The sequence below is a fragment of the Glycine soja genome, chromosome 18, assembly GCF_004193775.1.
Source record: "Glycine soja cultivar W05 chromosome 18, ASM419377v2, whole genome shotgun sequence".
Lineage (NCBI taxonomy): Eukaryota > Viridiplantae > Streptophyta > Magnoliopsida > Fabales > Fabaceae > Glycine > Glycine soja.
In genome coordinates, this window is record NC_041019.1 from 53,095,553 (window position 1) to 53,239,731 (window position 144,179).

Below are 144,179 nucleotides of genomic sequence, written 5' to 3' on the forward strand. Positions count from 1 at the left end.
CTTTAGATCTGACATATCCTCTATGATCAGATTACTGAGATTTTTCAAACCTTCCCATTCATCATTTGGTAGATCAATATCAGTACAGTTAGTAATATGCAAAATCTCAAGTGAGTTGAGATGTTTCCAACCTTTGATAAACTTCAAAGCTTTGCAGTTCTTGATGTCAAGTGATGATAGAGAAGTCAAGTTTTTTAGCATCTTCTCTTCTCGTTGATATTGTCTCATCCGCATTTATCATTGTCAAATGATTCAATTTGGAGAGGGAAGGATCTGGTCCCGTAGAATTGTGTCTTAGGGTGTTCAACAACAGTTTCATGTTGAAGCTTTCTAAAACCAATCTATAATCAAGCATAGGAAATAGAGGCAAACTAACCAGCTTGGGACAGTATTCGACTACCAATTCTGATATGGCAGTAAATACAGTAGTATTGTGTGTTTCCGGATTCTTCCACCAACTGGTGAGCTTTGGGCAATCCGATATTTGTACTTGTTTTAGCCTCAGATCCTCACTGCCATTGTCTTTTATGAACTCTAGAGAGTCCAAACTCATGAGTGTGAGTTTTTCAAGATTGACAAGGACATGATTCAGTGTGGAGAGAGACTGGCATTTGGAGCATTTGTACAAACTAATCTCAACAAGATTATTGAGGGATGACAACCAACCTGGAAATTGATTACCTTGATAGCCTATAATGGATAATCGTTTCAAATTTTGATGAGGCTCCAGTTGTTTTAACATGATTTCATCTTGGTCGTCATCGTCATCATGATTCCATCTCAATGTGAGGCCTTCAAGATGTTGCTTCTCTTTCAAAAAGGCACTCTCAGGCCGTGATCCTTTCAATTTGAAACGCTCTTAGTGTGAAATCTCCAACTCTCCCCGGACCTCATTGAGATCAATGAGTTCTCCAAGACTGTTGCGCTTGCTGGTCACGAAATGCGGCAATGACCGAAGCCAAGTCAATTTCCTTAACGCAGATGGCATGTGCATCAGATTTGTGCATTCATCCACCTCCAGATGCCTCAAACTCGCAAAATAGTTCACATCATCCGGCAATTCTTTAAGCTTGAGACAGTGGGACAGTTGCAAGGTCTGCAAATGCAGCAACTCACCTATGCAAATAGGAAGTTTGTTGAAGTTGTTGCGAGACAAATCGAGGTATCTCAAACTCTTCAAGTCCCCAATTGAACCCGGCAACACCTTCATGCCTAAATTTTTCAGAATCAACACGTGCAACCTGGTGAACACTGACAAGATTTCATCACAAGCAGACCAGCTTAGCATCACTCAGTTTGGAGGTCGAGAATGCTTTTCCAAAACAAAGGTACGCATGTTTTTATAGGATTTAAAGAGGGATCTAGAGATGCCTTTTGAAACATCCAATTCCGAACTCAGCGACACTCGGCCGACATAGTTGTCGATGATTTCCTCGTCCTTCAAATACACGTTATTGATGGTAACCATAACTCTGCCAATTCTCCCCCTTTGAAAATGCTGTATATTTCTCCATCTTCATTAACTATGAATATTGACCTGTGAAGGAATTCCTCTATACATTCATGGCCCAAATCTTCTAGTACTGGAGAAGAAGAAGAGGAAGAGTGTGCCAGATATCCCTCCACCATCCAAAGTCTAACAAGCTTCTCACCCTTCACAGAATCTTGTGAAGAGAATATAAAGAAAGAGTAAGCAAAGCATCGCCTTAGACACCAGGAAGAGAGGTTGAACTCGTTGTAATATTTCAACAGCATCTCCTGCACAAATTCACCCTTCAACTAATTGATATCTGATTCAGTATTTGAATTCCGAGACCTCACCAGCCTCTCCATTGTTTCTATTGCTCCAAGGATTCCTCCACACATCTCTAACAAGGAGTCTTTGGTCTCTGATTTAATTGCACTCACACTTGTGCCCGCAATTTGCTCAAACAGAAATCGTGACTCAGAATGGGACGACCTATCAAACCGATACTTGTGAACGAAATCAAATGACTGATCCACAAATTCAATTACGGCTTTACTCCTTGTAATCACAAGAAATACACCCCCTCCAGATGATGCACGTGTTTCTGCTACCTCCTTCAGTTTCTTCACCGATTCAAGCCACTCCTTGTGGTTCTCATTGTGAAAATCATCCAGAACCACAAAGAATCCTTTTCCCTCACCAGAGTCATTTTCTTTCTTCTTCTCCTGTAATTCATGCTTCACATGATTCACCACAGACTCAGCATAATGCCGTTGAAGTTGGAGACCGTTAATCCACACCACCACATCAAAGCCACTCTTCACTTTCTCATCTTCACATACATATTTAGCAGATCTTCCCTTCTCCATCCCCGTATTCCCTCGAATCACAATCGCTTGAACGTTAACGCCTTCTCCGGTTTCCAAAATGCACTTTATAATTCCTTTCTTGACATAACCTCGCACCACAGTTGCTTCTTCTTCCTCCTGTGCATCCAAGTTTGGCAGCATTTTCACATTCTTCATCGGTGCCACAATCACCATGATGAGGGAGCTCAGATTGCTAATCAAGAAGAGGAGGACCAATTGTTTGTGGCCACATGCTTCTTGAGTAGCGAATCAAGTGAAAGTTGGTTGATTGATAGTGGTTGTACGAACCACATGACATATGATAAGACTCTATTCAAGGATTTGAAGCCAACTAATATCTCAAAGGTCAGAATTGGGAATGGTGGCTATATTCCAGTAAAAGGAAAAGGAACTGTTACAATTTCAATGTGTTCAGGTATCAAATTAATATCAGATGTTCTTTATGTACCTAACATTGACCAAAACATGCTAAGTGTAGGTCAGTTGATTAAAAAGAGATTTAAAGTGTCCTTTGAACATCAACATTGTTTTATCTATGATATTGTTGGCCAGGAAGTTCTAAGGGTTAAAATGAAAGATAAAACCTTCTCATTTGATCCAGCAGAGGAGGAGCATACAACCTATTTCACTCAAGTCACACTCACAAAACTCTGGTACAAGAGACTTGATCATTGCCATCTTGAAAGAATGCTGAACATGAAAAAAGGAAATATGCAAAAGAAAATTTGAAGAAGTTTCAAATGGAGGAATGCAAATTTGTTAGCACACCAATGAATCAAAAGGAGAAGTTCAGCAAGGAAGATGTTGATAACATTGATGAAGGATATTATAGGAGCTTGATTGGATGTCTAATGTATCTCACTATAACAAGGTCAAACATTCTATTTGCTCAAAAGAATAAAACTGGAATTTTTGTTGACAATCAAGTAGTAATTGCTATTGCAAATAATCCCGTGTGTCATGGGAAGACTAAGCATTTCAACATCAAGGTCTATTATTTGATAAAGATGCAACAAAGTGGAGAAGTGAACTTAAGTTACGGCAAGTCTAAAGATCAACTGGCCGACATGTTTACAAAGTCACTACCTATCAACAAACCTGGACTCAAAGAATTGGAGTTTGCAGTTCCAAAAGCAAGGAGGAGTGTTGAAGATATACTTTTGTAATTGCATAATATTTTATTTTTAAGTTTTTAAGATAGGATTTAATAAATAAGTTGATTTCCTATATTTTAGGAGTAAGACAGTTTTAATGGATTAGTCTAGTCAATAAGTGGTTCCTATCTTTAAGGAGCAAGTTAGTTTTAATATTCTGTTTTGCTAATATTTTGTTATCTAATTAGTTTATTTTTTGCTATTTATTGTATCGCTGTTCAGAACAATTTGAATTAGAATAGAATAATTTTATTTTCTCCGAATACGTATTGTCTCTCCTCTTTCCTCTGTTTTTTTATAATTTTCTCCACAAAACCAACACGAACCATCAAATGAACAACAGTATATCCCATGACTCAATCAATTCAAAAATACGAACTTCGATTCATTGCACTGGCGGTACTACTCCAAATTATGAGTCCCAATACAGGCTCCATATCTTTGAACACCACTTACATATAGCGAGAACGGGTCATTTCGCTGGGTAAGTGATCAATTCCCTATTTCTCACTTGAACTATTTGAGTACTAGTAGTTTTTTCCCCTTGCATTTGTGTTAATATTGCTTTTAATGATGGCTGCAGACTTTTATTGAAAAGAGGAACAAGACGGGAGATTCAAAACAAGAGAAATCAGCAGCTTTTTTAATGAGTTCCCTCATTGCTTTTAAATATTTGGGTATTGGTTGTTTGTACAATGTATTAGTTACTTTGTAGTATGTCATTTATATGTTTGGAGAGACCACACAAAAACACTTGTATTTCTGTGTAATGTATGAGTTTGAATTTTGTTTAAGGAAAATTTCATTTAATTTTCCTGAACTTATATTTATGAGAAATTTAGTAGTCTTAAAATTTTAAAAAATGCAATTCAATCTCTTTTTTTTTTTTGAAAGGACAATTTAATTTTGTTATGTTTTTACATGCCAATAATTCTAATTAGACTTAAATTATTTTTATTTCTAATACATATTTGATTTTTTGTGTTTATTTCTTAATAAATTTTTGTTTTACGTTGAGTTTCTAATAAAATAATATTTTTATTTTTAATCTTTGATATTTTGTTTTAGTCTATGATAATTTAGAAAATTTTGTGTTTGTTCCCTAATAAATTAACAAATTTTATTTTAGTATGTATTAATAACAAATGGAAAATATTTATCATGAAGCAAACACGAAATTTTTTAATTTATTAGGAATTAAAAATAAGTGTCAATGACCAAAAATAAAATTATTATTCTATTGGAGACTCATTGAAAAACAAGAGTTTATTAGGAAGCAAAAGCAAAATCAAATATTTACTAGCAATAAAAAAATATCTAAGTCTTTTAACTATTGTGTAGAGAATATGATTATAATTTCATAACACAATTACCTTTAACGGTTTGTTTAGTATAATAGAAATGGTAACACTTGAGAGTATATGTCCTTACTAACTCTTTTAGAATATAAGTGTGAGATAAAATCTCACATCATGTAAAATAAAAAAGTTAAACATTAGATAAGTGAAGGAAATACTTATAAGTCTGATTGTCCATGGCCCACTAGTGATCAGAAAGGGAAGAGTATTGAAGAAGCTTGAAGAAGTGTTTCCAAACATTTTGAATTAAAGTGTGATGTTACATTCAATTTTGTGATAGTTGTCTAGAGAATGATTGGTACGTTTTCTTTGGTTGCAGCGAAGCTTTAGTGGGTTGGCAAATTTTTGGACTTTAGCCTCTCATCAACAACATAGTCGATCATGCTGAGGGACAAAGGGTATGAAGGAGTGCTTGTTTGACCTGTTAACAAGCTTTACGACAAAAGATCATGATGAGCACATTGCCTCTACTTTGTGGTGTCTTTGGCGCAGACGTAATGAAGTTGTTTGGGAGAATTCAGTGACGCCAATCCCCATCTCCCTTCAATTATCTATCAATACAGCTCGTGATTGGCAAAAAGCTAGGGCACAGAACAAGCATGCACAACCTTGCAGATTACCAGCGTCAACAACAATATTGAAGCAAACCTAATGATGGCTGTCAAAAGTGTAATGTTAATGCTGTCTTTTCCATGTAGAAGGTGTATTTGGAGTATCAGCATGCATTCGTAATCATACGGGTGCTTTATGTCTTAGCCATAACAGCTCACTTCAATAGAGTCCCACCTGCACTAGAGGCTGAAGCAGCGGCGTTGTTATTTGCTGTCAAATAGCTTAAAAACAGTAATTTTCTGCATAATGTTTGTATTGAGCTTGACTGCTGTAAGAGTGTAGTGGACAGATTCAACTCTCCCAGCTTCCATCAATCTGAGACTGAAGCCATTAATTATCTGTCAAGCAAGAGGGTTGTTCTCTAGTTTTCAGAACTCATCTGTTCTTGTGGTCCATAGGCAAGCTAATCAAGTCGCTCATTGCCTTGCAAGAGAGTCTAGATTTTTTTATTACCCACAAGTTCATGATTTGATCCCAAATTGTATTCAAATCTTTATTTTAAGTGAATTGATGAGTTTTGTTGAGTTTAAAAACAAAGAAATGGTAGGGAAATAAAGGAGAGAGAAAAAAAAATAGGCAAGAGTTGAAAAATGAAACAGCGGTTACAAAACTAAATGATGCAGAAAAATGAAGTAATTATGTTAGAGCTAAATGTTTGCCGATCAAGATAGTCAATTGTTGTTGGCTAACAGCTAATTTATCCGGTGGTTGTCTCTAAGGACGTTTATTTGTAGGGAAATTCAATTAGTGGAGTGCTTAACGGGAGCACGTAGGAAACCAACTTCCGCTAAAAACATGGGGTGTGGAAAGTTATTCCCTGGGAAATGATTGTCAGCTGACAACCTCTTTAAATATTTGAATTTTCAATGCAAAAGAGTTCTCAGACCAATCAATCAAACTTCTTTTTCTAACCATTTAATTCCTACGTTTACAACTCTTGTTTTAAAGTCTTATTTATCGCTTTCCAGTTAATTTTCACTCTTTTACAACTTTTGTTTATCGCAATTTTCCTTAGAAGCGGTTTACCGTAGAAGACTCATGAGTTCCACAACTGCTAAGTCTTATTTGGCTTCGAATTAGTATAAGAGCATGGGTATCTATGTGCTTGATTATATATATATATATCTATGTGTTTTATCTCTCTTGCCATTTATTATGCATTGCCACTATCTCACTCTTTCTTTTATCTTGTTTTCCTGCCTATTTTTGTGATAAATAATGGATGGAGGAAACAAATGTCAAGAAGACAAGTCAAGAGGACTTATAAGATGCTATATAAGCTCCTGATGAAAGTTTTCTGCCTATACGGATTTTTTGTGTTTTGGATGTTTTGAAATATGTGTATATATGCTTAATTTTAGTGGGAGCTATGTTAGGCTAGGCTTACCCATTTTCTTCATCTATTATGATTGAAATAGCCATCCTATCTTTTGAACAACTGGAACATCTTTTATAATGCTTATATTTCTAAACTTGTTATGCTTATGAAGAGACTATAAGTCTATTATTTCAATAATTTTCTTTTCTCTGATTTTTATACGATACAAAAGTGCTTACAATTAATTGTCAATCAGGTACCCAAAAATAGTAAAATGTCTTTTGTTAGAATATAAATATGAGGTAAAATCTCATATCGGATATAAATGAAAAGATTAAACCCCATATAAGTGAAGAAAAGACTCATAATCATGAGTTTTAAAGTTGAGTTAAAGTGTAGTGTCAAGTTCGCTTATGTGGTTGCTCATCGTTCATTCATATAAATCTCTTTGATATTCCATCAATTTCTCAATAATTGGTATCAAAGCCAAGTTTGACTTGGTGACCGGCTCGGACGAGTAAGATGACAACGGTAGATCTTTGGACATGGAATATAAGTGAAGGTAAGACCTATAACTCTGAGTCTTAAGGTTTTAGGTTAAGATGTGATGTCAAATTCAAGATGACGACGGTGGATCCTAGACCTGGAGATCCCTTGTATCGAAAGTCTTTCTACAGTGGGTTCAAGCGACATATCCCGTAGGTGTAGCGGCGGTACAAGTATCAAGAGCGCATGTGGGCTCTAATGGCCACAACAAAAATAATCGTGGATAAAGATGGCCCCTGACTCAAGGGGAGACTACCATGTTGAATAGACTTACACTTGAAGAGAAGATTATTGTAATACAAGTGTGAGGTGAAGTTTCATATCAGGATGTTAGATTATTGTTGCGGCAACATCTATACACAGACAAAACGCATATAAATAATTCATTGTTAGTAAAAACAAACACTAATAGATTAATTATTTAAAATTCAGTAAAAAATAATTAATACATTATTCCTTCTTTTTTCAATAATGAACAATCGTTCACCAACATGCTACAGTACTATATTTGCACATATATAAACACACCCCAAAACGCAAGATCTTGTACAAGTGTAATTAAAAGAAAAGAAATTGATTAAATAGTTCAATTAGTAAAACTGTAAGTCATAAATTATGGTCACTGTTGCAATCACTTTAAGAGCTTTGATATTACAATAAGCAAATAATTAAAAAGTTCTTAGCATTAATTTTTTATTATTTAATACTTTTCACACTATTTTTTATTTTAAATTATAATAAGCAAACAATTAAAATGTTAAAAAATCTCACCATCCTTTAAATGTTTTATGTAAATTTTGAAATACACAATTTTTTGCACTTAACTCCTTTTTCAATTTTTTCTTAAAATATGAAAAATATCCTTAATTTTCTATAATATTTTATACACAACCAACATGTCGTTGGTTTAAGTGAAACTCAGTTAGGATTCCTTAAACAATATTTTTAATCTTAGGGATAAATAAACATAATTAAGAAGAGAGATCTCACTAAAATGAATAATCAAGTTTTCTGACAAAAATTAATTAATAAAGTTAGTGGATATTTTATATTTATGTTATGATGACCCAAAATATATTAGTTATATATACACCAATACAACCAATTAAAATCAAGATTAAAAATAATAATAAAAGATTGAGATTAAAATATTTAAAATTTAATATAATTATCAAATCTCTAAAAGTGTCATCAAGAAAAAAATTAAATATACAAAAATTTTAATTATTATTTTCTAAAATATCTCAATTAATTTATCATCATCACTATCATGACTGTCATTAATATCATCATAATCATTGTTATAATCACTATCATGATTATTGTCATGTGTCACTGATAACTGCTAAATAATTGTATTTTTGATAATAGAAAATAAGGCAAAATTGTCTTTAAAAATAATTATTTAGCAGTTATTTGCACTTAAATATTAAAGAATTGATGTTTTGTTGAATTTTGGCTACAGATATAAAAACTGGAGGTGTAACAAGCAAAAAGGCCAGAAAAATTGAAGAAAAGAAGAAAATCTGAAGCAGGCCCAGTCCAATACGCGCTAAGCCCATGATCCAACAGAAGCACGTGCTAAGCCTGCAACACGCGTGCTAAGCCCGCGATCTAACAGAAGCGCGCGCTAAGCCTGCAACACGCGCGCTAAGCCCGCGATCTAACATAAGCACGCGCTAAGCCTGCAACATGCGCGCTGAGCGAGGGGGTGTCGCGCTGAGCGCGCCTACAAAGGCCCAAAGCCCACTTCAGCAACTATAAATAGAGAGCCAGTCCAAGGGACATAACACACCACGACAGAACCCCTCTCCTAGGGGTTTCACTTACTCCCTTTCTTTCTTTCACCTTCCTTCTCATTGTAAAGCCCTCAATGGCCATGAGTGGCTAAACCCTTAGTTAGGGTCTGGCAGGTCTAGAAGCCAATGTGATGTATGATGTACTCTTAACTATTTATCAATGCAATACCAGGATTTTCTTTCCTATTTTCTTTTCTGTTTTTATCTTGCATACTCATCTTTATATTCTGTTAGGGGTTAGATGCTCGGGAGAGGGTAACTTCTAAATAAGATTTAAAGAAGATATGCATGCATTAGTTTTAGGGGTTAGACGCTCGGGAGAGGATAACTTCTAATAGAACAAGAAGAAAAGATATCATAATAAAATCATTGCTAGGCATAGAGTGATTGCGTTATGCCCATGCGTCAAAGCAAACATCTAGAATTAGAACTTCATGCATTTTATCTATTGAGTCTTTGCAAAGGCATTTGGGGGATAGATAGGTAAAATAGGCTTGTCATCGTGAGGCATCAGGGGCAGGTAAATGAATAGATGTGGGTGTGATAAAATCACCTGAATTGGTAAAGAAAAAATCATAAACTCATACATCCTAGGCTAGGCAGGCAAGTCAGTTCCCAACATTATCTTATCTTGACTTTATCTTTATCTTTTATCTAAATCTTTTATCTTTCTTATCTTTCATCTTTTTCTTTATCTTTTAATTTTATCTTTAATCCTTTTATCTTCTAATTTTATCTTTAAATTTTTTATCTTTTCTTTACCTTATCTTCTATCTTTCTTTATCTTTTATTTTAAATTTCTTATCTCTTGCTTTTAAATTGGATTTGCATTAATCTAAGTACAAACAAAGTCCCTGTGGATTCGACACTCGGACTTCCGAGTACTTTACTACTTGTCACGATTTGGTGCACTTGCCAACGAGTCAACAAGTTTCTGGCGCCGTTGCCGGGGACTTTGTTTTTCGTACTTGATTAATTGCATATTCCAATTTGTAAGCAATTAGTTTTCAGTTTCTATTTTTATTTTTATTTTATTTTTTGTTTTTTTATCTATTATTTATTTTAGCTGCTTTATTTTTCAATTTTTTTTCTTGTTACTCATTCTTACTTTCTTTTTTTTTCTTTTTTTTTTAAATAAAAAATAAAATAAAAATTATTTATTCTGTGATAACGTGCACGGTAGTTATCTCTTTTGTTAACAGTGCACACTCCTTCTTCGAAAAACGCATCATGACAGAAAATCGTCCACAGAGAATGACGCTAGAGGATTACTCTAGCCCTATTATACCTCAGTACTTCACCAGCATAGCTAGACCAGAGGTGCAGACGGCCAACTTCTCATATCCATATTCCTTGATCCAGCTGATTCAAGGGAATCTATTTTACGGCCTACCAACTGAAGATCCATACGCACACCTGGCCACATACATCGACATTTGCAACACGGTGAAGATAGTAGGAGTGCCTGAAGATGCCATCCACCTTGACTTATTTTGTTTTTCCTTGGCCGGTGAAGCAAGAACATGGCTTCGCTCGTTTAAGGGGAATAGCCTGCGGACATGGGACGAGGTGGTGGAGAAGTTCTTGAAGAAATATTTCCCAGAGTCCAAGACCATTGAGGGAAAGGTGGAAATCTCATCCTTCCACCAACATCCTCATGAATCGTTGAGTGAAGCCCTTGATCGCTTTCATGGGTTACTTTGGAAGACTCCTACACATGGGTTTAGTGAGCCAGTCCAGCTCAACATCTTTATTGATGGCTTGCAACCCCATTCCAAGCAGCTCCTCGATGCCTCAGCCGGTGGGAAGATCAAGTTAAAGACTCTAGAAGAAGCTATAGAGCTAATAGAGAATATAGCGGCCAATGATTATGTCATTCTATGTGACCAAGAGCCCAGCCCACAGGAAGAAAGCACTAGGCTAGAAGAATTGTTGGTACAGTTCATGCAGGAAACAAGGTCACATCAGAAGAGCACTGATGCAGCAATCAGAAATCTGGAAGTACAACTAGCTAAGCTAGTTGCTGAAAGGCCCACCGAAACCTTTGCGGTCACTACTGAGATGAAGCCCAAAGAGGAGTGCAAGGTAATTTTAACTGAGGAAGATGTGGAAGAAGAAAAGAAGGAAGAGATAGAAAGAAATGAGGAGAAAGCACAACAATGGGAGAAGTACTCACAAGAAGAAATTCAACAAGAAAGTATTCTCCAATTCAACAACCCTCCTCATCAACTGATCGTCAAGGAAGAAAGACATGAAAAACATAAGAAAGCCTTAAGTATCATTCCTTCCTTGATCACCAGCACTTCCCTTGCAACAATATGGAAGGTGTTTCCAGCATACATGAGTTTCATGGCGTCTCTAGCTAAGAGGCGAAAATGCAAGGAAGATGTGTTCTTTGTGACCTTCATGCCACCTTGAATGCATTTGACCCATCAAGCTAATGACGTTAAAGAAGCGCTTACTGGGAGGCAACCCAGGATTTCTTACCTTATCTCTTTTAGTTAATTGCAATTTTTTTTTTAGGATAGTTGTGTTATTTCTTTTCTTTGTTTTGATTTTGCGCATTTTAATTTCAGCAATTTAACTTTTAGTAGTTTAAATTCAGTTATTGAATAAAAATTGCATGATATTTGTGAAGTCACTATTTAGGCTTTTTCTGAAGGATTCAACACTTGAAATGATGCATGACAATTGTGAAAATACTAGGTTCCTGGAAGCAAGAGTCAGTCAAACAGTGGGACATGAATCACAAAGAGAGAAAAGGTTAGCTTGATGGAAAAAGATCATGGTCCGGTAAGCCAATAGCTTTATCTTGTCCCGGTGAGCTGTGTGAACTTAATTATGAGAGAACGTCTGTTTTTAAATTCCTAATTTTGCATCATTCTTAGACTGTTAGATTATTTACATAAGGTGGATATGATCAAGGCCATGTTTCTTTATTTTAGCCACATAGCCAAAAAGCCAACCTGTGATGAAATTTATCCCTTGCACCCTTGTTGAGCCAAAATTAGTAATTATTTTTTTTATAAAACCCCTGAGCCTAATTGTGATATCTCTAACCTTATTTTAGGATTCTAAGAGAGCATAAAGGTTTTAGTCATAATAAACCCCTAATTTGGGGGATGGGTAGAATGAAGATGGTCTAGGGAATGTAAAAGTAGCACATAATAAGGCACCAAAAAAAAAAAACTTGTAAGCCCAAAGTCTCTTTCCAAAAAAAAAAGAAAAAGAAAATAAGGGCAAAAAAAAAAAAAAGAGGTGCCATAAGTGCTAAGGTTGGAAATAAGAAAAATAGATTGCATATGTGTTAAGGCTGAAAAACAAATAAAGCCTAGGCTAAGTATAAGTTTTTCTAGGATGAATGCTCTCTTATAACCTTAAGTTTGAAATCCCAGAAAAACCATGATTTCTTGTCTAGCCAGGCCCCATTACAAGCCAATAAAAGTCCTTAGTGATCCACCAAATGTAAGTAAGAATAACTTTAATTGAGATGAAGTGCAAAATTTGGGAATCTTAATTGCAGGTCGTATAAATTTTAAACACTCACCCCAGACACTTGTGCGTAGAGATAAACACTAACCTTGTGAGGAAAGTGAGGCAAACCAACTTGATTGATTTCCGATACTAACCAATTTCATCTTGATGTAATTCATGCTTCCATTGTGGGATTATGACAAATGCGGAAAGGACCAGTTGGAGGAATCTGAGAAATTGTAGCCATTGAAAGTGTTAAGCATTCAGAGCCTGCTTTTAATTTGATTTGCTTGGGGACAAGCAAAGTTTTAATTTGGGGGATTTTGATAACTGCTAAATAATTTTATTTTGATAATAGAAAATAAGGCAAAATTGTCTTTAAAAATAATTATTTAGCAGTTATTTGCACTTAAATATTAAAGAATTGATGTTTTGTTAAATTTTGGCTACAGATATAAAAACTGGAGGTGTAACAAGCAAAAAGGCCAGAAAAATTGAAGAAAAGAAGAAAATCTGAAGCAGGCCCAGTCCAATACGCGCTAAGCCCATGATCCAACAGAAGCACGTGCTAAGCCTGCAACACGCGTGCTAAGCCCGCGATCTAACAGAAGCGCACGCTAAGCCTGCAACACGCGCGCTAAGCCCGCGATCTAACATAAGCACGTGCTAAGCCTGCAACATGCACGCTGAGCGAGGGGGTGTCGCGCTGAGCGCGCCTACAAAGGCCCAAAGCCCACTTCAGCAACTATAAATAGAGAGCCAGTCCAAGGGACATAACACACCACGACAGAACCCCTCTCCTAGGGGTTTCACTTACTCCCTTTCTTTCTTTCACCTTCCTTCTCATTGTAAAGCCCTCAATGACCATGAGTGGCTAAACCCTTAGTTAGGGTCTGGCAGGTCTAGAAGCCAATGTGATGTATGATGTACTCTTCACTATTTATCAATGCAATACCAGGATTTTCTTTCCTATTTTCTTTTCTGTTTTTATCTTGCATACTCATCTTTATATTCTGTTAGGGGTTAGATGCTCGGGAGAGGGTAACTTCTAAATAAGATTTAAAGAAGATATGCATGCATTAGTTTTAGGGGTTAGACGCTCGGGAGAGGATAACTTCTAATAGAACAAGAAGAAAAGATATCATAATAAAATCATTGCTAGGCATAATAAAATCATTGCTAGGCATAGAGTGATTGCGTTATGCCCATGCGTCAAAGAAAACATCTAGAATTAGAACTTCATGCATTTTATCTATTGAGTCTTTGCAAAGGCATTTGGGGGATAGATAGGTAAAATAGGCTTGTCATCGTGAGGCATCAGGGGCAGGTAGATGAATAGATGTGGGTGTGATAAAATCACCTGAATTGGTAAAGAAAAAATCATAAACTCATACATCCTAGGCTAGGCAGGCAAGTCAGTTCCCAACATTATCTTATCTTGACTTTATCTTTATCTTTTATCTAAATCTTTTATCTTTCTTATCTTTCATCTTTTTCTTTATCTTTTAATTTTATCTTTAATCCTTTTATCTTCTAATTTTATCTTTAAATCTTTTATCTTTTCTTTACCTTATCTTCTATCTTTCTTTATCTTTTATTTTAAATTTCTTATCTCTTGCTTTTAAATTGGATTTGCATTAATCTAAGTACAAACAAAGTCCCTGTGGATTTGACACTCGGACTTCCGAGTACTTTACTACTTGTCACGATTTGGTGCACTTGCCAATGAGTCAACAGTCACTCACCTCTGTTGTCTTGATTGCTGTCATTATCATCCTTTCTGTCACCACGATCATGATTGATGGAGGTGACAATGACAACAGTCATAACAATAAAGATAGTAATGATTATGATGATGGATTAATGATAATTTAGATATTTTAGTTTGGAATAATTGTAATATTTCAAATATTTGATTTTAGTGTGATGAATCTGTAAAAATATACATATACTGATCTAAACATGCAAATCAATTTAAATGACATATTTAGATCAAATAGTGGAAATTAAATATATTACGAGCGTACCTCCAGCCATTGCAAATTGAATGGGAAGCGACGCACACACAAACCTGAAAGACAGTTTTGTTCTTCCAGACCCTTACTCACTCTGAATAGATGGTGTATTTTTTTTCTGAATAGAGAAGTGGGTTTGGTGATACAAAACTGAAAGCACCCCATCGTATTTATAGTGTCTGTCCATCACAAAGCTCTCAACTTGTTATCAGAACGTGAGATAGGAAGTTATCAGTACGTGAGATAAGAAGTTATCAATACGTGAGATAAAGGATGGGTACGTGATTTGTTACTGAAGGTGGTTGCAAATATATTGCAAAGATATGGGTTGAATATGGATGGAAAATGGACCAGATTCAAAATAACTAAATGTTCCAAAATAATAAAATAAAATATAATAAAAGATTTAGAACGTGAACGTGGGCGCTTCCAACATTCTCCCACTTGGTCCATTTAACCCAACATCAACCATAACAAGAAACATAATATATGAGTCATGGCGATAGGTCCTCTGATGATGAGTAGTATCTTCCATGTACCACAATATATCAAGTCTCTCAACACTAGCTCTCAACTTAATGAATAAACCATATGTTTATTCTATATCTAAACCGAATGATTTTTCTCGAAATAAATAAATATGTGCACAAAACCATATGAGAAAATATCTAACTGAATAAGAGTTTCATTGAAAATAACAAATGTACGTACAATGAAATTACATCATGGAACCAAGTCCCATTCGTACTACATGATCCTTAAAATTCTTTGGTGGCATGCCTTTAGTTAAAGGATCAGCAATCATTAACTCAGTGTTGACGTGTTCAATGATCACTTTCTTTTCTTTAACACGTTCTCTTATGGCTAAGTACTTGATGTCGATGTGCTTACTTCGACTTCCACTTTTGTTGTTTTTAGCCATAAACACTACAACAAAGTTGTCACAATACAACTTTAATGGCCTAGAAATAGAGTCCACAACTCTAAGGCCAAACATGAAACTCTTCAACCATACACCATGCGAGGTAGCCTCAAAACAAGAAACGAACTCAGCCTCCATAGTGGAAGTAGCAGTCAAGGTTTGTTTGGCACTTCTCCAAGATACAGCTCCACTGGCTAACATAAAAATATAACCAGATGTTGATCTTCGTGAATCAACGCAACCAGCAAAGTCTGAGTCAGAGTAGCCAATCACTTCCAGACAATCAGTTTGTCTGTACATGAGCATGTAATCCTTTGTTCCTTGAAGATATCTCATCACTTTCTTTGCATCTTTCCAGTGGTCAATACCTGGATTACTTTGATATCTTCCCAAGACTCCAACAGCGAATGCAATATCAGGTCTAGTGCAAACCTGAGCATACATAAGGCTTCCAACTGCTGAAGCATATGGAATATTTTTCATGTTTTCCCGCTCAAAATCATTTTTGGGGCATTGACTCAAAGCAAGTTTATCACCGCTCACAATGGGAGCTACACTTGGTGAACAATCTTTCATATTAAATATCTCTAAAATTTTGTTGATATAGGTTTCTTGAGACAAGCCTAAAATGCCTCGAGATCTTTCTCTATGGATCTTTATGCCTATGACATAAGATGTCTCTCCCATATCCTTCATATCAAAGTTCTTTGAGAGAAATTGTTTCACCTCATATAGCATACCCTTATCATTAGTCGCAAGCAGAATATCATCTACGTATAATACAAGGAAACAAATCTTACTCCCACTGACCTTCTGGTATATACAGTGATCCATGACATTCTCTTCAAAGCTGAATGAAGAAATGAAATTTTAAATACCACTGGCAGGAGGCTTGTTTCAATCCATAGATGGACTTGTTAAGCTTGCAGACTAAGTGCTCACCAACACTAGATAAGAATCCCTCAGGTTATTTCATGTAAACCTCTTCTTCTAGATCACCATTCAGGAACGCCGTTTTCACATCCATTTGATGCAGCTCAAGATCAAAATGAGCTACTAATGCCAAAATTACTCGAAGAGAGTCTTTCTTAGATACAGGGGAAAAGGCCTCTCTGTAATCGATTCCTTCTCTTTGAGTGAATCCTTTAGCAACAAGTCTTGCCTTATGTCTCTCAATGTTGCCTTCTGAGTCTTTCTTTGTTTTGAAGACCCATCTACATCCGATGGCTTTTACACCAACAGGCAACTCAACGAGATCCCAAACTTGGTTAGATGCCATAGAATCCATCTCATCCCTCATAGCATTATACCACAAATTTGATTCCTTAGAACTCATGGCTTGTGAAAACGTCTCAGGATCATTTTCGACTCTAATGTTGTAGTCTGATTCTTGTAGGTACACTACATAATCACTAGGAATTACTGTCTTTTTTATTCTAGTAGATCTTCTTAATGTTGTTTGGTCATCTTGTTGAGGAACTTGTTCAACTGGTTCTTCACCAGTTTGTTCAATATCATCATGTTGTTCCTCACAAACAACTTGATCTACGTGATCACTTTCAACAGCTTGTGGAACTTCAATCATTGGTTGTCTAACGCCCATTTTAACTTGAGGGGTGGGAATGACTACCAACCTATTACTTGTCCCAGAAGGTTCAACTTCATAGCGATCCCTTTCAGAAGAAATGTTCCGAAATTGATCACTCTTACTGATCAAGTCATTTTCAAGAAACTTTGCATTCCTTGATTCCACAATCCTAGTGTTGTGGGATGGACAATAGAACCTATACCCTTTATACCTTTCAGCATATCCAATGAAATACCTAGTAATAGTCTTAGGGTCTAGTTTCTTCTCTTGTGGATTATAAATTCTTACTTCAGACGGGCATCCCCAAATGCGTATATGTCACAAACTTGGTTTCCAACCCTTGAATAACTCAAAAGGTGTCTTTGAGATAGCCTTGGTTGGAACTCGGTTTAATATATACGCAACCGTCTTAAGAGCATCAATCCATAAAAATTGAGGAAGCTTTACATTACTCCTCATGCTTCTCACCATGTCTAATAAGGTTCGATTTCTTCGTTCTGCCACACCATTCTAATCCGGAGAACCAGGCATAGTGTATTGGGCAATAATCCCATGTTCTTGAAGAAATTTCGCAAATGAACCCGGTGCTTGTCCATCCTCTGTGTATCTACCATAGTACTCCCCACCTCTATCTGATCTCACGATCTTAATTTGTTTTCCACATTGTTTCTCAACTTCAGCCTTAAAAACTTTAAAGGCATCTAAAGCTTCATTCTTAGAATGAAGTAAGTAGAGATACATATATTGTGAATAATCATCTATAAAGGTTATGAAGTATTTCGAACTATTTGCATCCATGTCTGGACAACATATGTCTGTATGTATGATTTCTAATAAATTAGAACTCCTCTTTGCACCCTTTTTAGACTTGTTAGTTTGCTTACCCTTAATGCAATCTACACAAGTCTCAAAATCAGCAAAATCCAAAGTACTAAGTACTCCTTCATTTACTAATCGCTTGATTCTCTCAATAGATATATGTCCTAATCTCCGGTGCCACAACATGGAGGATTCTTCATTCATAATACGTCGTTTTAACCCAACAGAAACGTGCATAGAAGTAGCGTCGTTTTTCAATTCAATCGAATAAAGACCATCAACCAATTGACCACAACCAATATTTTCAGATTTATTTAGTAAATTAAAACCAAAGTCTGTAAAATTAAAATAAAATCCCAAAGGTGCAAGTTTAGAAACAAAAATTAAGTTTTTACAGAAACTAGGAACATAAAAAACTTTCTCCAAATGTAATTTAAAGCCACTACTTAAAACTAAGACGCACGTTCCAATGGCCTCTACATGCGAGCTCATCATAATCCCTGAGTAGATGCACTGCTCACTTCCCACTGGCTTCCTTAGGCTTTCCATACCCTGCAAGGTATTAGAAACATGGATTGTAGAACCAGAGTCAATCCACCATGTATTATGATTCACATTAATCATATTAGATTCATAACAAACGAAGGTAAATGGTGTACCTTTCTTCCCAAACCAACTTTTAAATTTGGGGCAATCCTTCTTCATGTGTCCTTTCTTTTTACAGAAGAAACACATTGACTCCTTTTTAATTGTTGGTTGAGTCGGAATCCTTCCTTTATTGGTGCCTACAGACTTCTTCCTATCCTTTCCAGAAGTAGAAGTAGTCAAATTTACCTTCTCACCCTCTTCCATTATCCATCTCTCCTCTTCTTGAACACACATGGTCATCAATTCATTAATAGATCATTTATCCTTATGTGTGTTGTAAGAGATTTGAAGGGTGTATACTGTTGAGGTAGGGTGCACAAAATGAAATGTACCAAGAAGGATTCAAACATGGTAACTTCCAGGGTTTTCAACTGAGCCACTATGTCCCTTAAGCGCATGATATGTTCACGCACACCCCTCGTTCCAGTAAGCTTAATGGAAGAGAATTGCATAATGAGTGTGCTAGCAAGCGACTTCTCAGAGGTCGTAAACTGTTCATCAATGGATTTCAATAGATCTCTGACCTTATCATGCTGGTCAACTGAACCCCGGATACTAGCGGATATGTTGGTTTTTATGAACATAACAAAGAGACGATTAGATCTCTCCCACTTTTCATAAAGATCAACAGCATCAGGTTCGCTAGTTTCAGTAATAGCCGGTGGCTCATCCTTCCTTATAGCATAGTCAATATCCATCCAGCCCAAATGAAGGAGAACTCTTTCCTTCCAAACCTTATAATTATCACCTTTCAAAATGGGAAGGTCACAAGAAATATTCATAGATTGTGAAACTGCAAACAAACACACATGCTCATTAAAAAAATTTGAGACTAAACAAATGTCATGTTTTGCCAATGCAAATCTTGTCTCAATATATGAATCTAGTGACACAAAACTTGCCTGTGGGCTAAAGTCCTACTCAATTAGATTCATCATTCAACTTTATCATAAAACTATTAAATCATGTTCTTTTCCTTAATTCCTGTGGGTAAATTAAGAAATATAATTTAATATTTTATCCTAATTAATCATACAAATATAACAAAATTCCTGTGGGTAGATTTCATCACATTACATATGATTAATCACAATTAATATTTCTAATGTGATTATAAATTTAGCATATAATTTTACTCAATTAAAGATGTTGTGGCTATTCTCCAATTTAATAAAATTATATTAATCACTTAACATTCAAAAATAATCCTTGCATAAACATACTTAATAATGCAAATGTGCTCAATATTGAATCATAAAAATTACATGTATACCAATTCAAAATAACATTGTACGTATATCCATTCAACATGTAATAAACTTTAAAGGATGAAATCTAATGCATATCAGTATTTAACATAATATTGCATGTTCATAATAACTTAGAGACACACAATTTTAAATTGATTGTGCATAAATGATTTATCCTTCAGAAGTTATAAATACAAATGAACTGCACCTAATAAACAATTAAATTGCAGTAGCTTAGTGGCAAAGGGAGTCCTTTCATGGTGCAGGTCAAGTGTTCAAAGCAAGCCCCTGCATCAACCACTGAATCAAGTCATGCTTTGTTTAGAATTTTTAGAAAACAATATATATTAACAATTTCACATCAGTAAACATGAGCATGTACATCTTCATCCTCTCAGCGTATCAGATTATTTAATATATATAAAAATTAGCTTTGCTTCCCTTTTACGCTTTCTCAAAGAGGTTCAAACTTTTAATATTTAAATATTAAATTCAGCCACAAGCTTTAATATTTAAAAAAAACAAAATTGCTTAACGCTGAATGTTCATGTTTCTTCTTTAATTGAACAAAGCATAATAAAGGCAAGGCAGAGGTATTATGTGGCTCTGATACCAAATGTAAAATTATACATATATTGATCTAAACATGCAAATCAATTTAAATGACATATTTATATCAAACAGCGGAAATTAAATATATTACGAGCGTACCTCCAGCCATTGCAAATTGAACGGGAAGCGGCGAACACACGAACCTGAAAGACAGTTTTGTTCTTCCAGACCCTTACTCATTCTAAATAGATGATGTATTTTTTTTTCTGAATAGAGGAGTGAGTTTGGTGATACAAAACTGAGAGCACCACATCCTATCCTATTTATAGTGTCTGTCCATCACATTCAACTTCTTGTTATGAGAACGTGAGATAGAAAATTATCACGTGAGATAAAGAGTTATCAGTACGTGAGATAAAAGTTGAGTACGTGATTTGTTACCGAAGATGGTTACAAATATATTACAAAGATATGGGTTAAATGTGGATGGAAAATAGACCAAATTCAAAATAACTAAATGTTCCAAAATAATAAAATAAAATATAATAAAAAATTTGGAACGTGAACGTGGCCGCTTTCAACATAATCTTCTAAAGATTTGATGATTATATGATAGTTGTTATCAATTAAACGTGTTGATCCTATAAATTTTATTAATAAATCAAAAGTTTGATATTTGTTTTTCAGCATTGCCCTCATTATTGAGTGTGTTGATTGAGGTGGAAAGATTGAATTTTGTTTTAAATTATTTGTGGGATCCACTAATTTGTCTTTCCACTCTCAACCCCGAAGAAAAGGAAAAATAATAATGGCACACTGCATGAGAAAATTGTGCATATTCCTGTACAATGTTGATTATATATATATGGGTTTGCAAAGCTAGACTAACTAAAAAATTTCAAGGTCTATGTTAGCATTTAATATTTTTTTCTTTTTGACAAAAATAATAAATTTTCCTTTGTTAATTAAACCAATATAAATAAAAGGATAACTGTGCAATTTGTTTTTTAAATAAAATTTATCCAAAATCTTTTCTTTCTCACTCACATGAACTGTTATTCTTGACAATCCAAATTTTCTTTTCTCTTTCTGAACAGGAGAAATATATTTGAACACCCATTATGTATGTTAGTTGACACCTAGAGAAAAAAATATAAAAAAAATTATTCCTAAAATAATGGAATCAAAATTATTCCCCAATCTTAATTAATTCCCAAAAGTATTTTATTAAGATATGCAAAAGTGCACTCTCTTATGACTTTAAAATGCAAAAGTTTGTTTTTGTAGTTTAGGACCTAAATAAAATTTTCAAAAAGTTAAAGTACCTAAAATGTATTAAAACTTTATTATATTATAATTGAAATAATATATAAAACTCAAGGTTTAAACATGTTTTATTTTTTTCTTATAAATATAGTGATCGAGTTTTGGTTTCGATAGTTGTGTTTTTTTATAAGCCAATTTTTTTCCTACTAAAAGCAAAATGCGAGTACAAGAAATGATTATTTCGCTTAGAACAGAGGTATATGGTACATGCAAATTGAGAAAAACGTGACACCTAACTCACTAGCTTTACATTTCACCTACCAAAACGGTGGTTCAAAATGCACAGCAGGAGCAAAAAGAAAGATATAAAATAAGAAAAATGGTCCAAATTAATACCGATAAGAAAATAAACGTCTCTATTTAATAGTTACCGAACAAGACAAGGTGCACTTGAAATCAACTACTCTGACCCCCTCGACCCATCACGTATATACTAATAAAAAAATAAAAAAAATAAAAATAATTAAAAGTTTTTAAAACACATTTAAATATAAATCTTTCAAAGGATAAAAGACTCACATTTATTTTTCTAACATAATAAAATTTATCCAAATAAATAATAAATTATCTCGGCTTAAAACAAGGTCGATCAAAACTTAATGCAATTAATATAGAAATCTATACCCTAATGTCACATTCTATCAAATCATTGTATTGTCGTGCCCTCTAACATGAGGTTCTTCATAGTTATTCACTTTTTCATCTGTTTCCATGAACACAAGGGTCGAGATCATTATAGGATCCAAACACAAATAGTCCACAGGGATTGAGTTATCACATTCTTAACTACGGAAGAGAACAAGACAACATATAGGTATGAATATCATATTAATAAAATACAACTTATTCAAGCATAGTAGTTCACATTATTTTACCACTTTACCGCACAACATCACATCACAACACCACACGTCTCATTTGTTTTCAAAGCATTCACGTACTCAATGATCAAAACACAATATCACTAAATCAATCCATATCGATCAATACACAAACGTTATGCAACATATATACTAAGACTCAATCTTATATGCAATGTGGTACGATATCAGTGAAAAACCTCATCGGGCGCCTAGGAGTAGATGACAAGACAAATCACACACTAGCAAGTCAAGTCACCCTCACTAAGTAAGATCATAGGGAAACCAGTCAGGGTCACGGTGTTTTGCGAGAATGTTTCAACCATATAAAATCAACATAGGCTTAAAGGAACACTCAAATAGAGTGACCCCCAAGGCCTACACTCCGGAGAGTCCATCAGGGTCACTCCCTCCTGATTCAGGTCCAACCCAGAAAACATTTAGCACACAGACTCTATCTATGAACAGTACAAAATACACGACTCTTCAATTGTTCTCAAAATAGTTTATCTCGTCGCCCTTAAAGGGTCTTAGCACTAACTTGTCGCCCTTAAAAGAACTTAACATTAACTCGTCGCCCTTAAAGAGACTTAACATTAACTCGTCGCCCTTAAAGAGACTTAGCATCAACTTGTCGCCCTTAAAGAGTCTTATAGTCGTGCGATTGTACAATTCATAGTTCACAACTCAATGCATACAATATCTCAATGCACATATGTATCTCAATCACATACATACTCAATTTATCACATACATTAAATCTCAATCACAATAGTATAATCTCAATTTAACACGTTATCACACCCCATGAATCATATACAATTTACCTATGAACTATGCAATACATACGATTACTCAATTGTTTTCAAAATCATTTTAACTCATCGGGTTCCCATAGTAGATCTCATCACAATACTCGTCGTCCTTAAAGGGTCTTACAATTGTGTGATTGCACAGTTCATAACTCTCATCTCAATACACACATCTCATCTCAATACACATGTATTTCATCAATCATCACATGTTCAATTTATCACATACTCACAATTTGAATCATCATTTCATAATCTCAACATAACAATTCATACAAAAGATTTATCACAACATGGGGAGTAAAACCCCTCAAATAGTATCTCACAATTATATCAAAATCAATTAATCAAAATCATGGGTCAAAACACAAAAATATCAAGAGCACTTAAGTTTACCAATCAATTATCATCAGAACATCAATTGGTACGTAGAATACAACAATATTGTATTTATAATCATAAAGGAAAAATTGTAATTCAATAAACATCCCAAAATAAACCCCAATTTAATCCTCAAAGATCCTTACACATGTTCATTCTAATCCCAATTGCGATAAACTCATCCCTTACCTCTAAGCGGGCTCACGTGTGTAGTGATAGCGGCATCTCTAGTAATTTCTTGTCATTCCTCAAGTTTTTTCTCTAATTGTTTTGATAGAGTTCCCAAACGTTAGAGAGAAAGAGAAGGGATTGAAGCCTCCATTTGTACTGTCTTTAAGAGATTATATTTTCTCTCTCCTTGAATATTATCTTGCAAATCCCAACGGTAAAGGTGTGCGGAATTGAATCACGAACTACATATCAAAATTTCACAATAATCCAACGGTTAACGAGTCCAGTATCATAGTTTTACTGAGATGATTTATGGGTTTCTGCGAGAAAAGAAAAGTCTACGATGTGAAGTGTATTTCTCTCAGCTCCGATATGATTTCAAAATTCCCATATGTGAGAATGCTCAGAATTGGATTGCAAACCTGATGCTTAAATTTCACGACGATCCAACAATGAATAAGTCTGAGATCGTTATTTTTCTGAGACAGATTTGGTGATGTGCGGGAAAAAAGAGAAAATTTTGGAAGGAAAAGAAAAAAAATGAAAATGAGGGGAAAATGAGACATTGTCAATGTAAAAACTGACCTAACACATCTCTACTTATACATATTTATAACTTATTATTTACTCTATTTATTTATTTTTATTATTTTATAAAAATAAATTATATTTTATTTTTTATCAAATGAATAAATAAAATATCTTCTTTATTTTTTTATTTATTTAATTATAAAAATCTTATTATTTTATGAAACTCTTTCTATTTATAAATAATAATCTTTTTAATTTAGCTTACCAAGAATAGAATGTTACGGCTACTTGCTACCACTTGCAAAAAAGACAACACGAGACTATTGAAATTGAAAGCTCTTACATTACAGGCCCACGTACACGAGACTATTTTTACTCACCGCTTTGGAAACCAAAGAAATGCCCACGTACAACAGCTTTTTCATGCATATGACATTTGACAGTGCATGTGGCTTATATGGTGAACAACTTCATAACCACTAAATTTATTATTATAATATCTTGAACAGGTAGCACGAGTTTCTTGCAACCTTCTCTACCAATAATTACTGATCAGAACTCCTATTCCTTGCAACTTTTATTACCCAATGCATGTGTGTGCTTACATAAGTTCTATATTTCATGGGAGCATATAACTAGATGTTCTTACCGTATTAGTAAACTAAAATGATTTTAAGTCTTGTTAACTAATATTCTAAGAATTAAAAGAGGGATTCTTTTTATTATTAGAAATAGTATATATGAAAATGTATTTAATAATTAAAGGAAACATATTTTAATGTATTTTAATAAAATATTTATTTTTTACTTCTTTAACAAGTATTCTAGGTCATTTGCCAATATTTTTTATATCAGGCATATACATTTATTTTACTCATTTACCCCTCACTGCATGTGAATAGTAACATTTCCAATATGTATCTTTCGATTATGAACTCCCTTGGTATGAAGTCCAAGATCCAAATTCTCTCACTTGGCCTAAAATCAATTTCTAACAAAGAAGCTAAAACCACATCAACACACTGGGCTGAAGTCAATTTCTAACAAAGAAGCCTAACCCCATTAACGCAGCACAAATCGCAACCGTGACTACAAAAATCAGATCGAGAGCAAGAGGGAAGATAATAAGAAGCAAAGAGAGAGATAGAAGACTAAAAATAAAAGAAAAAAAAATAAGCGCTGCAGTTGAAAATTACTTCCGGCGACAGAGTGTAGGGTGCATTATTTTCTTTTTCTATCGTTTGTATCCTTTTCCAGCTACCAAACACGTTGTTATTATTATTATTTTAGTTTAATCGTAAATTTTATAACCAAATTATTTAATTTTTTTAATTATATCATTTAAGTTTTTTAATGCATTTTATTATCATATTTTTCAATTTTTTGTGTATTCTAACAATCCATAGAATATGTAAGGCCATGCTAACATATTGTGTCTAATAAAGTTTTTAAAAAATGACATCAATTTTGTTATCTTTTTTTGTGAAATTTCGTCATTTTATTACCACACAACGTTGTTTTTATATTTTTTTAGGGACATGTCATTAAAATGTCTGAAAATTAAAAAATATAATAATAAAATGCTCAGTGATAAATAAAAAATACTAGTGATAAAATTTACAACATAATTAATGATAATAATTGAATGTAACAATATGTACAGTTAGATTATTTTTTTTTCAACTGTAGGGTGACCAGATGGTAGGGATACATATTTTAGTCCCTACTTTATTTATTTTTTACACATGCTTTTTCTTTTAATAATAATTGAATATAACAAGATGTACAGTTAGATAATTTTTTTTTTCAACTATAGGGTGACCAGATGGTAGGGATACATATTTTAGTCCATACTTTATTTATTTTTTACACATGCTTTTTTCTTTTAATAATAATTGAATATAACAAGATGTACAGTTAGATCATTTTTTTTCAACTATAGGGTACGTGTGACCAGATGGTAGGGATACATATTTTAGTCCCTACTTTATTTATTTTTTACACATGCTTTTTCTTTTAGAGAAATTACATATGCTTATTTATAACCAATAATGTTGGGAAAGGAACATACACAATTTGGAGAAAGAAGAAGATAAGCTAGCTAAGGCAGCAATGGGTAATCCTTCTAAGCTTTTCCCATTTTTCTTTGCATTCATTGTGTTTCTGATGCCCTTAGTTTCCTTATCCCACAATGACTTCTCTACCTTTGCCATAAAAACCGTTTCATACCTAGTTTCCTTTAGTGAAAATCCAAACCATAATGGCCACATCACCACAAGCTCCAATGAAAGAGACAAATCACGTCTTTGGAGGAAAGCCTTCATTGGCTTAAAAAATACTCACGAGCCATCTTCGAATATTTCTCGAGCAATATCCCTTAATGCAAGAGAGTGTTTTCCTGTGGAGTTACCTTCTGATGCAATAACTTCTACCCGTTGTTGTCCACCTAGGCCATCTCCTTCTAATATCATAGATTTCAAAGATTTTGCTTCTCCAAACGCCACGCTTCGAGTAAGAAAACCTGCTCACATGGTAGATGAGGAGTACATAACAAAACTTGAAAAGGGCATTGCACTCATGAAAGCACTCCCTGATGATGACCCACGTAATTTCATTCAACAAGCAAAGGTCCATTGCGCTTATTGTAACGGTGCCTATCACCTACGCCATCCCTTTCAGGACACAAAACTCAACATTCACAGGTCTTGGTTTTTCTTTCCCTTTCATCGTTGGTACCTTTACTTCTTTGAGAGAACTTTGGGAAAATTAATTGGTGACCCAAACTTTGCCCTACCCTTTTGGAATTGGGATTCTGTAGAAGGGATGCAAATTCCATCATATTTCAATAACCCCAATTCGTCGCTTTATCACCAACTCCGAAACCAAAACCACTTGCCCCCACACGTGGTTGATCTGAACTACAATAAACTTGATCCTAATGATGATACGCCTTCTCATCAACAAGTTTCGTATAATCTAGCCTTCATGTACAAGCAAATGGTGCTAGCAAGTACCAAAGAATTGTTCATGGGAAGCCCTTTTCGCCTTGGCGATAACCCTACTCCGGGTATGGGCTCTATAGAGGCTGCTCCTCATAACACTGTTCATACATGGGTGGGTGCTGCTGATAAGCCACACCATGAAGACATGGGAGCATTCTACACAGCAGCTAGAGACCCCATTTTCTACGCTCATCACCCGAACTCGGATCGATTGTGGGGGCTATGGAAGACATTGGAAGGAGGAAGAAAGGACTATAGTGATGATCCAGATTGGCTAGATTCTGAGTTTTACTTCTATGATGAGAATGCCAATTTTGTTCGTGTTAAGGTAAGAGATTGCCTTGATACTAAAAAATTAGGGTATGTTTACGAAGATGTTGATCTTCCATGGCTGCGAACGCCACCCACATCGCCGAAAAGCAAGCTACTGAGAGAAGCGAACAAGAGTCCACTTTTGAGTTCAAAGCCAAGCAAATTTCCTTTGGTTTTGGATTCCATAACGAGTACCGTTGTTAAGAGGCCGAAGAAATTGAGAAGCAAGGAAGAGAAAGAACAAGAGGAGGAGGTTTTGGTGATAGAAGGGATTGAGTTTGGAAGTGATAAATATGTTAAGTTTGATGTTCATATTGATGATGATGAAGATAATTTGAGTGAACCGGATCAGACAGAGTTTGTGGGAACTTTTGTTAATTTGTTCCATGGACAAGGCCATAATATCAACACTAGTTTTAAGGTAGGGATATCGAAAGTGCTGGAGTGTTTAGAAGCTGAAGAAGATGATGTTGTGCTGGTTACTTTGGTGCCTAAGGTTGGGAAAGGAGATGTCATCATAGGAGGCATCAAAATTGAGTTTATTCCAAAGTAGAAAGATTAGTTTTGTTGTTGTGTGTGCAAATTTAATACACTTATTACAGGTTTATTGTTTTATGCTTTTAAAAAGTACACTTTCTTTTTTGGTTTAGCATCTCGAGCTCGTATTCTCAGTGGCTGGATTTTGTCCAACCAACTGAAATATGAGATGTCGAATTTGCTTTGGTATAGCGATAGTAGAAGAAGGGAAAGAGTGTGAAGGACAGCTGAAATTTTGGATGCGGAGAAGTACTCTTCTACAAGTATAGATGAGTGTTTTTGAAGAAAATCAAATAAATCAATTTGATTTTCTAGAATTAATTTTCATAATAAAAAATGAGTCTGGTGTAAAAATTTGTATTTGATTTTTTTTTTATGTGAAAGGTGATTTTAGTAAAATTGTTATTATTTAGATAGTGTTAGTCTAAATTAGTATTAAGTGAATAGTTATCAAAATAGATTTAAAATTCAAGCTATATTTATGTGTATATATTAGAAAAATATTGAGGAGGAGTCTCTATTTTAACCGTGCTTATTATATGTATAAAAGAATATTATGAGGACTTAAGAAAAAGCAAAATTAAGAAAGAAAGAAGGCAAACAATGCGCGTATATTATGCTTTGGATAAAAGAAACAAATAGTTTCACACGAATAAATGTAAAATCATATTAGTTGAATATAAAAATAAGAAATACTTTGAAGCAAATGAAAAACTGCCAAATATGAAAATCCCGTTTTGAAATGACGAACACTCACCCTGCGTGACCTATTCTAGATATCAATGACAGTGACGATTAGCCATCAAATCAATTATGTACGGTTATGGCTAACAACAACAACAACAACAACGCCTTATCCCACTAGGTGGGGTCGGCTACATGGATCAACTTCTGCCATAATGTTCTATCAAGTACCATACTTCTATCCAAACCATTAATTTCAAGATCCTTTTTGATAACCTCTCTTATAGTCTTTTTGGGTCTTCCTCTGCCTCGAATTGTTTGTCTTCTCTCCATCTGGTCTACTCTCCTCACTACAGAGTCTACCGGTCTTCTCTCTACATGCCCAAACCACCTAAGTCTATTTTCCACCATCTTCTCTACAATAGACGCCACTCCAACCCTCTCTCTAATAGCTTCGTTTCTAATTTTATCCTATCGAGTCTTACCACACATCCACCGCAACATCCTCATCTCCGCTACACCTACTTTATTCTCATGTTGGCTCTTGACCGCCCAACATTCTGTTCCGTACAAAATCGCCGGTCTTACCGCAGTCCGATAAAACTTTCCCTTTAGCTTGATCGGTACCTTTGCATCACATAACACCCCCGATGCTTTTCTCCATTTCATCCGTCCTGCTTGAATGCGATGATTCACATCCCCTTCAATTTCCCCATCATCCTGTATTACAGACCCAAGATATTTAAACCGTGTGACTTGAGGGATAATATGGTCTCCTATTTTCACCTCTGAGTTAGAAACCCTCCTTCTTTTGTTGAACTTATATTCCATATACTCCGATTTGCTTCTGCTTAGGCGAAAGCCATGTGTTTCTAGAGCTCGTCTCCAAGTTTCCAACCTCTCATTCAACTCCTCCCTCGACTCTCCAAGGAGGACTATGTCATCTGCAAAAAGCATGCATCTCGGCGCTATCTCTTGGATTTGTTCCGTGAGGACATCCAGAATTAAGGTAAAAAGGTAGGGGCTAAGGGTTGACCCTTGATGTAAACCAATTGTGATGGGAAAATCGTCTGACTCTCCATCCTGTGTCCTAACACTAGTCGATACCCTATCATACATATCTTGGATAGCTCGAATATATGCAACCCTAACCCCTTTCTTCTCTAGAGCTTTCCACAAAATCTCTCTAGGCACTCTATCATACGCTTTCTCCAAGTCAATAAAAATCAAGTGCAAGTCTTGTTGGGCCATGCGATATTGCTCCATCACCCGCCGTAATAAATAAATCGCTTCCATGGTCGACCTTCCCGGCATGAAACCAAATTGATTCTCAGTAACTTGAGTCTCCTTTCTTAATCTCCGTTCGATCACTCTTTCCCATAATTTCATGGTATGAATCATGAGCTTGATTCCCCTATAATTTGCACAATTTTGTATATCCCCCTTGTTCTTATAGATTGGCACTAACGTGCTTCTCCTCCATTCCTCCGGCATGCGTTTTGACCTCATAATTTCGTTAAAGAGTTCGGTGAGCCACTCAAGACTTCTATCTCCAAGAGTTTTCCACACTTCAATAGGTATGTTGTCTGGCCCCACCGCCTTACCATTACTCATTCTTTTCAACGCTTCTTTTACTTCCTGTTTCTGAATCCGACGATAGTACTTATAGTTCCGGTCCTCTTCTCTTGTGTCTAGACTGCTAGAGTCATATCCATATCCATCATTAAATAAGTTGTGGAAATACGCCTTCCACCTTTCCTTGATATCTTTTTCATGCACTAAGACTTTGCCTTCTTCATCCTTAACACACTTTACTTGATCCAAATCTCTAGTCTTCCTTTCTCTACCCTTAGCAAGCCTATATATAGATCTTTCTCCGTCCCTGGTTCCTAGAGCTTGGTATAGTCCGTCAAAAGCTTGGGCTCTTGCCTCACTCACCGCCTTTTTGGTTTCATTTCTAGCTATCTTATACTTATCCCAAGTTTCAGAATTTCTACACCTAGACCACTCCTTGAAACACTCCTTTTTTACTCTAACTTTGCTCTGAACATTTTCATTCCACCACCACGATTCTTTACCCCTAGGTCCAAAACCTCTAGATTCACCCAACGTCTCTTTAGCCACTTTAATAATCTCTTGGGACATCTTGTTCCACATATCATTTGCACTTCCTTGTGATTGTCCACACCAACCCTCCCATATCTTTTATTGGAAGATTCCTTGTTTCTCACCCTTCAAGTGCCACCATTTGATCCTTGGTGCTACCAGAGGACTTCTTCTCTTTGCCCTATCTCTAATTCTTACATCCATAACCAAAACTCTATGTTGGGTAGTCAAGCTCTCTCCCGGGATAACTTTACAGTTCAAGCAATACTTCCTATCAGACTTCCTGATAAGGAAGAAATCTATCTGAGAACATGTCCCTCCACTTTTGTAAGTGATAAGATGTTCCTCTCTTTTCTTAAACCATGTATTGGCTATAGAAAGATCCAAAGCCTCCGAAAACTCCAAGATGGATTTACCCTCCCCATTCATCTCCCCTAGGCCAAAACCCCCATGCACCCCCTCAAAACCTCTAGCCACGCTACCTACATGTCCATTGAGATCCCCTCCTAGGAAAACTTTATCTCCTTGGGGTATATCCTGAAGTACCCCTTCTAGATCCTCCCAAAATTTTACCTTAAAGTGTTCTGCTAACCCAACCTGAGGTGCGTACCCACTAATAACATTAAAGGTGTCCTATCCCACTACCAATTTTAAGACTATGATACGATCTCGTACTCTTCTTACATCCACGACATCCTTCTTCCACTCCTTGTCCACAATAATCCCTACCCCATTTCTTGATCTGATTTTTCCCGTATACCACAGCTTAAATCCCGAGCTGTCTAATTCTTTCGCTTTTTCACCTGTCCACTTAGTTTCTTGTAGGCACATAAAATTGATCTTCCTCCTCACCATAACATCCACTATTTCCATAGATTTTCCAGTAAGTGTGCCTATATTCCATGTACCAAAGCGAATTCTCCTGTCATGAATTAGCTTCTTTACCCACACCCGTTCACGAAAATGTGGGAACCCTTGCTTACTTTTCACTACATCCGGGCGGCGATGCAGCGACCCTTGCTCTTTTGACACTGTACTCGAGCCATACAGCGCGTTGCTTCCGGGCAACGACCTAGCATTCACATTATTACGTAATTGATCCATGTCATAGAGATTCGACAAAGTTTAACGTTGGCTGTCGAAAGCCTAACACAACCCTCTCCTTTTATCCGGGCTTGGGACCGGCTAAGAATAGCAAAGCTACCCTAGGCAGGATTACGGTTATGGCTAACAAAAACTGATAAATAACTTAAAAAAAAAACACTCCGGCCCACAGCATTAATTAATATGTTCATAAAGAACCAAAACATCATTATTGGAAGCTATGTTGGGTCATCTTTGAAAGATCCCGTGAAGACAGCCAACTAAGATTAAGATTGATAGCTGTTAGTGGCGGAGCTTGAATGAAAATAATGGGGGAGCCAAATTTGAATAAAAACAATTATGACATTTTTTCTATTTTATAATTTCATTTAAATCTTCTAACTTTTTTCTAGTTTTTGTGAGGAGGAAGGGAAACAAATAATTAAGATAATTTAATTATTGTTCACATAGACAGGTTTGATTTATTCTGCGAGGAATAGGACAAATAAAAAGTCAACTAATATATTTATTAGAATTGTACGTTAGACGTAAATAATGAGTAAAGGACAGGTTTACACATATGAAATATTTTCGAAACTCCGCCCCTAACTGTGTGTAGGCCTTATTGTGGGTAGTAAGGATTAATATCTAACATTATGAATAAATAAATATTTTTGTCGTTGACAAATTAATTTTTAAAAAATAAAAATTTAAATTTTAATACTTGAAAGTGAGAAAAATACGATAAATTTATTTATATGTTAATTTCTGTTTGTTATTATTAATGAAAGAACATATATGATATAAATGAACGAAAATATCACAAAAATAATTATTAATATGGTATATTTGATTGACTCTACAAAAGTGAGTTATAAGGATAAATTTGCCACATAAAATTTGTTCTTCACGTACTCTCATAACACGCTTTTTCCAAATAAGGAAAACACCTATTTTGCGACAACTACCACCATAGTCATGGCGTAGGAGGTTCGCATATTGGCCATTGAAGACGAAGGTTCTCAGAGTCCTTTCTCAGAAAGAGTGTGGGAAGAAGAAAAGATAAAGAAGAGAAAACACATTTCGAGAGTGTGGGAAGTAGAAAAGGCAATAAAAAAATTAGTCCAATGGATAAAAAAAAATCTAAACTTTACATGACAAATTCGTTCATGACTCACTTTTGGAAAGTCAATCAAATATGACCATGTTAGCAATTATTTTTGTGACATGTTCGTCCTTATGTGTCATATAGGTTCTTTTATTAACTGTAATAGATGGATGAATTTTTGTACTTTTTTTATTTTCGATGATTAAAATTTGAATTTTAATCTTTCAGGAACAAATTTATCAACATTTTACACATTCAAAAATGAAAATAATTATTTATCCTAACATTATTGTATATTTGTGTATTGATAGGTATCTTTATAGTAATATTGTAAATTCTATTATGACTAATATTATTTTAGAATATTTTTTTAATCTCTCTATCAATTATTATTTACTGTATTTTATATATTTTTTCTCCTTATTATAAAAATTATTGATCCAAAATAACATAAAATTGCATTTGTCACTTGAAACAGAGCCTTCTAAATTGCTACTTTTACATCGACTCGTCACTAACCGATGTAATCTAAGACATGGTAACATTTTTGAAATTAAGAGAAAGTATACTCCATCGATTATTACTTAACTGATGTAATATCCTTTATTATATTGGTTATAGTTTGAACCAATGTAATAATAGTGCTCGTATGTTGGCTCTAACAAAAACTGATGTAGTATATACTTTTATAAATCGAATTTTCTGTTTCACTTTCAAAACTTCTTCGTTTGTGAATCTCAAACCCCTACACCTTGGTGTTTACTCCCAAAGCTCTTGCCTCAAGATATTGCGATTGTCATTACAACATTACTTAAACCTACATATTTTCTTGTGGATATTTTTATGCAAATTCCTTTTATGAATTTGTTGTAATTTTTTTCTGCAAAAATTATTATAATTCTGGAAAAATTAGGGTTGTCTTTGAAGTTATTAAAAACATAACAGAAAATTTTAATATTTTTTTATTCTTGTACAAATTTTGTCTTGTATAAAAAACGTTAACTTATTGTGTTTTATAGATTTTTCACAAAAATAAATTATACATTGATAAATTAAATTCTCTAAATTTTATTTATTCAGTGGGAAACAAGAGAACGTATAAAAGTGGTAAATTAAAACTTTGAAGAGCGTAAATAATAAAGTAGAAAAAATATTTTAACGTCATAAAAGACAATTGAAAATAATTTTATATTTAAATAATACAATTAAATACTTAAAATTATTAATTATAAAAAATAATATCATCAAAATTAAATAGTTTGAATTAATTTGGCTCCTCACACGTTAATATTTTTTTTTTCTAATTTACATCCGCAAACTATATAACAGTGGGAAAAAATGCAATTTTTATGTCATTTTGTATGAATAATTTACAATATATATAAAACATTACTTATAATGATATTTACAATATATATAAAACATGATAAATTATAAATGATAGAAAGTTAAAGAAATACAAAAAATATCAAAAACATTACTTATAATGATATTTACAATATTAAGGATCCCTATCATCAAATAAATAAGCAATAATATTAAAACTAAGGTTGCTCAAGCATAACACGGAACTTACACTTTGCAAGCTCACGGCTGTCTTATTCTAAGTTGGTTGCCTTCAAGTGGCCTTCAAGATTACACAACATATATATATATACCTTCCCAAAATGTCATTGGTGAGCATTGGTTAGTTCACGATAATTGTGAGTTTTCTATTTTTAAATTTTAAATATAATTTAGAAAATAAAATGCGTTTGGCAAAAATTGAATTCAATTGGCTTTTAATTTAATTTAAAAAAAATCACATTTATTATCAAAACTAAGAGAAAAAAATTGTAAATTTGGTTTTTAATTTTAAAGCATTCTAACCATCATCATGATAACACTACCACCACCACCACCACCATCGTCCCCGTCGTTACCACCAACATCGTTCCCGTCGTTATCACCACCACCACCATCATCGTCCCCATAGTTGTTGGATGTCTCCAATGACTCATTAGGATTCTCAGGTTTATGATATTACTGTAAACAACAATCACAATGCTAATAATATGAATGAATTTGATGTCATTGACTCTCATTCTCTCACAATTACATCTTTGCATATTTAGTTAACCATCACTGGAATATAAATGTATGTTGCTAGCTTGTTTGCTCAAGTGACCTGCACTTCAAAGTTAATTTTCAAGTATGCCCAATCAGAAATGACACGTTCTATCAACTCTCCAAGTTTTCCATTTTTTTCGAAAACAATTTATCTATTTATCTAATTTTGTTTTGTAGTCTCATCGTGACCCACGTTGCGACAACAAGTATGGCTTGATTTGACATTAAGATAGAGACTCTTCTACAATCAGGGGTGCATGAATTAGTTGAGATGAGACTATTTTAATTTAAACTACGGCACTATTTTCCCAATATGAATAAATATAGCTTGTATTTTAAACAAAATTTAACAATTATTCACCTTAAGCTTGTTTTGATTTAAACCATCCAAATAACAGTAATTTTACTAAAATCACTTTTCATATAAACAAAACTCATACAAATTTTTACATCAAACTCAATTTTTTATTATGAAAATTAGTTCTAGAAAATCAAATTGATTTATTTGATTTTCTTTACATGCACTAGTGTTGAAAGACATGCACCACAACAAATTTATATCTACTTCTAGGAGTACTTCCCCACATCCAAAATTTCAACTTCCTTCACATTCTTTCCCTTCCCCAATTGCTGTAAAATATATAGCAAATTCGACTTCTCATATTTCAGTTAGTTGGACAAAATCCAGCCACAGAGAATACGAGCTCGACTTGCTACACTAAAAAAAGGAAAAAAAAAAAACTACCTTTTAAAAGCATAAACAACAAAACTTGTAAAAAGTGTAAAATTTTCACACCCACAAAATAATCCTAGTATTTTGGAATAAACTCAATTTTGATGCCTCCTATTATGGCATCCCCTTTTCCCACCTTAGGTACCAAAGAAACCAGCACCTCATCGTCTTCTTCAGCTTCTACACTCTCCAGCACTTTCGATATCCCTACCTTAAAGCTAGTTTTGACATTATGGCCATGCCCATGCTGCACATTCACAAAACTTCCCACAAACTCTGTCTCATCCGGACCACTCAAATTGTCTTCATCATCATCAATATGAACATCAAACTTGACATATTTATCACTTCCAAACTCAATCCCTTCTATCACCAAAACCTCCTCCTCTTGTTCTTTCTCCTCCTTGCTCCTCCATTTCTTCGGCCTCTTAACAACAATACTCGTTATGGAATCCAAAACCAAAGGAAATTTCCATGGCTTTGAACTCAAAAGTGAACCCTTTTTGGCTTCTCTTAGTAGCTTGCTTTTTCGCGATGTGGGTGGCGTTCGCAACCATGGAAGATCAACATCTTCGTAAACATACCCCAATCTTTTAGTATCAAAGCAATCTCTTACCTTCACGCGAACAAAATTGGCATTCTCATCATAGAAGTAAAAATCAGAATCTAACCAATCTGGATCATCACTATAGTCCTTTCTTCCTTCTCCCAATTTTTTCCATATCCCCCACAGTCGATCCGAGTTCGTGTGATGCGGATAGAAAACGGGATCTCTAGCAGCTGTGTAGAACGTTCCCATGTCCTCCTGGTGTGGCTTATCAGCAGCACCAACCCATTTATGAACCGTGTTATGAGGAGCAGCCTCTATAGAGCCAATACCCGGAGTAGGGTTATCGCCGAGTCGAAAAGGGCTTCCCATGAACAATTCTTTGGTACTTGCTAGCACCATTTGCTTGTACATGAAGGCTAGATTATACGAAACTTGTTGATGAGAAGGTGTATCATCATTAAAGTCAAATGGATCATAGTTCAGGTCAACCACTTGCGGTGGCAAGTGCTTGGGGTTTCGGAGTTTGTGATAGAGCGACGAGTTAGGGTTTGCGAAATATGGTGGCATTTGCATCCCTTCTACAGCATCCCAATTCCAAAACGGTAAGGCAAAGTTCGGGTCACCGAGCAAGCTTCCCAAGATTCGCTCGAAGAAGTAAATGTACCAACGGTGGAAAGGAAAGAAAAACCAAGACCTGTGAATGTTGAGTTTTGTGTTCTGAAAGGGATGGGGTAGGTGATAGGCACCGTTACAATAAGCACAATGGACCTTTGCTTGTTGTATGAAATTACGTGGGTCATCATCAGGGAGTGCTTTCATGAGTGCAATGCCCTTTTCAAGTTTTGCTATGTACTCCTCATCTACCATGTGAGCCGGTTTTCTTACTCGAAGCGTGGCGTTTGGAGAAGCAAAATCTTTGAAATCTATGATCTTAGAAGGAGGTGGTCTAGGTGGACAACAATGGGAATTGGTTATTGCAAAAGAAGGTAACTCAACGGGAAAACACTTGCTTACATTAAGGGATATTGCTCGAGAAATATTCGAAGATGGCTCGTGAGTATTTTTGAAGCCAATGAAGGCTTTCCTCCAAAGACGTGGTTTGTCTCTTCCATTGGAGTTTGTGGTGATGTGGCCATTTTGTTTACTATTTTGGGCTTTGTATGGAATAATGCTGAAATTAGAGTAATGGTTTGGCTTTTCACTAAAGGAAACTAGGTATGAAATGGTTTTAATGGTGAAGATAGAGAAATCATTGTTGAGTAAGGAAACTAAGGGCATCAGCAAGACAATGAGTACAAAGAATAAAGATAAAAGCTTAGAAGGAGTACTCATTGCTGCTTTAGCTTATAGTGCGTCTTCCTTTCTAAAAATTGTGCTTATACCTTTCCCAAAAATGGTGTTATATAAATAAGCATGTGCAAACGAAGTAAATAGTGACAAAGAGTCAGGTTTGCATGGTAGCCATAAAATGGATGATATACGCGTCTTCATGGTGGCCTTATACTTGGCAAAAGTTGTGGGTTGAGCCTGGGGAATTTTTTTGGCTATCCATTATTATTTTCTTATGAAATGCATGTTTAACTACCTTTAACTTTTTTTTACCTTATTACTACATAGGGGTCAGGCTAGGGTGGACAAGTTAGGTTAATGATTTGTGGGAACAAATAATTATTTACCTTTAACTTTATGAGTTGTGGTATTTGGACATCTAAATATTTTAGATACCTTATTGAGATTCTTAATATGTGTTTATTTTTATTTTTTTCACATCAAATATTTATTATATTTATTATTTTTTTCTCTTTGTAGGTGTATATTATATATGGGATGCCCATGCATTTAACATTTTCTAAAATTATTTATTTAAGATTGAATGATGGAGATACATTACTTGTAACATTATATCATTTTTCTCACTTATTAAATTAAATTAAGATTATTTTGGGACCGTTCTTGCAGTCTATGGTGGATAATAATCTTTTTTGAATGCATGGTGGATAAATAATTATATTACTGTTAGATTTATTTATTTAAATATGTTTTACTAACTTATGAGTTACTGATCGATTGAGTTTAATCCATAAATATCACAATATTTTTTTTGTTCCTTTAATTTGAGCTATGCAAACTCCGAATATTCTTTTAGCATAAAACTACAACAGGTTTTTTTTTTTTTTTTATCAGTTAACTACAACATGTTTAAATGACCACAAAATGGTATTCAGGAAAGAAAAAAAAAAGACCACAATACATACTTTTGACAGCATAATGAGACTTTGACTGGGCACTGGTATAAAGAATTAAAAGAAGAAAGAGTTTTAATGAAAATTATATGAGAGTATAATTTTATGCATTTCAATAAATAAATTAAAAAAAAACTTTTGCTTCTTTAACGAGTAATCTAAGGACTTTAAGACACTGATTAATTAACATTTATCATATTATATAGACAGCGGTTGAGACTATAAATAGGTAGTAGTTTAGTTTAGCACTAGCTAATACTAATTAATTCTAGACAAATGGGATACGGCAAATTCGTTGCTATATGTCAAATGGGGGTATCCAGAGCAGTGAGTGGCCTGTAATTACACACACTTGAAAACACTTTGACTGTGTATGCTTTCATGTTGATACACATGTTTTTCTGCTAGAACAATTATGGTTGATACTTCATTTTCTCATGGTGTAGTGGGTAGCTGATTTCAATTCCGCGTTGTCTTGTTCAGAGAATATTCAATAAGCTGTTTAATTTCTTATCAGTATTTGCCAATATTTGGACATAATGGGGATAGCAGCAAACACTTGTCTTAACTTAGACCACTCACTGCATTCGGTTTTTTCTTTAGTTTCTGCTGTGGATTTTGCTGAATATCGATGTAAGGTGGATGAGGCAACACGCGTTAATATTGTTTTTCATTTCCTCAATTCGTATGATACGATTTAGCTAGAACTTCTGGCTACATTAACATCCCTTGTACACTATATGACGCTCACTACTGGGTCACCACACCCGATTAATGAACTACAAGTTGCACCCAATAATTACGATGCGACATTACGGCCCGACAGTGTCTTCAGATTTGAATTGATGTATTAATTATTGGCTTCGAAGTAGTTGAATTTCCTTCATAATGACAAATTTACCATAGAGGGATTGTTTTAAAAACAATTTATTAAATAGGGTCTATTTTAAAATAAATTGCAAGGGGGACTGTTATTTACGTGGGTACCACCATTGGCGTGAAGCTTGTAACGCCACTGGCAATGACGGGAACGACGATGCCGCCATTGACAACAGCAGGACAGGGTCTGACTAGGAGAGATAAAGAAGCCCATACCGTCATTCGTACTAGCGGGACAAGGCTGACTTGAAGGTATGTCGTCATTGATACTGGTGGGACAAGGAGAGAGGAGAGAGACTCGCCATTGACACTGGCCGGACATACCAACGTAGGCAGTCCTGCGACACACTAACATGAGAGTTATATATTTTATTAAAATAATTGAGATATTCGAGTTTTTTTTAAAATAAAATCACAGATGTTTATTAAACTAATTGGTTATTCATTTCCATAATCCAATAAAGGTTTAAAAAAATATTTTTATAATTATTGTTTAATTTTAAAAAAATTATATCTGTAATTTATTTACATCTAGTAAAATAAAACCAGTGTGTTTGCAAAAAAAATAAGACCACACTAGGTGTTTTTGTAAATTCAAATTAATCCTTGGCACTCTTATAGTGTGTTTGTTTGGCAAAAGAGAAATGATGGGGAGTAGGAAGGCAATTTGATCAATGTACACTTTCTCTCTTCATGAAATTCTCAAAGTATATTATTTTGAGAATTTTTTCTCCAACTGTACCTCTTTTGTTTTCAATAGGGGAATCGGGTTTGGATACTCCGATTTTCTTGGTGTGTTTTTTTTTTAAATTAAATATTATATTATATAAAAATATTTTTAATTACTTTTAAAATTATTTAATTACTAAATTATTTTTTTAATATTGATTAAATTAATTTTTTTATTAACAAAAATATACATATAAAGAAAATATAAAATTGGATAAAATTAGAATATAATTTTTTATTTATGTTATATGTAATTGTGTAGTCAAATTTATGTTTTGTTAATTTTTGTATGCCCTTATAATTAAAAAATAATAAAATTAGTTAGTAGTATTAAAATACAATAAAAAAACACCGCGAAAAAATATATGACACATCTGTCTTATAAAGTAGACAAAATACTCAAATTATAGTAACTGAAATGATACTCGATAATAATGAAACATATTAAAAATTACAATTACAATGCAAATATGACAAAATTAATGAAGATCTGAAATATGTTGTGCAGAATACATGTCTTCTTCTATTTGAATTACTGGTTTGCTAAAAATAGCAAAAAATTCTATTGTGTAGAATTGTTTCCAATAGTTGGATTGTGCTAACACCTTTAGCACGTCTTCATCATTTTTCAATTCTGTTATCTCATATTCAATCAAATTTTCGAAATACTCAGAATGACCTGGTTGTCAAAAGAATAATCGTCTAACCAATTGTGATCCGTGAATTCCATTAGGGGGAACCCCTATAGATGCAACTTGCTTGATTAAATCCTTGAGTTTCTCCATGCCACATCCCGAAGGAATGCCAAATCTTATTGGATTAGTTCCAGTAAAGGAGTAACCCAAAAACTCACCTTGAAGTGGTATGTTCCATTTCCCGTTGTAATACATAATTGCGTCATGAGTAGGAGTGATGATTGATTGAAGAAGGTTGAGTATAGCATCCAGTGTTCTAATAATGGTACATAATAATTCTATAGGGCCAACACACAAGTATTGTTCATTGCACATTAACATTGTGTAAACATCATCATCATCATTTTTCAATTGTAGAGATTGAAAAAAATATTGTTGACCTGCATTTATGAATGATTGTCGGTAGTAGATTTCATCCAGTAATTGATCGTTGATTAGTTGAAGGGTGTTGTGCATTCTACACTTGAGTGTATCAAAAGAACAGTTGTTAGGAACTCACATTGGTGTTGGAGTGAGACTTTGAAAATAAACACCAGTTTGGTTGTGAGTGATTGATCCATTTGGAAAAATGAAAGCTAATCTGGAGTTAGCAATGGTCTGACTACTTGTTTCTCCCAAAAATGACATAGTAATAAGATTGAATTTGGTTTGTGAAATTATGTTGTGTGAGATTGTGTGTTTGTATTGTGTATGTGTTGTGTTATTTATAGTTGTTTGAGTATTCTGCCACGTTGATGTGTATTGGAATCCAATGTTTCTTTTCAACTAGTAAGTGATGTAGCAGATGTCCATTATAATTTCAGAGTGAACAAAGAGATTATGAGTTGTTCATCTCATGTCAGTTTTGCACACGTTTCTAAAAATTAAATGTCTCACCTGCAAAACTGACATGAAATGGGCAGCTCATAATGCAGTGTGTTGTCAATTTGGACTGTGATTTTTCCCATGTAATTAAAGCAGCAGACGTTCATGATGATTTTCAGAGTGAACAAAGAGATTATGAGTTGTCCATTTCATGTCAGTTTTGCAGGTGAGACATTTAATTTTTAGAGACATGTGAAAATTGCAGAATATTGTCAATTTGGACTGTGATTTTTCCCTTGTAATTAAAGCAGCAAACGTCCATAATTATTTCCAGAGTGAACAAAAAGATTATGAGTTGTCCATTTCATGTCAGTTTTGTCGATGAGACATTTAATTTTTAGAAACAGTGTAGTGTAAATGGCAAAGTATTGTGAATTTTAACAGTTACGTTACCATGTCAACTACTGCAGTAAAATTGGGTAAACTGAAAATTGCTAATTTAAATTTAAAGGAAAAATTATTTCAATACGTAAAGTGATAACTGAAGACGGACATAAGACATTACATGAAAATCTCAAAGAAGAAATAACTTAGACATGAATGATTCATAGATTACCAATCCCGTTTGAATATAGGTTCGTGGGATGGAGACAGGTTACTTCCATATTCATCTGATATGTCCTCAAGATTAGAGATTGAGCCATGTTGGTTGCGTGGTGGATTATTATTGTGACAGATTATGGAAAATAACTCCATAAATGGTAGTGATGGGTTGTTGTAAAAAATGTTGAACATTTGTCAAACATCAGCATCATCTCGCAGAATAAAAGATGTGTACATATAACATTGTCCTGACTCAAGTATAGGGCACCGAAAGTGAAGATGTTGGATATGTTGGTCTGGGTCAATGTTTAGTTTTTGGTGAATAAGTTCAAGCAATTGTGTAAAGGTTATGACCTTGTCGACCATGAAAGTTTTTGTGTTGTTACTAACAAAGGTGGTGCCCTCATTAGTATTGCAAATTTGGCCGTCGTAGTAAACACAAACATATGCAGTTAGGTGACACATTGTGGTAAGGATTGAGATGAAATTTTGAAATTGTTACGAATGTCTTTAGTTGTAGTGGTATTTATAGAATTTGGTTATAGTTGAGTGAGACACTAGTTAATTATGCATTTAGATGAACAGGTAAATGAACATTTAAGCATATTTACAAGGGTCCATAATGTGCAAATTGTCGAGTGAAAAAAATAACTGACTGAAAAAAAAACTGAGTTTTCCACGTCATATCAGTTTTATTGGTACGACATTAATTTTTTTAGAGATGTGTACAAATTATCGAGTGTTATCAATTTTAACTGTGATTTATCCCTGGTAATTGATGGAGCAAAAGTCCATTATAATTATTAGAGTGAAAAAAAATTGAGTTGTCCATGTCATGTCAGTTTTACTGGTGCGACATTTATTTTTTTAGAGACGTGTGCAAATTGCTGAGTGTTGTCAATTTTGATTGTGATTTATCTCTGGTAATTGATGGAGTAGAAGTCCATTATAATTATCAGAGTGAAAAAAATTGAGTAGTCCATGTCATGTCAGTTTTACTGGTGAGACATTTATTTTTTTAGAGACCTATGCAAATTGTCGAGTGTTGTCAATTTCGACTGTGATTTATCCCTGATAATTGATGCAGCAAAAGTTCATTATAATTTCAGAGTAAAAAAAATTATTTGTGAAAATTGCAGAATGTTTCACGAATATTTTTTTTTTTATTTTTTGACGTTATTACCATGGAAAAAGTGTCCAAATCATAGTTTTTATTTATTTATTTTGTGCTTGTATTTTGAGGTGACATCCCATGGAAATGGTTCATGAAATAATTTTTTTTGGATTATTTGATGTTCAAAACATAGAAAAAGTATGTGACGAATATCATTAATGTGTTCAGCATAATTTGAAAAAAATGCAGAACATGAGCACTTAAGCATAGTTGCAAGGGTCCAAATCATAATTTTTTTGATTTTGTACTTGTATTTTGAGGTGTTATTCCATGGAACTGGTGCACGAAATATTTTTTTTTTATTCTTTGACATTCAAACCATAGAAAAAGTGTGTGACAAATATCATTAATGTGTTCGACATAATTTGAAAAAAATGCAGAACATGGACACTTAAGCATAGTTGCAAGGCTCCAAATCATAGTTTTTTTAATTTTGTACTTGTATTTTGAGGTGTTATTCCATGGAACTGGTGCACGAAATAATTGTTTTTGGATTCTTTGACGTTCAAACCATAGAAAAAACGAGTCAAAAATATCAATAATGTGTTCGACACGATTTTAAAAAAATGCAGAACATAGGTACTTAACCATAGTTACAAGGGTTCAAATCATAGTTTTTTTTTTATTTTGTGCTTCTATTTTGAGGTGTTATTCCATGGAACTGGTGCACGAAATAATTTTTTTTGGATTCTTAGACGTTCAAACCATAGAAAAAGTGTGTGACGAATATCATTAATGTGTTCGACATAATTTGAAAAAAATGCAGAACATGGGCACTTAAGCATAGTTGCAAGGGTCCAAATCATAATTTTTTTTTATTTTGTACTTGTATTTTGAGTTGTTATTCCATGGAACTGGTGAACGAAATAATTTTTTTTGGATTGTTTGACGTTCAAATCATAGAAAAAACGAGTCACAAATATCATTAATGTGTTCGACATAATTTGAAAAAAGTGCAGAACATGGGCACTGAAGCATAGTTGCAAGGGTCCAAATCATAGTTTTTTTTTTATTTTGTACTTGTACTTTGAGGTGTTATTCCATGGAACTGGTGCATGAAATAATTTTTTTTGGATTCTTTGACATTCAAACCATAGAAAAAACGAGTCACAAATATCATTAATGTGTTCAACATAATTTGAAAAAAATGCAGAACATGGGCACTTAAGCATAGTTGCAAGGGTCCAAATCATAGTTTTTTTTTATTTTGTACTTGTATTTTGAGGTGTTATTCCATGGAACTAGTGCACGAAATAATTTTTTGGGATTCTTTGACGTTCAAACCATAGAAAAAATGAGTCACAAATATCATTAATGTGTTCGACATAATTTTAAAAAAAATGCAGAACATAGGCACTTAACCATAGTTGCAAGGGTCCAAATCATATTTGATGATGTCGTTACAGGGGTACTTAAACATATTTGATCTCATTATCACAACATTTTATACTTCAATGACCAAGACAATGACTAGTCCCACAAGGTGGTGGACGCCGATTACGTCGCGGATTTCTTCTTTCCAATATGACTGGTTCTCCCACGTCATGATGATGTTGTTATTCTATGCTAGTATTTTCAATGTTGGTTGTTGCAGCTGAAGAACTTTGACCTTGTTCTCCAAACGAATGCAGTGCATCGAACTGTTGTAAAGTAGCTAAATATGATGCTGCTGAATTTGGTGTATTGAAATCAACGTCAAATAAATCGGTCATCCATTCATGGGTGGTTGCGGTGACTGACTCGCCAGTGTGGCCAAAAGTTTGATGAGCAGGTGAAGGAGTAGAATACATTGACTAAGGATGTGGAATTTCAAAATGTGTTTGTTCAACACTTGACCCTGCAACATTTTGAGTAATTGTTGTGCGTGGATCATGTAGTTTTAGTGCAACAAACAAGAACAAAGTAGTGTTTTTCCTATACCATTCCATGTACGTTGGTGTATGTGTCACTATTTCTTCAACCCATTGCCCAGCTAAAACATCGTTGTGTTTGTTTTTCCAAATATTAATCCACTCCGCATGGTATTCCATCCAATCAGTGTAATGATTGCCTCGCATGTCAATTTGGTGAAGTAGATCAAGATTCATGGGATAAACAGTGATATCTTGTTGTAGTCCAAACTGTAACTTCACCCGATTTATTTGATGTCATTCGACAACCGAGAAACAAATAATTGCAGTACATGCAGACCAAATCTCCATGTCTCTATATGCACGTCTAGGTAGGTGTTCTTCAAATCCTCTATACGGGACCCAAGAAAACTGAAATATATGCCAACAAGGCAACATGTTAGTATGTATGTACATATTTAAGGTGCAGATCATGATAGTATTATACCTCATGGCTCTCCATATGATCTATACGAGACCTATATCAGACTAAGTCACCATGCGGTGTGGCCCTATATTCTAATCTACCACCACTCCATCTGAAATGTAAAACATACAAAATCAGTATTCATTGTAATGTTGTAATACACGTCATTGAAATAAAAAAATTAACATTTTGCTATATGCAAATAACCTTTTAGCCAGTGGAAAAGTTGTTTCAGGTCATAGGACTCTTGGTGCAATAAAAGGCATGCGGTATCAAGCCCATGACTGCAATAGTATGACACAACCACCCATAGATTTACCAACCTCCGATGATGCTCGACATAGTTCTCTATACAGGTTTGCTAAACAAGCCGAACCCAACTATATTTTTTTGTTATTCAAATCACGTAATAGGTTCAAATACATTAAATGAACTCTATTTCCAAATTTATCAAGAATTAAAGCACCGCCAATCATGTACATTATGTAAGCTCTACACCTGCATTGTAGTTGGTGCGTTGTTGGTTCTTCGGGCAATGGTGCGCGCAACATGCTTAGCAACCATGTCAGCTTTAGTGCGGCTCCTTTACGTGCATTTTCGGGAGGGACTTCCCCTAGTAACTCGTGGCATAACTCATCCCAATGTAAGAAGCTAGGTCCAGTCACAACACGATCATCGACTCTAATGCCTAGATGAAGTGCAACATCTTCGAGTGTGATGGTGCACTCTCCCCATGGCAGGTGAAAGGTATGTGTTTCAGGCCTCCATCGTTCAACCAATGCAGTGATCAATGCAGGATCAATTTTACACTGTTTGATTAGGGCAATATGTTAGAACCCAGTACACGATAATAATAGTATAATTTGTGGTTCTGGTTCAGGTATTGTATGGTAATAGAAAGTGATTAACTCATTAATCGTAGTACGTGAACGATGAACGTGTTGATGACGCAATAGAGATTTATCATCCATGAAAATGATGTCAAATGGTAAACCGAATACAAATGATATAAAATTTGAATTAAACCCAATAAATTACATATTATAATTATATTAATTTTTATTGTGATAATTAATAATAATTATTAAATAATTTTTTATTTGTTTTATAATATATATATATATATATATATATATTATTTTCATATGTTAAAAATGACATGATAATATTGTTAAAAGATAATATTAAATATTAAGTTGTGTATAAATTATTATTATGTTATAAAAAATTAATATTATTATTTTGTATTAATTTTAAATAAAATTGAATTTATTAATTTTTAATTAAAATATTTTACTGATTAAATATTAAGTTGTGTATAATTTTTTCTCTTTCTTTAAAATCAGTAAAATATTTTCATTAAAAATTAATGTGACTTTCTCTTTCTTTTTTCTCTTTCTTTAAAATCAGTAAAATATTTTAAATAATCAGAAAAAATCTCAAATTATTTTACTGATTATTTCTCTTTCTTTTTTCTTTCTTTCCCCTGAAATGGACTCTTAAAGGACATATACTGGCCAAGGGAAAGTCACATTAAATTCCGTGTGCACCAAGACCACAAATATTATTGTATGACGCTCAGTGCTTCTTAACCAGGTACACCTTGGTCAATGAATTGAACTGTTTTTGACTGTTGATGAATTTAATTACACTTTGATTTAACGTTTTTAGGTTCTGACAAATGTTTTGAAGATTCGATACTTTGTTTGCTAAATGGATTATGAAAGACAAAAATTGAACAAAAATAGAAAATATATTTACCAAAATCGACTTGGCCAATAAAGTGGAAGGAATAACATAAATGTGGGATTCATGTTTAAAATTTATCAGTTTAACGGTTTGTTCAGTGGAGAAGAAATAGGGAGAGTGAGGAAGATGACAATACTAAGAGATGGGAGAAAGAGTATCGTGAAAGAAATGTTTTTTATTACTGTAGAAAGAAATGGTGTGAAACAACATTCCAAATACATAGGGGTGGCTGGGTATATAGATTCATGTTGTGGATAACGGATCTCTATTTTTAAAATCTACATAGAGTCCTATTGAATTTTTGAATCCGATGCATTAAGTCTTTGAACCTATTAAGTTTTATCCGTGGACTATTCGTTTAATCTATGTCTACTCTGTAAGTATTATTGTTGATTTGTTTTTTTAAGATTTTAATCTGTATCTAGGTTATTATTGTTAGTTTGTTATGTTTAACATATTAATATATTTTAAAGTGATAGATTTTAACTTAAAAATGAAATCAGTTTTTCTTTTTTTAATTTTATACATTTTTTACTTTTTTAAAAATATTTTTATAAAATAATATTTTTCAAATCACTTTTTGGATTCATGGATCGATGCATTTACTCATGAACTTTTGCGACCAATACAGATCTTGAAAAAAAAAATCCATTTATTTCTTAAATTAGACTATTTGATCCACTTAAAACATAATTTCACATGTCCGAACTTTAAATGGATGAGACCAATTTGTATATTCAGTCTTATACTAGTAATTATAAACTTGTTTTTATTTTTTTTGTGAAATTAGTCGTTATAAACTAATCATTTGTATGTTGTGTCATACATATACTCTTACATAGTGAATCATAATTATCTGCCAATTCTCTCATTCAACCGTATCATCAAATCTTGCTTCAAAACGTTTACTCCAAAATCATCCATTTAACATAATAAACATAACATAAGGAAAATAAAAAACTTGGGATAACGGGTTCGAATAAATAAAAAATGAGTAGGAAAAATACCAAAATTCAAAAGTTTTACTTGTAGGTTCTTTTGTTTTTTTTTATTTATTAAAATCAGGAGTTGCATTTGGACACTCTTAACACGTCAGACCACCACTATTCATAACCCACTATTTTGCTTATCTAACAATTGAATTTTTATTAGTTATGTTTTTTTTCCTAGCAACGAAATGCTACTCATATATACACTTAAAATTATTAGCATCAGGAATGTCAAAGTAAGTTAAACCCAACAGGTTAACCATTTAACTGTCCCAAATAATGTCAGGTCATATAATTCAATTCATTAACCCGCATAAGCCTCCAACCCAATGAGTTCAAAAAGAGTTGGGTTGAGTTAATTAGCCATGTTGAGTTAATCAGCCATGTTGAGTTTTTTTTTTTTTTTTCAGTTAAATATTTGTATACATTATTTGCTTAAATACCATTTTATTAGAAATAATATTTTGTGAATTATTTTTTATTTCACGCTATTTTACAGTATATTTATTTCACTTATTAGAAGAATTTAAAGAACATAAGTGCCAAAGTAATTTAGTAAGAATTTACCAAAAAAATAAATAAATTAGTGAGATAACATTATTGTAATTGTGAAACTATGTTTATATTTAGATTATTTGTATTTTTTTATTTGGAAAGTCAAGTTATGAGTTATTTGTTTTCTTATAACTCTTCTTTAAAGAATTTAGAAGATCAATTCAACCTTACTCGTAACCTACTAGGATTGAGTTGGGTTGAGAATCAAAACTTAATTTCAGAACAGGTTGGATTTCATTAGTCCATTTTGACATATCTAAATTCAATATAAAGGATAAGGCAACAATCATAACATTATTAACAGAGTACAACACTTGTAGAAATTATGAATCCGAATGAACAATAAAATAACCAGAAAGCAATGTATGTTCATAACTTGGCAACCGGGATGTTATAGAAGGTGGTATGAGCAATATACATCAAATTCCCAGTCTTCTTCAGCTTAAACTCTAATGCAACCATGGTCACATTTCTTCCACTCTTCACCACAGAGGCTTCAGCTAGAACTTCTGACTGCACAAACAATGGAGCAACAGCCCATTTATTGAAGAATTTAACCATGATGAGGAACAAGAACATGTTCTTCAATATATGGGATGTAAGAATCATCTATCATCGCAATGCAACTTACCTACTAGTACACTACATATAGAATGAGTAGAAAACTATATCTAAAAAAAACTCCAGCCTTATCTTTGCAACATTATAAGTGAGGCTCTAATTGTCATGTCGAACCATATATCTCCAAAACTTGAGTTCCATGAACGGTTTTAATATTATATCTCTAACACGCTCTCTTACGCAAGTGCCCTTTGGGATATAAGCATAGATAATGAGCAGGCCCATGAACCTTGAATTGAAATTTAACTATTATTTGAAGAATGGAAGGGTGCATATATCGAACTTTAGAACACTTAGTCATAGAGGCTGTGATACCATGCCACAAACCAAATATCCTAGATATTTAAGCTATTTATGGAGACACATGAATGGTTTTACATCATCTCACACTAACCACATTAAAAGCAATTCTCTAAGTACAAGCTTTTGATGCTTAGTAACTAACAATGCAAATGCAGTTGAATAATGCAAACTGCTAGGCAACACTTAATGCTAAGAATCCCAAATCCTGAATTAAAAGATCTCCTTGCTGAGGAGTAATACTTTTTTGAAGTCGCAAGCTTATGTATCAAATGCGAGGTTAGGCTAAAAACATCAAACTTCCTCAGGCAGCATGAATTAATAAGTCTTTCTAAAGGCTTGAAATCCACACAGTTCATTTATCATTCACTGATTTGCAGAACCGGGAAAGCAGTAATGCCCATATGACAATAGAGAGAATCAAAATTCAGAACTCACATGATTTAGAGCTGCAGAGAGGTAAGACGCTCTAATTTCCCCAAGAAAAAGTTCCTTGTCCTCAGCAATAACAGTTCTAGCACAAGCAATAGACAGCAACTCAATCAAAGACAAAAGAGATCCCCCATGCAGTGTTCCAAAAGCATTCTGCAAGTCCAATAATGAAGATGAAAATATCCATCTACATTCGTAATATATAACTTATTTTTAATCCCTCCCCCCACCCTCCCATCCCCCCAACATAAATTTAAAATTTAGACCTTAGAAAGAAAATAAATTTGGCTGCTCAGAAAGAAAATGGCAGAATTTTTTATTATAATCAAAGTTGCAGCCTCTCACAAACTGAGGTGGCTGTGGTCCTGCAATTACCAAAATTGCAGAAAAAATACAACAGGTGTGACTGCAACTTTGACCGTGATGCAGTTGCAGGATCTTCAAAACAATAATATTGCAGCCACAATTTTGAAAAATTGGTCTGACCCAGCCAAAAACTGTTATACACTCCCAAACTGACTATGCTCAATGTAACCGACAAGAATTATCTAGAAAATTATTAGTAGTTTCGGTTGATCCAATTAACAAAACCTACAAAGCCCAGATACTTTGCACGAGATATGAAATGGACATGGGGATATGGAAAAGTCTTAAAATCACAAGATACAGTATGACCAGGATACTTTAAATAAATCAATAATATTTGTAAAGAGACAATGATCATATCTCATTAATACATAACTATATCAGTGTATGATGATCATAATTTACTAAAAAGTACGTGTGATCATAAGAAAAAACACATTTACAAATCTTCCCCATACTCAAGTATAAATAGAGAAATTATTTCTCCAATGAACATGTCACAACAGTTAAATATCTTCACCCAACACGTGTTAGAATGTCACAAAAGGCATCACTAGTCCTGTCCAAAACAGGCTTGACTCTATAAGAACATAAACAAAATTAAAAGATTCTCCCAGGATACATATCCAAGTGAATCATGTGAATACAGGTACCCCACCAATACTTGGCCATTTTCCTGGCACAAGGACACTCTTTTCCATAATTTTCTAAGACACTACATAGAATCCAAAGTAGCACAATAGTGAATTTGGAAAGGGAGTTTTGAGAGAGGAATTAAATTTTTAAGTGAATTCAAAATATCATATATCAAAATGACTTGTTTGGTATAGACCAATCTTGTTCAATCGAGTAAGAGCACTATAAGCAACAAAGCTTGAAATTTTGAAATCCTTTATCCAAACACTATCTTGATAAACACTGAAAATCATAAGCTTGAGACCTTCATTCCCAACAGTTATCTTGCAAATTACCAGTAATTTCGACAGACCCATTTCACAAAACATTGAAAAACATAAGCTTTAGACCTTCCATCCCAATTTTCTCGACTGCCAAACACAAAACCAACGCTACAATTTAATAAACAAAAACCAATTCATGCAGAATTTCGATTAACAACTGTTAACAGTTTACAAGTACACTTTTTTCTTACCAAATTTGTCAGGCACCACCAAACAGAGCAGAACGACAAAAAAGGAATCAAGGAGAGAGAAAAGGGGTTACAATGATTTGGGGTTTGACAGCAATAGTGCAAGAGATTCGTCCCCTCTTGATATCGTTGAGTTTGATGAAGCTTCCAAAGAAGTGGGAGTAGAAGCCGCGGGTTTCGCAACTCTGAGGAATGGGTTTGTCGATGCCCAATTTGTTAAGCCAAGTGCGGGTCATAGAAACATGTTGAGGAAACTCCTTTTGGTCGGAAATTGAAGAGAGTGTTTGGGTTTGAGAAGCAGAGGAAGAAGCCTTCGACGCCATTTTTGTAGTCTCTACCTAAACACCATCTTTACCTTTCTCAGTTTCGTTCCCAATATCTTTGGAACTAGTTCAGTTTTCATTTTTAATCCCATTTCGCCTTTATGTTCAAGGTTAAGTCTTATCTCTTAATCACCGACAAGTATAATATTTTTCGGGAAATTCTTATGAAATTATTTAGAATTAATGGCATGATAGGGTAAATATTTTTATATTGTGGTCCATTAATAAATAAATTTATATATAATGCATTTGTTGAATTTTTATAACTTGTTATTTAAGATAATTTTTATACCAGCTAATGATATAAAACTTTTTACAATGATAATGCAATTCTTAAATGTAATTCAATTCTTATTTGTGTCGACAAGTTACTAGTATTTTTTTTTTTTTTGTTATATGCTATTTTAAGGTCAAACTAAACTAATTCTTGAATTTGATTAAAATATATTGATCTTGAAAAGGTTTTTTATACTATGGTTCAATTTAATATTGTTGTGTATAGTAATTTTAAAATAAAAATTTTAAGAATCATATACAAGATAATTTTTAATTGATTAATTAATAGTGAAAAATATTACACTGGAGGGATTTTTATTTGTTTAAAAACTTACCTTCTTTTCATTTAGTTATTAATTTTAATTTTAATAACATAATTATAAAGTTGAAAAATTATAATATTTAAAAGAATTAAAAAGAAGAAGAAAATAAAATTAAAAATTTACAATTTTTTAAGACTAAGAGTTTAATTAGATATTTTTTTAGAACAATATAGTTGTTTTTAAAACTAAAAAATAAATTAGATAAATAAATGATCAATTATATTTTATTTAAATTGTGAAGTTAATTAAATAATTAATAAAAACGGAATTAAAAAAAAGTAAATCAGTTACTAATTTAGTTTGAGAAGGATCTAGGGGGTCTGGATCCTATAAAGTGAGCAACTCGATTACTCACGATGAGAAATTCTGTTAAAAAATGATGATCGTTGATTACATATGAAATTTAATCTACGTCTGAAATAAAAGCCGTTGAAATCCACCGTATCATTAATCCCTTCCCCTTCTCATGAGGTGGTGGTGCCGTCAACGTAGAAGTTCGCCGCCGTAGTGTTGGTCCCTTCTTGCTCACTGCAATGCGGTGGTGCTTTCTCCTATAATTACTCAAGTGTTAAAGATCATTAAGTTTGTAATATTAGAAGATCATTAACTTTGTACTATAATTCTAAAAACAAGTATACAAATAAATAAAAATAATATTTATTTAAAGAAATGCGCATAACTAAATATTTAGAGAAATGGTATTGAAACTTTTTTTATTATCTTAAATATTCTTTTGAAGTTATATAAAAAGAAGAGGTTATCATTTTTATAAGAGATCCAAATGAACCAAAAGAAGTCAAAACAAAAGAATTTTTGAAGACATAAAAACTAATTTTCTTTTAAATATTCTCTTTCTTGCTCCTCCTATTCTTTCAAATACTTTTTATAACCCTCTCATTTCCAAACAGCTCCTATAAAAAAATTGTCTTTTTTATTTGAGAGAATAAAAATGGTTGAATCAAGGATGCAAATGCAAATTCTGAAACACAGTCATGAACCTACATAGTGACGAAAAGGAAGATGTTCTAAAAAAAATAAAAAGGGAAACACAACCTACCTACACGATGACAAAACATGATTTTTTTTATTCTATTTTTTTAATTTCATTTTTAAATATTTTATATTTGTTTTTCTTCCGGTAACAAACCTGTTGTTGCAGATAATTTTGCTTCCTCACCGGTGAGGAAGTGAATTTTGGATTTCACCTTAGAATCCACCTATATCACAGAGACTGGCTCCCTACCTTTAATCTCCATAAGCATTCTCCTAATCAGGTTATATTTAAAGCCCTAAGGTTTTTTTTTTATCCCCAAACCTCCCACCTCCTTCTCCAAGCACACCCTATTCCATTCAACCTAGTGGATTTTATTTCTCCCCCCACCCTGCCCACAAAAAACATCTAAACATAGATTCAAAAGTAGAGATTATATCTACCGGAGCCTTGAAAATAGAAGGAAAAAAAATAGATCGAGAGATACCAAGATCACCAAAAGATATGTATTTACTATTCCATAGATCATTACTGAACCTTAAGGTTGGTTGTGAGTTTAACTGAAGGTATGGTTTTGCAAAGGAATTACATAGGGGAGATAAAATAAAAGTTCCCTCTTAAACATTGTGGTGCAGATCATCCAAAGACCCTAAGGGCCAGTGAGGAAGCTTCATTTGAAAATTTGCCATGCTCCAAAGGAAAAATCTTTGACTAAGTGAGCAATGTTTGGTTTAATTAGTGAATTTGGTGTAAAACTTTAATTTATTGAGATAAATGCTTCTATTGGTCTAATTAGCGACTTAGCGTGCTAACAACATAAGTACTCATTTGTCATTAAACATGTACGAGGGTTGCTCCTGAGTATTTTTTTTTCTGCTCTAGAAAGGCTCATTGTGAAGCGCAAATTCAATACTGAATAAAATAATGTTATTTTAATCCATAATCCAAAATCTTACATAAGCTTAATTAACATTAATAATATTGATTTCTATGAACTATTTGACTGTCTACTAATAGAAAACTGAAGAAACTTTTACTAACTCTTTCACACCACAATCTAAGTTTTATAGTTAAATTAGCTGCTGAAACTTATACGAAAAAATTCATTTAATTCAATTTTTATTTTAAATAATATTTTTGCTTGTATTTAGCATCAATCAACTTAAGTAGATATTAATGAAAATCAAGGTGTTATAGCTCTGCCTCCGATTAAAAGATATAGAAAAATCATTTAATTGAAAATCCATCCACCTAACTCGATCAGACACAAATGCATTCTTCTTATTTGATAATTAAAACAAAACCTGGTAAATCTCTAGCTCAAAACACCACCAGTAATCCATGGATTCTTCTATAAAAAGGTTTTATGTCCAGACCCTACATCTATCCTAAAATTTTCAAAATTTTAGTAACGAAAATTTTCAAAATTACAAGTAAGGTGCTTCATCACTAATGTATTTTTTTCTAGTACATAAGCTTAATTATGATTAACAGACTAATACTATAATTTCTATGAAATATTTGACTGTCTGAGGAGATATTAATACATTATTCTTCCCTGGTTACAAACTAATCTTTGACTGTCTCGCTCATTTTCAAAACCTGGAATAAAGCTTGTCATGAATCATTTCATCGGGCTTGCCTCAACTTCTCTGGAAGAACAAACAGAGATTTGCTATTTTAATTTTGTCATCCTTTGGCAGATATGTGTAAACGCAAAGGAATGGTACGATGTTAGCTTGTACCATTTGTTAGTGTGATTATCATATGGCTACATTGTTGATAAATTTCTTTACCTGTTTGGATTTTATGCCAGGAGTTTTATCCAGATCCATTACTGCCTATAACAAGTCAAATAGAGAGTGCTCTTGTGAATGTGCATAAGCAGTGGGTGACAAACCTAGCAAACATGGATGTGCAAGGAAGACTCCAATTATTGATCAGAATTTTGCCTGATGTCAAGGGGTCTTATGGTGAGTGTCTTGCATGTTCAAACTAAAACAATAATTTGATTTTATCATCTTAAATATTTCTAGTTCTGACAGGAAATTAATAAACGCATATGTGAAACTGACCTAGGAATAGTTTCTCAGTATTGTCTGCCAAGACAAGTTGGAAAGACGATTATGCAATATCTTGAAATTTAAGATGATAAAATAGCACATATGCACTTTATTTTCCATATTGCATGTTCATCTTTTGCAACTTGTCTCGCTGATAACAATGAGACTATTTCTAGTTCAGTTTCACATATGCACTTTATTTTCCCTGTCAGAACAAGACAGATTTAAGATAATAAAATCAAATTAGTTTTAGTGTGAACATGAAATTGAAGACATACACACACCATAAGACCCCTTGACATCAGGCAAAATTATGATCAACAATTGGAGTCTTCCTTGCACTTTCATGTTTGCTAGTTTTGTCACACATTGCTTATGGACATTCACAAGAGCACTTTCTATTTGACTAGCTTGAACAGTTGTTATAGGCAATAAGGATAAAAATCCTGGCATAATATCCAAAAAGACAGAAATTTATCAACAATGTAATCACGCTAACAAATGGTACAAGCTAACGTCGTACCATTCCTTTGCTTTTACACATCTGGATGACAAAATTGAAATGGAAAATGTGTTTGTTTTTCCAAAGAAGTTGAGGCAAGTCCAAAGAAATGGGCCACGACAAGCTTTATTCTAGGTTTTGCAAATGAGCAAGGCAGCTGCAAGGTCTGCGACATTGCAGGACATAAATATGATCACCAGAATCTGATTCATCAGATAATCATTCCAGTATATTCTGGCAGCTGAATTGTTATTACCCATTTCGTTATGCTTCCTGCATATATATTAAATGTTTCACATGATTATTTTAATTTTCTCATGACCAGAAAATGCAAGAAACAAAACCCTTAACAGGGAATTTCCCATGTATTTAACTGCATATGCTATATGCTAGGAATCAATGAAGTCAGAAATTGAAAGATTCTAACGAAATATATTTCTTTTTATAAATGCTTCGCTGAAGAGGTAATCACTATTTGATGACAGATAATATTTCATATATTCTTTTAGCCCAATCCTTGCTGTTAGAATTCATATCAAAGAAACAAAAGAGGTTTACAAATCTAGCAAAAGATACTTCTCGAATATATTAAAAAGAAGTAAGTAATCAAAATAGTATAAGAGAACTGAAATTCTTTCTTTAATAGTATCATCATTTGTAAGGAACAACTCGGGCTTCAAAATCTTGTAAAATATATAATTAATTTCTTGATGCATTGAAAAACAAAAAGATAGTCAGATTTGCTTGGACTAGAAATATATCCTGAGCAGGCTGCCATAAATTTTTAACATCCTATAAAATCTTCATTCACTCAGATTTATTCTGCATTAGGGTTTAATTTGGGTTGAAAAACCATTAATTACCAAAAACAATCATTCATTCATATATATACATATATATATTCGAAAGAACTACAAATATGATAAACTCATGATAGTAACTATAGTGTGGCCCATAGGTCAACTTTGTGATGGCCTTATCAACAATTTTTTACCAAACACAAAACGCAGATTAGCTAGGCAAAACTAATATTTAGACTGGACAAACAAGTTATAAAAATGTAATTTATATTATAATATATATTTTAAAATATATTACATCGGCACAAAAAAATTATATTATATATGTGGAGTTTAGTCTTATATGTTAATATGATAAATCTTATAAATTATTATATATAGATAGGGTATTTTGCTTTAAAAGGTTGTATAATAACCCACCACTTGCATGTACACACATGGCAATTAAGAATAAGAGAAATGTTACCTTGAAGCAGCAGTGATAAGTTGTTCATCCGTTAAGTAAACATAGTAGTTAAATACTATGTAGGCTGTATTTCCATTACTCAGACATAGAACATATTTCAAGAACCGAATCAATCATTTTTGCTCAATTAGGGACATGCAAACTCTACTTTGTTCTATGCGGGTCAAACCCTGTCGGTTTTTGTGTTACCTAACAAAAAGTGAAAAGAATTGGAAAATAGGATAAAATAGATCTAGAAAACCTCAAGGGGAAATAGGGAAAAATGAACAAATGAATTGCAAAAATAGACCAAACAAAAATTAAATAATGAAAAACAAATTGAATAAGAAAAAAATACAAAAAAAAAAAGAGAGAAAGATTTCAAACCTTCAACAAGTTTCGAATGGCTTGCGAGGATGTGAGTGGTGGAAAAGAGAAGGATGAGATTTGGTGGAAGAAAGGGAGAAATTTGAAACTTGAAAGTGAAATGAAGTATTGATTTAGAACTTGCCTTAGAGAATGGAAGACAGAAAAGACAAGAGATACAAGAGAAAAGAAAAAGAGAGGAACTTAATATATATGATTCTAACAACACCATCAACCAACGGTGTAGAAGATGATAGTGAAGGTGCGGCACAAAAGATTTGTATGGTCAAACTCGTAACGTAACTAATCAAGGTCATGCTATCAAGTGTTTTAATAAGTGTTAAGAAATATTTAATATATTTTTATTAATTTCTTAAAATAATTTAATAAATAATTAATGATATTTATATTTTTAATATAATAATTAATAATTAATGTTTTTTATTCTAAATAAAAAAGTATTAGTTTATACTAGAAAAAAATATTAGTAAATGCTTTGAATATATTATTTTTTTATATTTTTAGTATAGCAGTTTCTTTTGATAACATTTATTATTTAGTGAATGTTTAATATCTTTATTGTTTAAAATAATTATAGAAATTATTAAAAAAAATAATATTTTCAATATAATAAATTACTTTATTCTTGAAATAATAACTTACTTTATAAACGTTAATCAAAATAGTTTACCATAAATTTAAGAGTTTAATATAGGAGATTTATTAATTTTATATTAAATTGATTTGTAATTTTCTGAACAATTTGATAAATTTTAATTAATTTCTTGACCAATAGTAGAGTAGTAATTAATACCTCCAAAGCATTTGTCCACTTGCCATGTCTGATATCAATAACGTATCTCTTTTATTATTTCAACTTTAGAAATATTATAAAAGTACCTATCTGACGTACTCTTTTGAATGCAGTCTATTTTTTGGTAGAAATTTATTGATGCTGAAAAATTTTTGTAGGTCTCACATTAAATATAATAATTTTCGTTCAAATTTTATAATTTTCAAAAAATAAATTTTCACTTATGAAAAACTGTTTCTAACGCATACTCCTCTTTCAATTTTCTTCTTCTCTCCATCAGTCAAATTTTTTTTAATTGGTATGAAAATTCCTCAAGTTTTTTATATTGCAAAATTTTGAAAATAATAAAAAATGGCTTTAATTATAGCTAGCTCCCTATCACATTCAACTAATTTGCAATTTCTGCTCCTTTACACAAAAGAAATCATTTTAGTCTATAATACAACTTTGATCCTCTTATCGTTCAATATGTAATTTCGGTCTCACGTCTTTAAACAAAAACATTTAAGTCTTCAATTTTTGAAAAATTTATATTTTGGTTCACTCTTTAATTTTTTCTATATTTATTTCTTATATTTAATTAGTTAAATCGTTCTCAATAACACCTTAAATAAATACGTTAGTATTAAGATTCAATTGAATTAAAATAAAAATATGTAAAACTAAATATTAGACCAAAATGACTGATTTTAAAAAATTGAAAGACTAAATTATTTTATTTAATTTAAAATAGGAGAACAAAAATGAAGAATGGACAAAATAAGGAGAAAAAGTTGTATTTTAGACATCATTTTATTTTATTCCATACATTCTTTGAATGTTGTCTTATATGAATGGATATCAATTTAGTGCTCCTCTCTCTATTATCAGGCATTGTGACTAACGATCAAAATTGTGATTGTAATTTAGTGCTCCTCTCTCCATGTTTATGACGTCAAGAAATTTATGCCTAAGAATGACTTGCCGTCATGGAATCTTTGTGATGTCAAAAAATGAATGTTCTTGTCCTACACTCACCAAAGATGGTTAGCTTTCATTAATCTCAATTTCCATAAGAGAGCAAGGGTGCAAAATCTGCCCCAAGGATTGCTAACTGCTATCCAGGATTAGACAAATCACCATATTATGCATATAGCCCAGCAAAAGAATACACAATTCACTGATATATATATACAACTGTCAGACTTCCATTTTAGAGCTGCACAACAATGAGAACAAATTCCTACCTTAAGCAGCACAGTTTTTACAAAGGCAATTATCTAAAGTTCAAGACACTAATTTAAAGTCCTTGACAAATATAAAAACCATATTACAATAAATCTCTGCAAGTTGGCAATAATCCATATATATCGTACTGCCTCCTTGAGAAGGTATGGAAAGACAAATTAAAATCCTTCACATTTTTAGCCCAACCAATCCTTGCTGTTAGAATTCATATCAAAGAAACAAAAGAGGTTTACAAATCTAGCAAAAGTATTGAAATATATGATATACTTAAATACACTTTATACCAGAAAAGTATTGAAATTAATATATTAGAAATATTTTTAAATTAACAAATCAATATGTATATTTTTTATTAAGATAAATAAATCATGCTTATCATTAACCTTTTAATTTGTGTTTTTTAAAAATAATTTTTTATTTTATATAATTAGTAAATACCTTTTGTAAAATTAAGCATTTTAAAATGTAAGGCATAAGTATAACACTAATGATTCATTAAGGTTCAATATGTTATAAGTAAAATTTATGTATTGATGAGAATCCAATTTGACTTTAGTATAACATGTATACTAAACAAAGTCCAAATAAGATGTAATGTCTAACTGATGTGTCACTAAAATCACGAGTCTTTAAGTGAGAAGTACATTCTTTCACCACTACATTCAAGTACTCATTTAAATATTTGATATAAAATATAGTATTAATATAAGTTTTATATGAAAATAGTTCAAAATTTTAATTTTATTCTTTTTTATTTATTATATTTTTATAATTTTATATATTATCTTTCAAAATATAATATATAAGATTAAATTATATTTTCACATAAATTAGAATAAGTATATTTATATAATTTTATTTTTTTATATTATATTTATCTTTAAAATAATGCTTTGATTTAGTAACAACATTTTTATCTATATTCATGCTACTTATTGTAATATAGATAAAGAAAATATCATCAATAAATCACATACATAAATATTTTAAAAAATAAAAAATATTGTCCTTTAATTATGTATCTTTACTATATAATTTAATTCTTTAAAAATACATACCTGATTAAATAAAGTTTAATATAGATAAAAATACTATTATAATAAATAACAAAAATATCTTAATATAGGTAAAAAAAATATTATTATTAAATTACATATATAAATATTTTAAAAGATAATAAAATACTATCATTTTATGATATTATAATTTATATTAAAAAATATAAATTAAAGAAAAAATTTAGGCTAAATTATACTTTTGGTCCCCCACTTAAGGTTTAATTTCACATTTGGTCCCCCAGTAATTTAATTCACAAATTGGGTCCTCCTGTTTTGTAAAATTCTACAATGTTGGTCCTCTAAGGCCTCAATTTGACGTTGACCGTTAAGTTCATATGTTGACTGTCGTCAACGTCTGAGAAGCTCTTGAAAATTTTTACCCATCTAAGATAAAAAAAAATTTACGCTAACTCAATCCCCCCTAACCCTAATCCCTACCCCTAAATCAAATGTATTTACAAATCCCTAACCCTAAAAGTTTAATTTCATTATATTCCATTCCTCACCTTATTTTATTTCAATAAATCATTCCATTTCTTCTCTTTTCATCAACCTAAGTATAACTCAAAGCATGAAATTCTAAACCATATAATATTACCTCCTGAGTTAGAAGTGGTTGGAGTTGGACGAACAGAGACTGATGGTGTAGGCGTTGGGACTTGGGAGGAAGCAATGGTGTTGGTGCGAAAGAAAGGGTACAGTTCGTACCTAACATTACAACTGGGATTTAAAATTCTCCCTCCTAGTTTCATTCACGGTTTCGAACATCAAACACGTGAAGTTTGCTTGGTTTGAGATATTGGCGGTGTTGGACAGGCCAATAGCAGGCCTTGTGTCTACGGTGGAGAAAAAGGAGCGATTGGAATAGCGAACCATGTACTTGTTGTACCAGATCACAACTTGTTTGGACAGGGAGCACTGTAAGTCTGATGATAGTTTCTGCGTTGCGTTTATAATGCATTGTCCACACAACTGAAATGGGACATCACCCTTGCACATGAAAAGTCCATAGACAATGTCAAAGGGGTTTGTTCCCGTCACTGTGGAGTTGTAGAATACATTGTTGGTGACGACGTTGGAAGATTGTGAAGAGAAGAGGGTCCTGATGTTTATTTGGAAGGGATTTGTAAATACATGATGAAGCATAAAACCATTTTAGGGTTAGGGATTTGTAAATACATTTGATTTAGGGTTAGAGATTAGGGTTAGGGGAGATTAGGTTAGCGTAATTTTTTTTTTTACCACAGATGGATAAAAATTTTCAAGAGACTCTCAGACGTTGACACATGATAGTTAACATCTGAGCTTAATAGTCAACGTCCAACATTATAGGATTTTACAAAACAGAAAGACCCAATTTATGAATTAAATTAATGAGAAATCAAATGTGAAATTGGACCTAAAGTGAGGGACCAAAAGTACAATTTAGCCTAAAAAAATTTTATATTATATATTCATTGTATAAAATAAGTTTTCAATAATGTGATAAAAATACATAACATTATAAAAATATAATATACAAAATAAAAATAAAACTTATATAAATATACATATTCTAATTTAAGCGAAAATAAAATTTAATCTTATAATTATTATATTTTAAAAGATAATATATAAGATTATAAAATACAATAAATTAAAAAAAATAAAATTTAAATTTTGTATTGTTTTCATATAAAATTTATATTAATATTATATTTTGTATTAATGAATATTTAGATGTAGTGGTGAAAAAGTGTGTTTTTCATTTTAATTATCATGATTTTAGTCCTTACTTGAGTATTTTTAAAGTCTAAGGCCCATTAATGATTTACTAAGGTTCAATGTGCGAAAACAGCTATTAGTGTTAGCAAAGTCATTGATTTCTTGGGAGATTAACATGGCACTCTGTGTTGGTCTGAGTGGAAGTTATATGCTTATGCTATAAAGTGGACGACTTTCATTGAGAAACCGTGTTATAAGTCCAAAACAAACTTTTCTTTTGTCTTTAGAAGAATATCAACTTTTTGTCACCTAAATTATACATATATCAATTTTTGAAAGACTCTTTCAATTAGGAAGGCTATGCAACATGAATTTAAAAACGTTGTTATCTCGAATTTATCTAATGACACAGTCTTCTGAATGCCCAACATCCATAAATGAGAGATTGTAAATAAGATAAGAAAAAAATGATTAGCAGGATAATAATTAATCTTGTCATGTTAAAAGATTAATTTCATAATAATATGGCCAAAAGATTTTTAAAAATATTTATATCTAAAATGTTAATAATTTTTTCCATGGCGTTTTCAGCTAAATTTAGTGGCCAAAGTGAATGAGGGAGGACAGGGACAATAGAGACGCCCCATAGATGACAGAGATGTTAGAAAACAGAAAGAGTGTTTGCTTCTATGCTTCTTACAAAAAGCCCATCGAGTAGTGTATTTAGTGAAACTGAACTACTTATGCTATAAAATGAAGGAATTGTTATATATACATGTATATTATTTTAGTATACTTTTTATTTTTTTCTACTTTAATATATATTTTATAAACTAATTATTTTAGTCAATAACGATAAAAGTAGTAAAGTTTTCAATATATATTTAAATAAAATATGTATAGATCCATGTAGGTATTAAATATTGTAATGTCATTTCAACCAATAATAACTTTTGAGATATACAGATTTATAAGAAATGTCATATGCTTAATAAATATATATAAGTTATTGTGTGCAAAAATTTATCATTTAATAATCAAATAAAATTAATTAAATTTTATATTTATTAAATAAAATAATTAATATTATATATTATCAATAAATTTATAATAAGTATAATTGAGTGCTCAATAAATAATATTAATATTTAATATATTGTTAAAATTATTTACATTTAATATTTACTAAATACAAAAATTAATATTATATGTTATATAATGGAAATATTTAATTAATTTTATATTAGTATAACTGTCTGCACAATATATAACGCTAATATTAAATAAAATATTAAATTTAATTACATTTTATTCTTATTAAATACGATTATTAATGTTTTTAAATATTTTATTATGTAAGGAAAAAATTTATTAATTGAAATATAAGTATAATGAATGCACAATAAACAACATGAGCATTTAATATATTATTAAAATTGATTGCATTTTATATGTTCAAATAAAATATTTTTTTCATTTCACTTCCTTAACGAGTGATATTGATTAACACTTCTCAATAAATTAATTAATATTATATTTTATTAGATAAGGACAAAATTAATTAATTTATATATAAGTATAATTGAATGTACAATAAATATCATTAGCATTTAATGAATTTTTAACATTTACTCCATTTTATATTTATTAAATAGCATTTAATACTGCATTAATTTTTGTACTCAAGTGATACATGCGCGCAAGTCCCCACTCACAAAATACGATATGTATTTACATAGAAATTAATTTCTGTATGCAAGCCTGTAACTAGAATTTACTTTCTTTTCGTTTTAAAATAAGTATTATATTTAAAAAAATATTTTAAAATAATTGTTACATTAATTTTTATATATAATTTTATTTCTCCCCACTAATATCCCTGATAAGTATCACGATAGCTTGTGTAAAAAAAATCACGTAAAATTTTTAATATAATACTAATATTAAAATTAATTTTATAAATTTTATTTATTTATTTATTAGTTTTTTTTGTATTTATAAAAAAATAATCGAAGATAATAATTATTTTAGGAAACAAAAAGAGTATTCAATTTGTGAGGCACTACCTGAATATTTACTTACGTTCTTTTATCTCACTAAAATTTATACATTTAAGAGTCTAACACAAATATACACGCACACCTTCTAGTTTAAAAAAAAAAGAAAGAAGAAGACTGGAAATAAAAATAAGAAAACCAATCCAAATAAATAAAAAAATTAATGATTTTTATTTTTTTTAAATTGTGATGATGAATGAGAGAAAGCAGCTACGATATATATATATATATATATATATATATATATATATATATATATATATATATATATATATATATATATATATATATATATATATATATATATATATATATATTGCTCTAGGCGTTTTTGTATCCTTCAGGCATTTGCTGTATTTTCTAACTTCCTAAGCGAGAGTGAGTTTTGAGACAAAGATGCCTCGTGGGACGCTTGAAGTTATTCTAATCAGCGCAAAAGACCTAAAGGACAGTGATTTTTTCGGTAAGTTATGCAAATTAATTAATTCAGTGGTAGATAGAATATTCTCTGTTTCATAGAAAATGTTTTTTTTTTTTTTTGCTACACAATGTCAGTAATAAGAATGCATCTACTTGAATCCTCTACCATTAGGCCAATCCTAATGGGTTTGTTTCATAGAAAATGCTGCATCAAAGTAATTTGGGTTTAAACTTCCATGCGTGCCTCCGAATAAATTATTTTTCGATTCAACGGGTCTTCGTCTTCCTCCAATTTCATTTCTAGAGTTAAACTTTTTTCAGTTTAAGAATTCAAAATGGTAAGAGATTGTAATAAATGTAAGGGGTTGATCAATTTTATTTTATTTTACGAGCAGGGAAAATGGATCCTTATGTGATTCTCACTTATCGCGCACAAAAGCACCGAAGCAGTGTGGCTAAAGGTGAAGTTTAGTTTATTTTGTCTAGCTTTTTATCCAATATTTTCTCAGTTTTGGCTTCAATTTGATTCTAACTATCTTTCATGTTTATTTTCCCTATCTCTTGGTGATGGGTATGGCTGAGGCTAATATATTGAGTCAATTAGAATTAATGTGTTAATTAGGTGCAGGATCTAAACCCCGTTGGAATGAAAGCTTCCTTTTCACTGTTTCTGATAGTGTATCTGAACTTAATCTGAGGCTCATGGACCAGGATTTGTTAACTAGTGATGATTTCCTTGGCGACGCAAAGTAAGTTTAAATTCTTACGACAGTGACAAGTTAATTATTTGGATACCTTACAGTGATATGGTATTTGATTCTGTTTTTGTTTTATTGATTTCAAAATCAATTCATAAATAAGACTAAGATTTTACATACATTTATAGTTCCTGTAATATAATTGTCTTATGGTTTTATATATGATTCTTATAAATATTTTCTTTGATTCTTAGATTTTTTTATGATTTTAATTAGTCCCTTGTTATTATTCATTGATAATGTGACAACCATCTATTGGAAAATATGTCTGATGTTTTTCTTTACGGTGTATTTATAAACCATGTATCTTAAAAAAGAGTAACAAGATATCATACTAATCTTAAAAAATGTGAAGAATTTAAAACGCATGTTTAAGAAAAAGGCTAACGATATGTATATCCTTTAACACAAGAATAAGATTTGTTGAAAACCACAAAATTGTGTGAATCTTATTTCTTATTTTTGTTAAAATTTACTCATAATATTTTGTAGTTTTTAATAAGTTTTAACAAATTTTTCCAATAATTTATAGTTTTTAATAAATTTATTTATTATAAAAGTTAGAAAAAGTGTTAGAGGAAATGCTAGTAACATTCCACATATGTTTGATATATTTAATCAAAAGGAAAATTTTGCTTTTCAAAACAGAAACTAGTGTGTTTGATTTAGGATCATGTATGTGGTTTTCATATTAAAGTTGAAGCACATAGTTCTAGCTTTTACACCAAAGACTCATTTGATGACATGATTTTTTTGTCTGGGGAACGAAGTTCCAAACATATACTACATTAAATTTGTGATTTGTTCTCTCAACTCGTGTGAAGCAGTTAAATAATTGATTGTTTTTTAAAAAAAAAACCCTTTTTAATGTATATCTTTGACTTCCAAAAAAGAAACCCCCTTTTTAGGGCTTTTGAGAAACTAAGGGCAAACGTTTCTAATTTATATGCAGAATTAATCTGGAACCAGTGTTTGCTGTGGGGAGCATTCCAGAAACTTCTTACAATGTTGTGAAGGACCAGAAGTACTGTGGGGAGATCAAGGTTGCACTCACCTTTAATCCTGAGGTAAATTTATCAGCCCTTTTAGTGCTGTTTAACCAAGCACATGCACAAGCACTAGTGCTGCAGAGCTTGTATTGACACTTTAAGAAAATTTTATATGTATAATGCAATAATAATGATACAACTTGGGGCTGTAAATTTGTCTCTCTCTCTCTCTCTTAATAGAAAAAAAAAAGTTTCAAAACAAAGTACCCTTCCAAAGCATATATACATGCACAGACCCTTCTATTTTTCTTCAATTTCCATGTTCTAGCATTTAATTGACTTGCATTGTTGATAAATATGCTTATATTGTTGGTGCTCCAAACCAATTCGTTTTGTATTTTCTGGTTGCAGAGAGGCAGTGGACTCGGCTATGGTGATGAATAAAGCTGTGATCTAAGGGGATGAAGGAGTCACATGATTACTAGCTGTGATGATGCACCTAAATTTCTTGGACCTAGCTATATTTCCGAATAATAAGTTGTTAAAACTTACATTAATGGTGATTCTGTACTTGAATTGGTTTCTAGACTTTTTATTTTCAACTCAAATTTACCTATTTTCAATTCTAGTGAAATTCCTTTGCCAACAAATCGTTTTCTGGCATAACTTTGTGGTATGTTTGGATTAGACTTGCGCAACACTAAAACAATTATTTCCATGTGCTGCGTGTGTTACGTGGACTTGTGTTATATATATATATATATATATATATATATATATAACCTTAGGTGTTGTCTCATGACATGCATGCAAAGGCTTTTTACTTGAATTGCAGCATTTGAATATTTTTTTTAAGCCAAAATAAATATTAACAAAAGAATATAAGGCGTACTATATAGTCTTTTTACATAACAGAAAAAATCTTCTTGAAAAGAGAATATTTATCAAAATTGCCTAATATATTTTAAAGAATAACAATATCAACATGAGAAAGACAAACTAAATGTTTTTAATTAGTTTTCCACAATCCATGACCAGAACAAAAGCATAATCAAATCAAATACATATAATTGCACAAATGTATGCAAATTATATATGTATAATATTTAATTTTAATTTTATTATTTTTAAAGGTGTATACTTAAATAAAATTAATATTTTTTAAAATATTTAAGGGTATGCCAGTTGTAATCGTTATATTTTCCCCACACTCGTAACTTTTGTCTCTCTTATATATATTATAAAATTTTCTTTTTCTCATTTTAGTTTAATTCCCTCAAACTCTCCATATATACTATCACTACAAGTTTTCCTTAATTTTACTACAAATTTTAACTACCAATAAAATTTAGTTAAATCCAAGTAAATTAACTATTAATTTGCTACCTTGTATTTTTCTTAGCTACACCTAAAATAGTAGTATATTCTTATCTCTCGTTGTGGTCGCGTTCTCTTTTGCTCTCTCGTTTTTCTCAAGGCAACCTGCACTGAAGGCAATGGTAGGAGACTACTCTAAAGGAGATCAATTTCTAGTGTTCACTCCATGAAAAAGCTTTGTCCACCACTTAGACTCGTTTAAGCGAGTTCTCAAACCCTAAACAAAGCTTTAATTGATTCTATAATATTTCCTTGAAAAAACCTCAAATAAAAGTTTAGAGATATTAGGATGTGTTTGGTTTGCATTTTCATTTTTTGTTTTCATATCATGTTTTTATTTTTTGCAAATTGTTTTCATTCTGAAAAGATTAGAATTCTGAAAACATGTTTGATTTGACTTCTTGTTTTTTGCTTTCAAGAAATAAATACACTGAGAAAATGCATGTTCAAAAGGAAATGTATTTTTAGATTTGCTTAAAATTACATTCCTTGCCACCGCGTTTTCATTTTACCTAAAATGAGGTTCATGGTTTCAACCGAAAATACTGAAAATGAAATTTTATTGTTTCTAGTTTTTGATTTGTTTGAGAAAATATTTTCACTAAAAATATTTTCAAAAATCCAATCAAACGCATTTTCATCACCATTTTTTATTTTCAGTGAAAATAAAAACAGAAAACAATCAAACCAAACACCCCCTTAAATTCTACGTTCCCAATCTCATTTTTAATTTTGTCAAATTTTTTATTTATGATTTGATTCTTTCAAGTTGATTCTCTCTTTCTCCTCATAAGTTCTTTACTTTTTTGTCAGGATAGTTCTGTTCTTCAGAGATAAATCATCGATTGTATTTCTCTAACATATGCATTATATATAAATAATGATAATAAGTACAAATTTATATATAACAATTTCGTATGCACCAAACTTTCATTCTGGCAAATGGTCATGTTGAGTGTCAAAGAATAGGCACCACATCTTTTGGATATTTTCTCAATCTCTAACTTTGAGAACCAGACTATGAAGTTTGTTACTATATGCTCCTTTTCAATAATCGTTTTTTAAATTCTGAAATTTTATTGTGAAACTTAGGCATTTTTCCTACTCTAGTTAAATGAACTAAACCCTTAAGACTAAATTAGCAGCTTCATAATTTTATTGCATCTTCTCTACGATGTTGTTGCGCCTTCCCATGTTTCGAGAATAAACAATGGTGAGACATTGGAGGAAGTTGAATGGGTTTCAGATTACAATAGGAAGAATAGGATAAAGGAAAGGACTTAAAAAAATTGTCTTTTTAATTTGAGAGAATAAAAATGGTTGAATCTTGGATGCAAATGCAAATTTTGAAACACAGTCATGAACCTACATAGTGACGAAAAGGAAGATGTTCTAAAAAAAATAAAAAGGGAAACACAACCTACCTACACGATGACAAAACATGATTTTTTTTATTCTATTTTTTAATTATTTTTTTATTTCATTTTTAAATATTTTTTATTTGTTTTTCTTCCGGTAACAAACCTGTTGTTGCAGATAATTTTGCTTCCTCACCGGTGAGGAAGTGAATTTTGGACTTCACATTAGAATCCACCTATATCACAGAGACTGTTTCCCTACCTTTAATCTCCATAAGCATTCTCCTAATCAGGTTATATTTAAAGCCCTAAGGTTTTTTATTTTATCCCCAAACCTCCCACCTCCTTCTCCAAGCACACCCTATTCCATTCAACCTAGTGGATTTTATTTCTCCCCCCACCCTGCCCACAAAAAACATCTAAACATAGATTCAAAAGTAGAGATTGTATCTACCGGAGCCTTCAAAATAGAAAAAAAAAAATAGATCGAGAGATACAAGGATCACCAAAAGATATGTATTTATTATTCCATAGTCATTACTGAACCTTAAGGTTGGTTGTGAGTTTAACTGAAGGTATGGTTTTGCAAAGGAATTACATAGGGGGGATAAAATAAAAGTTCCCTCTTAAACATTGTGGTGCAGATCCGAAGACCCTAAGGGCCAGTGAGGAAGCTTCATTTGAAAATTTGCCATGCTCCAAAGGAAAAATCTTTGACTAACTGAGGAATGTTTGGTTTAATTAGTGAATTTGGTGTAAAACTTTAATTTATGGAGATAAATGCTTCTATTGGTCTAATTAGCATGCTAACAACATAAGTACTCATTTGTCATTAAACATGTACGAGGGTTGCTCCTCATGAGTTTTTTTTTTTTCTGCTCTAGAAAGGCTCATTGTGAAGCGCATATTCTATACTGAATAAAATAATGTTATTTTCATCCATAATCCAAAATCTTACATAAGCTTAATTAACATTAATAATAGAAAACCAAACCACAATCTAAGCTTTATAGTTAAATTAGCTGCTGAAACTTATACGAAAAAATTCATTTAACTCAATTTTTATTTTAAATAATATTTTTGCTTGTATTTAGGATCAATCAACTTAAGTAGATATTAATGAAAATCAAGGTGTTATAGCTCTGCCTCCGATTAAAAGATATAGAAAAATCATTTAATTGAAAATCCATCCACCTAACTCGATCAGACACTAATGCATTCTTCTGATTTGATAATTAAAACAAAACCTGGTAAATCGCTAGCTCAAAACACCACCAGTAATCCATGGATTATTCTATAAAAAGGTTTTATGTCCAGACCCTACATCTATCCTAAAAGACTCCCTCAACTAGCTAGTTTACCTGCCAACTCAAGGCTCTCCGGCAGCATATATGTTCAACCATTTCCCTTTGCACCATGTAACTCCCCCTAACTCGCAGCACCAAATACCAAAAACTCTCCTTTCCCACACACATTGTCTAGTGCCACGTTCAAAGTAGAGGGCAATTGTCTAAATAATTTTACCATCAACAACTTTCTAAAATGTTTATAGAGGATGTATTATTATACAACGAATTTTGCAATTTACAATCATAATGCACAAGTGTTTCTATCTTCTCTACCAAAAACACACACTAATATAGAGAGACAAAATGGATAAATAAATAGATATTCATCATCCATATATAATGACACTATGATGTATATTCAACGCCGTTCCAAACGTACTCAATTCCCAATCCCCTTCCCTCCGCACTCACACTTTAATTCCTTTCTCTCTCTACAGTTTATCTCTCTGTCATTAATAGCATCACAAAAATTTTAGTAACGAAAATTTTCAAAATTACAAGTAAGGTGCTTCGTCACTAATGTATATTTTTCTAGTACATAAGCTTAATTGTTACGAGTAGCACAAAAGGCCCATGCGTGACCGTACGTGAAGGGAAGGAGCGCACTACTAGGATCGTATGGTAGCTTCTAGAATAGGGAATATTTTGCCTTGCTGCTAGTGATGTATTCTGCGTTTGCGTAATTCTGTTGGTGTTGTGAGGACCATGTCCCCTATCCTTATAGCTATAAATATACATCTGTAATAAGCACTTACCATGAGGAAAATATCAAAAGCAAAAGAAAGCTCTTCCCTTAGTTTATCTTCTCTCTCCCTCACTCTCTCTTTCTCTCGGAGGTGCTGGACCCTCGAAACCAGCAACCACAAACTCAGCACCTAACAATTGGTGCTTTCATTGAGAGCCATGGCCGCCTTCCATGGCTGCCATACCCATTTCCACACACCTTCGTTGCTGCACACCACTCCTCCCTTTGCGCATCCAGCTCAATCCCTTGGGATTGATTTTGAGAGTACCCGCCAACGGTTGCTGAGCTTGTTCGATCCCGAGAGAACCCCTCCTTCATTTCAGCAACCACCACACCAAGCTTCCATGGCTGCCGTCCATGGCTACTACGCGCCGTACGGAGCTCCCACGACCGCCTTCAATGGCTGCCACTCACCATACGCCACTTCCATGACTGCCTCCCACCACCCACACAACTCGTCGTCAGCCACCGAGGACCGCCTTGAGGCGGCCTTGGCCAAACTTGATGCCGTTACATGCCGCCTCGACGCCCAACTGGATGCCCTTCTCCTCCGACTGCCCCGACGACCCGAACCTCTGCCGCGGCCTCCGCTGTCACCTCCGCCATTTCCGACGCCTCCGCCGCAGATTCCGCCGCCCCCTCCGTCGTTGTCTCCGCCACTCAAGGCAACTCAGTCACCCATGCTCACTGCACCCACCACATCCTCTTCATCGATGAACAACCACCATGTCGACGACGAAGTTCCCAGCAACATCACGAAGGAACTTGTCCCTCTAGGTATGCTGGAGTTGTCGTCGGAGGTTCCCCCTCTTTCGATACCACTCGATGCGGCACAAGCAATATGGTGGTCGCCGCGACCCGTATCGGCACTGACGGTCTCGTCCTTGCTGCCCCCTCTGGTGATGAATCACGTGGCGACGCCAAGGGTTTTGCAGAAGGTGTTCCACATTGTCCACTACCGCCACAGCTACTGCAACACGGCCCCCTACGGCAGCGTCATCTTGCACCGAGACGCCACAGACCGGTTTTGCCTCCGCGCCACTACTAGACATTCACTCATTTCTACGCCCATCCTAATTTGGGATCCAGGTTCATTCCTCCTACAACCAACACCTTGAGGGCAAGGTGTTTTTGAAGGGCATGGGAATGTTACGAGTAGCACAGAAGGCCCATGCGTGACCGTACATGAAGGGAAGGAGCGCACTACTAGGATCGTATGGTAGCTTCTAGAATAGGGAATATTTTGCCTTGCTGCTAGTGATGTATTCTGCGTTTGCGTAATTCTGTTGGTGTTGTGGGGACCATGTCCCCTATCCTTATAGCTATAAATATACATCTGTAATAAGCACTTACGATGAGAAAAATATCAAAAGAAAGTTCTTCCCTTAGTTTCTCTTCTCTCTCCCTCACATCTGTATATTTATAGCTCTATGCCGTTACACGCCGCCTCGACGCCTAACTGTGGTTGCTGGTTTCGAGGGTCCAGCACCTCCAAGAGAAAGAGAGAGTGAGGGAGAGAGAAGAGAAACTAAGGGAAGAGCTTTCTTTTGATATTTTCCTCATCGTAAGTGCTTATTACAGATGTATATTTATAGCTATAAGGATAGGGGACATGATCCCCACAACACCAACAGAATTACGCAAACGCAGAATACATCACTAGCAGCAAGGCAAAATATTCCCTATTCTAGAAGCTACCATACGATCCTAGTAGTGCACTCCTTCCCTTCATGTACGGTCACACATGGGCCTTCTGTGCTACTCGTAACTTTCCCATGCCCTTCAAAAACACCTTGCCCTCAAGGTGTTGGTTGTAGGAGGAATGAACCTGGATCCCAAATTAGGATGGGCGTAGAAATGAGTGAATGTCTAGTAGTGGTGCGGAGGCAAAACCGGTCTGTGGCGTCTCGGTGCAAGATGACGCTGCCGTAGGGGGCCGTGTTGCAGTAGCTGTGGCGGTAGTGGACAGTGTGGAACACCTTCTACAAAACCCTTGGCGTCGCCACATGATTCATCATCAGAGGGGGCAGCAAGGACGAGACCGTCAGTGCCGATACGGGTCGCGGCGACCACCATATTGCTTGTGCCGCATCGAGTGGTATCGACAGAGGGGGCACCTTCGACGAAAACTCTAGCATACCTAGAGGGACAAGTTCCTTCATGATGTTACTGGGAACTTCGTCGTCGACGTGGTGGCTGTGCACTTCGTCATCGACATGGTGGTTGTTCATCGATGAAGAGGATGTGGTGGGTGCGGTGAGCATGGGTGACTGAGTTGCCTTGAGTGGCGGAGACAACGACGGAGGGGGCGGCGGAATCTGCGGCGGAGGCATCGAAAATGGCGGAGGTGACAGCGAAGGCCACGGCAGAGGTTCGGGTCGTCGGGGTAGTCAGAGGAGAAGGGCATCCAGTTGGGCGTCGAGGCGGCATGTAACGACATCAAGTTTGGCCAAGACCGCCTCAAGGCGGTCCTCGGTGGCTGACGACGAGTTGTGTGGGTGGTGGGAGGCAGTCATGGAAGTGGCGTATGGTGAGTGGCAGCCATTGAAGGCGGTCGTGGGAGCTCCGTACGGCGCGTAGTAGCCATGGACGGCAGCCATGGAAGCTTGGTGTGGTGGTTGCTGAAATGAAGGAGGGGTTCTCTCGGGATCGAACAAGCTCAGCAACTGTTGGCGGGTACTCTCAAAATCAATCCCAAGGGATTGAGCTGGATGCGCAAAGGGAGGAGTGGTGTGCAGCAACGAAGGTGTGTGGAAATGGGTATGGCAGCCATGAAAGGCGGCCATGGCTCTCAATGAAAGCACCAATTGTTAGGTGCTGAGTTTGTGGTTGCTGGTTTCGAGGGTCCAACACCTCTAAGAGAAAGAGAGAGTGAGGGAGAGAGAAGAGAAACTAAGGGAAGAACTTTCTTTTGATATTTTCCTCATGGTAAGTGCTTATTACAGATGTATATTTATAGCTATAAGGATAGGGGACATGGTCCCCACAACACCAACAGAATTACGCAAACGCAGAATACATCACTAGCAGCAAGGCAAAATATTCCCTATTCTAGAAGCTACCATACGATCCTAGTAGTGCGCTCCTTCCCTTCACGTACGGTCACGCATGGGCCTTCTGTGCTACTCGTAACATTAATTATGATAATTAACAGACTAATACTATGATTTCTATGAAATATTTGACTGTCTGAGGAGATATTAATACATTATTCTTCCCTGGTTACAAACTAATCTTTGACTGTCTCGCTCATTTGCAAAACCTGGAATAAAGCTTGTCATGAATCATTTCTTCGGGCTTGCCTCAACTTCTCTGGAAGAACAAATAGAGATTTCCTATTTTAATTTTGTCATCCTTTGGCAGATATGTGTAAACGCAAAGGAATGGTACGATGTTAGCTTGTACCATTTGTTAGTGTGATTATCATATGGTTACATTGTTGATAAATTTCTTTACCTGTTTGGATTTTATGCCAGGAGTTTTATCCAGATCCATTACTGCCTATAACAAGTCAAATAGAGAGTGCTCTTGTGAATGTGCATAAGCAGTGGGTGACAAACCTAGCAAACATGGAAGTGCAAGGAAGACTCCAATTATTGATCAGAATTTTGCCTGATGTCAAGGGGTCTTATGGTGAGTGTCTTGCATGTTCTAACTAAACAATAATTTGATTTTATCATCTTAAATATTTCTAGTTCTGACAGGAAATTAATAAACGCATATGTGAAACCGACCTAGGAATAGTTTCTCAGTATTGTCTGCCGAGGCAAGTTGGAAAGACGATTATGCAATATCTTGAAAGTTAAGATGATAAAATAGCACATATGCACCTTATTTTCCATATTGCATGTTCATCATTTGCAACTTGTCTCGCTGGCAACACTGAGACTATTTCTAGTTCAGTTTCACATATGCATTTTATTTTCCCTGCCAGAACAAGACAGACTTAAGATAATAAAATCAAATTAGAGTTTTAGTGTGAACATGAAATTGAAGACATACACACACCATAAGACCCCTTGACATCAGGCAAAATTATGATCAACAATTGGAGTCTTCCTTGCACTTTCATGCTTGCTAGTTTTGTCACACATTGCTTATGGACATTCACAAGAGCATTCTCTATTTGACTAGCTTGAACAGTTGTTATAGGCAATAAGGATAAAAATCCAGGCATAATATCCAAAAAGACAGAAATTTATCAACAATGTAATCACGCTAACAAATGGTACAAGCTAACATCGTACCATTTCTTTGCTTTTACACATCTGGATGACAAAATTGAAATGGAAAATCTGTTTGTTTTTCCAAAGAAGTTGAGGCAAGTCCAAAGAAATGGGCCACGGCAAGCTTTATTCTAGGTTTTGCAAATGAGCAAGGCAGCTGCAAGGTCTGCGACATTGCAGGACATAAATATGATTACCAGAATCTGATTCATCAGATAATCATTCCAGTATATTCTGGCAGCTGAATTGTTATTACCCATTTCTTTATGCTTCCTGCATATATATTAAATGTTTCACATGATTATTTTAATTTTCTCATGACCAGAAAATGCAAGAAACAAAACCCTTAACAGGGAATTTCCCATGTATTTAACTGCATCTGCTATATGCTAGGAATCAATGAAGTCAGAAATTGAAAGATTCTAACGAAATATATTTCTTTTATAAATGCTTCGTTGAAGAGGTAATCACTATTTGATGACAGATAATATTTCATATATTCTTTTAGCCCAATTCTTGCTGTTAGAATTCATATCAAAGAAACAAAAGAGGTTTACAAATCTAGCAAAAGATACTTCTCGAATATATTAAAAAGAAGTAAGTAATCAAAATAGTATAAGAGAACTGAAATTCTTTCTTTAATAGTATCATCATTTGTAAGGAACAACTCGGGCTTCAAAATCTTGTAAAATATATAATTAATTTCTTGATGCATTGAAAAACAAAAAGATAGTCAGATTTGCTTGGACTAGAAATATATCCTGAGCAGGCTGCCATAAATTTTTAACATCCTATAAAATTTTCATTTACTCAGATTTATTCTGCATTAGGGTTTAATTTGGGTTGAAAAACCATTAATTACCAAAAACAATTATATATATATATATATATATATATATATATATATATATATATATATATATATATATATTCGAAAGAACTAAAAATATGATAAACTCGTGATAGTAACTATAGTGTGGTCCATAGGTCAACTTTGTGATGGCCTTATCAACAATTTTTTACCAAACACAAAACGCAGATTAGCTAGGCAAAACTAATATGTAGACTGGACAAACAAGTTATAAAAATGTAATTTATATTATAATATATATTTTAAAATATATTACATCGGCACAAAAAAATTATATTATGTAGAGTTTAGTCTTTTATGTTAATATAGTAAATCTTATAAATTATTATATATAGATAGGGTATTTTGCTTTAAAAGGTTGTATAATAACCCACCACTTGCATGTACACACATGGTAATTAAGAATAAGAGAAATGTTACCTTTAAGCAGCAGTGATAAGTTGTTCATCCGTTAAGTAAACATAATAGTTAAATACTATGTAGGCTGTATTTCCATTACCCAGACATGGAACATATTTCAAGAACCGAATCAATCATTTTTGCTCAATTAGGGACATGCAAACTCTACTTTGTTCTATGCGGGTCAAACCCTGTCGGTTTTGTGTTACCTAACAAAAAGTGAAAAGAATTGGAAAATAGGATAAAATAGATCTAGAAAACCTCAAGGGGAAATAGGGAAAAATGAACAAATGAATTGCACAAATAGACCAAACAAAAATTAAATAATGAAAAATAAATTGAATAAGAAAAAAATACAAAAAAAGAGAGAAAGATTTCAGACCTTCAACAAGTTTCGAATGGCTTGCGAGGATGTGAGTGGTGGAAAAGAGAAGGATGAGATTTGGTGGTAGAAAGGGAGAAACTTGAAACTTTGAAAGTGAAATGAAGTATTGATTTAGGACTTACCGTAGAGAATAAAAGACAGAAAAGACAAGAGATACAAGAGAAAAGAAAAAGAGAGGAACTTAATATATATGATTCTGACAACACCATCAACCAATGGTGTAGAAGATGATAGTGAAGGTGCGGCTCAAAGGATTTGTATGGTCAAACTCGTAACGTAACTAACCAGGGTCATGCTATCAAGTGTTTTAATAAGTGTTAAGAAATATTTAATATATTTTTATTAATTTCTTAAAATAATTTAATAAATAATTAATGATATTTATATTTTTAATATAATAATTAATAATTAATGTTTTTTATTCTAAATAAAAAAGTATTAGTTTATATAAGAAAAAAATATTAGTAAATGATTTGAATATATTATTTTTTTATATTTTGAGTATAGCAGTTTCTTTTGATAACATTTATTATTTAATGAATGTTTGATATATTTATTGTTTAAAATAATTATAGAAATTATTAAAAGAATTAATATTTTCAATATAATAAATTACTTTATTCTTCAAATAATAACTTACTTAATCAAAATAGTGGATCTGACCTTTCTACTGTCCTTTTTGGTTTTGTCCCTTCAAATGATGTAATTTTGATTCAAAAACGACATCATTCTAAAAAGACAGCACCAAAAAAGACAACAGGAAGATTCTAAAATAGTTTACCATAAATTTAAGAGTTTATTATAAGAGATTTATTAATTTTATATTAAATTGATTTGTAAGTTTATGAACAATTTGATAAATTTTAATTAATTTCTTGACCAATAGTAGTAGTAGTAATTAATGCCTCCAAAGCATTTGTCCACTTGCCATGTCTGATATCAATAACGTATCTCTTTTTTATTATTTCAACTTTAGAAATATTATAAAAGTTCTATCTGACGTACTCTTTTGAATGCAGTCTATTTTTTGGTAGAAATTTATTGATGTTGAAAAAAATTTGTAGGTCTCACATTAAGTATAATAATTTTCTCTCAAATTTTATAATTTTTCAATAAATAAATTTTCACTTATGAAAAAATGTTTCTAACGCATACTCCTCTTTCAATTTTCTTCTTCTCTCCATCAGTCATATTTTTGTTAATTGGTATGAGTTTGATAGTCTTCCTCAAGTTTTTTATATTGCAAAATTTTGACAATAATAATAAATGGATTTAATTATAGCTAGCTCCCTATCACATTCAACTAATTTGCAATTTCTGCTCCTTTACACAAAAGAGATCATTTTAGTCTATAATACAACTTTGATCCTCTTATTGCTCAATCTGTAATTTCGGTCTCACATCTTAAAACAAAGACATTCAAGTCTTCAGTTTTTGAAAAATTTATATTTTGGTTCGCTCTTTAATTTTGTGTATATTTATTTCTTATATTTAATTAGTTAAATCATTCTCAATAACACCTTAAATAAATACGTTAGTATTAGGATTCAATTGAATTAAAATAAAAATATATAAAACTAAATATTAGACCAAAATGACTGATTTTAAAAAATTGAAAGACTAAATTATTTTATTTAATTTAAAATAGGGGAACAAAAATGGAGATGGGACAAAATAAGGAGAAAAAGTTGTATTTTAGATATCATTTTATTTTATTCCATACATTCTTTGAATGTTGTCTTATATGAATGGGTATCAATTTAGTGCTCCTCTCTCTATGATCAGGCATTGTGACTAGCGATCAAAATTGTGATTTCTAGGATGCTTGTTTGTAATGTGGCTTCCTTTAACATGATGATCACAATATATGTACAATATATATAGGAGGTTGGATGAGGTCCTGGAGTTGTTTGAGAAATGAATGTTTATGACGTCAACAAATTTATGCCTAGGAAGGACATGCCGTCATGGAATCTTTGTGATGTCAAAAACTGAATGTTCTTGTCCTACACTCACCAAAGATGGTTAGCTTTCACTAATCTCAATTTCCATAAGAGAGCAAGGGTGCAAAATCTGCCCCAAGGATTGCTAACTACTATCCAGGATTAGACAAATCACCATATTATGCATATAGCCCAGCAAAAGAACACACAATTCACTGATATATATATATATATATATATATATATATATATATATATATATATATATATATATATATATGTCAGACTTCGATTTTAGAGCTCCACAACAATGAGAACAAATTCCTACCTTAAGCAGCACAGTTTTTACAAAGGCAATTATCTAAAGTTCAAGACACTAATTTAAAGTCCTTGACAAATATAAAAACCATATTACAATAAATCTCTGCAAGTTGGCAATAATCCATATATATCGTACTGCCTCCTTGAGAAGGTATGGAAAGACAAATTAAAATCCTTCACATTTTTAGCCCAATCCTTGCTGTAAGAATTCATATCAAAGAAACAAAAGAGGTTTACAAATCTAGCAAAAGTATTGAAATATATGATATACTTAAATACACTTTATACTTGAAAAGTATTGAAATTAATATATTAGTAATCTTTTTAAATTAACAAATCAATATGTACATTTTTTATTAAGATAAATAAATCATGCTCATCATTAATCTTTTAATTTGTGTTTTTTAAAAAATAATTTTTTATTTTATATAATTACTGAAAAATTATAATTAGTAAATACCCTTTTGTAAAATTAAGTATTTTAAAATGTAAGGTATAAGTGTAACACTAATGATTCATTAAGGTTCAATATGTTATAATTAAGTAAAATTTATACATTGATGAGAATTCAATTTGACTTTAGTACAACATGTACACTAAGAAAAGTCCAATAAGATGTAATCTCTAACTTATGTGGTCACTAAAATCAAGAGCCTTGGAGTGAGAAATACATTCTTTCACCACTACACTTAAATACTCATTTGAATATTTGATATAAAATATAGTATTAATATAAGTTTTATACGAAAATAGTTCAAAATTTAAATTTTATTCTTTTTAATTTATTATATTTTTATAATTTTATATATTATCTTTCAAAATATAATATATAAGATTAAATTATATTTTTACATAAATTAGAATAAGTATATTTATATAATTTTATTTTTTTATATTATATTTATCTTTAAAATAATGCTTTGATTTAGTAACAAATTTTTTATCTATATTCATGCTATTTATTGTAATATATATAAAAAAATACCATCAATAAATCACATACATAAATATTTTAAAAAATAAAAAATACTGTCATTTAATTATGTATCTTTACTATATAATTTAATTCTTTAAAAAATACATACCTGATTAAATAAAGTTTAATATAAATAAAAAATACTATTATAATAAATAAAAACAATATCTTAATATAGGTAAAAAAATATTATTATTAAATAACATATATAAATATTTTAAAAGATAATAAAATACTATCATTTTGTGATATTATAATTTATATTAAAAAAATATAAATTAAAGATACAATTTAGGCTAAATTACACTTTTGGTCCCCACTTTAGGTCTAATTTCGCATTTGGTCCTCCAGTATTTTAATTCACAAATTGGGTCTCCCTGTTTTGTAAAATCCTGCAATGTTAGTCCTCGAACGTCTTAATTGGACGTTGACCGTTAAGCTCAGACGTTGACTGTCACGTGTCAATATCTGAGAGGCTCTTGAAAATTTTTACCCATCTATGATAAAAAAAATTTACGCTGACCCAATCCCCCCTAACCCTAATCTCTACCCCTAAACGAAAACCTAAATCAAATGTATTTACAAATCCCTAACTCTAAAAGTTTAATTTCATTATATTCTATTCCTCAACTTATTTTATTTCAATAATTCATTCCATTTCTTCTCTTTTCATCAACCTAAGTATAACTCAAAGCATGAAATTCTGAACCATATAATATTACCTCCCGACTTAGAAGTGGTTGGAGTTGGAGGAACAGAGACTGATGGTGTAGGCATTGGGGTTGGGGAGGAAGCAGTGGTGTTGGCATGAAAGAAAAGGTACAATTCGTACCTGACATTATAGGTGGGATTTAAAATTCTCCCTCCTTGTTTTCCTTCACAGCACCATGGAAGGAGCCCTACGACATCACTGAGACAACTTCTACAACCTTGGGTTGACAAGTCTGGCGTGTACTGAACTAGACAATAAAGGTTTTGAAACCCGAATATGTTTGCCTGCTTTGTGTTGTATTTCTTGGCAGCAATGGCCACTTCATCTATAGTTTTGTTCACAGTTTTGAACATCAAATGCGTGAAGTTTTCCTGGTTTGAGATATTGGCGGTGTTGGACAGGCCAATAACAGGCCTTGTGTCTACAGTGGAGAAAAAGGAGCGGTTGGAATAGCGAACCATGCACTTGTCGTACCAGATCACAACTTGTTTGGACAAGGAGCACTATGAGTCTGATGATAGTTTCTGCGTTGTGTTTATAACGCACTGTGCACACGACTGAAATGGGACGTCACCCGTGCACATGAAAAGTACATAGACAGTGTCTGAGGGGTTTGTTCCCGTCACTATGGAGTTGTAGAATACATTGTTGGTAGCAGCTGAAATTTTATTTTACCACAGATGGATAAAAATTTTCAAGAGCCTCTCAGACATTGACACGTGATAGTCAACATTTGAGCTTAATAGTCAATGTCCAATTAAGGCATTCGGGACCAACATTTTAAGATTTTACAAAATAGAAAGATCAAATTTATGAATTAAATTAATGAGGAACCAAATGCAAAATTGGACCTAAAGTGGGAAATCAAAAGTGCAATTTAGCCTAAAAAATTTATATATTATATCTTCATTGTATAAAATAAGTTTTCAATAATTGATAAAAATACATAACATTATAAAAATATAATATACAAAATAAAAATAAAACTTATATAAGTATACATATTCTAATTTATACGAAAATAAAATTTAATCTTATATATTATTATATTTTAAAAGATAATATATAAGATTATAAAATACAATAAATTAAAACAGAATAAAATTTAAATTTTATATTATTTTCACATAAAACTTATATTAATATTATATTTTGTACTAATGAGTATTTAGGTGTAGTGGTAAAAGAATGTGTTTTTCATTCCAAGGATCATGATTCTAGTCCTTAATCAGTATTTTTATAGTCTAAGGCCCATTAATGATTTACTAAGGTTCAATGTGCGGAGACAGCTATTAGTGTTAACAAAGTCATTGATTTGTTGGGAGATTAACATGGCAGTGTGTGTTGGTCTTTTTTGCAGAAGCAGAACTTCAAGACCAAATTTAGCAGAGCTTCATCTCCAAATTTCTGCTTCCTCTGTTTTGGGATATTAAGATCTAGAAACAATGTGATACTAAAGTTCCCAAAGTGAGAGAAAGATTAAGCATTCTTAACAGTGAATGAAGGAGGACTGTGACATCGATCAGAGGCACCACAGGTGAGAACAGAAAGAGGGTTAAGAGTGGTGCACTGAGTCGAAATGAACTGCTTATGTTTATTACTAGCCCACATCGAGTAGTGCACTGAGTGGAAGTTATCTGCTTATGCTATAAAGTGGACGACTTTCATTGAGAAACCGTGTGATAAGTCCAAAACAAACTTTTCTTTTGTCTTTAGAAGAATATCGACTTTTTGTCACCTAAATTATACATATATCAATTTTTGAAAGAGTCTTTCAGTTTGGAAGGCTATGCAACATGAATCTAAAAACATTGTTGTACCGAATTTATCTAATGGTACAGTCTTCTGAATGCCCAACATCCATAAATGAGAGATTGTAAATAAGATAAGAAAAAAATGATTAGCAGTATAATAATTAATCTTGTCACGTTAAAAGATTAATTTCATAATAATATGGCCAAATGATTTTTAAAAATATTTATATCTAAAATGTTAATAATTTTATAGTTTTTAATAAATTTTTCTAATAATTTTATAGTTTTTAATAAATTTTTTTATTATAAAAGTTAGAAAAAGTGTTAGAGGAAATGCTAGTAACATTCCACACATGTTTGATATATTTAATCAAAAGGAAAATTTTGCTTTTGAAAACAGAAACTAGTGTGTTTGATTAAGGATCATGTATGTGGTTTTCATATTAAAGTTGAAGCACATAGTTCTAGCTTTTACACCAAAGACTCATTTGATGACATGATTTTTTGCTTGGGGAACGAAGTTCCAAACATATACTACATTAAATTTGTGATTTGTTCTCTCAACTCGTGTGAAGCAGTTAAATAATTGATTGTTTAAAAAAAAAAAAAACCCTTTTTAATGTATATCTTTGACTTCCAAAAAAGAAACCCCCTTTTTAGGGCTTTTGAGAAACTAAGGGCAAACGTTTCTAACTTATATGCAGAATTAATCTGGAACCAGTGTTTGCTGTGGGGAGCATTCCAGAAACTTCTTATAATGTCGTGAAGGACCAGAAGTACTGTGGGGAGATCAAGGTTGCACTCACCTTTAATCCTGAGGTAAATTTATCAGCCCTTTTAGTGCTGTTTAACCAAGCACACAAGCACTAGTGCTGCAAAGTTTGTATTGACACTTTAAGAAAATTTTATATGTATGATGCAATAATAATGATACAACTTGGGGCTGTAAATTTGTCTCTCTCTCTCTCTCTCTCTTAATAGAAAAAAAAAAGTTTCAAAACAAAGTACCCTTTAAAAGCATATATACATGCACAGACCCTTTTAGTTTTCTTCAATTTCCATGTTCTAGCATTTAATTGAATTGCATTGTTGATAAATATGCTTATATTGTTGGTGCTCCAACCCAATTCGTTTTGTATTTTCTGGTTGCAGAGAGGCAGTGGACTCGGCTATGGCGATGAATAAAGCTGTGATCTAAGCGGATGAAGGAGTCACATGATTACTAGCTGTGATGATGCACCTAAATTTCTTGGGCCTAGCTATATTTCCGAATAATAAGTTGTTAAAACTTACATTAATGGTGATTCTGTACTTGAATTGGTTTCTAGACTTTTTATTTTCAACTCAAATTTACCTATTTTCAATTCTAGTGAAATTCCTTTGCCAACAAATCATTTTATGGTAAAACTTTGTGGTATGTTAGGATTAGACTTGCGCAACACTAAAACAATTTCCATGTGCTGCGTGTGTTACGTGGACTTGTGTTATGTATATATAAACGGTTTTGGGGCAGGACATGTATTCTCACAAGTTGTGTATGATACATATATTTAATTTATTATTGTGGTTCTCATCTATATTAGGGTCAGTCTAATTTAGAAGCAAGGAATCAAGTTATACATTTGGATCAAAAACCATTGTTAGGTGAAACGTTGAATGGGAAGACAGTGACAATTATATAATAAACTTATTATCATGATCCAATGAGCCTCATATAAGTGTTATTATATGTTTATTATATCTATAAGATTATATAAGTCCATTATTTCCTCCTAACGTCTCTTTAATTTCAACTATTATCAGTTTTTCTTCGTCACCTGACCTGACCCGTGAAGCAGCCTACGTGAACAAAAATATCTTGACTTTCTCAAAACTATTTGAAGTTTTCATCTGTGAGCTAGATATATATAATAATTTGCACAAGTTTATTTAAAAAGCTAGTATCTGATATAACTATGTGTTGAATTTGTAGTTTAAAATGGAAGTTAAGCATTGCAAGCTTCTTTCTTTCTATTTTGAATCTTTGATCTAATTTGCAAGAACGTGTTTAAAGTCATGCTTCACAAGTCACAATGGCAAATATGCAATGTTTTGTAGCTTATTTTTCTTCTCCATATTTTAGGTGGTTCACTATAAATGTCTGTTAACAAGCATCGCGCTCACCATATTTTATGTGGATTCACATGAAAGTCTGAAATTTTTAGCAAATTTAATTGACCATTAGATTTCTTGAATTTCTTTATTGGTAAGTGACAACACTCAACACCAGAGGCCCAGACACACTAGCCGAAAGCCCATGGATTGGGAGGAATACATTCACTAGGCTGTTACTCTAGTAGTGCTAAATAAAATAGTTCTGTTACAGTGGAATTGCATTCTCCTTGCTTTCTGTATTAGGGGATCACATAGTGGTACATGTGTCAAGCAATGATAGGATGTGTAGAGCTTTTCTGTTTTATGTCTAAGGGGGTAGAGCTATACATGTATGAATGAAATTGACAGAAGGGATATCGAAAATTTACCAAACATGTATGATTGAAATGCTTCTCTATCATCTGGTCCTCCAAAGAACATCACTGTTACATTTGTATTTAAAATCTCATTGTAACACTTTAAATATGATGCATAACTGAAATACAACAAATCAGTTTTTGCTCCATCTTTGTATGTTTGTGGTTGGTTAGTTTTAGCTGTCTAACAAAATGATAGGGTAGGTCTTGAGAGATCAAAACAGATTCTAAAAATTAAGTGGCTTGAAAGTTATTTTGGTGGAATTTAGAATATTATTTATAATGTCATTTAGCCTCTTATTTTTGAATTTTCTAAACACTAAATTATGCTGCCATACTATTTTCAAATTCCATTAGGAGTGATTTTAGCCATTGTTGATCCTGTGGTCATTGTTGTTTCGAAATTAAAAGTGGTCTTGCGGTCATTACTAGATAGTCAATTGTGCTGAAGCCTCGAACTCAAGTATTTATATCTTTGATTCGAAAACTATTTTGAAATTGTTTTTCTATGCATTACTAGTATAGTTGTAGAACTGTTTGATTCATACGCACCACTTGTTGCTGAGTACAGGATAACTTGCAATGCCATGAAAGTAGTTTTTATTGAATAATTTGGAAAGTAAATAACAAATAATCAATTTGCAAGCCCAATACCATTCTTTGTTACGTAAATTGCTGTATTTGTTTGACTAACTTTTAAATTCTAATATCACTGAATATGCTTTCTTTTGTAACAAAGGAAATTGTTCAAATAAAAATAGTGTCTTATCACTCTTGTAGTTATGTTCTTTGCAATTGCTCTGCGGCACTTAATTTGCATGGTATCCATGTTAAATTTTCTGTATAAAACATGAAAAATAACACATCCATAGATATTAATTTAATGGTTATTATATCGAGTTTGAGACTACGAAATAGCATAATTACTGAAGTTTTCGTCTTTGATTTCTCTCGTGTTCTCATCTTTTAATGTGATTGCTAATGTTAAAACTGAAATTGTTTTCATGCATACAACTTATCATTTTTCATTAACTTTCAAGAACTAACGGTCATACTTAATTGCTTATTAATTTCAACTTTCTTAAATGTGAGATTGTGCGCATTTGGTGATGTTTGCATTAAGATTTTTTTTAATTAATACTAACTATAATTCATTATGTCATTATCATTTTGGAGTACTTCTAGAAAGAAAGGCAAAAAAAACTAGCAAACAATGATTGATCCCACTTTGACATCCTTTAAATCCCATGGAAATCTAGCTTTGAGTGCACACTATGTAATCTTCACCTCTCTACGATTATTGTTATTTGTGCTACACAGTAATTTTCTTTCATGTCTTGAAACAAATTTAAAGCACAAGTATCACAAGACATCATCAACCTTAATTTATCAGACTTTTGATTTATCAGACTTTTTCACTACTATTACATCTTATCTTGTTTTGAATCACAATTAAAAAGCACAAGTAAATCACTTATGACTTATCCTCTTTTGATTAATCCTTTTTTGAAAGCATACACACACACATACACACATACACACATAGAGAGAAAGAGACACACACATACAGAGACACACACACACACACCAACAATAATAAAGCATGACCACCCCCGAACCCCACTATTCCATATTACTTACATAAAGAACTCTTGATGTTGATATTTGTCTGTAATCAAAATTTACATTTTATATGTTGTTGTATGTTATTGTATAAAAGGATCATGGCTTCTCCACCTGCCTCTCATCCTCCTCCTTCTCCTCCTCCTCCTTCCAACACATCAGCTTTGTCGTCTGCCGTGAAGCGGACACGCAAAGCCTCACGTCTACGATCGTTGTCTACTAGACCACCTGGTGCTGAGAGACCAGTGATCCATGTTGATCCTGATACCGGCAAGGCCAATGGTCCCCACAGGAAGAAATTAAGAACATATTTGGGGATTGTGGTACGTGATAAGGTGGACCTCACCTACAAGAACTGGAAGGAGGTCCCTACTGCTCAAAAGGACCTGATTTGGGAGGATATTCAAGTATTTTTCTTTTCTTATTTGATTTTGTTTAATTAATAGCCAAAAAATACATTATTATAACAAATAAACTTTATTTGATGTTGTCAGGAGGAATTTGAAATCCCAGAGGCTTCTGACAGTAGGACGAAAAGGAAGTTACTTCAGACCGTGGGCGAGAGATGGAGGCAGTTTAAATCAGACCTCACGAGGAAATGAGCCATTGCAGCCGATCAGGACGGTGTGGAGGACACTATCTATGAGAAATACGGCATCAGCAAGGAAAAATGGGTCCATTTTTGCCAGACTCGCAAAGACCCTTCTTGGGAGGTATGTTCCTTTCCATTTAAGTTGTTTTTTAAAAAAATAACTTGTTATACTTCATTCTAGCAATTTGAAAGATTATTGTTTTATTTTTGCAGGATGTGCGCAAAAAGGCACAGGTCATCCAGAAGCATAACACTGTCCCCCACATTTTGTCTTGTGGGGGTTATGACTATTTGGAGCAAAAGCTCCTGGCTGAGAAGACGAAGAAGAAGTTGGAGGAAGCTGCACAGTCAGGAAGCGTTAATGGTGTCATCGACCCTCCATCCCCGGTCAGACACCACGTGAAATGTAAGATGGCCTGCACAAAAAAAACAGGGGAGATGATGACTGAGGCCGCAAAGAAAATTGCTGCGAAGATCGTAAGTCATTTTCAACTAACCATTAGAATTATATTTCAATATTTTGTGAATGCCATGTACAACTGTGTATTTTCTGTGCAGGATTCCTTTGAGGAGCAGGCGACACAGGGATCCTTCGTCCCCCATGGACGTCAGGATGTTCTCACCGCTGTTATTGGACGTCCAGAGCACCCTGGACGTGTCCGTGCTGCTGGAGTCGGTGTCACCATCAAGAAATAATTTGGATCGACTCCACGGATGTTCCGCAGCTCTTCCTCCTTGCCTCCTGAAGAATTGCAGCAGTTGATCCAGCAAATCAAGGACCAGCTAGAGGAGTCCATCACAGAAAAAGTGACACAACAGCTCATGGCATCCTTCAGGCAGATGCAGTCCCAGATGCAATCTTAGGGACTTGCACTACCTCCCGAGCCTCTGGTTGGTCCCTCCGGTCCTCGAGTAAGCACAAAGGGGAGTTGTGTTGATCCCTCAGGAAATGATCCTGAGACGGGTGACTCAGATAGGTGCAGCTTGTACATCGAAGCAGATCATGCCCACCTGGTTGCCCTGGGGAGAGTTTATGAGGGATCCACTGCTGTTCATAACACTCATTTGTTTCCTGACCAAGTAAAGGTGGGTGTGGAGGAGGTTACAGATGCAAATGCTCCAGTTCTTGTACCCACTGATGAGGTTTCCTTAGTGGGGCAGACACTTCACACCTTCCTTGCTTGGCTGACACATCTGGTCAAGTCTTTATCACAACAGGTACTTTACTCTTACTATATGTTTCTTCTTTTTAAATTAATTCATTTAGCATGCCTCAAATTAGGCCATTTAACTTTGTTTCATGAACAGGTAGCGGTGTCTCCGACAAAACCATCTCCAAAGCCCAATCCGGAGGTCGATGATTCGCTTTATCTGATGACATTGACCATCACAGAGCTTTTCTTGAGGCCTTATCAGGTTACATGGGATGCCACCGTGTTCGGGGTCTTTAATCCAGATTTCCCGCTCTACATAAAGCACGAATAACTCTCTGAAATCGCACACAGTGGTCAATGTTTCAGCATATCAGTGTTACAGTTGTCGATTCTGTAAGTCATTTTATATTACTTTTAATACCTAAGTTATTGCTTTCAATTCATAAATATTTAACTTTGACTTAACATAAACAGGCATCTCACTGAAACAAGTATGCGAGCGGGGAATTCTGATATCTATGGATTCCTCGAGCCACAGTCCAGTCAGAGGTTTGGACAATCGTAGTTTGAGTCTGAAAGTTACATAAAGACTTGGATGCAGAGTTCAAAACGCGGTGTCTATCTTGGAGCCTACCTAAATGGGTAAGTCACACAAAATAACTGAATTTAATTAATGTTTACTAATATACTAAGCCATATTCGTCTCCATTGCAGTGGACACTGGCAGATGGTGGTCATCCTACCCAAGGAACACCTAGTTGTCTGGTTTTGTTCATTGCATAACTGGCCAGACAACTACCTTAAGGGGATTATTAACAGGTTAGTGTTCTTTTCAATACATTTGCATTGGAATACCTCAACAACACCAGTTTTTAATTGTAACTCATCTGGAACAGTGTTTTAAAAGGTCTTGATGATGCTCCACAGCCTAAATCAAAGGCTCTTGCTAGGTGGATTGTCGTCAAGGTACGTCATTTACATAAAACTTCCACTTATATATATTTCTTATGTGTTTGTACACTAATTGTTTAATTAATATCCAAATTTCATTATGTATTTAGTGTAATAGACAAAAGGGAAATACTGAGTGCGGCTACTATGTCATGCACTAGATGTCCACCATCATTTTAGGAAGTTTTAGGAATAACTGGGAAGCAGTACATTTATTTCAAACAAATTCAATTTTTTTATAATTTGTATTACATTATCAACTTATTATCATTTATTTCATCATGTAGTATTTTAACGATCCTAGACCATTGGATCCAGAGAGATTAAAGGCGTTGCGGATCCAGTGGGCACAACATTATCTCCGAGTTAGAGATCAGACTTAGGGTATAAGGACATTAAGTTTAGCTTAGTTTATTTTGGTTTAACATTTTTGACATTTCCTATGTAATTTGAACATTGAATTCATTTGTTGATGGTTGTTTATGATTAATCAATTATTCAATGTTTATTGTGTGATTAAAATTGCTTGAAAGCAGAATAAAATGTTTATTTGTTGTGAATTGGGTCTGAAATTGCATTTTACAGGTACAATTTTGGGTTTATTGTAAAAACAGAAAGTTTATACAAAAAAAAACTTGAAAACAACATCGGTTATTAACAAAAATCGATGTTAATAAAGCAAACAAAATCGGTTATTAACAAAAACCGATGTCAACATGCACCTTAACATCAGTTATTTACAAATAACCGATGTTATACATAGCTTACTACAACAAATAAGTGCATAAATGATGAATATTGACATCGGTTTCCTCTAAAAACCGATGTTAATCTATTACATTAACATTGGTTTTTACGAAAAACCAATGTCAACGTCCCTCATCCATACACTTATTTTGTTGTACTTCTTTGTTTATAACATCGTTTATTTATAAAACCGATGTCATCTTTTTATGTTAACATCGGTTTTTAAAAATCGATGTTAACAACAATACATTCAACATCGGTGCTTTCAACATCAGTTTTAAAACCAATGTAGAATGCCCTAAATAACCGATGTTAAAAGTGTATTTTCTAATAGTGTTACTTTTTTGTCAGGATAGTTTTGTTCTTCAAAGATAAATCATCGATTGTATTTCTCTAACATATGCATTATATATAAATAATGACTGTTACATGGTAATAAGTACAAATTTATATATAACAATTTCGTATGCACCAAACTTTCATTCATTCTGGCAAATGGTCATGTTAAGTGTCAAAGAATTGGCACCACATCTTTTGGATATTTTCTCAATCTCACACTTTGAGAACCAGACTATGAAGTTTGTTACTATATGCTCTTTTTCAATAATCATTTTTTAAATTCTGAAATTTTATTGTGAAACTTAAGCATTTTTCCTTCTCTAGTTAAATGAACTAAACCCTTAAGACTAAATTAGCAGCTTCATAATTTTATTGCATCTTCCCCAATTTTATTTACTAGCTTGGATTTTTTTATGTCCCATTTTTTCTGCTCTAGTTTTTCTTTTGATAGTCACGAACATTCATGGTTCCCTTAATCTAAGATTGTTATGAAGAAGACAACACAACAACAACCATCAGACATAAACAACCAAGTATGATTAAGAATTCTGTTATTTTCCATTTTCAAATCAGAGGCATCTTTGATGCCTATATATAGCAAAATCATGAATGTAATGGGACAACTGAAAATTAATACAAACTCTTTCCATACCTTTCTCTTTTTTGGAGGATCCTAGGCCCCAAATGTTAGAAAATCACTCTGAGCTTATCTCAACTCATAACACAGATCTAGAAACTCATGCACACGAAACCAAAGTGGAGGGGCACGACAGTCGATTGGACTCTAGATTTAGCAGTGACGATGACTGTCACAGTGACATTCACAGTCTCTACGATGTTGTTGCGCCTTCCCATGTGTCGGGAATAAACAATGGTGAGACATTGGAGGAAGTTGAATGGGTTTCAGATTATAATAGGAAGAATAGGATAAAAGAAAAGGACTTAAAAAAATTGTCTTTTTAATTTGAGAGAATAAAAATGATTGAATCATGGATGCAAATGCAAATTCTGAAACATAGTCATGAACCTACATAGTGACAAAAAGGAAGATGTTCTAAAAAAATAAAAAGGGAAACACAACCTACCTACACGATGACAAAACATGATTTTTTAAATCTATTTTTAAATTATTTTTCATTTCATTTTTAAATATTTTTCATTTGTTTTTCTTCGAGTAACAAACCTGTTGTTGCAGATAATTTTGCTTCCTCACCAGTGAGGAAGTGAATTTTGGACTTCACCTTAGAATCCACCTATATCACAGAGACTGACCTAATCAGGTTATATTTAAAGCCCTAAGGTTTTTTTTTTTATCCCCAAACCTCCCACCTCCTTCTCCAAGAACACCCTATTCCATTCAACCTAGTGGATTTTATTTCTCCCCCTACCCTGCCCACAAAAAACATCTAAACATAGATTCAAAAGTAGAGATTGTATCTACCGGAGCCTTGAAAATAGAAAAAAAAAATAGATCGAGAGATACCTAGATCACCAAAAGATATGTATTTATTATTCCATAGTCATTACTGAACCTTAAGGTTGGTTGTGAGTTTAACTGAAGGTATGGTTTTGCAAAGGAATTACATAGGGGGGATAAAATAAAAGTTCCCTCTTAAACATTGTGGTGCAGATCCGAAGACCCAAAGGGCCAGTGAGGAAGCTTCATTTGCAAATTTGCCATGCTCCAAAGGAAAAATCTTTGACCAGGTGACCAATGTTTGGTTTAATTAGTGAATTTGGTGTAAAACTTCAATTTATGGAGATAAATGCTTCTATTGGTCTAATTAGCATGCTAACAACATAAGTACTCATTTGTCATTAAACATGTACGAGGGTTGCTCCTCATGAGTATTTTTTTTCTGCTCTAGAAAGGCTCATTGTGAAGCGCATATTCAATACTGAATAAAATAATGTTATTTTAATCCATAATCCAAAATCTTACATAAGCTTAATTAACATTGATAATATTGATTTCTATGAACTATTTGACTGTCTACTAATAGAAAACTGAAGAAACTTTTACTATCTCTCACACCACAATCTAAGTTTTATAGTTAAATTAGCTGCTGAAACTTATACGAAAAAATTCATTTAATTCAATTTTTATTTTAAATAATATTTTTACTTGTATTTAGGATCAATAAACTTAAGTAGATATTAATGAAAATCAAGGTGTTATAGCTCTGCCTCCGATTAAAAGATAAAGAAAAATCATTTAATTGAAAATCCATCCACCTAACTCGATCAGACACTAATGCATTCTTCTGATTTGATAATTAAAACAAAACCTGGTAAATCGCTAGCTCAAAACACCACCAGTAATCCATAGACTATTCACTATTCTATAAAAAGGTTTTATGTCCAGAAACTACATCTATCCTAAAAGTCTCCCTCAACTAGCTAGTTTACCTGCCAACTCAAGGCTCTCCGGCAGCATATATGTTCAACCATTTCCCTTTGCACCATGTAACTCCCCCTAACTCGCAGCACCAAATACCAAAAACTCTCCTTTCCCACACACATTGTCTAGTGCCACGTTCTAAGTAGAGGGCAAATGTCTAAATAATTTTACCATTAACAACTTTCTAAAATGTTTATAGAGGATGTATTATTATACAACAAATTTTGCAATTTACAATCATATTGCACAAGTGTTTCTATCTTCTCTACGAAAAACACACACTAATATAGAGATAAAATAGATAAATAGATAGATATTCATCATCCATATATAATGACACTATGTTGTATATTCACCGCCGTTCCAAAAGTACTCAATTCCCAATCCGCTTCCCTCCGCACTCACACACTTTAATTCCTTTCTCTCTCTAAAGTTTGTTTCTCTGTCAATAATAGCATCACAAAAATTTTAGTAACAAAAATTTTCAAAATTACAAGTAAGGTGCTTCGTCACTAATATATTTTTTTCTAGTACATAAGCTTAATTATGATTAACAGACTAATACTATAATTTCTATGAAATATTTGACTGTCTGAGGAGATATTAATACATTATTCTTCCCTGGTTACAAACTAATCTTTGACTGTCTCGCTCATTTGCAAAACCTGGAATAAAGCTTGTCATGCATCATTTCTTCGGGCTTGCCTCAACTTCTCTGGAAGAACAAACAGAGATTTGCCATTTTAATTTTGTCATCCTTTGGCAGATATGTGTAAACGCAAAGGAATGGTACGATGTTAGCTTGTACCATTTGTTAGTGTGATTATCATATGGCTACATTGTTGATAAATTTCTTTACCTGTTTGGATTTTATGCCAGGAGTTTTATCCAGATCCATTACTGCCTATAACAAGTCAAATAGAGAGTGCTCTTGTGAATGTGCATAAGCAGTGTGTGACAAACCTAGCAAACATGAAAGTGCAAGGAAGACTCCAATTATTGATCATAATTTTGCCTGATGTCAAGGGGTCTTATGTTGAGTGCAAGTGTGTCTTGCATGTTCAAACTAAAACAATAATTTGATTTTATCATCTTAAATATTTCTAGTTCTGACAGGAAATTAATAAACGCATATGTGAAACTGAACTAGGAATAGTTTCTCAGTATTATCTGCCGAGGTAAGTTGGAAAGACGATTATGCAATATCTTGAAATTTAAGATGATAAAATAGCACATAGCACTTTATTTTCCATATTGCATGCTCATCTTTTGCAACTTGTGTCGCTGACAACACTGAAACTATTTCTAGTTCAGTTTCACATATGCATTTTATTTTCCCTGCCAGAACAAGACAGATTTAAGATAATAAAATCAAATTAGAGTTTTAGTGTAAACATGAAATTGAAGACATACACACACCATAAGACCCCTTGACATCAGGCAAAATTATGATCAACAATTTGAGTCTTCCTTGCACTTTCATGTTTGTTAGTTTTGTCACACATTGCTTATGGACATTCACAAGAGCACTCTCTATTTGACTAGCTTGAACAGTTGTTATAGGCAATAAGGATAAAAATCCTGGCATAATATCCAAAAAGACAGAAATTTATCAACAATGTAATCACGCTAACAAATGGTACAAGCTAACATCGTACCATTTCTTTGCTTTTACACATCTGGATGACAAAATTGAAATGGAAAATGTGTTTGTTTTTCCAAAGAAGTTGAGGCAAGTCCAAAGAAATGGGCCTCGACAAGCTTTATTCTAGGTTTTGCAAATGAGCAAGGCAGCTGCAAGGTCTGCGACATTGCAGGACATAAATATGATTACCAGAATCTGATTCATCAGATAATCATTCCAGTATATTCTGGCAGCTGAATTGTTATTACCCATTTCTTTATGCTTCCTGCATATATATTAAATGTTTCACATGATTATTTTAATTTTCTCATGACCAGAAAATGCAAGAAACAAAAGCCTTAACAGGGAATTTCCCATGTATTTATCTGCATATGCTAGGAATCAATGAAGTCAGAAATTGAAAGATTCTAACGAAATATATTTCTTTTTATAAATGCTTCATTGAAGAGGTAATCCCTATTTGATGACAGATAATATTTCATATATTCTTTTAGCCCAATCCTTGCTGTTAGAATTCATATCAAAGAAACAAAAGAGGTTTACAAATCTAGCAAAAGATACTTCTCGAATATATTAAAAAGAAGTAAGTAATCAAAATAGTATAAGAGAACTGAAATTCTTTCTTTAATAGTATCATCATTTGTAAGGAACAACTCGGGCTTCAAAATCTTGTAAAATATATAATTAATTTCTTGATGCATTGAAAAACAAAAAGATAGTCAGATTTGCTTGGACTAGAAATATATCCTGAGCAGGCTGCCATAAATTTTGAACATCCTATAAAATTTTCATTCACTCAGATTTATTCTGCATTAGGGTTTGGGTTGAAAAACCATTAATTACCAAAAACAATCATATATATATATATATATATATATATATATATATATATTCAAAAGAACTAAAAATATGACAGACTCATGATAGTAACTATAGTGTGGTCCATAGGTCAACTTTGTGATGGCCTTATCAACAATTTTTTACCAAACACAAAACGCAGATTAGCTAGGCAAAACTAATATGTAGACTGGACAAACAAGTTATAAAAATGTAATTTATATTATAATATATATTTTAAATATATTACATCGGCACCAAAAAATTATATTATGTAGAGTTTAGTCTTTTATGTTAATATAGTAAATCTTATAAATTATTATATATAGATAGGGTATTTTGCTTTAAAAGGTTGTATAATAACCCACCACTTGCATGTACACAAATGGAAATTAAGAATAAGAGAAATGTTACCTTTAAGCAGCAGTGATAAGTTGTTCATCCGTTAAGTAAACATAGTAGTTAAATACTATGTAGGCTGTATTTCCATTACTCAGACATAGAACATATTTCAAGAACCGAATCAATCATTTTTGCTCAATTAGGGACATGCAAACTCTACTTTGTTCTATGCGGGTCAAACCCAGTCGGTTTTTGTGTTACCTAACAAAAAGTGAAAAGAATTGGAAAATAGGATAAAATAGATCTAGAAAACCTCAAGGGGAAATAGGGAAAAATGAACAAATGAATTGCACAAATAGATCAAACAAAAATTAAATAATGAAAAACAAATTGAATAAGAAAAAAATACAAAAAAAAAAAGAGAGAAAGATTTCAAACCTTCAACAAGTTTCGAATGGCTTGCGAGGATGTGAGTGGTGGAAAAGAGAAGGATGAGATTTGGTGGAAGAAAGGGAGAAATTTGAAACTTGAAAGTGAAATGAAGTATTGATTTAGGACTTGCCTTAGAGAATGGAAGATAGAAAAGACAAGAGATACAAGAGAAAAGAAAAAGAGAGGAACTTAATATATATGATTCTAACAACACCATCAACCAACTGTGTAGAAGATGATAGTGAAGGTGCGGCACAAAAGATTTGTATGGTCAAACTCGTAACGTAACTAATCAAGGTCATGCTATCAAGTGTTTTAATAAGTGTTAAGAAATATTTAATATATTTTTATTAATTTCTTAAAATAATTTAATAAATAATTAATGATATTTATATTTTTAATATAATATTTAATAATTAATGTTTTTTATTCTAAATAAAAAAAAGTATTAGTTTATATAAGAAAAAAATATTAGTAAATGCTTTGAATATATTATTTTTTTATATTTTTAGTATAGCAGTTTCTTTTGATAACATTTATTATTTAATGAATGTTTGATATATTTATTGTTTAAAATAATTATAGAAATTATTAAAAAAAATAATATTTTAAATATAATAAATTACTTTATTCTTGAAATAATAATTTACTTTACAAACGTTAATCAAAATAATGGATCTGACCTTTCTGCTATTCATTTTGGTGTTGATATGTTATTTCTCCAAAATGACGTCGTTTTGAAAGTTCAGAAAAGTCAAATTCCAAAATAATTTACCATAAATTCAAGAGTTTAATATAAGAGATTTATTAATTTTATATTAAATTGATTTGTAAGTTTCTGAACAATTTGATAAATTTTAATTAATTTCTTGACCAATAGTAGTAGTAATTAATGCCTCCAAAGCATTTGTCCACTTGCCAGGTCTGATATCAATAACGTATCTCTTTTTTATTATTTCAACTTTAGAAATATTATAAAAGTTCTATCTGACGTACTCTTTTGAATGCAGTCTATTTTTTGGTAGAAATTTATTGATGTTGAAAATTTTTTTAGGTCTCACATTAAGTATAATAATTTTCTCTCAAATTTTATAATTTTCAATAAATAAATTTTCACTTATGAAAAAATGTTTCTAACGCATACTCCTCTTTCAATTTTCTTCTTCTCTCCATCAGTCAAATTTTTGTTAATTGGTAAGGGTTTGATACTCTTCCTCAAGTTTTTTATATTGCAAAATTTTGACAATAATAATAAATGGCTTTAATTATAGCTAGCTCCCTATCACATTCAACTAATTTGCAATTTCTGCTCCTTTACAAAAAAAAAATCATTTTAGTCTATAATACAACTTTGATCCTCTTATTGCTCAATCTGTAATTTCCGTCTCACGTCTTAAAACAAAGACATTCAAGTATTCAATTTTTGAAAAATTTATATTTTGGTTCACTCTTTAATTTTGTCTATATTTATTTCTTTTATTACTTATATTTAATTAGTTAAATCATTCTCAATGACACCTTAAATAAATACGTTAATATTAGAATTCAATTAAATTAAAATAAAAATATGCAAAACTAAATATTAGACCAAAATGACTGATTTTAAAAAATTGAAAGACTAAATTATTTTATTTAATTTAAAATAGGAGAACAAAAATGAAGATTGGACAAAATAAGGAGAAAAAGTTGTATTTTAGACATCATTTTATTTTATTCCATACATTCTTTGAATGTTGTCTTATATGAATGGGTATCAATTTAGTGCTTCTCTCTCTATGATCAGGCATGGTGACTAGCGATCAAAATTGTGATTGTAATATAATTGTCATTTCTAGGATGCTTGTTTGTAATGTGGCTTCCTTGAACATGATGATCACAATATATGTACAATATATATAGGAGGTTGGATGAGGTCCTGGAGTTGTTTGAGAAATGAATGTTTATGACGTCAATAAATTTATGCCTAAGAAGGACATGCCGTCATGGAATCTTTGTGATGTCAAAATATGAATGTTCTTGTCCTACACTCACCAAAGATGGTTATCTAAAGTTCAAGACACTAATTTAAATTCCTTGAAAAATATAAAAACCATATTACAATAAATCTCTGCAAGTTGGCAATAATCCATATATATCGTACTGCCTCCTTGAGAAGGTATGGAAAGACAAATTAAAATCCTTCACATTTTTAGCCCAATCCTTGCTGTTAGAATTCATATCAAAGAAACAAAAGAGGTTTACAAATCTAGCAAAAGTATTGAAATATATGATAAATATATGATATACTTAAATACAATTTATAGTTGAAAAGTATTGAAATTAATATATTAGTAATATTTTTAAATTAACAAATCAATATGTACATTTTTTATTAAGATAAATAAATCATGCTTATCATTAACCTTTTAATTTGTGTTTTTTAAAAATATTTTTTTATTTTATATAATTACTAAAAAATTATAATCAGTAAATACCCTTTTGTAAAATTAAGTATTTTAAAATATAAGACATAAGTGTAACACTAATGATTCATTAAGGTTCAATATGTTATAATTAAGTAAAATTTATGCATTGATGAGAATTTAATTTGACTTTAATACAACATGTACACTAAACAAAGTCCAATAAGATGTAATGTCTAACTTATGTCATCACTAAAATCATGAGCCTTGGAGTGAGAAACACACTTTTTCACCACTACACCCAAGTATTCATTTGAATATTTGATATAAAATATAGTATTAATATAAGTTTTATAAGAAAATAGTTCAAAATTTAAATTTTATTCTTTTTAAATTTATTATATTTTTATAATTTTATATATTATCTTTCAAAATATAATATATAAGATTAAATTATATTTTCACATAAATTAGAATAAGTATATTTATATAATTTTATTTTTTTATATTATATTTATCTTTAAAATAATGCTTTGATTTAGTAACAACATTTTTATCTATATTCATGCTAATTTTTGTAATATAGATAAAAAAATACCATCAATAAATCACATAAATAAATATTTTAAAAAATAAAAAATATTGTCATTTAATTATGTATCTTTACTATATAATTTAATTCTTTAAAAAATACATACCTGATTAAATAAAGTTTAATATAAATAAAAAAATACTATTATAATAAATAACAACAATATCTTAATATAAGTAGAAAAATATTATTATTAAATCACATATATAAATATTTTAAAAATAATAAAATACTATCATTTTATGATATTATAATTTATATTAAAAAATATAAATTAAAGATAAAATTTAGACTAAATTACACTTTTGATCTCCCACTTTAGGTCTAATTTTACATTTAGTTTCTCAATAATTTAATTCATAAATTGGGTCCCCCTGTTTTGTAAAATCCTACAATGTTGATCCCCGAACGCCTCAATCCGTTAAGCTCAAACGTTGACTGTCACGTGTCAACGTCTGAGAGGCTCTTGAAAATTTTTACCCATCTATGGTAAAAAAGAATTTATGCTGACCCAATCCCCCCTAACCCTAATCTCTACCCCTAAATGAAAACCCTAATCAAATGTATTTACAAATCCCTAACCCTAAAAGTTTAATTTCATTATATTCCATTCCTCACCTTATTTTATTTCAATAATTCATTCCATTTCTTCTCTTTTCATCAACCTAAGTATAACTCAAAGCATGAAATTCTGAACCATATAATATTACCTCACGAGTTAGAAGTGGTTGGAGTTGGAGGAACAGAGACTGATGGTGTAGGCATTGGGGCTGGGGAGGAAGCAGTGGTGTTGGTGCGAAAGAAAGGGTACAATTTGTACCTAACATTACAACTAGGATTTAAAATTCTCCCTCCTTATTTTCCTTCACAACACCATGGAAGGAGCCCTATGGCATCATTAAGACAACTTCTGCAACCTTGGGTTGACAAGTCCGGCATGCACTGAACCAGACAATAAAGGTTCGAAACTCGAATATGTTTGCCTGCTTTGTGGCATATTTCTTGGTAGCAATGGCCGCTTTATCTGCAGTTTCATTCACGGTTTCAAACATCAAACGCGTGAAGTTTGCCTGGTTTGAGTATTGGCAGTGTTGGATAGGCCAATAGTAGGCCTTGTGTCTACGGTGGAGAAAAAAGAGCGGTTGGAATAGCGAACCATGCACTCGTCGTACCAGATCACAGCTTGTTTGGACAAGGAACACTGTAAGTCTAATGATAGTTTTTGCGTTGCGTTTATAACGCACTGTCCACACAGCTCAAATGGGACGTCACCCCTGCACATGAAAAGTCAATAGACAGTGTCAGAGGGGTTTGTTCCCGTCATTGTGGAGTTGTAGAATACATTGTTGGTGGCAGAAAACCATTTTAGGATTAGGGATTTGTAAATACATTTGATTTAGGGTTAGGGATTAGGGTTAGGGGGGATTGGGTCAGCGTAAATTTTTTGCACCATAGATGGATAAAATTTTTCAAGAGTCTATCAGACGTTGACACGTGTAGTCAACATCTGAGCTTAATAGTCAACGTCCAATTAAGGCGTCCGGGACCAATATTGCAGGATTTTACAAAATAGGAAGACTCAATTTCTGAATTAAATTAATGAGGGATCAAATAAAAAATTGGACTTAAAGTAGGGGATCAAAAGTACAATTTAGCCTAAAAAATTTATATATTATATCTTCATTGTATAAAATAAGTTTTCAATAATGTGATAAAAATACATAACATTATAAAAATAAAATTTATATAAGTATACATATTCTAATTTATGCGAAAATAAAATTTAATCTTATATATTATTATATTTTAAAAGATAATATATAAGATTATAAAATACAATAAATTAAAAAAGAATAAAATTTGAATTTTATATTATTTTCACATAAAACTTATATTAATTCTATATTTTGTACTAATGAGTATTTATGTATAGTGGTGAAAGAGTATTTTTTTCATTCCAAGGATCATGTTTTTAGTCCTTACTCGAATATTTTTAAAGTCTAAGGTCCATTAATGATTTACTAAGGTTCAATGTTCGGAAACAGCTATTAGTGTTAGCAAAGTCATTGATTTCTTGGGAGATTAACATGGCACTGTGTGTTGGTCTTTTTTGCAGAAGCAGAACCTCAAGACCAAATTTAGCAGAGCTTCATCTCCAAATTTCTGCTTCCTCTGTTTTGGGATATTAAGATCTAGAAACAATGTGATACTAAAGTTCCCAAAGTGAGAGAAAGATTAAGCATTCTTAACAGTGAATGAAGGAGGACTGTGACATCGATCAGAGGCACCACAGGTGAGAACAGAAAGAGGGTTAAGAGTGGTGCACTGAGTCGAAATGAACTGCTTATGTTTATTACTAGCCCACATCGAGTAGTGCACTGAGTGGAAGTTATCTGCTTATGCTATAAAGTGGACGACTTTCTTTGGTAAACCGTGTGACAAGTCCATAACAAGCTCTTCTTTTGGAAGGCTATGCAACATGAATTTAAAAACGTCGTTGTCTCGAATTTATCTAATGTCACAGTCTTCTGAATTCCCAACATCCATAAATGAGATATTGTAAATAAGATAAGAAATAAATGATTAGCAGTATAATAATTAATCTTGTCACGTTAAAAGATTAATTTCATAATATGGCCAAATGATTTTTAAAAATATTTATATCTAAAATGTTAATAATTTTTTAATAATTTTCTCCAAGGCGTTTAAGCTAGATTTAGTGGCCAAAGTGAATGAGGGAGGACTAAGAGTGTTTGCTTCTATTTTCTTACGAAAGCCCACATCGAGTAGTGTATTTAGTGAAACTGAACTACTTATGCTATAAAATGAAGGAATTTTTCTGATACAAATCACGGAGATTGTATTTTGCATTAGTTTTGGATTGTGTTAACTAAAATAGTAAATTATTTTAAGCCCTACACAATCCATGATTTATAATATTGGTGAACCGCATGACTGTAAGACTATAAGTGACTTTCAACGGTTGTAAATCTCTTCAGATTGCAGCACGAGAAAATGTAGAAATAGGGAAGGCCACGGATTTCAAAGATTGGTGAAATTCATAACTTAAACTTCAAAAATCATTTTTTTTCTTTTAGTTAAAACATCAGATCTAGATAAAAATTCTCCAAGCATTTTGATGATAAATCTTAAATCCGTTAATCTTTTCTCTGATGTGAAATCCCTTTTTGCTTTTCTAAAAAAATTCCTGGGTTTTTTATGGTTACTTTAGAAAGAAATTAAATATTTTATTGACAAGACCAAACAATCTTGATTTCGGTTGTGATTGGTTTAGTTTTAGTTGAAAGATAAGATTTATTAAAAGTCAACTTGAATAAATTTGTTAATTCAAATCATTTTCTGTTTCAAACCGTCTTCATTTTTTATTTTTGAAACTTAATTCTCATGTCAATTTTTACATATACAAACAAGTTCCTTTTCTAAATGTGAAAATGCAGATTTTCAAAAACTAAAACTAAGAATAATGTGTGCTTGGATTATATTTTTGGCATTCAATTTTGCATAAACTTGGTTTAATGAATTTGATTTCACAAAGTGGGTTTACAATGGAGTGATTTGTTTATGTTGTTGATGGTGTTTAGTTTGCTTCATTTTCGTCTGGTTTTATTTGAAAAAATGTTAAAGATTCTTTATCACTGAGAATGCAGTGACAATGTATACAAGGAAAGAGAATTTACTTATTGCAGCCTGAGAAATTTGCATAGTGGCTACAAGATCCTTTCCATCATGTTGGTGAACCAAATCCATCTTCCTTGAAGCTTTTAAGGCGTGAACCCTGCCTCACCAATATTGAGACACAGTTTTTACAATTAAATTAAGAAGTATCATTCATATAATAATCTCACATTATTTACAATATAATGCACAAAGAAGAAAATGAAAATGGGAACAATGTCAAGATGAACCTGTATCCGAAAGAGCAACAATTATGTCACTCTCTGATTTCAATTTTCTCTTGGCTGTTGGAGGTAAACCAATGAAGTTCCATGATCTTGTTGTGTGTAGCTGGCGGTACGGATTTTGAAACACCAAAAGCAATTCATCCATGGATACACATACAAAAAGGGTTAATAACATAATATAAAGTACTCAAGAAACATGAAGGAGCTAAAGAAAATTGAAAACTATCCATACCAGATAACTTCTTGGCTTCATCCTCTGACGGTTTTGCGGCAAATGCATTGAAGTTCTTTGTCTAGCTATACACCATGGATTCTTTGGCTTCAAGGTAGCTAAGTAAGCACAAATTAAAACCCAAATGGTTTAAGCCAAAAGAATAAAAGAGAGACTACAAAAAAATGTTTCTCACGCGGTTTAAGAGGGTGGTTTTGCTTTTAAGAACTAGGGAGAATTTGATTGAACGAGAGCAGCATTTTATAGTTCTTTTTGTGTGCTTGAAGAGAGAAAGATAACTAAGAAGTGTTTGTGAGATAGTTAGATTACCTCTTCTTCACAGCAGATAGAACATTTAAATAATTGTCAAGTGCATTGCCTCTGCTTTCTGTATGAGCTCCCAAAAAAACAATGTAGAAGTTCTGCAAACAAGCCAAATAATGGTTAAGCTCATAATGAAACCAATGACTAACATGCATGCTAGAGGGTAGTAGCTTTAATATGAAACAAATCAAATAGATCTATAGATAATAAGGAGTAAAAAGGGAGAAGAAATCAAATGCCTTCTGCTCATTTCCTTTAACTAAAGAACTGCTCAGCAAGATTAGGAATAATTGGAACCAAAGAAGAGAAAAGGATTTTGTATGTTTTTTAGAAACATATTTATTAGTAGCATGCTTGGCTTTTGAGACACTAAAACATGGCCAAACAGATTCTAAGAAGAAGCTGATACACCATTCAAAAGTTAGCAAAAGAAAGGATAAGAAAACCTAATACAACTAGTTTGCTTATAACATACAATTTTTATGGTCTAATTTGGTTGGGAAAGCTTGTAAGAAAGATTAGGAATTTCTGAGTCCTTCTTTGGCTGAAGTCAATGTCACATATGGAGCACATGATTGCTTCCTCAATTGAAACTTGTATTAACATTCTCATTTTCTTTTTGGTTAATTTGTTGTTATCCTTTCTGATTAAAAACTCGTTAGATGTCATGATGTGTATAGGAGACTCATAATCTGTGGTCCATGAAGATTAACTTCTCATCTAGTTATTCAATAATTTGTTGTGTTTATTTAACTTGTACAATTTTATTGGCTATTATTGTTAAGCAGGAAATTCATACATAAATATTCACCTAGTTCTTGTGTCTTAGGGGTTTAAGATTGGTAAAAATTTTGGCCTAGACATGTACATATATGCTAAGGGCTAACATGCTGTGCCTAGAAAATATCCTCTAATTGCATTGTGATTTGATGCCCCATAATGTGCTTCATCAAATAACTGATTTTCGTACTCAATTTTCCCAGCAACAAATTTTCAGAAGAGTCAGAGAATTTTAATGTATAACATCAAAGACGCAACATCACTATCAACTACAGTAGAGATATTGCTGAAAAACAAAGAGCCCTTGACATTATAAACACCTATTCCTTGAATTTCAATGCAAGCGTTTAGCCGTACAGCACTGATTACTTGTGTTTAATGGGCTTAGCTTCAAGTTTAACCCAAAGAGTGTTGCTAGGTGCACCCAGCATTTAATTAAAATATCAAAATTGTCCCTGCGCTTTTTTCACATTTGTGATGGGTGTGTGTGAGGGTGATCTGTAAATCGTACAGATCAAGTTGATCCGTAAGATTGATACGGATCAACTTGATCCGTAAGCCTTTTACGAAACAATACGAATCAACATGATCCGTAAAAGTCTTACGGATCAAGTTGATCCATAAAAAGCTTACGGATCATGTTGATCCGTATTGTTCCGTAAAAGGCTTACGAATCAAGTTGATCCGTAAGGTTTCTACAGATCAAGTTGATCCGTAAGACTTTTACGGATCAACTTAAATGGCTTACGGATCAAGGATATTTTCATCATTTTACCTTAAGTGCTGGGTGCACTAGCAATAATGCTGGGTGCACCTAGCAACACCCAAATGAGACACCTTGGGATTAAAATGTGGTATTGTCCAAAGTTTTCTTCTCATTATGAGGGAAGAATATAGAGGGGGGATAAAAACCTGAGTACTACAATGTTAGTTACTCCTATACCAACCTACACGTTTTTAAAATCTCCAATGAACATATTTGTCTATTGATTTAATATTCAAGCTTGTTTAGTGATGTTAAATATAGTTCAAGAAATTTGTTGCATGTGAGGCCATTAGTTGCCATCGAAATTGTAACTTTGGGAACAATGCTAAAAGCAACTCATGTTTCCCATACAAGAGCAGTTGGTGTTGGATATAGTAACCAACTTACTTTTTGTGAGTATCGCATAATTTTTAATGATATATTGTGTGAAGTGTGACACAGTTTGGGAGTCAAGAATTGGAATAAAAAGTTTATTAAGATGCTCAAAATAATGAATATAACATAACGTTTGAGGGAAGTATTTAAATATTGTGCAGAATAAATCATGAAAGTAGTTTGTATAGTGCCCTAAGAATTATAATGACTCAACCACTTATAATTTTATTTTTATAAGAAAAATAAAGCAAGTGTATTGCAGTACTGCATGGAAGCACAAGTTTACCATTCACGACAAATATAATAAATCAAAATGCCAAAAACATATTACATTTACTAAAACACAATATATAAATTTAATTCAAATTAAGTTTACCTATAACACAATTTAATATATCTTCAAAAAATATATCTCATTTTTCAAATTATTTAACCGCAACTACTTTAGCAATCATGTATAACAAAAATTAATAATTGTATTTACATTATTTACATATATTCAAAAAGTAATAAATGCTAAAAAAAAACAGTAACCTGGTATATAATTTCAGTTTTAATAATCCACGGAAAGAATTCTTTGTTTACGTTGATGTCTAAAATCATTAAAAAAAATTAGCTTTTATGTATGTATACTAGAATAAGCAAATGTAATATATATTTATTTTTAAAAAAATAGAAGAAAAATTACCAGAACTCGAAAGCCGCAATGCCACTCCCACCAAGCCCAACAGAAAAGGCCCAAGTGGGTCTGTCCCGACTTTCTCTTTGATTTCTGGTTGGGAGTTGCTGTTCCCATCACAAATTTGTTATTCTCACCACCCACGTGGGTGATTTTTTCACGGATTTCCAAAAAATATCCCTCACATGAAAACATGATTATCATGTTTACATTTAGTATATTTGGGCTGAAAAAAATATATAACAGAAATACGATTTTATTGTACAAGTATAACCAAATCATGTTTTCATTATGTATGTTTGGAGTGAAAAAAACATATACAAAGGAATCACAATTTTGTTGTTACTTGTACAACCATGTTTTTGTTGTATAGGTTTGGAGTAAAGAAAACATATACAATTGAATCATGATTTCATTTTTACTTGTGTATAATAGAATTGTATTTACACTGTATATTTTTGTTTTCACCACAATTATTGGGATATGGCTTTTGTTGCTGTTGTTTGGTTGGTTGAGAAATGAATAAGTCTAGTGGTCTAGATAGCAATTTTCTTTCAAAGTATAGAGGAAATGTATTAGATGTGTATGGTGAGTGGGAAAATTAGTCCGTTTGGTGACATATAATCCGAGGATGTATGAAATAATGGTTTCCTTCTACTTATTTCTAGGAAAATGCTGGTAGATAGATTTTTAAATTTTTAATGTCACTTTTGATTTATTATATTTCATAATTATTTTATTTTATTATATTAAGTTTTAAAAGTTTTATTTTGGTTATTTATATTTTTGAAATGTATTGTTTTGGTACTTTTTTAAATATTTTGTTAAAAATGTTAATATTTTATTAACTTTTAAAATTTAAAAAAACATCAAAATGATACATTTTAAAACATAAAGGATCAGAACGAAACTTTTAAAACATAATGTGCTAAAACAAAACAACTATAAAATATAATGGACCAAAAGTAATATTAAGTATTTTAAAATAATTAACTTTACATAGTGACGGCTAAAAACTGTCACTATCTTTATTTTATTTTAAAAAAATAAACAACTAAAAGAATTATCATATCCTCCAACCTCTTTTAGATATGAAAAGGTAAAAAATGTAGCACCATACAAATCGAATGACACCACTACATAATCATGTTGGAACCATAAAAAAAAAATATACTCCTTAGCAGAAAACCAAAATCTTTCATACGGGTATGCTATTAGAAACATGAGTAAGGGAGATCGGAGCAAGATTTGTCTTTAACGAAAGACAAAATCATGACTCTAACTCGCCAATTAACCCAAATTTGAATAAGGAGGTGATAATGTGGTTCTTTGTGAGGTCTACAAGCAAGATTTCAACTGTCGTGCACAGTTGGGCCAACAAGTAAAGAATTCTATTCAACATCCACAATCGGACAGGGAAAGATGAGCAACGCAAGCAGGGGTTGGGTAGTACGTTTCATTGAAAGATGAGTCTGACCAATCAAACATCATCCACAATTAGGTGTTGTCGATCTTCTTCTTCCCTTTCGCCAATGTGTTGTTGCCGGTGGTGGCAATCAGACGATTGTTGTGATTAGGTAGGCGACAATTCCAACCCATTTGGGTAGGAGGTTGCAATAGAGACAAAAGCGAGAGAGGGGCAACAATCTCTTTAGGTCAATAGTGAGAGGCGAAGTAGCAAAAGGAAAAAGGCACTTTACCCATTATGATTGACAATAATTAGAGAATGAAATTATTATGATTATTAAATGATAAAATTGAATAAAGAGAATAATACTAATAATAATATAGAGTGAAGGTTGTTGTTGTTCGTGATTTTAGATACATTTTTCCTTCATTTACTTAGTGATTTTTATTTTTAAAAATAAAAAAGATAGTAATAGTTTTTAGCCATCACTATGTTAACTTAATTATTCTAAGATTTAAAACACTAACGGACACTATGTTTCTAACAAAAAATTAAAAAAAATGACCAAAATGATATATTTTGAAAACATAAAGAATCAGAATGAAACTTTGAAAATATAATGTACCAAAATGAAACAACTACAAAACATAATGGACCAAAATTGATATTAAATTATTTTAAAATTTAAAAGTTAGTAGAACACTAACGTTTCTTAACATAAAATTTAAAAGATGACCAAAATAATATTTTTAAAAAAATATAAAAGACTAAAATAAAACTTTTAAAACTTAATATACCAAAGTGAAACAATTAAAAACATAATAAACAAAAGTAACAATAAGTCATGTTTAAATAAAAAGTATTGCTATACTGTACGGAAAATGAACAAAAGGCACGAAATATCAGCTATAGGTTGGTATTTTAAAAAATAATTATAAATTAAAAATTAGAAGAAAAAAATATAGTGATTTTTGTTGATGGAAAACAGCTTCATGTGATTATGTGATTAATACAAATTCTGTTTCATACTGATCAACATTTCCCTTAAATAAAAATTATTGGTTTAGTTTTTCTGAATTTGATCTTGCCCTTCTCTATAGTTGGGTTGCAGCTTGCTCAATTTGTACATAGAAAAGGATACATAAAAACAATCAACACTTATTTGTTTAATATCATTATCTCTTATCTCTTATCTCTATCTTATCTATTAACGATATACTCTGATTGTTTTGGTTCCAAGGAGGGATGCTTAAACTCATAGCATGGTATTTGATATTCATAATCATTAGAAATTTGTTGAAGCAGTTAGAATAAAATGCATGGGTTGTTCCAACTGGTTACATGAAAAAATATTTGTACCCAACTTGAGGTCTATGCCTTTTCATACTCTTTCATTTCTTTTCATCTAACTACATTTCATACCAAAGCAAAATTTTATATTATGAACCATTTTGAAACATATGGACAAATAATTACATGTCAAAAGTTGGAACAATAGGTATTCTTTTCTTCAATTCTCTTCAAGTTCAAATAGAACTATTCTTTTCTACCTTGTCTCTCTAGATAATTAAAACAAGCATTCTTTTAACTAAGCCTCTCCAGGAAACAACCTAATTCAAGAAATGCTCAAGGGTAAACCCACAAGGCTATCATCCTAGATGATAAATGGAATCTTTTATGACCTATGAACTCAAAGAATGTTTATCAACACTACTACAAAAAAGTGTTTTCTACGTCATTGGGTCCACAACGGTTAAGGGAAAAAAGATGTCAAATAAAACACTGTGGCATTGGCCGTAAATAATGACAACTTAAAGACATAGATTTTTTAGTAATCGATGTGGAAAGAGCTATTCAACATCGGTTTAGTTAATAATCGGTGTTGAAATGGATAGTTCTATAGCGTTTTTTGAAAATCGTCCTTGAATATAGGCAATTCTACAACGCTTTTTTAAAACGTTCTCATGCCCACAATCTTTTCCACTCTCGCACTTCTCTCTCTCTCACCCTTTCTTTATATCTCCCTCCTAAGTCCCAACAACACTAGACACAAGCTCACTTGTGTCGCACCTCCGCATTGTGGTGTAGTTTCGTTCTCATCGCACTCTAAATCCATGACCTAGCACTCGCACATAACACCTTGGTCCTTCATTATTGTGTGCGGAACCCTAAATTCATGACTCTGTCAGCAACGTCCTTGCTTACACCAAGTCAAATTCATGTGCTACTAACCTTGCACTGATCACTTTCGCATTCCTTCCTCTCTCATGCTCCACTTTGGTAAGAACCCCTCTCTCGCATCCCTTCTTCTCTTGTGCACCAAGTCTAATTTATAGGCTTGCAATTCATCAACCATTACATGTTTAGTTTTAATCTAGTTTTTAAAGTTGTTTTAGTTAACTTTATGAGTATGATTGTCAACCCAAAGCTTATAAACTAACAAGTTTCAAAGATATCATAAAGTAAATAATTGTCACTTGGTTGCATTCTTTTGAATTTAATTAATTAAAAAAAAAACCTTGTTGATACAGTGATTTTAGTACTACTTAATGTTGGTCATCCATTTTTCTATTCAGTATCGATAAGGAAGATTTCTTTGTTTTTCTTGTCTAAGCATTAATATTAATTAAGAGATAGTTAATTGAAACAAAAAGAAGAAAAATGATTGTAAAAGTTATATTCATCTTCCTTGTTAGTCCCTGAATATGATCCCACTTAGAACTAAGAAGCCATTGAGAATTGGTTATCTTTCCCTGGCTCCCAAACACCTTTTTCCTTTTACCACTTCCATTTAAATCCAATTAGATTCAAGTATACATGTCTGACACAAATGTTATACAAATCCTAGATTTTAGAAGTTGTTGTGTGTGTGTGGATGAATAATTAATTGATAAGCCTAGGAGAAAAGTTAATTATGGACACACAAGCCCCACCAAGTCATGGTCCAATCTCATCTCAGGAAGATAGGAACAAACTAAGGTTAAGGAAATGAAATAAGTTTCCATTAATGGAGCTCTTTGATGGCCAATCTCTTCTGTACATGTAGCTATATGGCCACCCAAGACCTATGTGTCTTAAGTAGGTCCAATTATGTATTCTAGACATAATACACAACTATGCCAAATCCATTACTCTTTCTAACTTGGTTTCAACTCTCCATATTCCACCAACTAAAGCAGGTTAGGTGCAACAGTTCATGCTCTTTTTGGCTCACAATGAAATCTTTGAAACCATCATGTAATAAATGGACAACATACTTTTTAGAAGTTAAAAACAAGCAATTTAGAAATATTTAGATGATATAGGAGGAATTTATATATTGTACAAATGTTTATTGTAAGCATGATAATCAATTATAATTTATTGATAATTATTTGAGCATGTGTATGTGTGTGTGTGTGTGTGTGCTCGTGTTTATTATAATTTGTCTAGGTCTAGTTTTTTGAAATTGCAAAAAGGTTATGAGCCTTACAGCCTGTTAACCAAAGCAAGGTATGACTCAAATCTAAACGAGTTGCATCAATGACTAGTTTATGTCATGCAGTGTATTACAACTTATAACTTTTAAGTTGCTTTCTTAGTCATGCTATTTCTTTCCACATCAAATTATGTACCAAGTTTTATCGTGTGAAACGAATGGGCTTAGTTCTTGATGCAGGAATAGAGGATGAACTCTGGATTCTCCAATTATAACTCGTTGCAATGTAAGGGCTTTCCTTGGGTTGCCTGTTGTGTAGTACATTGTCACAAATATACTACTAACTTTGGGGACTAATCCTTCTGGGATATTCTTTGCTAATGTCCAAATTCAATAATTGTCACAAAAAATAATATACTGACATTGAATTTGATAAAGGTTGCTCTGTTGTACTTTTACAACTTAATATATCTTGATAGTCGCATGTGTATTAGTTGAAACTTTAAAATAAATGTTTTTATGAAAATTCCAAACCAATTTAGTTGTATGTTGCATTTCATTTTTGTTTTTGGTTCTCCCTAAAATGGTAGTACTGTATTTCCTTTTGCAATTTAATTTGCAGGCTAGGAAGTTGTTACTAGATCCAACAATTCATGAAGAGTTTACTCAATTGAAGGTTTGTTAATAAACCATTTTTTATTTTTATTGACTCAAGTTTGGTCTTTTGGCACTTAAGGAAGTGGGGATTATGTGTTATACCTCGGTTGTCTTAGATAAATGTCAGTCGAGGGTTGTATCGTAGATTTATCTCCTCAAAGATATAGATAGTGAAGAATTGACATATTGTCTTCCTTTATTGTGAATAATGATCTGTTTATTTCATAATTATAGTTCCATCCTTTGTTCACTGAATACCTTATGGAGACATTTAACTACCTTGGATGTAATAAAATGAAATTGAACCATTTGTTTTAATGGAAGAGGGTAAAAAACTTCCTAGTTTTAGAATGCGATTCAAATACAAAGCATAGAGACAGAGAGGATATTTACAATGGTGATATTTACAATGGTTGTTGAGTTAGCGATTTCATTTGATTATGTTTTGGGATTTTAATGTCTTGATCTTTTAAACTAGTTTCTCAATGATTGCTAGTTTCCTATGTCACCCTGTTAGATTCATCAAAGAAGTTCATATAATCACAAATTAATATTCAATAAAAAATACAAATACTCTAAGACGGTTTTTTCTTCTTCAAAAAATCGTCTTTAAATCCTAACTTTTTTAACATTATTTAAAAAAAAGTTAGAGATTGTAAGACAATTTCTAAAAAAATTGATATAAAAATCAAGATTTTAAGATAGTTTAAAAACCGTCGTGAAAAATATTGACTTTTCATGACGGCAAATTCAAAGACGGTTGAAAATTGTTATTAAAAGTGTTAAATAATAGTATTTAAAAGACTTTTTTTTATAGTAATTCAAGTTAAAAAAATGTACAAGAAAACACTTAGAATAATATTACTAGAATTCACACAAAAGTTTTTTTTCCTTGATTTCTCTAATCTTTTATAGAGAGCTTAAATGTATTTGCTATAGTCCATTGGAGCTTTCATGTTCTGTTGCAATTTAAACACTGGTGTAACAAATGTTACTTCTATTATTTTTCACCAACTTAGGATTTGATAAAGCATACTACTTAATCCTTTCCTAATATTGATGCCATTGAGCATGTAATCTTGTATGTTTTTCGAAGTTACTTTGTTTGTGTTGTATGTTGCTTTTCGTTTTTGCACACCTTTTGTTGTAAGTGTAGGTAAATTTATGCTCTGTTTCAGACATAAAATATAGACTTTTGTTGTAAGTGTAGGTAAATTTATGTTCTGTTTTAGGCATAAAATATAGACTTAATTATGAATTTGGTTTTTAAATTATTTTAAATAATTTAATTTGGTTTCTAAATTTTTAAAAGATTTAATTTAATTCTCAAGTTTCTAAAAATAATTTAATTTGATTCCTAAATTATTTTAAATGATACAATTAGATCCTCAAATTCTTAAAATTTTAGAGATTAAATTCAACTTTTTAAAAATTTAAAAACCAAATTCAACTATTTAAATTAATTTGGAGAACCTCCCTCTAAAAAAATAATTTAGAGAACAAATTCATAGTTAAGCCCAAAACATTTACTAAATCTTCTCAAATAAATTACAAAATCACCAAGGGAGAACCCACTTTTGGGTTATTAATTTCTGAGTCCTAGATTATCACATCAGATCTAAAAACTTTACCAAATTTTCTCTTCAATGATGAATTTATCAAAAACTTAATTAGATCACACAAGTTACCTCACATTTTTTATATTTATTTGTGTATCACAATGCCTCTCCTGTAATATGTTTTGTTGAATGCAACGAGAGAAAATATATTTTATTGCTAAGAACAGATTCTTGTAGGAGATTCATTCTTACGAGTTCAATGTCACTCCATTGCACTCCAACCGTGAACTAGAGAGAGAATCGCTCTTAAGTGTAAGAACTTTGGGATACGAACCTCGTTAAAGTTGCTATTATGGACTTATGCGACAAGTCATTCTTCTTCTTAGACTCTTCTCCTTGTAGAAAGAAGTGATTTAAGCATTTGATACATTTATAAGAATAAAAACATATTGATATTGATATTTTTTTTCTTTTTATTTTTCTACCGAATAATTAAATAAAAAAAACACTTGACCATTTTTACTTCTTTTTTCTCTCAACATAAATAACTTAATCTACTTTTTTTATGTATTTTATAGCTTTCCTCTTATTTCTTGTCATCTAACTTTCTTTTCATCACGCAAAAAAAAAAAAAATCTAAACACAAAAGAGGACCACTTGCAATGAGAGGATCACCCAGCATGTATAATTAAAGGAGTGTGAGTGATTAGCCAACTAGTCAATTACCCCCATTGCCTTCACGTAGGCCATGTGTAATTAGATTCCTATGGATACATAAGTTGCTCGATTGAAAAAGTAAACAACGTGGATATTTTAGGATGCTTCCCACGAAAAATGTCACTGCTTTATTTTTTTTCCCGGAATTTACTAGAATGGCACAGCTTAAAAAAATAGTACAATAATACAAGTCGTAATTGAAAATTTCAAAAAAACCAAATTAAAGTTATAATTAGGATATATGACTTAATTTTTTAATAATATTTGAGTAATTAAGTCGTATATAACGTGTTGGATGGAACCTATGACGTTTGATGTTTACAGATCCTAAACATTTTGATATTCATATTAAATATTAGATGAGTTTCTAACAAAATTTTACAAATGTGATTATGATGCTCATAGTAATTAAAAATAATTTACATAAGTATATCAAGATTACTTTAAACATTGTCTCTTAAAAGTTCATATTATTTCATTCAAAATTAAACTTGCGGTGGTGATTTTGAAGTTTTTACAGCATTAATTAAGTCCACTAAAATACAAAGACAAAAGGAAAAAATTAAATGAATTGATTGTACTATATTGTATGAAAAAAATATAGTGACTTCATGCATTAAAGATTCAAAACATTCACTCAACTCTAAAGTCATTAGCACAATTATATGATCTCTAGGATCTCTATATAGAAGTCATTAGCACAATTATATGATCTCTAGGATCTCTATATAGAAGTCATTTATATTCCTTGAATATAAGTAAAAAAAAAAATTCATATATTTTAGTTTCAATTGTCATTAAAAGTTGTGCAAATGCAACTTAGTGAAACAAGGAAATAAATCTTAAAAAGTATTTTCGTGGAATGGTAAATAATTAATTATAATAAGAGTAAGTGTTTAGAATTATTCCAATAAAAAAAGTATTTAGAATTATAATATAAGAGTGAGTAATTTTAACAAATTAAATATCAAAACATAGCATGCATGCATTATATTTGCCTATATGGATTTTATGGACTTTACCTTACTCCCCGGCGTTAACAAGTCACTACTCTCAATTTTGATTTAGACAGTTTGAATTTATTTATTTTTCAAAATTTACTATTTGAGTGAAAAGTAAATTACAACATTTAATTAAAAGGAAATGTTAGAAAGCTTTTGAATTATTAGGTGCACTGCTATAGCAGAGTGACTCTCATATTAGTCATAATTTATTTTTATACAACATTTTGTATAAATTAAAGAGGAGAAATTGAGAGAGATGTGATAAAATAAATAATGTAAAAAGAGTAACAAAAAATTATATGAAAGAATATATTTTCTTATTTAGTCCATTAGCAAAATTGTTGTTAAACACAGCAAATACAAGAGAGATCCTAAGTTATGAGATCCTAAATTATAATAAGAAAATCAATAATAAAAAAACTAATTATACACAAGAAAAATCTTAGATTATAATAAGAAAACTAGATAAAAAATATACTGATATATATTCTAACATAATATTATAAAAAGGTATTATAAATAATATACATGTAATTAAAACCACCGAATGTGATCATCCAACAAGCTTGCTTACTATGTGTTGCTAATTAAATTGGCTACAAATAGTAGTACTCTCTTCGTGTCCCATTTAACCTTGTCTTGCAAAACGTCGTACTCACGACTACAACGTGACTACCAACGTCACTCGATAATTTTTTCAAGATTTTATGTGTCTCATGGACCAAAAATAAAGCACCAATGTGTCTCCTCCAAATGAATCATTGCACGTTAAATAAATCCACAAACACTAAAACGAAAATGGTAGGGAGCATAATGTTGGAGTGCGTTCGTTATCAATCCTTCAAGCCCCTGTAGCCAATAACATAAATAGTATTGACCACGCACACCAATCCTGCTATTCGAACATCTTAAGTTCAGACAACATACTTGTCCAAAAAAAAAAAAGTTTAGTTAGACAACATACAAGAACACAGTACGTAAAAACATGCATTTGTTCTGCATTTTAATTTCATTTTAATTTAAATACATTTTATATATACATTTTTTTTTAAAATATTTTGATAATCCATACTTCCTCCGTTCATTTTTATGTATCTTTTAAGATTTCTACTTAAAAACAAAGAAATGCAATGAATTTTCCTAATTCTAATAAAATAGTTATGAAATTTCTTACTTTTCCCTTGTTTAATTTATTTCTACTTTACAATACTCCTTCTATCCAATTATAATGTGTAAGAAAAAAAATATTATCCCAAAATAAATATCATTTTAGTTTGTCAATGAAACATTAATTTACTTTTTCACTTATATTTCTTATAATATTAAAGATAAATAACAAAATCTATAAATAAATTAATGATGATATAAGATTAATTTTTATTTCTTCTATTCATTATTATTTTTTCTTTATTTGTGTGAAACAAACGATAACTATTTTGGAACGAAAGGATTAATGTTATGTATTTTGGGACGATAATTAATGATGAGTAAATGTTATTGTGTGCGTGTGTTTTTTTAGGGTTCAATACGAAACTCAGGACAATGTTATGGGATTGCATGTTACATGCATGGAAGGGAAAAGGGGAATGTGTGCCTCAGCCTACCTAAAGAGAGAGATTTATTTACCTTCCTTGACACTCGGAAAAGGTAGCTAGATGATGAAGATGGAGGTTGAAAATGGATTCAATGTTGTAAGTTTTAACAATCAAATGAATAGGCAAATTTCTCAAACTAGGTTACTTTTAGAAACTAATTCTCAAAAGGGGGCTGTTTTAAAACTTTTTCCAGGGGAGGGTCTGTTTTTGAAGGGGACTCGCCAGTGGGGTTGGCGAGTTGGACACGTGGCAGCGCCTGGTGGACTCGCCAGTGGGGTTGGCGAGTTGCTGTCCACGTGGCGGCCACGTGGCGGGTCCCGCCACTCGTACTGACGAAATGCTTTTTACGGAAAAAAATTTTTTTAACTTCAAACGCGTATAACTTTTGATAGGAATGTCCGTTTGAGGCCCATAATATGTCAAAATGCTCGAAATTGAATGAAGAATCCCTTGGCAAATTCCCGAAGGGGATTTGGTCAACTCATTTTCCCAAAAAATGCCTCTAAGTAACTCAAAAATAGGATTTAAGATTAAAAAAATGGGATTTGCCAAGGGATTTTGAGTTACTTAGAGGCATTTTTTGGGAAAATGAGTTGACCAAATCCCCTTCGGGAATTTGCCAAGGGATTCTTCATTCAATTTCGAGCATTTTGACATATTATGGGCCTCAAACGGACATTCCTATCAAAAGTTATACGCGTTTGAAGTTAAAAAAATTTTTTTCCGTAAAAAGCATTTCGTCAGTACGAGTGGCGGGACCCGCCACGTGGCCGCCACGTGGACAGCAACTCGCCAACCCCACTGGCGAGTCCACCAGGCGCTGCCACGTGTCCAACTCGTCAATCCCACTGGCGAGTCCCCTTCAAAAACAGACCCCTGGAAAAAGTTTTAAAACAGCCCCCTTTTGAGAATTAGTTTCTAAAAGTAACTAGTTTGAGAAATTTGCCGTTGAGACATCATACGGTTGCTCTGCTAGAAATTGACGTCCATCTAGAGAAAGATTCTCTTCTAGCGATTCGTGGTGTTCACTTTTTGGCCGTTAGATTATAATCCGTTCATTGGATACAGAAAAAGGAAGCATTGCACGCCTGTGGTCCCCCCCTTAACTAACCATTTCAATTATTTCATCTTTTCAACGTAGTTCACGTTTTTTTTTTCCTTAACCTTTTTTAACCTTAAATATGCTGTAAGAAAAACCTTAAATATAAAAAAATATTAAATTTTAATTTTTAAAATTATTCTGAAAGAAAACTTAAATAAATTTTTAGTCACTATATTTAAATTTTTCCTAATCCTTATAAAAATATTTCGGCCATTTTTAAGTTTTTTTAGTTTCCATTGTTAGAGAAATTTCGTTAAACAATGAGGGTCGAATGGAGTGTCACCTTTTCCTATCAGCTGTCATCTACTTTGGCATATACTTCAGGAACAGAAATAACGAAAACAATTTTATGAGGACTGAAAAACAAAATATCCTTTTTAAAATAAAATTATAAACAAAATATCCAACTTATAGAAACTAACATGTTTAATTAAGTTTTTAATCCTTCAAATTTTTTAGATTTCAATTTCAATTTTCAGTTTATTAAAATTTGTTATACAACTTTTAGTCTTTAATTAATTTTATGTCAAGAAAATTTTAGTCCTATAAACGTCAAGCGCCAGTTTTTTTTTAATAAGTTGTATTTTAGTCCTCCAAATTTAAAGTTATTTTTTTAATCATTGGAATTCACAAAATGATTTTTTTCCTTCTACAAAATGCGAGTCAAATAAAAAATAAAACATTTATAATTTTTGACATTTTTTACCACTATAATATAATTTTCCATTTTATATTTTAAATTATAATCTTTTTAGTAAATTACATATTTTATCATTTAATTATCATTATTTTGCTAATTTTATCACCTAAATTATTTTTTGCATATTTTATCATGATGCTTTTTTTTTAATATTCATGCATTTTATTGATCACCTAAATGTGTAACAAATTGCTAATATGTTTCTAAAAAACAACATCATTTTATCACCACTTTTTGTAAAATGACATCATTTTATTGCTAACATAATGATAAAATGCATATTTTTTTTTAAAAAAAAAACATGATGACAAAATAAGCTTAAGAAAAAAACTTAGGTAGATAAGTAAAATTTTCAAAATGATGATGGTTGAGTGATAAAATGTGCAATTAAGCTTGTAATTTATTATTTTCAGTATCTTTAATTATAACTTAAATTTTAATATTTTTTACAATAAATTATTAATAATTAAAAATAACATAGTATCTCAATATAAATTATTTATCATAAATAAAAAATATATTTTATATATTAAAAAATATTTACCAAGGTATTCGACTCAGTTTATTGAGTAATATGTGTGAGTACTATGAATATTATTATACTCTTTTGATTTTACGGATAAAAAATTATTTAAAAATATGTATAAAAAATATTTAATTATATAAATAAACGTACATTTGAGGGTGAGTCCTTTTGCAGCGGTAAAGTTGTGCCTTGGTGACTTGTTGGTCATGAGTTCGAATCCGGAAGCAGCCTCTTTACATATGCAAGGGTAAGGCTGCGTACAACATCCCTCCCCCATACCTTCGCATAGCGAAGAGCCTCTGAGCAATGAGGTACTAAGTTTTTATATAAATAAACGTACATTTAAGTCTCATATGTTTGATTCTTTCTTAAGTTGTTGGAGTTTTGTAAGTAAAAAATTGTGATAAAAAGAGTATTCCTAATATGAACAACTCCTGTTACATCATCAGCAGACATAAGAGAAATTAGATCAGAAGGAGAAAAAGTAAGCAAGAAATAAAACCATCAACATGGTTGGACCTATATTTAGCAAGTCAATCAGCACAAAAGTTTGTCTTCCTTAGAGTATGTTGCAAACTGACGTTCCAGTCCAAGGCTAGCATGTCTTGAATCTTCCTGATGAATGGGAGATAACGATAACAAAGCTTCCAAATTGTTGTTGACTAGCTCCAAGGCCATCTTCGAATCGGTCTCATAAACAGTAAATCTATGGTCGTCGTTCCACGCCAAGCATAGGCCAACAGCTCCACTTTGAGACTAGTAGAAATGCCACAATGACCTGAAAATCCTGAGATCCAGTTTCTTTGATGATGCTGAAGATAGTGTCTCAAAATGCCACTTGCCTTGGTCTTAAATGTCACGAAGTTGAAGATACTGAGTATCTTGGATATTAACATAAGGCACCAGTTTGCATAAGAAGTCATCTTGTGGAGCCATTTGTCATACCATAATAAAGAGATGTTCCCCTTGCCAATTCTATAAGTGAAGCCCAACATGATATGATATAAAGCTTTAGCCATAGAGTTCCAAATATAAGAAGCCCCATGTATTGAGGACGCATGAATCATGGTTCTCTCCTTTAAATATCTAGAGCTTCGAGCATTTGAACCCACAATTTCATTTTCCAACCCGCCAACATTCAAATAATCTTGTCCAGTGTAACTAAAATTCACATTTTTAACTCTCCCAATAAGAATAGGGAATCCTAAATATTTCCCTATTTGTAGAGTGCGATTGAAATGAGAAATAGACACAAACTTATCTTCCTTGACATGGGAGACATTTCTGGATGTCATAAATTTTGATTCCTGAATATTAATCTTCAACCCAAAAAAAGCATTGCAAAAGATATCAAGGACTTCTTTGACAAGTGAAATTTGGGAAAGATTTTGTTAAAGTAAACGACAAGCAATCATCTAAAAAAAAGATAGATAGGATATATCTAGGGCATTGGGAGCAATCTAGCTTGACAGGCAGCCAAGCATTATCTTGCATTTTCTTTTGAATAAGAGACAACTTCTCCATAGAAAGATAAAAGAGCTAAGATGACATGCCATCTCTTTGCCTAAGTCCTCTCACTATTCCATTTTAGGGATAAAGAGATAAAAGTAGTGTAATTCAAGACAAGGTTGACAATTGTAGGAGGATAGCTAAACTCCATAAGAAAGGGTATAATAAATTTCAATCTACTTAAACAAATTTTATTTATCGAACAGTCTGTCATACAAATTAAATTTTTTAGTTAATAAATAAAAATAATTTGTCAAATACAACCTAAGAGAGAAAAGGAGAGAGAAATGTCATATGTTGGAATCTCTCCCACTAACATTTTTAACAAAACTAACAAATTAATATTTATTAATAAAAAAATTATTTGTCTTTTGTCAAAAAATGCTCAGTTTATTTAATTTTTTCATTTATAATTTTATAATTACATAACAAATAATGTTTTTTTTTCTTTATTCTTTCCTGCTATATACAAATACCAAAGAAAATTTGAAGTCTCAACCACATTAGAAACTGATCGAATTGAACTACTAATCAATTTAGGCTTAATTATTATTTTCATTTTCTAATTCATTTTTAAATTTCATTTTAATTCTCTTATTATTAAAAGGTTCAATTAGATTTTTTATTTTAAAAAGTTTTAATTAGATCATTCTTTATTTTTAAAATAAGTTCAATTTTTAAAAAGAGTAAAGAGAGAAGAGGAGAGGGTAATGTCACAAGTTCGAATCTCTCTTACTAACATTTTTAATAAAACTAATAAATTATCATTTGTTGATAAAAAAAATTATTTGTCTTTTGCCCAAAAATACTTTTATTTGATTTTTTCATTTATAATTTTATAAATAGATAGCAAATAATGATTTTTTTATTTTAGTCTTTCTTGCTATATATGAATACCAAAGAAAACTTGAAATCTGAACCACATTAGAAACTGATCCAATTGGACTACTAATCAATTTAGGTTTGATTATTATTTTAATCTTCCAATTTATTTTTAAAGATTATTTTGATTCTCTTATTATTAAAATATTTAATTAGTTTCTTTAAAAGTTTTAATTAGACCATTCCTTATTTTTAAAATGAAGTCAATTTGATCTCATTTAAAATCAAATTTGATCTTATTTTTTAAATTTTTGAAACAGATGAAAGAAAAATAAGACAAAATTAAACCTATTTTTAAAAAATAAAAGATCTAATTAAACTATTTTTAAAAACTAGACCAAAGATCTAATTGAATTTGTTCATAATCAAATTCAACCTAAAAAATATATTACAAGACCAAATCAATAATTAAGCCATCAATCAATAACTTGACAAGGTTAATTTGAACTCAAAACAATCCCATTTCGAACCCAATCCGTACTGTTTCCCAGTGGAAGGGGGTTTAAACCCCATTATCAATAGTTTGTCAATCTCTTGTACAATTTTTTCCAACAACGCAACGTTGCTTGTGAAACCCCAACAACTCAATCTGTGTTTTACGCATCAATTTCGTATATTGGCTTCATAGGTTTGCTGCATAAATCGCGTATCCAGCAGCAAAAATAAGTCGGAATGGCATTTGATAAGAAAGTATATGTTTTACATTAAAACTTACAACTCGTCAAAAGAAAAATTAAAACTTACAAACTAAGTTTTTTTTTTTCTTCCTGAAAACAAGATATCCATATATTTTTATACGTGTAATAAAAAAACTAGTCCTAAAAAAATAGATATTGCCTCGATAAGATATATATTTTTTAAAATGAATGTAAAAAAATTATAAGAAATAAAAAAGAAAAAAAATTGATATTATTCTTACTATTTTTTATAGTATTGACTATAAAATCATAGAATATTTTTAAAGTATAAAAATACATAGAAGATAATTATAATTTATAATAATTTAAGTATTTTTTTTATTTCTTTTGTCATGACATTATGCATTTTGTGAAAGTTTGTAATGAATGTGAATTAGTCCCTTAGTCCCTTAAGATATACATTAAATTATAAATTTAGTCCTCTTATTTGTCTCAAAATTTGATTTTGATCTCCTATAATTTAATTCATTAATTTAGTTCCTTAGTTTTTTATAATTCCGTTATTTCAATTTCTAATCTCAAAATTGGACGTTAATTGATTATCTTGACCGTCAAGTGTTGTGTTTTTATTGGACGTTGATTGTTACATGTCACGATTTTATTAGATGTTAATTTGATGCACTTAATTAACGTCAACCTCTAATAAAATTGTGACACATGACAATCAACGTCCCATAAAAGTGTAACATGTGACTATCAAGATAAACAATTAACTGTCAATGTCTACTTTTGGGTTTGAGAACTAAAATAACGAAATTGTAAAAAACTGAATAACTAAATTTGTAAATTAAATTATAAAGGGATGAAAATCAAATTTTGAGACAAATAAAATGATCAAATTTACGGTTTAGCCTAAGATATAAATATTCAAATTGATTTTTATCTTTTTCAATAATTTTTTTATATACACACAATCGTAAAATCAAATTCTATCAACATGTTTAAGGAATTTATCATCTACAACCTGGACTAGATCTTGTTGATCTTACAAATTTAACAGTTAATCACAAATAAATTATTTTGAAATCATTTATATTTAATATTTTATTTTAAAAATATTAGTTAACAAAATTTAAATTATTTAAATAACATAAAAAAATTACTTTTATTGTATAATTATCTTCTCTAAAAAAATATAAAATACATCTAATTCTTAGAATTATAAATGCAGGTGAATTTAGTTTTTAATTTTACAATTTTTCTTAACATTAAAATTTGCAAAATATCTTTTACTTTTACTTTTTATTTTTAAAATAGTACTAAATTATTAATTTCAAAAAACAAAAAACTATAAAAGAAAAAAAAAACAAAGTATCTAATGCCAAGGATTTGGGAGACTAGAATAAGAATTTACTCCTACCTCCAACGTAATAATAATATCTATAATACGGTATAATAATTTAAAATCTCTATGTCACATAAAGACTTTAATGACAAGGTGGTGTGTTTTCAATATCTCATTGGCTCCTGGGTAAGTCATCGTACGGACGAGGTTGATGTGTTTCTACCATCGTACTATTCTCTTACTTTTTAACTGTGTTCCCTGTCCCACACTTTATGCACATCTGCAGCTGCAGCCCCACATTCTCTCTCCTACCACCACTCATTTTTCATTTTCATTTTCCAAAAAAAGCCATAAAACATTATTTTAATAATTTTTTAATTCCCTTTTCCTTTTTATTGGTTCAATTTGGCTGGGGTATCATTTTTAATATTTCCCCATCCGTTTCCTCTTTATTAAATAATGTTTCTGTTTTGGACATGGGCTTGGTTTTTACCAAATGAAGAAAAAGATGAGGTTTCAATTTTTCTATTACCATAAAACAATTGTGTCTTAATATGGTGGGGCTGGGGGAACCAATTGGGGATAGGTGGATGAATAAGGAAAGCTTGGTCTGATTAGTCTATACTATATGCCTTGCTATTTCCCTTTTTCTGAGTTTCTCTCTGCACTTCTTGCTAGCTACCCTCTCTTTTGGGGTATTTCTTTTCATTCTCCAAAAACTCTTTAATTTTCCTTCCCTTTTCTGTGCTATTCTCTCCTCACTGGTCAAAAGGTTTGTGGGATTTTGCTAATTTGGTGCAAATCTGATTCCTTTGACAAATCCCTCTTGATCTCCTGGCTTATTGAAAACTACTACAATTCCGAGTTGCTTTTTTTCCCTAGTTGGTAAGAACAATCAATTTTCAATCAATCATATTTGTTTTTTTCATGTGCAAAAAAAAAAAACCATCTCTGGGATTTATGTTTCTTGGGTTTTAGATCCTTATTTTTGGGAAGTCATGTACATTTACTGGTACTTTTTTTCCTTATAATCTGCATATATCTGGGCTTTGTGTTGAATGGTTATTATTCTTCTGCTTTGCTTTCATGCTTCAGTTTAACTTTTCTCTCTTCACATCCTCCATATTGCAAGGTTTACACAACATCATTTTTGGCTTTTAATGGTTGTCCTTTGATGTGTGGTTCTCATCTGATGGAATCTTCTTTGTGTTTCAGCTTTTCTGGGCCTTGAAATCTTGCTTGGAGAAGGCTCAATTTTGGTGGAAACCTCTACCACAAGAAAGCATAGTTTTTTTGGGTTAATCATACTTGGTTAGGACTCCTTTGAGATACCATATAGTCAACTTGTTTCAGTTTAGTGAAAAAAGAAAACATTTTTTTCTAACTATTATTCATAGTTTTTCTTTTTCTTTTTTTCTCTTTGTTGGTGTTGATTCACACATTAGAGGTGTTTAGAGATGGTGAGAGGAAAGACTCAGATGAGGCGCATAGAGAACGCCACAAGCAGGCAAGTCACCTTCTCAAAGCGGCGTAATGGGTTGCTGAAGAAGGCCTTTGAACTTTCTGTTCTTTGTGATGCTGAGGTTGCTCTCATCATTTTCTCTCCAAGAGGAAAGCTTTATGAATTTGCAAGCTCCAGGTATGCATATAATATGTGGATCCTCATAAGTCATAACATTTCTTCTTTTCTAGATCTTTTTATTTTTCTGTCACAAATTGTTACTTTGTGTGATTGCGTGCATATGCTAAATGCAGTACAATACTTTTTTTTTGCTCTTCATGCAAAAGTTCCTTTCAATTTTTTAGCGAGTAGATTTCATTTAGACATATGTATGTGTTATGACACCATATACAGTCTCAATAGTACTCAAGATCTTCATCATAATCTCAAAAGTGTAATGGTAGATATGAGTTACGGGCTAAGGAGTTATTTGATTTTTTTTTCCTATTTTTTAATCCTAACCTTAGATGTACAGTGGGGTATGGATAACACCTGAGGAGCCTAATTTGAAGTCTTTTCTTTTGGGGCTTTGAGGAGCTCAGCTATTCAGTTTAGAGAAAGACTTTGATATTACATTCAAGTGTTTAAGGGATTTAGGGAAACACTTGAATACTTGATAACATTAAATGATTTAGTTGCTTATCTCAATGGTGTTTTAATTTTTATTTTTGATAGCTAAAATTTTTATTGATGTAAAGAGCTAATCTTAAGCACAAGTTGTGCCGAAGACTAGTAGAGATACAAATCACCAAAGTGTTTTAATTAATTACATGTGCATTGAAGCCAATTTCACCTTTCTTTCACTATGCTTAAGCTTGGTTTTTGGATTTCAGTACCATTTGTTTAAAAAGATTCACAATACTTACACTTTGTGCAGTGGGTGGGGGGTAAGGTAGCGTCTGTCATAGTTTTCAAACTTGCCTCTATAGGAATCTTTTCATACTCCATTTTCCACTGACATTTTTCATTTCTCGTACGTTAGATCACTCGTCACATTAACATGGTGGTTGCATACATTCATAGTGTTGTTAAAATATCATTATTGTTTCCTCTATTATTTCTTTTTTGTAATTGAATAAAGGGTGCACTTATTGTATAAAAAGGAAAAATTCTGAAAGTTGATGTACTCGTTTCCTTCAACAATGAAAAAAGAGCCATCACATGCATGCAGTTATAGACCTAGCACTGTATCAAACGTACTAAAATACTGACATCCAATTTCTTGAGAGAGATATAATAGAGAGAAAGGACTCCATATAATGACTTGCACTACATAACTATGATTATATGACTCCAATAATATCTTTCTCCATCAATAAATTAATATTACTTTTGGGTTGAAGAAATAAGGTCTCATGATTCAGACTTGTAATATGACTCAACAAAGTGAGCAAATTTTGTTCAACTGATATAGTTTGTGAAAAGAAAAGGAAAAATAAAACTCCGTTAGCGAGGAGCTTGTGAAGTTCCAATGTTCCATGAAATAATGTGCGGTGTATCACCACAGTTTTCAAAACTAGAGGCACACTAACCTCCTTACGAGGCTGTTTATGTTTTCATAATTTCATTATTATTATAGTAAGAACTTCTAGATTATATATAGTTTGTAGTTGAAACTGCAAACTGTTGTTATTTAATTAATTGGGTCCGAATGCTGATGAATTTGTTTAATAACCAGAGTTATATATAGTCATCAGTAACTAAGTATGATGTGAGAGTGGTTTCTCAAAAACATAATTTCAAAACCATACCTATCTGTACATGTCCTTTACCTTTCCTATTTCTTTTTGAGTTGCATAAAAGGTACAATTGAAAATATTTTATTAGGAATACATCAACGACAAAGCTTTTTCTCGTTAAGTGAGGTTGACTAAAATTGACTATTGATGAAGTTATGGAATAATATGCAGTTAAAACTGCAAGGTACCATTGTATGCTTGTAGGATTTTTTCAACCATATGGTTGAATGGCTGACGCATGATATGTTACTATGTTTGCTTTAAAGTTGAAGTGTTTTCAGGGAACCTGCAACTTATCAGAAATTTTCTTAAGTTTTGTAGAAAAAAAAATTAAAATTATATACGTTAATATACTTCTACTTCTTCTATCCTTCCTGTGATTTTATACTTTGGGCTTAAGGTGATTAATGTTTTGAATTTTAATATCAACTTGCATGTTTTTTGTCCATGATTCCCACAACAACAAAAAAACAATCCACAGATAAAGGGCCAACATGTGGTAATATATCTTGTTACATGTAGCTCTTCCTTCTGTACGCGGCTCTTGTTGAGTCATTGTGCTGGTGAGCCAACTTCCTTTTGGTCTTCCACAAGTTGAAATGAGAATAGTTTTAATTATTAATATACATAAAGAAAATAAATTACACATAATCCTTGCCCCCATAGAGAAAGGAAGGTAATTAAGCTAGTAAGGTTTATTTTAAGGTTAATAGTTCATAGACATTTGATGAAGAAGATATTAATATTTCTCTCCAAAGAAAAAGCTAAAAGATTGTTCAACTCAGACTAGATCTCATAAATATTTCTCTTTGCATTTCTTGGCTTCTTATGTGACCTACAGTTCAAATGTACTAATTCAGATTGAAAACCGAATTGTACTTCCAATAATGTGTTTTGGCTGAACTATTCTTGAACTAAGCTATGTAATAAATTGTTGTTTCTAAAACTTTCCACATCTGGCCGATATATATATATATATATATATATATTGCTCATGTGCCATATAACTCTGCTCCGCTTGCATTACTAGTTTGGATTTTGTAGCAAACCTAGTGTATATTTTTCATCTTGATTGAATTGATTTAAAAGATTTAACTTGGAAGACTTGGTGTGGAAAGGATGGATTTGCCTTTAAAAATGATATTTCAAAATTTATTTCATAAAAACTAGTTTTCTTTGAAAGAAGTATATGTTGAATAAATTTTCTTCGTTTTTAAAAGTTACTCCTTTTTATTTTTTCAAAAATTATTTTCTAAAAAGTACATTGTGCTGATAGACAATAAACATGTTGGTTTTCCTCTCACGTGAACTGTCAAACGGCATTCCTTTCAATACCATCACTACATATTAAACAAGTTCTTAGCAGTCTCATTCTTTTATATGATCGAGAGAAGTGTACTTTTTTCTTTCTTTCTTTCTTTAGTGTAAGGGCTTAGCAGCTTATTGGTTGGCTGCTTGTGACAATTGTTTTGTGGCATATGGAGGCAAGAAAGCTTCAGACAATTATTTATTTATTTAATAAAACCTTATATTATTAGTTGTAAGTGAAATTAAACTGAATTAATCTTAGTTGTGCCACAACAGCATTAACACAAATTATTTGAATGTAGAATTACTGATCAAGGCTTGGCACGTGAAACTGGCCCCTCGAATTAAGTACATCACCCAAGCTAGGGTTTTGACTATGATTACTATCTTTTGTGCCAGTTATTCATGCAACTTCTATGACCTTTTTCTTCTAGTGTGCTACTGCCACTTGATGAGTTTTAGCTGAATATTAAGAATTTGCAACTGTTCACCTCAGTTTGCTTTGAATTACAATTTGAGAATATATTTAATTTTTTTTGTAAGTAAAAGAATATTATTAAAGTTGAAGACAAGGGACATTTTAATCTTACATAATACAACTAGCTTTAGACAAGTTCGAAATCTGTCAATGTAGTTCTAATTAAGAACTGATTAATATATTCACGGAGACTAAAACTCTTATGTCACTAAGTGAAATCAAATATATGAATCAAACATTAGTCTCAACTAAAAACCATAAAAATCCCTTTTAAAATTTTTCTCTAATGTCCTTCTTAATCTCTTTTTATCACTTTTTATAGGACTAAAACCATACCGTATAATCTCTTTACCGATGCTTCCAATAGCTTTCTTTGCATGTGATAAAATCACCTTAACCGATTTCTTATAATATTTGCTCAATATATATCTCACTGATATTCTTTCCATCACATTAATCTTTCTGTATTTCATCCTTTTTTTTTTTATCTTAACACATTCATTCACACTATTCTCACTTTTTTCCCCCTATTGTCCCTTTAAACTTTAGCATTCACTTGTAGAGTATAGTTTTGGCTTCATCCTTTGAGTTTGATAGGTATTTTGCAGTCACAAATAACTATGATGTCTTTCTCCATTTTAACTACCCTAACTTGTATCCAGTGTGTAGCATTTCATTCATTTTCCCATTATTTTGTAATATTGATTCTTGAGAGGAACTCAAAAACCTAAGCTTTATCAACATGCCTACACGGAACTCTTAACAGACCCACCAATAAATCTCCAAAAACTTATAGTAACTTGTAAAAAGGTGGAATTAATTTTTCTTTTCTTTTTGTGAAAACATAAATCTCATTAATGGAAGTACAAAGGATGCTTGTACCCTTTTACATCCCATACCAAATATCATAATTTCAGCCGGAATGTATTAGAAAAGAATGCATAGGGTGGAGCTATATTGAATTTATCTAAGTTGTGGCACATTAGGTGTGTTTGAAGCCAAATAATATATGAATATGAAGTTTTTAGAGCTTAATTTCATGTATCAAGCTTTGGCTTGGTATATGGCCCTTCAAAACAATGGTCGGTGTCAGATTGACTTCCATGAAGTATTTAACAATTAATTATGATTGGCTAGGGTTTTGGTTGTGAGGCTAGTTGAATATGATTAGGGTTGAAAATTCTAAACAATAGGCAATAATTGAAAAAACCTTGTTCAAATGTTTGGATGGTGTGTTTATTGGATTTGCTTCTTCTAAAGTGAGAGTATAAAATTAATAATTTTAATGGTTGATGAGAAAATTAATGATTAATATTTCAACACATTCATAATTTTGTTATTTATGTACATTTAAAATCAATAATTGATTTTTATTTTTATAAAATTTAAATTTAAATATGTTTAAGGTCCTTAATAAATGATTGAATTTTGTTGAGTTTCTGATAAATTTTTTTCATTGTTTCGAAATTCTAATATATTAATTTTTTTGGTTTTAAATCATTATTGTTAATTAAATGATGATATGACACCATCACAATTATTGACAATGTTAAAAAGATCAATTTATAAAATAACATGTCAATCATTTAATTAATGATGGATACAAATATTTTAATATATAAAAAATTCAAAATAACAAAAAAATTTATTAAGAACATAAAACAAAATTTAATTATTTATGAAAGACTTTAAACATATTTAAACCTTCAAACTATAATGAGTTATTGTACCTTTTAAGTTTTTACTTTAGAGGAATTGGATCTGTGTTCATTACACATTTTCTATGAACTTTGTGCATGTGTGCCACAGCTTTGGAATACGAGCTGAATATTTACAAGTTGTACGTTGTATCCTCAAAAAGTATAACCAGATAAGAACTGCATGTTGTATGGGTACCTAATTTTTTAGAAAAAAAAAATCATATTATTATGATACACATTTTTATTAAGATAAATATTTGAAATAATTAAGTAATCAACATGTAATTACAAAGATATGAATGCTTTAGTATTCAATAATTGGAAGCCAACAAAATGAAAAAAATAAATTATTTAACAGATTTATTTGTCCAAAAAAAATTAAATAAAGTAATACATGTTTCAAAATCACAAGAGTATCCATGCCATATTCTTAAAGAGAACCTTTGTTTTTATTCTTTAATTCCAATATATAAATATTTCCCCAATCTCCACTTTGTAGTACTGTTTTTCTCATGTCAAATTCCACTGTCACACATTTGCTTTAAGATTCAATATGAGCACTGTCTATATATACTATACATAATTAAAAACTATCCTATATCCACTATCTTTTTTCTTCCAATCTAAATGCTTTTTACTATTATGCAATAATTTTGAAACACAAATTACAAACTTAATTTAAAATGATAGCATGAAGTTCTAGATAGTTCAGGTAAGCTTGCACTCAGATTTGAGTTATAACTTTGAATAATTTGAACACATTATTCACAAATATTGTTTAGTATGAATGAGATACACCAAAGTCCAGTCTTTGTAAAGAAAAATATTTCAAATGTATAGACTATTTAGCCTTTTCAAGTCCTCTTACCATTAATGGTTTAGGGTTATAAGGTGCTGCTAACCATTGTCCTAAGGGTATTGGTTAAGAAATTAAAAGAAAAAAATATTTATTTCTAAATCATACAAAAGCATAAAAAAAATCATGAACAATATAATTTTTCATTTCTCAATAAAAATGTTTTTATTTTAAGTTCCTTAACTAATATTCTTAAGACATTAGTTGAGATTTACCTTAATTATATTGTGATATATGTGTTTGGAAAAACTAACCTTTTTTTTTACAGAAGGAAAAATTAACTTAAAAAATGATAACTTGGAACTCAAGTGCATTGGCTTTTGTTATCTTAGAATGCAACAAAAATATTTGAAATTGATCCTCTAATGTCTCATGTGCTATATACTTAATCGAGAAATTCTTTTGTGAGCACAAACCCAACACATCACTCTTAGGCACAATCAATGAAAAATTTGCAGCTAATCAGATTAAAATTTAAAAAATGTCAACCAGTAAAATAAAAATAAAATATAAAATTCAACATTTAATAAAAAAAAGACAGGAGAGTAATCCTAATTCCTCCCAAATACGTTTTTAGTGTAACCATCTTCTTCCTCCATCTCTGGCTGCTGAACAACATTTCTCAAGTGTGGGGGAAGAGATTGTAATGCCTATTTCTTTATTGTTTCTACAACAAATTATGTAAAAATCCTAAAATTGAAAGTCCCAAATGATAAAAGAATAAAACTTTATTTCTTAGTGCACATAACACACCACAAGCCATTTTCCCCTCTTTCGTTTTCAATTGAACCCTAACCGTTGCAAGATACGACACATATCACTCACTTAACATTGCATGCATTTGTTTCACACAAACACATCACCTCAAATTTCCAATTTATTAATGCAATTTCTCCTGCAAAAATGATTTAATGATAAAAAACTGCATGTGAAGTTTTACATTGATGGTTCTATTCATGAGGGGCACACCAGGGAGATAAATGGAGTTCATGATCGGTACCAATGGAGACATAGTAAGGGAACAATGTTGATCAATAGTTAGAAAGACAGAGGAAGAAAATTGTGCTGTTAAAAATAAACGAGCAAGAAAACTGTAAAATTAATTGTGATCTTTTTTCAATTTTTTTATTTACAATTTGACATTTTTTATTTTAATTTAATTACTTGTAAATTTCTCATTGGTCGTGCCTAAGGTGATGTGTTGTGTTTGTGTCACACAAGAATTTTTCCTTAATCTCATTCAATATTTTCTAACAAACCAAGTGTTTTTTTTTTTTCAAATACGAATAAAATCTAACTAGATTTTAAATCTAATTAGATTTTTGTAACCACCCGCACCCCCAAATCAAGTAATATAAGTAGAAATATCGAAATTCATAGTTCATCAAGGCTCAATTTTAAAAGTCAGACATTAATGAATGAGGAAGAAGGATACTGACAAATTGAATCTATAAATATATGATACCTTCTGAAAAATGTGCATGTGGCAGCTAAATGGAATAATAGAAAAAGAAGTTAGGTTAATAATCCATGCTTTAGACTTTATTTACAAATATGTATTTTAACTTTTCAAATTAGGCACATATATAAGTTACATATGTATTTATATTTATAAATAATCCATGCTTTAAACTTATTTATAATAATATTATATAACAAACACGGATCAAGATCATTTATGAAAAGAACTGCATGAATCGTCCTTTGATTTAATGTATGAAATGATACATTTGTCTTTTGAAATTTAGTTTAATAAATTTTAAGGGTGAGATGAGATTCATAAGGCATAACAGCACATGCTGCAGTTCATTTTGAACTGCAGGGGATCCTATTCGATCCAACAAACAGTGTGAGAGTCTTTTCGCACCACCTTCTGACAATTAGTATTTTTTTTCCTTATTCTTTTTTTCTTTTTCAAGAGTCTTCAAATGAAACAATATCATTAATATTCTCGTTAATGAATAATGACTACATCCTGCGTGTAATTTAATGTTCTTGAATCCTAGCGAAAGTTCAATTCTCAGAGCCCAGTCTTTAGAAACTTCGCGTTATATATGAAACCAAAATCAATGCAGAATTTTTTTTCGTACGCTTGTTTGTTCTTAAATTTATTACATGCACTGTGTTCTAATTGTATTTTGTAACTGTTTTTATATTCTATTGATGAATTTCATAGTTACTCAACTTAGTTGTAAGGACATTATTTAGATAAAGTTTTTTTTTTTTTTCTAGTGCTTTGTTTTCTAATAAAAAAACATAATATTTCAAAAAGAAAAAGACATGACTACAATGCATAGGTTTTTGACCTTTTTATTAAAAGATGACAACACGAACACCTAAAAGGATTTTATCTATATTTTATTCTAATTATTAGTGTATAGTAGATGGCACTTGACTAAAAGTTATACAGAAAAAGATAGGGGCAAGGCCACTTGTTTTGTGAGGGGCCTCCCCAAAATAAAATTACTCAAAGTCCATCCTCTTGCGGAAGAAATAATGATCAAAGAAATTATTGTAGTTTTTTTTATATCATCAAATTTTTCGAAATTTAAGGAAACCAGAGGAACGAAAATAAAGAAAACTTTAGGAGGTCTTTGGTTTGGTTTTTCGTTTTTATTGTCGATACAATTTTATTAATAATAATGTTTAAAACTTTTACACTTCAGTTTCTTTATATTTTTTTTTATTGTGAAGTTAGATGGTAAAAGTAAGGAAATGTTATTTTCACCATTTTCTTCACAAAATATTAAAAACATGAAACAATATAAAAATAAATGGCATTTTTATATTTATGAACAAAAATATAGCTAGAAACTAAAAATAACAAATAAGCTTAACAGTTGAATATAGGTAAAGAAGTGCCACATTGGAAAAGAAATTGACAAAGTATTGATCCCTATATGGGAGGACTTCCTATAACCTAGGCTAACCTAACCGAAAGTCTAGAATAAAAAATATATTAGAACATGCATTAGAGTTATGTTACTAGTTAAATTTTATCAAGATAAAATATTATCAAGTTAAGCAAGGTAATAAGTAACTTATGACTTTACTTAGTTTCAATGGATATCACTCCTGCTTTATTTGTTTAACATGCATCTAACAAAATTAAAATTTAAAACTTCCCCTCCCATTTTCAATTTCCCATTTAATTTATGTCAAAGATGGTCATTAACTTTTGTGCTAGATACTTTGGAAGACATTGATTATATATGTTCTCTGTATTTTTTCTGTTGTTTAAGCAACTTCTGGTTACATATTTTTCTTGACCATGGATCAGTTTATATTAATATTGAGTTTCATGAAACAGCATGCAGGACACAATTGAACGCTACCGCAGGCATAACAGGAGTGCTCAAACAGTGAACAGATCTGATGAACAAAATATGCAGGTTATTTACCCCTTTCCCCTTTTGTTGTTTTGCAGTTATAGTCTGGCATTTCTATTCATTATCTAGTATTTAGATGCTGCTAGAATATCTAAATATAAACATTATATTACAAGATACCTCTAGATATTCTCACTAAGGCTTTGTAAAATGGTCTCACACAGGTTAATATAGACTTCTCCCTTCCTCATAATGATTTTTTGTTTACCAAACTTTTTTGGGGAGAATAAAAAATGCATGTGCTTCTATTGTCGTATGAAATAATTTTAACCAAATGGATAGACTAACCTTGCTCCAATACAATTCTAAAATAATGATCAAGCGACTTATAATCTGTTTGGAAAAAAATTCAAAAACACCGATCAAGAGTTTCTCTCTTTATGTCTACCATGAATATACACAGAAAGTTTGAGAAAGTTACTTCACTTTTTTGGCGTCCGTGCGAATTTGTTGGAGGACGTGGATCTAAACACCCACTTAGTACTGAAAATTAAGGGGGATCTTCTTCTCAATAAATGAGTTCCCAAGCTACCTTAATAAGCATTTGATGTAGGCAAATAAAAAAGTGGAAGAAGATATGATTTACGTGAAAAATAAAGATTGAAAGCTGTAAAGAAAAATATTAAAGAAAGGGATAAAAATAATGCAAGATAAAATATATATGATTTTGATCGAGTGTCTTGTTGTGAAATTCAGTAGAAAACCTTATTTAGTAAATTCTATGCTAATCCAGGTGATTGGTAGTTGGCAAGTTCAGTAAGTTGTGGTGGGTCCATCTTTCTGATAATGGCTGATAATTAACTCCTTGATAATTAGGCATGACCTGCATTCTCCAACCACTTTTCAATTTACCTTTTTGAGCTTCAAACTGTTAGAATAATCGCTTCTTATTTTAGTGCAAATCCGTCCATTTGTCTCCCTACATGTGAGATAATGGGCCGTTTAATTTTTTACATTTTATTTATTAAATGCTTTTGAGAATTATTTTGAATGAAAAAGCTTATCCAGAAAATCTTGTTTTAAAGGTGACGGATTTTGATTTGGCCTGATTACGAAAACTATGGAATTTTTGGCTTTGAATTTATTTTAGCATTGGGTCATTAAAAGTTTTTAATTACTGTATCAATTATTATAATTAAGATTTTATTAGCCTTAATTTCAAACTATCACAAAGTGTTAGCATTGTTGATCTTATCAAGTTTTTTGAAAAGTGTGTGAGTGAAAAAAAAACACGTCAAAAAGTTTCGATAGTCATTGATTCTAGGTGTGAAGTGTCAAAGTATGAAGTGTTATAATGTGTGAGTCATCAAGGAGTCGATAATCAGGATGTTACATTTGACACACCGAGAAAAATCTCGTCTCTCTTCTTTGGGTTTGAGTTTTCACCCTTACTAGTTCTGTAGCCTCAACATATCTGAGAGGTTCCTATTGTATCCTGGAGAACTTGAATGAGATACTGTGTATAAGTCTTTAAGGACAATATCAAAACATGACTTAGGAAGTAATTGTTCATGATCTCCAATACTATTTCCAACAATTTAAGGTTAAAAAAACAAAATAATTCAAAACAAACAAAAGTTGAAAGTGCACCTTTCGTTCTCTTTATGTTTCCTAATTAACTTTTGAATTTGTAGGTAAAATTTTCATCTTCCTTCTTTTGTTTCTTCTTCTGAGAAGAACCTTCGATATCTATAGCTTTGTTCTTATCCTTATTTTGAGAGGTTAAGGCCAAATGAGCACTTTTTTTCTTATCCCATTACTATCTTTCCTGCTCTTGCATAGTGAGATATAAGCTCGTTCTAGAATCATTTATCCTTTCAAGTGTTATAACTTTTTCAATTATTGAAAATTTGTTGGTCGAGATCAAAATTAAGTTCACAAGCATGCCTTCAAACAACTCTAACTTTAGTGCCTTGATTTTTAATGCGGCATTAGACAAGTTCATAATGTACTCTTTATGTTTCCTTTGTCCTTATACTTTAATGAGACAAGTTTTGCTAGAAGGTTGCTTGTCTTTGTCCTTTCATTCTTAGCAAAATATTGCTCCACTTCTTGTCACTTTTACTCTTAGTAATAGAACCTGGAATTGATTTCGGAATGGCTGTTTTCATTATCATCAAGTACATTTGGTTTGAGGGATCCCACTTCTCAATTTTAAGAACATCTATGTATTTCAGAATAGGAATGGCTCGTTCCATCCTAAGTGCAGTATTAAATCCATAAGATTAAAGCCCAATTGCTTATTATTCTCTTGAAATTAAATTAAAAACACAAAATTAGTCGAATAGGTTCAAATGATAAAACTGCATAATTAATTTGACAATTAAGACTAATCAGTAATTAAAATGGTGCAAAAAGGGTTAAGAAATAGGAGAAAATAATGGCACATCAGTACTTATACTCAATTTTAACAACAATATTATAAGCAAACACTGCTCATGAATTATATAATATCCACGATCTCACACTCATGTTTCAAATATGTTTAACACATTGAGCTATAATTTAACACTAGTTCCTAACTAGGAAACCTACATTTTTCCTTTAACACTGTGCATAAACACTTTTCTCAAGATAAACACTAGTCGGATTATTGTATAATTCACAATTCACAACACAAATATTTTCACATCAAGTGTTAACCACTTACTTATTCACAGCTGAATCTCATGTTCACAATTTCATATCTCATAAAGTCACAATCCACCATCACATGTTTACGTGTATCTCACAAATCAACACATGTTCAACTTTGCACTTATACTCAATTTCAATAACAATATTATAATTGCAAAGCAACATGTTATCCCACAACTCATCACATATTTAATTTATCACTTATACACAATTTCAATCAAAGTTTTACGATTCCAATATAATTATTTATCATGCTAAATCTTATCCAAAACACAAACAAATCATACAAAAATATTTTTCAAAACACTAGGAGTAAAATTCCTCAAACAGTTCACATAATCATACAAAAAGAATTATAATACAATAAACATCCTAAAATAAATCCCAATTTGATTTCCTAAGAATTCTTACACATTTTCATTCTAACTCCAATTGCGATAAACTCATCCCTTACCTCTAAGCGAGCTCATGTGTGTATTCTGACAGTGATAGTGACATCCCTAACAGTTTCCTGAGATTCCTCAAGTTTTTCCTCTGATTGCTCTGATAAGATTCCCAAACGTTAGAGAGAAGGAGAAGGGATTGAAGTGTCCATTCAACTGTGTATGTGCGATGAGTATTTCTCCCTCCACAGATATTATCTTCCAAATCCCAACGGTGAATATGTTCGGAAATGCATTGCGAACCACATATCCAAATTTCACAACAATCCAACGGTTAACGAGTCAAAGATCGTATTTTTACTTAGACAATTTTGGATTTCTATAGGAAAAGAAAAAGCTGCGATACAAAGGGTATTTTTCTCAGCTCCGACATCTTTTCGTAATTTCCAATGGTGAGAATGTTTGGAAATGAGTTATGAACCCGATACTCAAATTTCATGATGATCCAACACTGAATGAGTCCGAGATTGTTGTTTTTATGAGACAGATTTGGTGGTATGCGGGAAAAAGAGAGGATTTTGGCTGGAGGAGAAGAGAAAACGAAATTGAGAGGAAAGGAGGCGTAGAGAGAATATGGTCATTTGAAAACTAACTTAAGATGTTTCTATTTATAGCTAGGGTACTTACAATCTATTATTTACTTTATTTTTATTTTATTTTATAAACAAATACTCTATTTTATTTCCTATGAAATGAATAAACCAAATATCTTCTTTTTTTTCCTACAAATCATTATTTTAATTAATAACATCATTTTTTCTTATTTATTTAATTATAAAAATCTCATCATTTTCTAAATCTCTATTTTTTTACTAAAAAAACTTTTTAATTTATTTATGAAAAAATTGGATGTTACAACTCAGATGAGTAATGAGACATGGAAAAACTGGTGATGGATCTATATATGTGGATTCCTTTATCGAAAGTTTTCATGGCAATGTGGAGGTTATTGTCAACAATAGTTAAGCTCTAGAATCATCATTAGATACTCGTGGACGGAAAGGATTTCGATTGAGGGTGATTTTATATCATGTGGAAAGATATTCACACTTAGATTATTGGGGTGCAAGTTTGACAGTAAAAAATCCAACATTGGATAGAAATGAGCATATTGATCAAATCTAAGTGACAATGATTCACAAATCTAATATCTTAATATTTTGAGTTGTATTTGGTGTCAAATTCTCTTGTACGATTGTCTTGTGATCCATTGCTAGAAATCTTCTCAATATTTTATTCCCTCATATTCTTAACAATGCTAATTAAATATGATGACCAACTCTTATAGTTGGAAAAACTTTACTCTTAAACTTTAGTCAAGATTTTAGATGCTAACATCCAATAACAAAACTGTGAAAACCTAGGATGTACCTCTTGCCATATTATCAAAATATTTATAAAATTTATATAAATAGCTGGATCAATTACAATTGATCGCCAGCTATTGTGGAATCTCTATAACAATCAATCACATACAAAAAGGAATGGTATGTGGTCTCTCTCAACCAAATTGCCTTAGTTCCTTAATAAGACTGCCATCTCTCTTCCTGATGGGAAGAAGAAAAAATGTTGTTATTGGGTATATCATGGACCACGACCAATTGCTTTCTTCTATATGATTAATTAGGGTTAATTTCTATAATTCCCTAATAGGTCAATATTGCCATCAACTCATTACATTCACACCAATTTTAGAAAGGTATAGGTTCACCAAAGTACACCACATAAAATGAAGCCCATTGAATTAAATAGCTAATATAATTAAACATGACAGCCACATTTAGACCAGAGAACGTGAAATTCTTAACATAACTATCCTGAAAAACCATAAATTCTAGAAACCCTCCACTCATGTCTTGAACATTCCCACTGTATATGCATGTCGGATATGAACATGAACATGAGAATAAAGCGTATTGGTTAATTGGCATTTCTTTTATTTCTATTTTTATTTACTGTTTTCTTTATCATAGACAATCATTCAACTTTGGAATACTGAGGACTGAATGAACTTGTGTAATATGTGGCAGCATTTGAAGCAAGAAACAGCAAACTTGATGAAGAAGATTGAGCTTCTTGAGGCTTCAAAACGGTTCAAGATCTTGCTTTTCAATCCATCTTCGTAACTTGTTTATATTCACTATTAGATTTATCTCACAAAGAATAAAAATAAAAAATATATTCTGTGTACTATTCATCCCTCAGGAAGCTCTTGGGAGAAGGTTTGGGGTCATGCTCCTTAGAAGAACTGCAACAGATAGAACAACAATTGGAAAGGAGTGTAAGCAATGTTCGTGCAAGAAAGGTTAGATTAACAAGCTCATAATTTATTTTTATTTTAATATTTCAATTTGATAAATACCTGAATCCCAACTTTCCATTATTCAGAATCAAGTTTACAAGGAACAAATTGATCAACTAAAAGAGAAGGTAAGTTATTCATATAGTTGAGGTGGTTGGAGTTGAATTTGTGAATGTCATCTTGCATTTGATTTTGTTAATTGTCAGTGTGATAAGAAACTGGAATGCCAATGTAAACATGTTGGAACTTGACTTCTTCTATAAAGAGTATTTAATTCCAGGTTATGTGATCCAATTAGCCTCATTGTGGCACATTTAGCTTACTTTAAATTTAGCACTTCTAGATTCGGAGATTCACTTTAGAGAGTGAGCAAAGGAGTTATACATGTGTATGCATTTAACCACAATCTCAATCATTGATTTTTCAACCTTCCACGTTAGGTCTTTTGGACCTTATATCAACCAAAAATTGAAACTACAAAAAGTTAGAGAAAAACAAATTTGGAACCATTTTAAAACATAAGTCCAATTCCAACTGGGGACAACTGCATAGGAGGGATCTGCATGTCATTAAAGTTGATTTAATTTCAACTATTTTTCTGAAAAATTTAGACGCAGACTCCATGTAGTTGTGACTAATTACCATCTGAAACTGGTGTTATCAGAATTACTACTTGATATTTTGTGTTTGAATTTAATTCTGTATCATTCTGAGTTCATGAATATTTTTTTGTAAACAGAATGAAAGTTGTTTTATTTCCCTTAATTTCTAACAGTTGGAAAAAAAATCATATCAGCTTGGACTACATTAAAGAGATGCTAACTAGTGTGTTTTGATTACAATACAGGAAAGAGCCCTATATGCTGAAAATGCTAGGCTGTGTGAGCAGGTGAAATTACTCTACTGTTACTGCTGTCTATAATTTGCTTTGGATATGTTTGTTGAGCACATGTTTTAGATTTGGAGGAATACAAACAATACACTCTACCATTTTCTTTTCAACTCACATTCCACTATTAAGTGAAATTCATGTAGGTTTCATTAAATAATAAATGAAACTCATTAAATAGGAGGTGTAAATTACATCATATTACATCATTTGTTTAGAACTTAAATGAATTTCACCTAATTGGAAGAAAAAAATTGTGTCAAAAAGAGTATGTTAGAGTGTTTTCTTAACATGCTTTTTTTAAGATTTTAGAAACCTTTCAACTAGACTGAAAGCCTAATAATATATAACTGAAATTCTCATGCAGTATGGTATCCAGCCACAGCCAGCAACAAAGGATCCGAAAGAAATTCAACCCTATGCAGAAAGCAGTCCAAGTTCAGAAGTGGAGACTGAATTGTTCATTGGACTACCCAGGTCTATCTAGTTGAAGATAATTTAATCCTTGCCTAGTATGAAATAAGAAGCCCAACTGCAATGTATAAATATCACACGTTTCCTAATACTTTGAGATGAATAATATTATCGCTTATATTATATAAAGAACTTTCCAATTTTATGATTAGGGTATGTGTTTGTCTTTCCTCATTTCTGAGCTTTATTAGTTAGGACGTGGTAAAAATTTTGGCTTGCTAGAACTAGTGAAATTAACCAAGATTTTTGGACTGTATCTAAAATACCCTTCTTTGTTGATAAAAGTAATAATTATTGAACGTTTATAAAATTTAGTAAAGAGTGACAATGCATACAATGAAGGACAATCTCATAGATATCACATATAGAAAGTTGAATATTATGAAGTTTATTTGTAGATTAATCTGAAGCCTTTTCATGTATGATAGCGTGTGTTTGTAGGGAAATTAGCTTGCAAAATTTGATACGTACAAAATATGTTCGAATAACTACATTTACATTGTGCCATATAATCAAATTTGACATCACTAAATCTTATTGCTTTCTTTCCCTAAAGTTGACATTTTATCTTATAAGGTCCAATGTAAATGTTTTTCTCTAAATGAAATGGAAATAGTTGGAGAGAACAGGATTCTCTGAAAAAGAAAGATACTAATATGATTTTGATTTTATGAGAGAGAAAATATAAAATAGTTTATAAATTTTCCTCCAATTCAGAGTCAAATATTTTAAAATTTGTATAATACCCAGATAAATTGTTTAAAAACACATGAATCTAAAATTTGACAATAGAAAAGTAATAAGCAAGACATGAGTTCATAATTGTTAGTATTCACCAAATTGTTAGAATATTTATGGCAGATAAAAGTTATCCCATTTCAATGTCAGGATATGCCACAGGCCTCAACTAACATTAATTGTATTCAACACCTTTCAGTTCAGCAATTTAGGTGCCACATTGGCAATTGTGTTACTCCTCTATGAACTTTAGTAAGAGAACAGAATTCTGAGAACAGCATCCTTTGTGGGGAGAGAAGGTATGGCTCCTCTCCCTGTCACTGTGAAAGCAGCACAAGCATTTGCAAAATCTAGAGCCTCCCTCAATCTTTTCTCATCCTAAAAATGGCAGAGGAATGAACACTTTGCTTCAATTTCTTGGTTATCACATGGATCATGGATGATAATTGGAATTAAAAAAAACAAAAAAGTTTAAAGTTTACATACAATGAAACATCTTTACATGAAATTCTCCAAACTATAAACTTGTTAAATGGATCAATATTCCTAATGTGAAACAAAATATCTTCAGGTTTTCATGCAGACCTCTTATTCATGAATTTCAAGCAACCCTCTTGGATAAATGAATATAAAGTCCTCCTACAAAGGAATCAGCTGCTCCAGTTGTATCAATTACTTCCACCTCAAAACCAGCAACCAATAAGGAACATCTACATGATTAAACGTAACAAACAAATTTTGGATCAACAAATAGATGGGGGGAAACAGTTGAACTCCATTTTATGCATTTAGGACAAAATGTTTGCACTAAAATAGTGTTTAGGACTTGGCCCATGTGACTGATAAGATCCAAGCACTAGGGGAATCCTCCCTTAAAAAAAACTAACTATCTGGAGGAGAACCAAGCACTTAAATACTCCAATTGATGGTATACAACGGCCACGACATAGGAAACCAGCTCTGCTACCAATTGATAAGCAGCCAAGCACTTGGAGAATCCTCCCTTAAAAGCTAGAGGTCAAGGGGGGAGAAACAAACATTTAAATACTATATGAGCATCCCATACTACTCGATGTGAAATTTAGACACCCCTTAATACCAAGTTCCTATCAGTAGCATTTATTATAGCATTATGCTTGTGAACATAAGCAGAATAGAGATCATGCAAGATTTTGTTATGGATCAGAACCTTGGTGTAGTCTCTACAGC

At 32.0% G+C, this 144,179-nt stretch overlaps 8 protein-coding genes and 3 long non-coding RNA genes across 15 annotated transcripts in view; 3 read left to right on the forward strand and 8 right to left on the reverse strand.

Annotated features, from left to right (window-relative positions):
- Positions 1-859: 859 nt before the first annotated feature.
- LOC114397404 (putative disease resistance protein RGA3) lies at positions 860-2,511 on the reverse strand. Its single transcript, XM_028359447.1, has 4 exons — positions 1,822-2,511; positions 1,585-1,758; positions 1,372-1,498; positions 860-1,251 (listed from the first exon to the last, which is right to left on the reverse strand). Exons 1-4 carry the CDS (start codon positions 2,509-2,511, stop codon positions 860-862), a joined length of 1,383 nt encoding a protein of 460 aa, XP_028215248.1.
- A 24,016-nt stretch (positions 2,512-26,527) lies between these two features.
- LOC114395358 (polyphenol oxidase I, chloroplastic-like) lies at positions 26,528-28,718 on the forward strand. The gene has a single exon (XM_028357115.1). The coding sequence runs from the start codon at positions 26,586-26,588 to the stop codon at positions 28,338-28,340; it is 1,755 nt and encodes a 584-aa protein (XP_028212916.1). The 5' UTR covers positions 26,528-26,585; the 3' UTR covers positions 28,341-28,718.
- A 7,139-nt stretch (positions 28,719-35,857) lies between these two features.
- LOC114395219 (aureusidin synthase-like) lies at positions 35,858-38,086 on the reverse strand. Its single transcript, XM_028356940.1, has one exon. The coding sequence runs from the start codon at positions 38,027-38,029 to the stop codon at positions 36,224-36,226; it is 1,806 nt and encodes a 601-aa protein (XP_028212741.1). The 5' UTR covers positions 38,030-38,086; the 3' UTR covers positions 35,858-36,223.
- An 11,608-nt stretch (positions 38,087-49,694) lies between these two features.
- LOC114394691 lies at positions 49,695-52,712 on the reverse strand. The gene is made up of 3 exons (XM_028356362.1): positions 52,374-52,712; positions 50,793-50,939; positions 49,695-49,946 (listed from the first exon to the last, which is right to left on the reverse strand). Exons 1-3 carry the CDS (start codon positions 52,620-52,622, stop codon positions 49,803-49,805), a joined length of 540 nt encoding a protein of 179 aa, XP_028212163.1. The 5' UTR covers positions 52,623-52,712; the 3' UTR covers positions 49,695-49,802.
- Positions 52,713-53,505: 793 nt separating this feature from the next.
- LOC114395350 lies at positions 53,506-58,658 on the reverse strand. 3 transcript variants are annotated; one of them, XR_003663002.1, is made up of 3 exons: positions 58,410-58,658; positions 58,044-58,232; positions 53,506-53,772 (listed from the first exon to the last, which is right to left on the reverse strand). It is a non-coding gene; the product is annotated as an uncharacterized LOC114395350 (long non-coding RNA). The 3 variants fall into 3 exon arrangements; XR_003663001.1 differs by lacking the exon at positions 53,506-53,772 and adding an exon at positions 55,464-57,050; XR_003663003.1 differs by lacking the exon at positions 53,506-53,772 and adding an exon at positions 55,468-55,864.
- A 3,543-nt stretch (positions 58,659-62,201) lies between these two features.
- Positions 62,202-62,633, reverse strand: LOC114397406 (cysteine-rich repeat secretory protein 9-like). Its single transcript, XM_028359448.1, has one exon. It carries the CDS (start codon positions 62,631-62,633, stop codon positions 62,202-62,204), a length of 432 nt encoding a protein of 143 aa, XP_028215249.1.
- A 2,944-nt stretch (positions 62,634-65,577) lies between these two features.
- LOC114395348 (C2 domain-containing protein At1g63220-like) lies at positions 65,578-68,047 on the forward strand. 2 transcript variants are annotated; one of them, XM_028357106.1, is made up of 5 exons: positions 65,578-65,711; positions 66,064-66,129; positions 66,291-66,417; positions 67,379-67,493; positions 67,827-68,047. In XM_028357106.1, the coding sequence occupies exons 1-5, from the start codon at positions 65,645-65,647 to the stop codon at positions 67,857-67,859; spliced, it is 408 nt and encodes a 135-aa protein (XP_028212907.1). In that variant the 5' UTR covers positions 65,578-65,644; the 3' UTR covers positions 67,860-68,047. The 2 variants fall into 2 exon arrangements, with proteins under 2 accessions (XP_028212907.1, XP_028212908.1); XM_028357107.1 differs by having other exon boundaries at positions 66,297-66,417.
- Positions 68,048-76,251: 8,204 nt separating this feature from the next.
- LOC114395351 lies at positions 76,252-78,358 on the reverse strand. The gene is made up of 3 exons (XR_003663004.1): positions 78,123-78,358; positions 77,762-77,949; positions 76,252-76,743 (listed from the first exon to the last, which is right to left on the reverse strand). It is a non-coding gene; the product is annotated as an uncharacterized LOC114395351 (long non-coding RNA).
- A 15,619-nt stretch (positions 78,359-93,977) lies between these two features.
- On the reverse strand, positions 93,978-97,598 carry LOC114395352. Of its 2 annotated transcripts, none has more exons than XR_003663006.1 (3): positions 97,411-97,597; positions 97,045-97,233; positions 93,978-94,590 (listed from the first exon to the last, which is right to left on the reverse strand). It is a non-coding gene; the product is annotated as an uncharacterized LOC114395352 (long non-coding RNA). The 2 variants fall into 2 exon arrangements; XR_003663005.1 differs by lacking the exon at positions 93,978-94,590 and adding an exon at positions 94,605-96,058 and having other exon boundaries at positions 97,411-97,598.
- A 27,487-nt stretch (positions 97,599-125,085) lies between these two features.
- LOC114394532 (MADS-box protein SOC1-like) lies at positions 125,086-142,383 on the forward strand. The gene is made up of 9 exons (XM_028356141.1): positions 125,086-125,401; positions 125,732-125,827; positions 125,962-126,155; positions 135,409-135,490; positions 140,598-140,659; positions 140,773-140,872; positions 140,956-140,997; positions 141,717-141,758; positions 142,126-142,383. Exons 3-9 carry the CDS (start codon positions 125,974-125,976, stop codon positions 142,243-142,245), a joined length of 630 nt encoding a protein of 209 aa, XP_028211942.1. The 5' UTR covers positions 125,086-125,401; positions 125,732-125,827; positions 125,962-125,973; the 3' UTR covers positions 142,246-142,383.
- Positions 142,384-143,219: 836 nt separating this feature from the next.
- LOC114397407 (probable fructokinase-7) overlaps positions 143,220-144,179 on the reverse strand; it is a 5,494-nt gene continuing 4,534 nt past the window's right edge. The window contains exons 6-7 of the mRNA XM_028359449.1: positions 144,070-144,179; positions 143,220-143,348 (exon numbers count right to left, since the gene is read on the reverse strand). The exon at positions 144,070-144,179 is cut by the window's right edge and continues 121 nt beyond it. Coding sequence (XP_028215250.1) covers positions 143,220-143,348; positions 144,070-144,179 — 239 coding nt within the window. The remainder of the gene's footprint in view (positions 143,349-144,069) is intronic.

Bases quoted from the DNA above. Each gene is read 5' to 3' on its own strand.
- LOC114395358 (XM_028357115.1), top strand. From the start codon at position 26,586: ATGGGTAATCCTTCTAAGCTTTTCCCATTTTTCTTTGCATTCATTGTG.
- LOC114397406 (XM_028359448.1), bottom strand. From the start codon at position 62,633: ATGCTTCATCATGTATTTACAAATCCCTTCCAAATAAACATCAGGACC.
- LOC114397404 (XM_028359447.1), bottom strand. From the start codon at position 2,511: ATGGTGATTGTGGCACCGATGAAGAATGTGAAAATGCTGCCAAACTTG. The intron at 1,499-1,584 runs GTACTAGAAGAT...AGAAATATACAG, and splicing joins CTTCCTCTTCTTCTTCTCCA to CATTTTCAAAGGGGGAGAAT. The intron at 1,252-1,371 runs GCATCTCTAGAT...AAATCTTGTCAG, and splicing joins GGAATTGGATGTTTCAAAAG to TGTTCACCAGGTTGCACGTG.
- LOC114394532 (XM_028356141.1), top strand. From the start codon at position 125,974: ATGGTGAGAGGAAAGACTCAGATGAGGCGCATAGAGAACGCCACAAGC. The intron at 126,156-135,408 runs GTATGCATATAA...TTCATGAAACAG, and splicing joins TATGAATTTGCAAGCTCCAG to CATGCAGGACACAATTGAAC. The intron at 140,998-141,716 runs GTAAGTTATTCA...ATTACAATACAG, and splicing joins TTGATCAACTAAAAGAGAAG to GAAAGAGCCCTATATGCTGA.
- LOC114395348 (XM_028357106.1), top strand. From the start codon at position 65,645: ATGCCTCGTGGGACGCTTGAAGTTATTCTAATCAGCGCAAAAGACCTA. The intron at 66,130-66,290 runs GTGAAGTTTAGT...TGTGTTAATTAG, and splicing joins CCGAAGCAGTGTGGCTAAAG to GTGCAGGATCTAAACCCCGT. The intron at 67,494-67,826 runs GTAAATTTATCA...TTCTGGTTGCAG, and splicing joins CACTCACCTTTAATCCTGAG to AGAGGCAGTGGACTCGGCTA.
- LOC114395219 (XM_028356940.1), bottom strand. From the start codon at position 38,029: ATGAGTACTCCTTCTAAGCTTTTATCTTTATTCTTTGTACTCATTGTC.
- LOC114394691 (XM_028356362.1), bottom strand. From the start codon at position 52,622: ATGGCGTCGAAGGCTTCTTCCTCTGCTTCTCAAACCCAAACACTCTCT. The intron at 50,940-52,373 runs GTAACCCCTTTT...TTGGACTTGCAG, and splicing joins CTGTCAAACCCCAAATCATT to AATGCTTTTGGAACACTGCA. The intron at 49,947-50,792 runs GTGAGTTCTGAA...TTGTTTGTGCAG, and splicing joins TCTCTGCAGCTCTAAATCAT to TCAGAAGTTCTAGCTGAAGC.